The following is a 120,791-nucleotide window of genomic DNA, read 5'->3' on the forward strand; positions in this document are numbered from 1 at the left end:
CCCACACCCGGGCAGGGAGAGGCAGCGGCGGCGGGACCGGCAGGCGGCGCTCTGCTTCGGCCCGCCTGCTGCCCCCAGAGGAGGCTCCCCGCGCAGGGCCGGCCCCGCTCCCTCCTGGCCGCCAGCCACAGCTCTCTCGCTGCGGGCAGCGCGCCCCGGCCGGCGCGGGGCCGCCCCTCACAGCGCGGAGCGGGGGTGAAATCCCCCCGCCACCCCGGGCGGCTCCGCAGCCCCGAACCCGGGCCCAGGCTCCCCCTGCTGGACCCGACGGCGCGGGAACGCGCGGCGCCGCGCGGCAGCAGCCAATCAGTCATCCCCCCGCCAGCCCCGCCCCGCCGGGCCTCTCCGCCAATCCCGTTCCGCGAGGCGGGGGCGCGGGCGCGGTTCGCCGCGCGGCCAATCGTGTGCGCGTCTCCTCGTCGCCCCGGCGGAACGCCCCGGCGGCCGCCGTTCCCCTTACGGCCGTGCCGTAAAGCGGGGCCGGCGCGACAGCGCGCGTTTGGCGTTACGGCAGCGGGGAGCGGCGGGGCTGGAGCGGGCGGCGGCGGCGGCGGCGGCGGCGGGCGGGGGCGGATGCCCGGGGGCGGGGGGAGCCCGGCGCCCGGCACTCAGGTGGGAGCGGAGGCGGGCGAGGCGGGCGGCGCGGCGGGCGGCGGCGCGGCGGGCGGCAGGATGAGCTTGTCGCCGAAGGAGCTGTCGAGCCTGCTGAGCATCGTGTCGGAGGAGGCGGGCGGCAGCACCTTCGAGGGCCTCTCCAGCGCCTTCCACCACTACTTCGGCAAGGCCGAGCACTTCCGCCTGGGCTCCGTCCTCGTCCTGCTGCTGCAGCAGCCCGACCTGCTGCCCAGCCCCGCGCAGCGCCTCACCGCCCTCTACCTCCTCTGGGAGATGTACCGCACCGAGCCCCTCGCCGCCAACCCCTTCGCCGCCGTCTTCGCCCACCTCCTCAACCCCGCGCCCGAGCGCGGCGGCGACGAGGCCGAGCGCACCCCGCTCTCAGGTGCGTCCCGCCGCCGGGCCGGGCCGGAGGGGGGGACGGGGACGGACACACGGACAGAGGAGCCCTCCCGGTGGGGGAGGACCCGGCGGAGGCACCGCTCAGCGGCGCGACTTCCTTACCACTGCCCGATCGCGGCTTCCCGCCCGTCGGTTTCCCTTTCCGCGTCTGGAAAAAGCGGTGGGAGTTTTTCGTGGCAAGTGTCTTTAGGCTTGATGTCAGATAGGCCGCTTGGTTGGACCACAACACGGAATTCTGGGGAGAAAGCCGTTGCGAAAACCCGGAGGTAATAGGAGGCTTTTGACAGCTTTAAAGCTGTGAAACAAACCTCTTAAAAAAAACCGAACCGTGAGAGTGAAGTATTTTTTCACATCTCAGTAAATACAAGCGTGACAGCAATGGGTAAATCTGTTTCTAAAAAAAATTGCTTCTGTAACTTACAGTATGAATTGCAATGTCTGGTCATACTTAATAGCCCACTAGTTGTCTAAATGGGAAAGTGTGTAAAGAAACCACTGTGACTGACTTAGCATCGGATGTTGCATGTCAAGATGCATGATACCCATCAGTGTAATGCTCTGTTTTCACAGAGTCACAGAATGGTTTGGGTTGGAAGGGACCTTTAAAGATCGTCTGGTCCAACCCCCCCAAATTTTACATCACTTCAGGAGCTGAGTAGATAACAGTTCTGTATGTACGCATAAAGACTCTTCAGCTGCACTCATCTTGCCTTAAAACACTAGTTTGTATTAGAGTTTTGCTTGTTCTATGTGAAGCATATGGAAACTGTTAATGCTACTGCCTTAAAAATCAGGTTGTTTTTCATTATGTCTCCACAGGCTTCTTACCTCCCATTACTCCTCCAGAAAAATTCTTTCTTTCTCAACTGATGTTGGCCCCCCCTAGAGAACTGTTCAAGAAGACTCCTCGGCAGATTGCTTCCATGGACGTGGGGAACATGGCCCAGTCAGTGGATATAAGTGGGCTTCAGCTGGCATTAGCAGGTAAGGAAGGTTTGCGGCTGTGGTTCACTTATGAATGGAAATGCTAATTGTAATGTGGCTATGAGTTACCCGAGAAACACTCTTGTCTATCCTAAATATGAAAAAAGTTGAACTATGCTTTAGGGTCTTCAAGCCCATGTTCAAGCACATAGAGAAACTTGAAGCAGAGATTGCATTTTAACTGTTTTATTCTACTTAAGAAGCAGCTTTTTAAGCATATATGTCACTGTCTTAAACATGAGGACATTTTGCAAGCGTAGGAAGATTTTAATCTAAAGCTTTGTGGGGGTTTTTTTGGGGTGATTTTTTTATTGGTGTATTTTTATCCCTTTTCACTCTTTGCAGTATTCCTAGTATGAGAGAACAGGCATAACTGTCACACTGTCATATACCAGAATTTCCGCTGTACCTGGCAAATTGGCTATTACAATTACATCTTCAGTTTTATAAAATAAAGTCAGATCTTACAGTGTTAGCTCAAGAGTGGGAAGGTGGTCTACTTTTACTAGATTGAAAAGAAAAGCAATGTGATGCTTGTCCTTTGACAGGAGAAAAGGAGCAGGAACATGGTTGTTCTGATCACGTTGACTGATGAGTCATATCTGGAGCTAATCTGAAATAGAAAATATTGTTGGGAACAAGGACCCAGTTTGAACACCAAAAAATAGTGGTTTTTTCCTAGGTACATGCAAATGGACCCACTTGCTTGAAAACTGACCATCCCTCTTCTATATCTGTACAATGCAGTTTATTGCTCTGAAGCCAGGCACTAATTAGGCTTTCTCCATCCTGCAACTGTATCTTGGTATTGTCACTTTTTCTGCAGAATCTGACATGGACTTGTTATGCTGTGGTATACTGTCCCTCGTTCACAGAGTACAAATGTCCTCTGGTGTCCTCCTTAGCTACTATTTCCAGACTGTGGGATCTTTTGAAAATGCAAATTGAATACCCTAACATACAGTCACAGATGAGACAAACCCTTCTGGTTCTTGTTCTGTTCACCCTGTCTGTGCTTTCTAGAATACTTCAGCGAATTCAGATTTTGTGAAATTTAAGGTAACTTGTGATTTTTAGCACAAGGCATACATGATGACTCAAAGAAGCCTGGAGTTTTTTCATTTGTTTTTACTTGTTTTCCCCTTGGCACTGTGTTTACCTTCTGAACAGTTTGTTCTCATTAAAAATGAAACATGCAGAGAACCTCAAAACTGTAGTGTTGTGGATGGGTACTCTAGGCCACACGTTTTAATTTGTCTTTTTTTTTTTTTTTGAAAGAGAAGGCAGTGATGGCTTAAAGTACAGTACAGTCATTAATGGTGCTTTGCAAAATTAAGCCCTGTAAGATGTGCTTGTATCATTATTTATGTAATCCAGTAAACATGCATAATTAATTGCTTTTGAGCAGTTGTAGGAGTTATGTAACAAAACAAGCTGCATTTGAAAAAGCTTTATGCTGTCTTTCTCAGACTTCTTGCTGTAGCTCCCTAGAATAAACGTCTGCTTTCTATTCTCTTTCTTAGAAGATAAATCTTTTGCTTGTTTTAATATTGTGATGCCTCTTGTCTGTTGTGTTTTGGAAGGTCTGTGAGTTTTTCACAAGTCTTCAGTATATTTCTCCTAATGATACAATATGCAGGATGAAGGTGGTGCAGGGTGATGGTGATTAGATACGGTGTTTAGGGTGTTTGGTTTACAGCTCTTCCCCCCAGCATTTCACAGAATATAACAGCTGTGAGATTTGGTGGCCCTTTAAAATTGTGGTCCCTGAGACAAATTCAGGGCTATTTAGAGCAGGATGATTTTGACTTGCTTTTAATCAATTTAAATAATTTAGAAAACATTAAATTTTTTCAGTCAGCATATCTATCCCAATCCTTCTTTTTTGTAAAGGGAAGAAAAAAATACTTGGCTTGTCTTCTGAACTTGAGAGCTCATTGTGACAATTCACTTGCAGCTGTATAGTGGTTTTTCTAGTTTTGATTTTCTTTTTTGTTTTTATGGTCTGTTGTTGTCATCTGTGACTGTCCCCTGCCCCCCATCCCCCTTCCCCCCTGCTCCAAAAAAAAAAAAAAAACCAAACCAAAAATAAGTTAGAATAGAGCATCTTGGGAATGAGTATTAAAACTTGCCTTATTCTCTTCTCCCTCTGGTCTACAGAAAGTTCATTGGAGCCTCGGTCTCTCCCTGTAACTTGGTTTTGTTGATCCTGAGGTGTTTTTGATACAGTGTTGTTACCATATCAAAAATGTAATTTTTGACTAGTTGCAGGGATGGGTCTTATGGCAAAGTGCTCCTAACAGTTTTGTCTGCTAACCCTTATTTAAGAGTAATTGTCCTGTATTAAAGTTTGTAATACATTGTAGAGCTTTCCTTTAAGAATCAAAGACAACTTCTTTTTACCTGTAAGAAGAAAAAAACCCAGCTCCATAAAGGAACCTAAGTGATTGTTTTCAGATTACTTTTTTTAAATTTAGATGTCTTAGTTCAAGGTACTATATTCTTTCTTGTTAAATCACCATGTTCTAATTGTGGCTTCTGCTTACCTGAAACTGTTGATGCAGCCCTAATTCTTGAAGCAGTGAGGGAGAGTGAGCTTTTGAGCTTCAATGCATATATTTAAAGGCTCATGCAGGCTTCTAAAATCAGTGAATTGGAGGACTGCCTCTTAAACTTTTATATTTCTGATTAAGCATCATTAGTCATTTGAAATTGAGGATACAGTCAAATCAGTGACTTACTTTTACCAACTGATGGATTTAAGTTCTAGACTATAAATGAAAAGACTGAAAAAAGACACCCAATACCTTTTTTTTTTTTTTTTCCCCATGGAACTTCATTTGTTAAATCAACCCTTCTGTTCAGTGGCTAAATGAAGGTACTCACAAGATGGAGTTTGAAACAGTTTGTAAAGTAGAAGACATGTTTTATAAACCAGCTGATTTGGACTTTGACTTTAAAGTTGTTATTTTGAAAATAACTGAGAAGTATGCTAGTTGTTGTTTTTAACAGAAAAACATATCCTGCTATGCTACTTCAGTGAGCATATATGCAAATGTTTGCGCGATCTGAAATAATTGAATGAAGTAGGACAGAAAGCCAAAAAAGAAATTAGCAGTGGGTGGTACTTTGTTTGGATTATCCTTTTGTCACTCACAGTTTCAGCATCTCTTACGGATTTGGAGTTATATGAAGTAGTTCATATGCATGGGAGGCTGGAAAGGGTCAACATGGTTGCACAAAAAAGAGCGAGCACACTTTGTTTAGAACCGATAGGGACAATACACTAAATCTGACAGCACTACGCTTAATTAATCAGGAAAAGGAATGGTGCTTAGTTTCATGTCGAACTTTTTCAAGGGATTCCTTGTGTGGTACCAACAATTTTGGATTTCAGATTACTTAAGGCTTAATCTGCTTCTTAATGTTCTCGGTTAAAGTGGGTGGGGGGAAGGAGTGTCAGGTGGTGTTCTGTAGTGGTTTTCTTCTGTTTTTTGTCTGATGGGGATTTTTTGCCACAGCAATGGAAAACATGATATCTCAATAGTACAGAGAATATAGAAGATCAGCCATTAAGTCTTCAGGTAGAGAAGAGTGATAGATTGTGACAGAAGAACACCTGAAAATCTGACAGTGCAAGTGTCGAGCCACACAGTTTCTTCTTGGCCAGTTTCTTCAAGTCTTCAGCTGTATATACTAACCTTAATATTATTTTTGTAACTTGTTTATGTCCTGTAATTTGGCCTTGAAAGGGACACTTTCAGCTCCTCTCAGGTTTGCTTTAATGAGGATGTATGTAGAATCATATAACAATTAAACATCTTTTTCCACACAAGCTCTTACTGTAGCTTGATAGCGAATGCAAAAGTAGCTTACACAGCTCCACTGAAATGTTTTGGATGAATTTGAATAGCTGACTTCAGGTCTAGTATGACCATTATCGCTGCAGAGTCTGTAAATGTATCTGTGTAGATTTTTCACTTCCCTACTGTGAGAAGAAGTGATTGCAAAACTAGATATAGCATGTGAACTCTTTCAGGAGTACCATGGGAACCTACTAACATGCTTTTAGACACAGATTACATCAGTTACCTTTTCTAAAGCCAAGACTATGTTTCAGATTAATTTCTATTTCTTCTTTATCCTTGCTGCATACCTCTGTCCCTGGCCTGTCAACCATCACTCTTGAGTACTAGCTGCCTGACACAGTACTAAATTTCATGTTGATGTTATCTGGGTTTTTTTAAGCTAGTTCTTGTCTAAAGCTGCTTTTTTCTCACTACTTTTAGTATTCCAGGCATCTCTGTTTCAATTTTATGCTTTAATATTATGGACTGGCCTTCTTTCAGAACGTCAGTCCGAGTTGCCAACACAGAGCAAGGCCAGCTTCCCCAGCATTCTCAGCGATCCTGACCCAGATTCTTCCAACTCTGGTTTTGACAGTTCTGTTGCCTCCCAGATCACGGAAGCCCTAGTGAGTGGACCAAAACCTCCTATAGAAAGTATGTGCATTTTCACATCTTTGTTTCTGTAACTCATGACATGCTATGTTAATATACTTCTCCAGATGAAATGTAATGTAATTCAGAAGTATTTTGAAGGTATGAAATGGGAATGAAGATGAATGAAACAGTGCAGAACTGTCAGGCTGTCTCCAGATCAGACTCTGTAGTGTTCGTGTTTCCAAACTTCTAAAAAACTGGAGCCTGTCTTCAAGCTGTTACCCGTGTCATCTGTTGGTGAAAACACTGGCTCTGATGCCCCTCAGATCTTAGTCCCCTACGCTAAGATTTGCATTGACTGTGAACACCTTCCAAGGAAGCAGTTACTGTGGAAGGAAAACAGACCATAGAATCAGTAACAGTGATCTGAATCAAGGAAAAACAAGCTATGTAACAGCATCGCTAAAAATCAGAAATAAATGTTTTTCTGGGAGGCAAAGGATCGTAATGCTGGTTTTAGTATTATAATAACTTAAAGAAATGGGGGCTTCGGAGTCTTTCTTTTTGTACTGGTGTAAAAGTCAATACCCGAAGCTTAAAAAATACTTCACATTGTTGCCATTTTAGGTCACTTTCGACCAGAGTTTATTCGACCACCACCTCCACTCCATATATGTGAGGATGAATTGGCATGGTTAAATCCAATAGAGCCAGATCACACAATTCAGTGGGATAAATCAATGTGTGTTAAGAACAGCACTGGAGTTGAGATAAAAAGAATCATGGCAAAAGCTTTTAAAAGTCCCTTGACTTCCCCCCAGCAAACACAGGTAAGTATCATGCACTTTTCTGTCTAAAATGATTTTCTAACAAGCTATTAACTCATGTATTTTAGAAAACTTGTATCACTTTAATTGATCTGTGTTTGGATTCAGGAAACTGCAAGGACTTTAAACTGTAAACACCCAAGAGTTTTGACTTGGGTTTGTATGAATAAGGAAGAAATCTTTAAACTTCATAGCATTGACTGGACATAGTTAGAGTTGATCAATAAGTGGCACCAATAATCTTCTGCATGGAAAAATCTTATAACGAAGTTGTCCATGCTTATGTGGAAGTTTTCAATAAGTAATTATTTCAGAAATGCCAACACTGAACTATTTTTTTCCCCTCAATCTGATAGCATTACCCCTAATTTCAGTGGGATTTTTTTATAATTATTATACTAACACTATAAAATATCATTTATTTACAGAACTTTTTGTGACAGTGAACTCAAAATTGAGGTTTCTTTCTGCTGAACAGGAAGCTACAGAAGGCTGAAACTTTTCATGTTTTTTTCTCCCTCCCTTGCCACCCACTGATGAAAGACCACTAAATGCCTTATTAAAGGTTTTATGGGCACAGCTGCCTTTACATACAGATTTTAAAATATACCTCCAGTGTCTTTCAATAGAGATGCCTAAATCTAAAGGGTTATCATTCTCTTGTAGCTTAGATGTATTATAGCAGTTTCTTCAAGCTGTAATGTGAATAGATAGGGGGGAAAAAAAAAACCTGAGTTGTCTTTTTTTTCTTTACAGCTCCTTGGAGAACTGGAAAAGGACCCCAAGCTTGTTTACCATATTGGTCTCACTCCTGCCAAATTGCCAGACCTGGTTGAAAACAATCCTTTAGTAGCTATAGAAATGTTGCTAAAACTGATGCAATCTAGTCAAATAACAGAGTATTTTTCTGTCTTGGTCAACATGGACATGTCCTTACATTCAATGGAAGTTGTAAATCGGTGAGTGCTATCTCAAATCTAAGAAAGTTTCCTTAAATATGTAAAATAAATAACTGAACAGTTATTAAGTAATTGTGAGGCTGGCCACAGGGCTGTATTTGGATGCGTTCCAAAGACTACCAGAAGTAACAAGAATTGAAGAAATGACTAGTCAGATTACAGTGAAGGAAAAGAGTATCAAATTATCATTCCCTTTTCAATTTCTCTATGCTGTTTGTGTTTTGTTTTTCTAATACTCTTCTAATAATAAGACTTAGTGTGGTCTGATTAATCCTGCAGAGGAAGAGGGTGCTGTGGATTTGTTGCTTTCTATGACTACTGGACTGTCTTAAGTCTGTTTCTTTCATAACAGCTTTACTTGCTTTTTGTGTAGTTCCTTATTGGTGGTGCCTGTAGTTAAAGAAGAAAACCTCTTATTTTAGTCCAGACTAAGTTTGTAAAGTTAGCTGTGGATTGGTGATAAAGAATTGAACCTCTTGAACATCTTCAGTGCGAAGTTCAGAGAGTACTGCCAATTTTGAAGTTCCTTTTTACAGCAGTGCTATTTTAAAGTATTACTGTAATGTTAACAGCTTCCTATTAGCAGTAGCAAAACTGCAACTTAACAGGAAAAAACCCCAAAGTTTCCCAGCAGAAAGATGTGATGGTGGAGGCATATATATTAAATTTTATATTATTTATAGTTATATAATAATCCAAATTTTGCTTTAATGAAAATTATACTTTTATATTAATTATGTATAACATACCATATTTTACCATACTAGGTTTGGTAAAAAGCACATTTCTTGCACAGGTGCTATGCTAGTTAATCTTTCAGTCCCTGCTCCAAAAATGGAGAGGCTTATTCAAATAAAACGCTGTGTTAACATTAGCAAAGTGTTTCTACTTGGAAAAGAATGGGGAAATATATTGTGTTGTGGATAACTTCAACTGGAGTTGACAATTACTAGAAAGTCATTTTATCAAACTGTTATGTTCAGCTCAAAGCAGAATTTAAAATGGTTATCACTTAAGGGAGTCTGTCACTGCAATCTGTAATATGTCTAAACTTTTATTCAGACATCAGGTTCCCGATTAATGTATAAATTTCACTAGCAAGTACATGTCCTATGTCCCAGGAAGCTGCAAGTATGGTTTTGTCACTGTAGTGACTGTCACTCCCTCTAATGGGTCACAGTCCAGTTGTTCCTGATGGAGAAATTCCCTTTCTTTTCTCGTATCTAAAAATTAGCCTCATCTCTAGGTTCTGTCTTCTTTTTCAACTGAGGTGACAGTTGTGTTTTATTAGGACATCTGGAAATGTTAATTTTGATCCTTCTTGGGGTATGCTTGTGTGGAAGACAGAAGACTACAGTGGGACAAAGGGCAGTTATTGTGAGAATCCTCCACAAAAAGTTAATGCCACACTAATCTGCTTAAATGCAACTTGCATTCTTGATGCGGATTAAGTGAACAAAAGGTGGTATTGTTAAATAGCTGTACTGCTTTGCATTCATGCCCTCTCTTCATTGGGAATAGCTTCTGCGTATAGGTACAACCCATTTTCTTAACAGGAATGCTAGCCCCTTCAGTGGGAAAACTTCTCAGACAAGCTAATCACCACAAACTACAAAAATGCATCTCTCCCACTACTTTCTTCTGTTTCTTGGCAATTACTGAATGTGAACAACCAAATCAGCCCTGTTCAGCAGTCTCTGCAGCAGAGTTGAATTACACCTTAAATATCATTTGAGAAAAGAAACATTTCTGCAATAAATCCCTTCCTACTGGTGCAGACTGACAGTAGTTACTGCCCTGAAGTTGGTCACAGAGAACTAGTGGTAAGAAAAGAGCTTTTACTCCTGTTCAGGATTGCTGCACCACCAGTCAGGCATGCTGGTTCTTCCACAGCGTAACTACCATAGAAACAACTCTTCTCAAACTGCAAAATGACTGTCAGTGCAAACAGGGAGACACTGATTTTTAGGTGAAATGACACAAAAACTTGAATCTGAAATGTCTAAAACATGCACTGTTTTTCCTGTTGTCCCCCACCTTCACTACTAGAGATAGGACTGGTTAGAGTTACTTTGGTCAAATTCTGTTGTAACTTTAAGGCAGTTCTACATTTAGTGTATGTTGTTACTTTGAGAGCTGTATTGCTTTTTCAATTAAGTAACAGTGGCAGCTCCAATACTTTAGTAGTCAGTATTGTTAAACCACAAATAGGTGTGCTTTGCTGTTAACCCTTAAAAATACACTAATACCATTCATTCTTTGATGCAGTAGTTCTCCAGTTCTTCTGTAGTACGAAGCTTCTGAGATTATTGTGCATCATTAATCTCTATTTAACATTTTCATCTAATCAGGGTCTCTTTTATTTGATCTGCAGATATTCATATTGTTTCAGTTCCTAGGACTAAAGTTTGGATCAGAAGGAACTAGGGAAACTGATCTTTTGCCACAACAAAGGAGCTACTCTGCTTGTATACTTAAGGAAGGAGTTCGGTATCTAGGTTCAGTACCTGAAATTCAAATATGAATAAGCAAAGTTGTATTGCACTGCTTATTGCAGAAGAACCTTGGTACTTGGACAGCTTGGGGGCTTCACTGTAAATTGGAAACTAGTATCATTGACTCATTTGTGTAATACATAGTGTTTGTAGGTGTGTCAAATATACTGGAAACCAATCTAACTCAACTTCTGTACTGTGTCAGAGTTAAAAAAAAAAGTTAATGACGAAATTTAAATGATCAGAAATCAGCTTTGTATGACATGACTGGCAGTGACCTAATATCACAGGTCTAACTCATCTGTTTTGTAATGGGATCACTAGATTTATGGCTTCATAAACCACTGGATATTTTTAATTTGAACAGGCTTACTACTGCAGTTGATCTCCCACCTGAATTTATTCATCTTTATATCTCCAATTGTATCTCCACCTGTGAACAGATTAAAGACAAATATATGCAGGTGAGTACTTTAGTAAATTGGTTAGGAAAAAGAGTCCCATGTATTGCTCTGTATGTGTCGAGATAAGGCTGATAACATTAAGTTATTCTGTCTTAACTGCTTCTTTATTTCAAAGGCATGTGGGTTTTTTTTTCTAACACACTATGCAGTTCTTTATAGTGTTTAACAGAGGTTTCTTCACCTTTTTACAAGACTTCACAGGTAATTACTGTTCTCTGGTTTTCTGTAGACATAATAAACTTCTTCCTGGCAAAACTGCAGTTTTATGTGACTTGGGTCCTTACATGCACAAGGTTTATCTGTCACTCAGTGTGCCTTTTCTTCACCCCCAGTATTAGTTGTTTGCCTTCTGCTTAGTCTTAAGCTTCAAGTTTCTTTTCTGTACAAGTGTGCCTACCACTTCCAGACCTTTGAGGTGACGTTAACAAAACTCACGTCTAAGTCTTGCCCTCCAATCGTGACCTACAACAGTTTGCAGATCTCCTCAAAGACCTAAAAACCTTCTGTTTTGTCTTCCCAACACTGTACTCTGCTTCCCAAGCCTGTCATAATTCCTCAGTACCAGCATGCAAGTTGTAGTCTTCAAGGATCTTTACCCCCTGGGGAGGTTTCCACACCTTTGGCATGTATGGTTGTCTACATGCTGTGCAAGGTACTTCCTTCTATCATAAACCAATCTGTTGGTTTCACCAAGTGCCCAGTAGAACTTGTTTTCTTGGATACGTCATTGGGGAAGAAGTTCCATGTTCAGTTTACCCAAGGCTTTGTGAATCTTGACCAAGTTCTGCCTCGCTTTTTCCTCTCAACATGGAGGGACTGTAACCTCTTTAGTCTCTTGCAACAAGGCAGCTGTTCCTTTCCCTTAAGCTTTTTTGGTGTCCTCCTTTAGTGCCTTCTCTAGCTCTACTATATCCTTAAGCTGCAGAGACGACAATTGCATGTAGTACACAGAATATGGGTGCAGTGTGGTTTTAGATAACAGCAAAAACCCCTCTGTCTTGTTCTCAGTACCCTTCTGGATGATGACTAACCATTTGTTATCTTTTGGTGGCTGCTGATGCTTCTGCTTTCGTACTCTGCCAGATACACATGGGTGGCTTGATCTGTGACCTGCTGAGTAGCTGTGCCTGTATGTTTGGTAGAATAGGAAAATAGCAAGCAGACCTGGGCTGCAGCTGAGAGTGTGCCCACAGGGTGGGACACTGTGTTCAGAGGGGCTGCTGAGAGCATATAGCAGCTGTGCTTCAGGGACACGGGACAAAAAAGAACAGAGGGTCAAGGAACATGTACCAATCACCAAGTAGGGTGCAAAGTTTGAGAGATCTAACATTTGTTAATACTGTGTATGAGGCTTCACAGCAACTGAGACACAAGATGTTTTGTTTGAAAAGTATGGTACAAAAACACTCCTATTGAAAGAGGCATGATCCTCAGAAATTGGGAGTCAACCATTATCTTGCATTTGTACTTTTGTTCCAAGTTTCACGTTCCTCAAAAGTTACTCTTGCAACTTTGTGTAGCAGAGAAGGAAATAAGTTGTTTAGTTTCTGAATTTTCTTGGTATAGGTAGCAAATTTTGCAATAGTAAGCTCAGTTCCTGTAAAGATAGCTGATAGCTTATTTTCAGTGTCAAATAATCTAAAATACTTTGGACACTTAATCTCAAGTCTTCTCAGTTCTGTCTGATAAACATTGTTCATGTATATAGTTGCTTTTAGAGAAAGGTTTGGGTTCAACTCTCTCACACAATATGTGAAGTATGAGACCACTTTAATGATAAAGATCTGCTTTTGTCCTTGATGAAAAATGTACTCTGTATAAAGCAGATGGTTAGTGAGTGGATCTGTGTATGACAAATTGTAGGTGCCAGTTCCTAGTTTTCCATGTCCCAACTCCCAGCATGCTCTTCAAGGTGTTACCCAAGCAGCCCTTAGGAAGGAGGAGCAGTTCTGAGATTCCATCTTTGCACTGAATCAGGAAGGAAATTGAGCCATGAGCTCTGAGGCATGTTCTTGGATTAGGTGTCCCTGGTACTGTCTTTCCTTCTAAAATGGAGCAAGAGGGTCAGGTGCTAATTCAATAACAGAGCACTTCCCACCAGACAAATTTGGGATCAGTTCTGCTCCTGTCACTTCCCATCTGGAGTGCCTTCATCATGTGGTGACTGGGGAATTTTGAGAAGTGAAGCTTCTTCATTTTTCTTTATTATGTTATTGTAGAAAATAAAGACTAAGCAAGACCCTAGTGGTGATATCATCTTAAGCTACAATCCCTTCTCTCTGCCTATTCAGAAATTATGTAATAAAGAAATTAAGTATAGTAGGTAGATGTGGTGCTTCATTTGTGCATGGGACTAATCCTGAGAAAGCTCCTGTATCCAGAAGTACATTATTATAAAGCAGATTCCATTTTTTAAATATGGTAGTAGTATGGGACATGGAAGAGTAAGGGCAGCACATACAAATCTTGGGAACAAGATTACTGCCGAAGCGAAATTGCTCCTGAAATGCCTCAGTTGTACTGCTGGGGGCCAACAGTCCTTTAACTGACTTGGTTGCAAACATCTATTTGGATTATGAAACCATCTCTCTTCTGTTTCAGAACCGCCTGGTACGTCTTGTCTGTGTCTTTCTCCAGTCTTTAATCAGAAACAAAATTATTAATGTACAGGACTTGTTTATAGAAGTGCAAGCATTCTGTATTGAGTTCAGTCGGATACGAGAAGCAGCTGGCCTTTTCAGATTGCTGAAGACACTAGACACTGGGGAAAATCCATCAGAGACAAAAACATCAAAATAGAACCACTGTGTTACTGGCAAAAAACCCTGAAACCCTGCCAGCGTTCTGTACCAATTAACTGTATATTTTAAATTTAAATCACTGGATTAATGATGTAATACATTATAAATAGCATTTTGTGCATTTAAACAATAAATACTGCTTTTTCTGATACACTTGCTTGAGTTTGTGAAGTGTGTTAGGCCTTACACTTACGCTGTTTTTGACTATGGGTCGAACTCTGTATGTCATATGCATATCCTGAACTACAGGCCTTACTTCCAGAGAGAATGTAAATGACAGTGGCCATTTCACAGCAAATTTAAGTATTAATCTGGCACTCACTGTCTTTGTGTCCAAACCTGTTCGTGAATAACTAGTCAACTTGTATGAAGGTAAGGAACTTCGGTTCCTATTTGTGCTTTTTTTACTGTGTGAGACTTTCTAGAAGTTGGATACAACTTCTAATGATGCATGCTGTTTTTGGTAAGGGAAAGTCTGTCTTTTTCTAGACATAAAGCTAAAGGCTTATCTTTACATGGCAGAAATGAAGTGTATGTGCTGTAAACTCAGAGCAGTCCCCTCTCCTTTCAAGATCATTGAATCTTTCCAGAATACTGGCCTCATACTACCAACCATCAGTAGTTAAGTACCACACCTGTTTTATGCTTGTAAGAATGCTTCACTGAGGAAAGATGGTCCCATTTCTTCCATAATCAAGTTATAAGCCTCTTCTCGCTTCAAAAGTTACATAGGCAGTTGCTCTGTGGCTACCAAAATTAAAGTATTAGCCTCTTCCTTCTAAAGCCTATAGTTAGAGTACCATTCAGGTGTTGGGGAAACTGGGGAAGGAGTCTGCTGAAATATTATTTTAAGCTGATAGTAGAATAGCTGCTGTTATTTAAGCTCTGAGACTGAAAAGGAAAATAACTTGAAAAGCTAGCTAGTTTTAATGTAATGCTACTTGATAAATGAAAGCTGGCTTAAATCTGCATATGCTTCTCAAATTTTTATGAAGTACAAGATCAATAATGCAAGGTCAAGAGTGTCATTTGGCTTTCCAAGTAATTTAAGTTGGTAAATTGCTTGGATTGAAAATCCCATCACTCTGATGCAGCAGTCTTTTGGTAAGAAGTCCTGTGAGAAGTGTTCTCTAGTCATTAGGGGTTAGACTTGTAAGATGTACTAGGCCAACTAAAATAGCACTTGCATAAGGTCTGTTCCAATGCAAGACATTTGCTATAAGCCACTGTTAGCAGCAACAGTTAACCTAGCTTGTGCCCTAAACTTGTACCTTAATGCTTTACATCTACTAAAGTTGAAATACAAGTTGACTATTTCCCTCTTCAAAGGGAATTACCCCTCTTCAAAGACACAGTTAAAAACACTTTATATAGGTTGTAGGCTTTTGTTTGGGACTTTGTCGTAAGATGTAGTACTAAGTAGTAGTACTAACAGGCTCCATGAGAAAACCGATTACTACTGCTCCAAGGCATTGCAATCTACCTTATGATTTACAGAATTTAAAGGAATTTAAGTCTTGCCAAAAAAAGAAGTAGGTTGCTACTATGATACTACAGCAAAAGCCTAGCTGTTCTGCTTTTTCACAGTATTTAGTTGAATTATACTGACTTACATAAATCCCCAAGCCCTGGATTTGTCCTGTAACTATAAAAATTAGCAGCTATCAAGAAACAGTTTCATGATTTTATCATAGGTACTCTATATTAATTTTAGAGCCCTGTGCACTGATGAAAATACTCAAACTTGTTACTGAATATGCTGTATGCTTCTGCATTGTTTGCTTGTTAGGGGGGAAGATGAGCCATCCTTTCCCAAATTCATACATGGCAAGGGTGGGGCAGCAGGGGGGCTGCAGGGTGACATTTGTGAGGAAAGAACAGGGCTGCCCTGTGCCAGACCCAGCCCATACAAGGCAGCACAGCTGAGCCCCTCAGCCAGGCTGGTGGCACCTCTGGATAACCCTGGAGCAGTCTAACTCCAGGGAGAAGAACTGCAGCTCCTGGAGGGAGCTCATGATGGAGCAGGAAAAAAGGGTGAGGAAGGAACAGCAGAGACCAAAGGTTATGGACTGACCCCAACCTTCCTTCCCCATCCCCCTGCCACCACTCACAGGGAAGAGTCAGGACTAGAGGAAAAGTAGGAAAAAGGGTAGTTTTAGTTTTGTCTTTGTTTTTCACTAACCTACTCTATTTTTAAATGGCAGTAAATTAGTTTTAATTTTCATCAAGTCAAGTCTGTTTTGCCTGTGATGGCAACTGGTAACTGTTTCTTATGTTGACCCACGAGTTTTTCCATGTTACTTTCCCCCTCCTCAGCAGGACAAGGAAAGAATGAGAGCAGATGGGTGGACATCTAGCTGCCAGCCAAGTTTAACCCACCACACCCAGGTACTGGCTACACTGGGAAAACCACAACACACTGAAAGGATCTCATGAAGTTAAGCTTGCTTTGTGCTATGCTAGTGCTGAGTGTCTCACATCTCTTTACATAAGTGTAGCAAAGAAAACAAAACCCTCAAGCTTCTCAGACATTGCTTTTTAAAAGGTCTGTATAATTTATTATGGAATTTGAGCTTTTAACCATTAAGTTACAACAACAATGCATAACTTGACATTCTTACAGTTGTACATACACAATGGAAAAGACACAGCCCAGTGCTTAATCCAAAGAACACAACCAAGTTTAGTACAAGGTTACCATAAGAGACAGTTGATTGTTAACAGCTGTTGACAGACTAGCAAATTCAAATGGTTCTCTGCGGTTACACTTATCATAGAAGTAACTGGCTTCAAAGTTTTGGACTTAAGCTTCAGACTAACAAAATGATGGAAACTCAAATTATTTTGCTCTTCTGAATTAAGAAGGATAAGCTCATTTAAAAATGCAGTATCATTACCATGTTTCAGATGGTGAAAAGTAGCTTCAGGTCCAGTGGAAGTATAATGGACAGTTTCCAGGCAATGCATTCTTCACACAAACACATGCAATTATAGAGACATTCTACTTGTAAAACTTTCTCAAATCAAGTTTTGCAATACAGCAGGATATCTGAGGAGAGAGATCAGGACCCATACTGAACAAAAACAAAAGCCTTCAGCTTCATTTGTGCATGTTTAATCTACAGTTCCAATTCCCAAATCTTCATGTATCACCTATGAGAGAAAAGAACACATCTAGTAATGAGAAGTCTCAAGGACAGAAGACATGTTACAATTTTTACAGCCATTCTGGTTAAAAAAAGCTGCTGCCATCTTCCATTTTAGGAATTGTAACTCACCACAGTCCTGTTATAAAACTGCATCTCTAACTTACCCAAGGGGAGAGTCTTGCTCTTCCCTCCTCTACCCCAACCCCTCATTGTCTTAGCCAGCTCTAAAACTCAGTTAATTGCACAGTAACGATATCCAGTTTCCTAGCTTGACAAAACACAGCTTTGATAAATTTTCTGCCACTTAAGTTGAATTACTTCATTGCATAGTCTTAATCTGAATGTGAGACAGAGCAAAGTAAACAGAGCAGAAAAGGAAAACCAGAGAGGACCACTATCTCTTCTTCTAACAGCAAGCTATTAAATTGGTTCAAGCCACTGTGCAATGTCTCACCCAGCCGGGTGGCTGAAGGGAGACATACGGACCAGAACAGTCTCTTGTCAAGCTGCCAACACAATGTGATTCACCCAACAGCCAACACCAAGAACTTCATTCCCTCCAGGTTAACCTGATGAGGTATTTCCAGCTGACTCCCCTACTAAATTCCAGTTCCAGTTCCCTTTGCAGAGCTGCAGAGTCAGTACGTTTTTACTTATCTCAGTATTTTCATCCAGCACAGAAACACTGCATTCACTGCCAAGTGCTGAAAATCAAACCCGTGAAAACTACACATGCAACCTCTCTGCTCCAAAAAAAAACCCAAAGCAAAAAAAACACCTCAAAAGCAAACAAAAACCCCAAAGACCCTCCTAACCATTGCCACAGTATCATCACTACTGGCTTGATTCAGGGTGCTAAAGGCTCTGTTGAGCAAGAGTTCTGAGTTTTACACATCAACATCCCAGGTGTTGGTGGCAACAACTGAAAAAATATTCCACAAGTTCAGAATGCCACTCTTAACCTACTGGTGTATACTTCAAAGTACAGTTGGTATTGCTGGCAGTAGTTGCATGTCTAGATAGAAATCTGCTTTTATGGGGCAGCTAAATAATCAGCCCAACCTGTTACATCCTATCTGTTGCCATCATAATGTAAAACCAACAGCTTCTGATCAAAGCTGATCAAAACCTGCAAGTGTAGATACTGCCTCTGCCTCAATCGACACCCTCTGAACCCCACGACAGGGGGTAACTGTTGCTATACACTTGCTGCACTCCTCTCTGCAAACTACTGGCTAGTCTTCTACTACTCGATAGTCTTACTGAAAGCTTAGCAGGCCAGGCAGAAAACCTGGATGACCACTCCTGAATCAAGAAGCAATTAAAAAAGTCTTTGCATGTTTGTTGCAATGGTGTTTCTCCGTGCTGGTTACACCCTGGCACAGGACCGGAACTCCCAAAGTATAACAGCCCAGCTTTGGCAGGAATATACCAGTGCCCAATTTATTAAATCAGCACAGATTAAAAGCATTCTCACTGTAGTTAAATTATCCTACAACTCCTCTGGCACACCTCCAGAGTTCAGCACTAATTACTGGCAACAGGTTACTGGACTACATTCACATACTCAGGGGGAGGGGGGGTGAACAGCAGGGTGAAAGAGTTACTGCTACCTAATCAAACTTCTCTAGTACATGCAAAGAATCCCCTCCAAGCATTGCTTAGAGCCAAAGAAGAATCCATTCCAGGGGTCATTAGTAAAAGAAAATCCAAATTTTCTAGTTAAATTCGTACTGCAGGTAAACTCACTATTAACATGCATTTAGATCTGAAACATCTACAGTTCCTTTTTGCTTGCTATAAAGTCTGAAAGCCGAAGCTAGTTTAAACAGTTATTTACTATCAAATTTCTTTTCTAATTTGGCATTTGTAGACTATTATTAATAAACTAAAATTTCTAAACAGATGGGCCTCTAGCTGTTGCTGTAAACACCAGTCCATTTTGACATGTTCATAGCTCTTTTTTAAAAATCACTTGAACTTTAAAAAAATTTTCTCCCTAACAGTAACACCAGAACTAACAAAGCCATACTAATGAACACAATACTAACAAACTTGTTCTACAGCAGTAACATCTCCTAGTCCTGCTAGGAATTCTCCCCAATAGATTTATTCAACATCACCATTGCCGGGCTGTCCAATTCCTGTGGGCACTGTGCTTTAGCTTTGTATAATCATACCATATGAATGCCTCTAATGAGAAACCCTCTGCCTGATTACAGCAAAATCTGACAAAGGCAGAAGAAAAAAAAGATCAGGGTGGGGGGGTGGGGCAGAAGGAACCCACAACACATAGAGCTTCAGCTCCCACACTAGGCAGGGCATGGCCTAAGCAGAAGAGGCAGATTAAAGATTCTCCAAATGGTAGGGAAGGGAGTCACAAAGCACCTATCCTGCAATAACATTCATGGTGGAGGAAAAACACATTCATTAGTTCTGACCTTCATGTAAGTGTTTGGTAGGTAAAGTGCTAGAAACTAGAAATACCAGTTTGATCCAGCATAGTAGGTCCAGATCAGCAAAGTCTGGGAACCTGTACTTACCAATCACTGCCTACACCTGTTTACTCAGCTCATCTAATACATAATTTTCACAGTAGGTCATATGCTTCATGTTTCTAATCCTCTCTTGCTACTGTTTTAAGCTCCCTAGATTGTCTCTTTCCTGTCCTGTACTTTTTATCAACTTTTTACTAACATGCATCAGCTTTTTGACTGAGGTCAGACTAATGATTCGCTTCAGATAATTTTTGTCATTGTGCTTCCAAGGAGAGCAAACTGCTTGCTGGAGGCACTGCAATTCGGCCTTTTTTTGTCATCATTCCTCAGCAGCACAGCTGACCTTATGAGAGCCAACCATATCAGAGATGAACTATGCACAAACCAACTACTCTTGTGAAAGGCTGAAATTAAACAGGTATAGTGCCAGCATTAAAAACCTACCCCAGGAATCTTCATACTTGGATATTTTTCTAAGTCAGTACACTTCAGATTTTATAAGCACACTTTTCAATTTGCAGGTCCTTTAGCTTTTCTTCCAGCCTTCTGCCAGGTCTCAGCATTAATTCTTAAGAAAAGCTTTTGGTTTTATCGGTACTACATAAAAGCTGAAGTACTTACCACATTTCTCCTCTCCAGCATGAATATTGCGCTGCAGGTATCAGCAAGACACAATCCACAGACTGACAAGACTTCTCTTGACAACGCCTTTTCGTTCCTCCTTGAGCTAGAGTTTAAACCCTCTCAACAATTACTACATCAATGTTCAGTTTTGTGTTAAGGAAGAGGGAGAAGACTTAGTTTTTCATATTGAAGAGATAGTTAAAAAGGCAGTTCTGGAAATGTTGATAAGCTTCTTTTGGAGACATAAATGTCCCTATACATTGTTTGGTTCAGATGTGGGTTGGTTTTTTTATTTGTTCAGTTTTGGAGATGGTTGGTCAGTCATATTCCATTCTCATGTGCTTCTTGTAAGATAAAGGCATCACAAAAACTTGCACCTGCTGGTGACATCAGAACTACAACCTGACAATTTTCCAGTAAACCTAAAAGTTACACTCCTACAGGGAAGAGGCAGATTTTTTTTTTTTGTGAAGTAGGCATTAATAGGAATTTTTGGAAGGAAATTTAGGGTGAAACATCTGCTCTGCAATGTAGAAGTTTAGATTATATTTCCCCAGCTGAAACCTCTGTCATTTCTGGAACATTCATTCTAAAATTAAAAAAAGTTATTGCTTCTATTGAAGCTCAATATAAGTTAGAAAAAGAATTGCATATTTTCTTAAAAACATTCCAAATATACATTTTAAAAACAAAATGCACTCTAAAACAAATGTCTAGTAAAAGACACTGTTTTAAGCAACCTGTAGTAACAGCTTTACAAAAGAAAACTGAGGAATGTAGCATATTATTTGTAACATGACAATGCTAAAATCCTAAACAATTCACTTAACACTCTTAAGTAGTGTTTTAAATATACATATTTCTTTACAAAACAGTTTAGCAATTCCTTATACCACTTACAGTATATAAATATTTTAATAAGAGGTCATAATGGGAGATGCCAGGGTTTATATTTACTCTCAGATGCTTCAGGTTTCTTAAGTGTTTTACTATAAGGCACATTACTGCTAATCTAAAAGAAAGGAATAGAAGCTAATGGCAAACCCAGTCAAAACTCCTAATGTGGAATATCTAAGAGAAGAATTCCAGCATCTCTATGCAAAGGAAAAAAAAGAAAAACCAAAACCCAACCTTTGTAGATCCTAAGAAACAGTTTCAATTTGTACATAACGAAGTGGGACAGGATGGGAACAGGAGTAAGAAGGAATTAAGTAAATTCTTATAAATAGACTAATAAATATATATTTTAGCCGTAATTAGCCCTTTACCTCTGTTCTACTGAGTTTAAGATTGAAAGAGGTAACCAGTGTGCATATACCTAAATAAGTCTACATGCTCAGCACGTGAAGACCACCTAGCACAACCTATTACTGCCAAATTCAGTATAAAAAGCTAGCAAGATGGAGAAACTCTTTTCTCTCAGCATCCACTCTGAGTAGAACACATTACAAGATCAAATTAGTATTTGTTACATGTAAGGAAAGTTGCAACTAGTGATTTTTTCATTACAAAAAAAGGATATGCAACTTATCCATGAAGTTATTTGATTCCTTCAAGGTTAGATTATATCTTTTCTAAGAATATCCATCTCCAATTACAACAGATCAGAACTTTCAGAACATCTTAATAGCTGCAGTCTTGTAAGTGTTCTCCATGTGTACATACTGAATGTAAATAGTGCATCCAAAATATTTATCCGTTAGACATTCTACATTGTTTTCACTGCCTAGTCTTCATCTTTGTTACAGCCCTCTGGAACACAATGACATTGTAACAATGCTTACAGAAAAAGGGTTATTGCATCTTCTTTTAGGATGAGACATCCAGAGGAGATTTTATAAAATCCTCCTGTGTATAAAATTCTTAATTATTAGCCCTTTTGGAACACCAGCTAGAAAAGTGTGAAAGGTAAAATAATTTACATTGTTATTTTTTCCATTAACTAGACAAAAGTCCATACTAATTAAATAAAAAATAATAGTTCTTCAACAGTCTATTCAAGATATCTTCCATGAAGCAGTTCAGTGGGAATTTCCATTAGATAGATGTTCTCCATGCCGGTTATTACTGACATCCACATCTAGAAGTCAGGAATTAGAAGAAAAAAATTGTTTGTTCATTTACCATTTTAATATGTTTTGTTACATTAATCCAAACTCTGGCAACAAATTTCATATTCATATATAAGTTAAGAGAATGGTGTCTTCGAATGCAATGAATGGTGTTAAGGATTGTCAAATGATAAATTAAATCATTACTTACCAAGTAATGCTGTGGTTTCACCTGCATCCTCTTTTAAACTGGTACACTGCAATACAGATTCATTGGTGGAGGAAGCTGACAATTCGCTTACTTCATTTCTGTCGTCATCTTGTAGAGCAATACTCAGACTTCCGACTGAAACACTGCCACTTATTGATTCAGGGATTGGAACTTCAAGTACATCTTCAGGGTCCCCCTTCAAAATTAAATATATTTAACTGACACTTTTGTCTACCACTAGGCATCAACATTCCTCCATGTTACCACTTTGTAACCTTATTGGAAAAAAGACCATTTTTTTTTGCCTATTACCTGCACACTCATGAGTGGTGTTGAGCAGTGTCTACTTTCAATGTTACTGTCTGACTGCAAAGAAACAAAGCCAAGCAAAAGAAAAGCCACCCCAAAGCCAAGAGCAGCAACAGGAGTCGTCAACACAGCCAGCCTTTTGGATGGAGTATTTCAACGCTGTAGCAGCAGTATTGCAGCAGTCTGGGGTTAGGAGCAGGCTCAGCACATACAAACTCTTCACTGAGCAAACCTACTGATCCTTTATGATTTTGTGGAAGCCTCTGTTTTTCCATGATAGTAGTTGGACAAGCTTAGACTTCTTTTACTGGGGTGAGCAAAGATTTGACATCAGAACAAGTTTCCCTCCTACTCTACCTCCAGCCTAACTTTAAGTCTGTTCCAAAATTGCAAATGTGATGGCTTGTCACTTTGCAGGAACAAAACATCTGCAGCACAGGCAAAGAAATTTATTTCACCTATTGTATAACATGAGCTATTTCTGATCCATTCTGCAAGTTAATTCCAAGTCCTACATGCACAGTTCTGTTCCTAAAATTAAACAGACTACCTTCACTAAGCCACTGCCATTGATAAACTGACATTATTTATACGTAAGCAAGTATACTGCAGTACAAATAGCTATTCTGTGGGCTTCATAATGAGTATTTTTCCTCTCCTCAAACAATTAGCAAAGGCCCATCTTAAGATTTAGGAAATTCTAGGCTGATTCTTTCATTAGTACCAAAGCAGCATATTTTAAAATGTACTGAATTTTAATAAGCTATAGAACTGCTACAATTGAGCACATGTTAAGACACATGTGATACCAATCTCTGCATGTGTGGGCAGGGGGCATTCATGATTTTGGTTTCCAAAACTTAGGCGAGTTTAAGCACCAAAACTTCAAGATTTAACAATGCTCTACTAAATCAGTCAGACATGCAGAACTGCAAGTTATTTTTCTCTTAAGAAACAGCATAATGCAGAACTAGACCACTGAAGTCCACTCTTTACAAAAGAAAAGCCAGGTAATAGGACTCAGTGCCTTCTTTCTACTTTTAGCCTTTAAAAATTTTGAAGCATCTCAAGTATCTGTTCTCCATAAAACTGGTTGAGCCTTCAGCCTCTTTGCAGACAGTTTAGTAGATTTCTATAATAAGACTGCACATTCTTGTCTGCAGTTATGTCACTCAGCAAGCACACTGCTGAAAGAAGCTGCCTTGCTCTTCACACTTTTTTTCCTCACATCGCTAAATTCACACAATCACTCTACAAACTAGATTGGGCAACCTGGATCAGGCTGAAAACTAAGCTAGAAAAAAACCTGAATGATTTCCCACATTATTAGCTTCAGTGGGACTTGAACGATTGATGCATAAGCAGGACACATTTCCCCCATTATTCCATTAGAAAAAAGAACTGGGCTTCTGTATTTAATATAATCCCATTCAATCTGCTTTCCAACATTCATTTTGCCTAATAAGTAGAAGAGGTATTACTCCTCCTGGTTAGGCTTGGTATCAGTATCCTCTGCAACAGCATGAATTCAGGGAATAGGTGTTCTGAAGGTCTAGTATTTCAGTTTTCAGCCAGTATACAAAAGGATGCATGTAACACAAGTTACATCAACTCCAAGAATTGAAAGTGAGCAAAAAATAAGCTGCTAACATAATATTAAAGTAATAATAGCTATTTCACATAACAAAAAGATTGCAACTCTTGAGTAAAGTCTGACTTAATACACAGAAGTACTGCAATCTGCTATGTATGTATTACATGGCATGAGTATTGTCACCTTTGACAAAACAAAGTAATTCATAAAAGTCTTCCATAAATCTGCTAAGTCTCTGCAATGAAATAAGAGAAAAGCTAGTCAAAACACAGACCTAGTCTATGAAAGGAAGGTCCCTGAAACCAAGGAACACCTCTATTTTCTGAAGATCTCTGTAGATCAGTAGAAGAGGTACATTCATGCCTACGGTATTTTAGTGGAACTCAAGACTATTTATCAACAGTGACCAAGTAACCTACCGCATGTGTCTTCATCTCTCTTTTCTGGTGCTGTCAGAAAGAAATGAGAGCACATCATTTTCTCTACTTAACCAATTTCTGGTGAATTTCTTTAGGAAGGTTCTAAGTACTGGCTCATTTACAGGAGTAAAACACTGGGCATACATGGAAGTACATAAACACTTAAGATAGAAAAACTGTAATTTCTTTGAATTGCAGTTCTCAAGACCAAATATATGCTCTAGATCTACTGAAGTTGTATTTTTGCAGCTTGGACAAATTGCCTCACCTCTGCTTCAACTTCCTTACTATCATCAGCTGAAGACAGAAGAAAATTGGTTATCACAGAAGAGAACACAGAAGATTTGTAAGATGCTTGATACACTGTTTAAGCTCTTACCCATTAAATTCCCTTATTTTTCTGCTTCTCACTCAGTTACTCTTGCATCTTTGCCCAGTTCCTTCAGTCTTGTCAAGTAACAACTGCTCTCATTCTGCAATTACATGAAGCCTTGCCTCCTGCACTGTACTTCTACCTTGAAGATTAAAGTAAGTGTGAAACATACCCAGTATCCCAAAGCTTTGATGACGTCTAGTTTACACATTGGACAAGTTCGGTGGTCCAACAGCCAAGGGTCAATGCACGTTCTATGAAAGATGTGCCTAAAGAAAAGAAATGCCTTTTAGAACTTATCAGGAAAGCTACACACTATTCCTTCAAATGATGTGCAAGGTACTACATTAGAAAAATAAACTCATTCTTTTATAACCTTGACAATTAAGTACTGCTTAATTTACTAGGACAGACATAGTTCTGGAACCATCTTTTCTCATGCTACCTTCCTGAAATAAGAGATGTTACTAAGCACAAGGACACCACAGAGCTCCCAGTTCAACAGTGTACAGTTCTAAGTTAAGAAAGCTCTACTTCACTCCTACACTTCTCCCAATTGCTCCATTTTCCTGCATAGATATGAAGCTCTACAAGGTCTCCCACTGCCCTTCAACATGTAACACACCATACAAATGGCACAGCTTCAGCTCTGCCACCAGAGTTTCAGAAGAGTTTCCAGAAAGCTCATCACATACTTCTTAGGGAAAACATGCTAAAGAGACAGGAATAATTATGGCAACTTACTTGCATGGCAGAATTCGGACAGTGTCTTTCAGTTTATAGTTCTCAATGCACACAGCACAGTTTTCCACATCAACATCTAAACCCTAAATATGACAACACATTTAAATGCATTACATCTATATTTCATTACAGAACAAGCTTTAATAGCTAGCTTCACAGACTGTAAAATTTATAAAATGGTTTAGCAAATAAAAATATCTCCCTCATTTAATTCAAGATTCCATCAAGAGGCAATGTGATGAAGTGATACCAAATACTAAAAGCAGCCAAACCTGGATTTTCTAATTTAAATAGCTGTACCTTAAGTAATTTGTTAAATCTCAAACATTGGCTTTGCTCATGAGAGCACAGTAAAATTTCAGTTTAAAACTATAAAATGAAGACATTTTAGAAGAGGGCAGCACAGATGGAAGTGCACAATCTAATTCTTAACTGATGGTCCCAAAGACTTCCAAGTGCTTAAGTAGGAAGAGTTGAATACAGCAAACCCCTTCTTCCCCACTTTTTCTTTTTTCTACCACATTTAGCAGATATCCCTTGGTAGCTAACAGAGGAGAAATGAAGTATGGAATTTGGGATGGTTTTTAAAACTTCTCTCCCAGCTCACACCAGAGACTGTCAAAATGCAGTATTTCCCAACCTCAATTTGTTTCTTTCTAAGGGTTAAATATCTTTCCTAATGGTCCTACTGTCGTCTTGAAGCCACACTTATAGTTGCAGTGCAAATATGATTGATATCTCCAGATGCAAGAGAAATAATCCAGTGTTAATTAGGCTGTATAAAACATAAGTATTAGAGGAACAGACAGTGGGCCAACTTCTTCCCTTTCATCCCCCACAAAACAATTATTTTTTTGTTTACTGCTTACTGAAGCACTTCAAGTTCATTACCACAAACACTCAAATGAATTAGTACTGCAAGCAAACTTTCAAGTTTAACACAAGATCTCCCCACCTTTGCATGCTATCAATTTACATAATTAATACCTTAAATTTCCAAGTAAATCAAATTAAGACTGTTTTTTACATAAGCAAATTTAAAACAAGTACTTATTCTATAACAAATATTTTTTTATTCCGTACAAGAGGCAAAATCCAAGCACACCATATGTAGCACATACTCAAATGAGTGTCCATTTTACAATAATCCCATAAGCTTCTCAGGGAAGACCTACATGACAGCAAATACACTTTTAAAATATTGACATATTTTTAGTTAAATACCTCAACCCCAAGTGAAGTGATAATGAAAGCCTGTACTGTGTCACAATAACAGAAATACACTCTTTTAAATGGCTGAAAGGAAATACTTTAGAATACTTTAGAAATAGACAGGACTGTATTTCTAGATAAATTTGCATTAGTTCATGAAAGTACCTCTGCATCAGTAAATTACATAAGTTTGCTGATAGTAGGCTTATTCAAATCAAATTAGAAAACATGATTTACCAAGCAGAAAAACCTAATTTAATAGAGAAATGTTAACCTTATCTCATTCTACTTTGCTTAACTAACATGGCATTCTCACTTACAACCAGCATAATGTATAACATCTTAAATTCCGTTTTATTTATTTTAGTCAAGGATATATGAATGGGAAGAAACTATCTGGTCCACTGCAAAAATGTCACAATACAAATCCTTTTTAGAGGTTTACTGAACATCAACTTAAAAGCAGTTGACATCCTCCTTGCAGTTCTCACCATAGGTTTCATCATGACACTTTTAAATCTGTTTCTTCCTATGCTGATGTTATGCTTTGATACTGTTTTACACGAGTTTTGGTTCAACTCCATCTTTCTTGATCTCTGATCTCACCATTGTATGAACAGAAGCATCAATATCCCTCTGTTCACAGCATGAAATAGATTACTTTTTGATGGAATTTAGAATATAATCAAAAGTAACAAATCCTTATGTAAACATGCTGAATGCATAAGAGGAAAAAAGGCAAGTTCAAAGACAGTTTGGCTTTTTTAATTTCAAAACTGATTTAGCAAATGAAGGACATATTCTCTGTAGCATGTGACCTGTTCTGAACAGCTTCTGTTGAATCACAACTTCTAAAGTTCTTACACATAAATGTCCTTTCTCACCTCAATTTTATTCATGGATTTAAAAAAAGTAATCCTTGGTTTTCATCTTGGAGCAAATCAGTCCTTAAGTAAAAACTAATCAAATAAGACAAGGGTTGGGGAAAAAAATGCCTCTGTAGCAGCAGAAGCCTAGTCAGAAGCTAATTTAGCATCTAGGATCAGAGCTGCCTGAAACTCAATATTTTCTTTCAAAATTTTGTCTTCTTCTACTTCAGTTATTCTAATACAGCTATGAGTTTAGGCCGTATGCTGTCAAAGCTAACTTCTTGAAAGTCGTTTTAATTTTTAGAATAGCTTTAATACATAGAAATATATTCCAAAAAATTTATGCTTCAAATAAGTCTATGCAGCTCCTTAATGTATTGTATGCCAAAAGATGAAACAAGTGTTTCATTTTTCAAAGCTTTTTAGATTTCTAAGGCCTTCTGATCAATAAGATGGATGTTCTTTTAAGAAAACAAAACATTACATCAGCTGTAAGAACTGTGCAATCAATAGGACTTAGGAAGTATTTTGCAATCCACTTGATGCTTTCAAGTGCTGAAAAGACAATAGTGTTTCCTCATCTTTACAGTATCAGCCCTGTAGTCTCCTGCAACATTCTGTATAACCAAGTATTATTTGCAACAAAACAGCCTTACAATTCATAAGTAATTCAAATTTGACTCTTCAGTTTTAAATTCTGCCTTCTAAGCAAAGGCCCTAAAATGAGCCTAAAATTGTAAGTCACACTGCAATTATGTTGCAAGAATTTTAGTTTAAATTCTATAAAGACATTACAACAGTTTAAATCATACAGCAATAACCAGAGCCATTGAAATTACCTTTTCTCCACGTTTCACAGTATGCAGCTGAAGCTGGCTGATTGCTTTCTTGGTTTCTTTCCTATGTCCCTTGAATAAAAGTGTTAAGTATTAGTACACAAGTCAGTTTTAAGAGTTACATTTCAAAATTTTTAAATACTTCCCACATGAATTACTAAATCTTCTGAATGCATCTAAAAAATTAATCTTTGCCTAGCTAATTTGTTTACAAATTACTTCCAACCAGCACATATTGAAGAACTGCAAGTTTTGCCTTCTCAGGGCACAGCAGCAACATTATCTATGAGCATACTGCTCTTACAATGAATTCAACTGGTGCAGAACTATGCAGACCAAGTTGACATATGTAGTAGCCTTGTTGTCATGACTGCCTGCATTAAGGGCCTTCCACACAGGAAACCTGACACTAATGCAGGCTTTAGAGGCAATCAGAGCTGAAACAACAGCCACATAACCAGACCTTCTAGTTAGGCAAGCCCATGAGCAAGCACAGAGTACATTTTGCACCAGCTTGAGAGAAGGTGGAATCCTGCTGGGCAGCCTACAGCTGGCCACCAGGTCAAAAGGCTGCTTGTAGCTATTAATACTTCCCTTCAGTTAAACACTGTCTCACACACTATACAAAGCTTTGCACTGAAAGGACACATTATGCAAAGAGGATGACAAGAAAGGCTTAACAGACATGAGAAACCATACTGGACTTCTATACAGTAACAGTCCTAATTATGCTTAGAGGGGAAGCAAGAAAAGAAAGCAGTACTGTATTCCAATACAGAGTGCTAGCTACTGCTAGAAATTGAGAAATTAAACACTCCCAATTAACAGATGTTGATCTGTCCAGCAGCAACCCTTGCTGATGAAATACCATAAAAGAATAAAAAAATGTAATGGCAGCTTTTCCCTGTAATAATTACAAGAATTTATATAATTTTACAAACTTATAATATTGAAAATTGGGAAATTTTTTTTGGTGTTAAAAAGAATTAGTCTGAAAGTTCTGAGAAATGGACAGCCAGCAGCAGCAGTCTATTCCACCTTCTGTTTCAGCTCTGTTTTCTGCACAGTCCTGTTTCATCTCCAGTAGCAAGGAGGTTTTCCAAAATTCTACTGCTAAACTGATGTTAGAATAAATCTTAAGATACCCACCTTCACTTGGCAGTTGCACAGTAGCTTGCTTTAAAGCATGACATACTTAACTCCCTATTTTAATTATACTGGAGTCAATAAGCTAAGCAAAATAACATTTGGGTTAGAAAAGTGGCTTTTTGTTTCCAAAATTCTTTTCAGACTTCTAATGATATATCTTGACCAAGACATTCACAACATTTTCAAGCTTTGCAGAGTTTTATAAATTTGTTTTCAATGGCCATTTTAAAAGAATAATTAAGTGGCATAACCTTCTAATGCTACACAATTTCACTTAAGCAGCATTTAAGTAACAAGCCCAGTGGCAAAATACATTAAGTTTGTGGTTCATATTCCTGGTAAACAATACATCCAACCTAAAAAAGGCTCTTAAAACTACTTATAAAGCATCTGAACTTCCCTCAGCATGAACTATCCCAAAACCAACATAACAGGAAGAAGCAACTTTCTTCATCAAACAACTGTTACAACACAGAAACACCCCCCCTTTTTCTATAAATATTTCTCAAAAATTTTGTTTTCTTTAAAGTATTCTCAGAATCTAAGTTCTAAGACTTAAAGATTAGTTAAAAAAAACTCTAGGGAGCCAATGTTTCAAGGAGACCACAAGTTTACCCAATACAGAAGTCCCCCGTGTTATCCTCAGCTACTGAGAAATCAAGTATTTTCCTAGAAGAGTCCTGTAAGTCCTCATCAGAGCTCAGACTCCTGAAGGCAAACAAAAACCCCCTTCCCCCTCCCCCAAAACTAGAATCTGCATGTTCAAACAGAAGGCAGGGGAAATCCACATGATAAGCAGTCATTTGAAACAGGTTTTTTTTTGTTCTCAACTGAGGCTGAAAAAAAAAAAAAGAGACAACTGCTTGTAAAGAACAAGTGCAACTTTCTTTTTCACTGTTAGTAGAGAACTATGGTAGGTTTAGGTTCCTTACATGGTCATCATCAGCCCTATATGCAAGAGTTGAAAAGCACAGGGAAGTGCCATCCTAAGATATCTTCAAAACTCAGCTGGACTAAGTCCTGAACAACTTCAGTTGCTCTCTTGAGTGTGGGGGGTTTGAACCACACAGCCTCCAGAAGTCCCTTCCAACCTAAATTAGTCTATGATGAAGTACTTCCCTCCGGGGGGGGGGGGGGGGGGAAAGTAAAGCTGACTCTTTTTTAACCTATCAAAGTACAGGAACGTAGAAGAGGCAAATAAAGAGCAAAGTTATTCCTTCCTGATCTTCCCAGTATTCCCACCACTCTCAGCACTTCAGGCAGTCCAAGAGAGCTGAATCGCACCACACAAGCTCCTTCTAGTCTGCTGCAATTCAGCACTCTACAGTGGAGTGGTAGGATTACAAGTATCAAAAGTAGTTTTCATAAAGCTTTCAGAACCAAAAATTCTAGCCCTAACTACTTGTGGGTCTTAAGAAAAAATATACCATGGTCTCTTTCCATTAAAAGTCTGGTTAGGGAAGTTAGAACTTTCAGGATGAAAATTACCAAAGAATGAACACATTTTTTAATGTCAAAAGGAAGGAAGTTAAGTTAGGTGACAAATCACACAAGAAGCTGCCTTTACTCCGTTGTTGACAAGTGGCTAAATATATTTCCCACAACTTCATACAAGTATCTAATAATTATAACTAGTCAAACTTGCAATGCCAATTAGCACACTGATTATTAGCTTCACTAACCATTACTGAGTAGCATTCACAGATAGTGAAGTAGCAAGAAGGCACAGATCTTCAAGAATGCTTCAATAAACAAGCAAAGTTAGGCAACTGATTCCATATGAGAAGACAGTAAATACTCTAAAGCATCATCATCTCCAATTACCTGGTTTCCAAATTGTGATCCTGTATACAGGAAACGTTGTATATAGTAAAATATGAGCCAAGCGAGCGATATAATCATCATGGTGATGAAGGCGATGGCCACAAACACAACCGACTGACCACTAATATATTCCTGCACATGTCGTGTGCCCACAACAATAGTCATTTTTACTGGAATCCCTCTTCGTACTGGCTCCAGTATCTCTATTCCTTTTGGATAGCCAACCATTATCACCACTGTATTTCCTGTTCCTGTTGGAGGGGAAAAAAGAAAAAAGTCAGTCATCACACTAAAAATTTAGGTATTCTGGCTTGAGGGTAATTTAGGCCTCTTCAGTTAAGATCAGCGAGCAAGGTTGCAGGAAAACCCCTGAATGTTTTTTCAGGCATAGCAGACTTTTTATCAAGTTTACTAGTAAAGAACCCTTTATTTACTTCATAAAAACTCTTATGAAATATTGTAAGATTCATCAATACTAAACATTCAAAACATAATGAGAGCTCACGACAAGGACTTGTCAAAAAATACTTTGGGACTCTTGGGAGCATGGAAACAAAGGATTTTTCTATCATATTAGAACTCGAAAGTACTCAATCCATATGAGGAAGCACCTAATTCAAAAAAACCCTACCCTTAAGCACTGCACTGCCACCAGAAATGATACAATAGTTCCAAGACCAACTAGCAGAAGCCAAAGATCCTCTGTGACTAGAGTTTTACTCCATTTTGTCTGGAAGCATCTCCAGTATTGTCTCAGAAACATCTAACCTAAGTATTACAAAATAAATTATAAACAAATGTTCTTGTTAAAAATGTCACCTTTTCACTGGTCTATGCTATTTTTATTTGAATAGTTCTTACTTTGTGCGTACCAATGCTGCCATACACCCTTGGTAAGTCGTGGCTTTATAGCTTACTTTGCACTCCTACCTCTGAGAAAAAGTGAACCTAAGTTTGATTCAGAGAGAAAGTAAAGGAAGAAGAAAGAAGAGAGGGTTTTTCACAGCTGAAAAGCTAAAGCTGTAATGTCACAGCTACCTTTTTAGATTCACAAGATTACCTACCTGCAACAAGACCTCCCACTGAAGACTTAAAGACCTTTCCCTCCCGGCTGTGTTAGATTCACTACTGAGAAGCTATGTCAAAAAACATGGTTGCCTAATTTATAACATTACATCAAGCAGGGATTTTCAAGACTCCAAACAGCATTCCAGACTCACCCACCTCTCTGCCTACTAACACAAGGAGTTATTTGTCTGAAATATTTAAAACAAACTCCTTCAGTTGAGACAATTCTGGCTGTGACACCTCGTTGACCTGGCCACTACCACACCAAGGGGAATTTGCAGAAGTTTCACTTCTGTACATAGCAGCTCCTCCCTCCGTAAGGTGCAGATGGTCTGCTGTGGATGAAACACTGAAGGTTCCAGTGATTAGTTGAATAAGACTGCTGCCTCAATGCCAGCTACCCTTTTTCAGCTCCACCTCACACAACCATCCCAATTCTGGTCACCTACTGTAAGCACCATTATACCTATCTGTCAGATCCAGACCCAGCATAAGAGCAGATTTTCCAAATAGGGCTGTGCTTCTGGAAGTTTTGTGAATGGTGTGGAGAGACAAAGAAAAAAGACGCTGCTAGGTAGAGGCCCAACTTGTGCCTCCCCTTGGGCACCCCACTCATCTTACCAGCAGCACCCACTCAGCTCCCAGCACGTGTTGCCATGCCCAGTGGGTGCATTAGGAGACACAAAGCAACAAAGCTGAAGACAAACAGGACAAATCCACAAGCAACTACGCTCCACTAATTAGTTCTACTCACCAACAATCTGCTGATCCACATGATACCACAAGTCCAAGCATACTAAGAATTGGTTAATTAATATTATTCTCCTCTCTGAACCAGCATGAAAGCATTAGCAGAGACTCATGAATCTCAGGGAAGCGAGTATGTGAAACACTCCTTGCTTTCTGACCTTGCACAACCCCCCTGGGAGTTAACAAGAAAAGAATGTATGAAGGTAGAAATTTATCTCACATTGCTGAGAACTGTTATCCACATACCTAAATCAGGAGATTAGGTCCTATGTCCTTAATTAACTGTAAGAGTTACAAATAACAGGAGGGGTGCCTAATGATGGCTAGCGAACAGTAAAGGAGTGCTGGGAAGATTTACGTGGTTTCATTCAGGCTTGGGGAAGAAAAGAAAGTTTCAAGATTAGAGACAGCCTGGATTTTTCAGTCAATAAAGGCTTCTTCCTCAGTCCCAAAATCCTGAGCCAGTTTAATCCAGCTATCTAGTTCTCCACATGATTTCTAACAAAGTATTTTAAAATCCCGCAACAATCAGTAATGCCCTTCTCTGTTTTGTCACTAGCATGTCCAACTATCAACCAGTTATTTTCTTGAAATGGAAGGCAGGATACTTCTGTGCAATGGCTCCTAGACACTGTGACACCTTCCAGTTTTAGAACAGAAGTATGCCATACATTCTTAAATAAATGCCCATTAAAAGCATTTTAACAGTTTTAAAGACTTGGTGATGAACCTGCCATTAAAAATACATGCAACTAAACACGACAGCCTTGAAGGTCACAAGACAGGAGAGGAAGAACAAAAAAATAATTGCAATCCTCTATTACAAAATGAACAAGAGCAGTCTCAGAGAAGCAGTTGCCCTGAGCAGCCTGTAAGACTAAGGGCTTTAACTCATTCCTCACTAATTTTAGACTTCTCTGAAACACATTACTCAAGGACTGAAATGCTGTTGAGTCATTCCATCAGCTTCTTCAACTGCAACACAACTCAAGAAACCTCAAATCACATTTATAAAAGAACTCCAAGTGTCACATACACATATCTACTGAGAGCATGTTTTGTTGGCTTCACCTTTCTATAACATTCTAATTTTGCAATAACCAACCACACTTTTACTCTGCTAGAGTAAACTTGCTTTCTTTTCTAGGTTTGATTGATGCTTCAGTGGAATTGGGTAGATTTGAAATTTGGTACATGCTTTTGGTTTTTTTAACATTATCATCCAAATAAAGCAGCAGAGCTGGCAGATCCTCATGATACCTGGAAAGGAGGGCAAACTTGCAACTCTGAAGATAAAGGTATGTTTCCTGCCAGAGTGCCAAGGTCAGTTTTAGTGATAGTACTGCTAGTCTTCTCTTGCAAAAGGAAACCAGCACTCTCCTGATGAGGAAAAAGTAGTACAGAGATCTTGATTCCAGGCACCCCAAACTATCATATTTATTCCCATTCATGCCTACAGATAAAAAATATAATTTTCTGTCATCCGGAAACCAACTGCAGACATACTCTACTTCATCCTCATTAGAAATACCAGAAAGCTCCCAGAGTCTGAGCACCTTGGTAAGAATCTTTTAGGTCAGTCCTTAGATCTATTTAAGCATAGGCACCCTACTAATATTGCCACAATTAACACTGAATGTTCTTTTTTTTTTTTTTCTCCACTGAATCATTCAGGTTGGAAAAGACCCTTGGGATCATCGAGTCCAACCATCAGCCCTACTCTACAAAGTTCTCCCCTACACCATATCCCCCAACATCTCATCTAAACGACCCTTAAACACATCCAGGGATGGTGACTCCACCACCTCCCTGGGCAGCCTATTCCACTGTCTGACCACTCTTTCTGTGAAAAATTTTTTCCTGATGTCCAGTCTGAACCTCCACTGTTGTAGTTTAAATCCATTAACTCTTGTTCTATCACTAATTACCTGAGAGAAGAGACCAGCACCAACCTCTCTACAATGTCCTTTCAGGTAGTTGTAGAGAGTGATGAGGTCTCCCCTCAGCCTTCTCTTCCTCAAACTAAACAGTCCCAGCTCCTTCAATCGCTCCTCATAGGATTTATTCTCCAGGCCCTTCACCAGCTTTGCACTTGCTCCAGCACCTTGATATCTCTCTCATATTGAGGTACCCAAAACTGGACACAATACTCAAGGTATGGCCTCACCAGTGCAGAGTTCTCTTTAGATTCTGGTCCAAACAAATGTCTCATGATCTTTACCAAACACATAACAGTACACTAACAATCCGATGACAATCTTTGTCTCAACTATCTACCCCAACCTCATCTCACCAAATCCCTGGTGCGTGCTCTGTTTTCACCTGCCTCGAGAAAGAAGATGTGTAACCAGAAGAGTAGTCAAGGAATCAACACTGGTACACGTTCCCCTTTCTACATGGGTTTCAAACACCTACGCACTCTCACATATAAAATAGGTGTAAGCATTTTGAAGTCACTCCTGCTTCTTCATAACAACATAGCAGCTCAAATATCATACAGTAACCATCAGAGTTCAGCAAGCCATTGATTTCAGTTCTGTCCTAGTACAGTACCAGAAGCTTTTGGTAGAAAGCATTAGTAATACAGAAGTTACGCACCACTTGAGAATCCTGAGTAGTGCTGAAATCAATGTAGCAAAAGGGTTGAACTACATGCCAAAATAACCCTAACTCCGCTGCTCTGGAGCTGGCAAGAGCTTACAGAACCATGAGTACAAAGTCGTTTGCATCTGTTTTGTTCAATGTATCTGCATAAAAAAACATGACTATGAAGGAGAGAACTTGCTGGGTGTATCTTGGCAAAACTGCACCAAATCACAGACCATTTTCTTTACGTAGCCAAAGTCATATATTCAAGTTAAGTCCCAAGCTTCCCTTAAATCCACAAACCATGCAACAAAGCTCCACTCCGGACCTATCTTGAACTACTATAGCCAGTCCTCCTTCCTCCCTTCCCCCTGTGTGTCAAGCACAATCATATTTTATTCCGTAGTCTTCAAGGTATCAAACTTATGATCAGGATGACCACATCCTAGCTTGCGAGGGGATTCAGAGATGGCTGGATGCCCAGCGTGAAGTATAACAAGGAAAATACAGAATCAAAAGACCCTTTTTTTCTTTCCACTGGAATATACCTCTGCCTCCCCCTAATTTCTCAACCAGCACTGAGCCTCTAACTCTCTTTAGTCTGCACTCCACAATACTCTACACCTTGCCTCTCCAGACTCCTCTCCAATCCACTCCCAGCTAATATTTACATACAATACTTATTTTGGTTTTGGAAAGGAATTTGAAGCTTCTGTATTACATCAAGAGAACAGAGTTAAGACTGCTTGTAAAGTCTGTATTCCTGTAAAACTGAAGTTTGAGTTTATACTATTCAGATTCAATAATTGAAGAACAACATCTTAAGTCATTTAGGTAAAATAAGTATCTTCCACAGGAAAAAACCTCCTCAACCACACATGAAGTTGTTTCACTATTGTTCCCTCGAAGAACAATTTGGAACAACATCATTTGGGCAGAGAGCAGAGGCCTGAAAAACATGAGGCATCAGTAGAGCCATATTTGAAGAACCTTGTTTTGGAAGGAGGGACAGGATTGCAAGGCTACATATTCAAACTCTTGACTCTCCTGTTTCAAAACTTTAATTAAAATCCTACTCACTGCACTTATGAAGCTTACAAGGAACCCATGAAAAATAACTAAACTGCAGAGTATTTGGAATAGTTGTCCTTTATCAAATGCTTTGACACCAGCTAGAGTAAATCACTTTGCCTAATCAAGAATCTCTTTTTACTCAAGTTGGAATATGTCAAAACACCAAGAAAACTACCACCACCAACAGCACACATGCATCTCACACACCCCAGAAAGTTCAAAAGCCAGGTTTTTCAGAAGGAGAATGAAAAGATGAAACTTAGAGATCAGAAAAGTTATCCATTTATCATCTTCACATAATTCAGGCTGTGCCTCTATCAGCCATAACCATTGCTCCATCTCACATCATTTTCAGTGCCACTAATTGCAAACCCATTAAAAGTGGATGTTCCTTATGCATATAACTCCACTCCTTAGTTACAGCACCGCAGATTTCTCAGAGTACTTATTCTCAGGAATCCTCCCAGAAGCAGGGCTTGTTTCCTCATGTGTCAGTTCACAAATCCCTTCACAGGAATGGAAAACTTGGATCCTGTAAAATACAGCTTTACCTTCCGTATTCTTCCTTGCCTGTCTTCCACAGACTTTTTTCCCCTCCTTCAAAAAATCCAAGATTTAAAACAGTAACAGTAGTTCTTCCCTATATTCCCAAAGTGCACTGAAAAATTTAAACATTTACATGTTTCAAAGTTTCAGCCATGAAACACTTTTACTCCAGCAGAGCTAGTGATTATATTGTGATGTATTATTATATTCCTGCCTCATCCAAACCATCCTGAGGTCCAACCAAGTCAATATAAATAAGTACAAATGTATTATTGTATATATACTATACTAAATCACACTCTTTACATAGTTAGAGCTTTTACCAGCAACATTCTGCCAGTTTAAGAAAAAAAAAACCAGCAGTTAGGGAGCACTCCTCTTCATACCACTGATAGATGTAACTATACTAGCAAGTCCAAACCTGAGCATAAGCCCAAGAAGGTCTTCTGCAGCACAGAGATGATAGCAGAAAAGAGAAAATCATAAAAATTTGATAAAATAAGCAGAATTACAAAAGGAGGAAGAGATTCCACAAAAGAGTAAATAATATTTATGAGAGGCTACAAGGACAAATAGAGAGGACACATGAGAAAATTCCCACAGGAAGGAAAAAATCTTGTACTGGTTGGCCAATACTGAGTAGACAGCAAAAAACTGATAGCTGGTAAAAAGGAAAGCATTATTACCCAGCGAAGTACCTTAACTGCCACATGGCATCAAAATCTAAGGCACATCTTACCTAGCACCCCACCTCCACTTTCACAGTGGGTTAAGAACACAAGAGATGGGCCAGGCTGATCTACCCAAGCAAGCAGCAGGCTAAGGGGAATGGTAATCCTGCTTCCAGACCCCGAGTTGGTTCCACTTGGTATTCCAAGAGACTTGTCTTCCACCCGATATATCGTATGTGCTACGAAGCAACAATTCCCTGAGAATTTCAGCCCACTATATTAAAGAAAGCAAGTTTGTTTTCTTTAGAAATGCCTTATGGTTCTACTTCAGCCACGTCCCTGGTCTTTCCCTTCCTCACGACCAAGAATGACAGTCCAGGTATTAACAAACTCATTGTACCAGGACCATGCAAAACACACATTTACAGCATTTCTTACTTGGTTTGCTTTGTCTTTGTATCCTCCTCTGAAGATCTTCCAGTTCCTCTGAAGTCTACATACGCAAACAGATTTTATAGCAGAGTTTTGAGGTTTTTTTCCCCTCTTTGATTTAAGCATTTGGTGTTGTCATGCTCATAAAAATCTAGCAAGACTTTAATGTCATAGCCCAAGCAGAGGCTGCAGTGACTGAACATCTGGGTTCTTATCTCAGCAGAAAATCACAGATCCCTTCTGTGGGCTAGCAATCATCAGCACGCTCAGACACGCCAAGTCAACGTCCTTCTCTAGGCTTCGGTTTTCCTAACCCACTTGCAAGTGTTTAAGAATTACCTGATGCATACCCCTCTCTCCCATTCTTTACAGACCTGCGCAGGAGACGACGATGAAGCTATTACAATAAAGCCAGACCAAAAGCTATCTTCAAATAGCTACGGCTGTGCCTTCAAAGGCACCAGAAGGCATCTTCAGGATACCTGGCATGTTTCCAGACGGCCTGCGGAAAGCGGCCTACCTGTCACCGCTGTGGCCATTCTGCCAGAGAGGGTACAAAGCAAAAAGGTAGCTCTGAACGAAACCGTGTGTCCCCCCCCCGCCTCCGACCGCAGTCTGCTGCACGGCTGCCCGTTTCGATGGCTCCACCGCATCCTCTCCCCGACGCCCGGGCGGTAACTTGGAAGACAGAGGATGGTCCCGGCATTTCCCCAAGCGGTTTAAAGAAAAAGGAAACAAAACCCCAGCTCTTTGTACCATTTTTACGGGGATTTCTGCCTCCCCCCATCCCATCCCTCACCGCGCTGAGCCGCGCTCCGGCGCCACCGAGACGGACCGGCGTTAGACAAAGCCACCCCCCTCCCAAACCCCCCCGCCAGCGCGGGGAGCGCCCAGACCCGTCCCCGCTCACCCAGGTGGGACATGGAGACAGTGCTGTTGCCGAAGCGGGCCTCGTTGTAGATGACCACGGCGGCCGCCCGCTTCCGCGCCGCGTTGGTGACCTTGTCCTTGAAGGTGCAGCCGCCGCGGGCCACCAAGGCGATCCAGGGCGGCGGGTCGCCCTCGGGGGGCCCGCGGCCGCCGGGCGGCAGCGGCACGTCGTAGTCGGTGTCGGCGGCGCAGCCCTCCATGTGCCGAGGCGAGGCGCCGCGGGGGATGCCCACCAGGCCCTGGGCGCTCTCCTTGGGCGAGCTGTCCCCGTAGCGGCCGCTCTCTGTGTTGCCCCGCACCGTGCGGTTGCTGAGGGGCTCCACGTAGGCCGTGCTCACCCACGCCGTGTACCACTCGAGGGCCCGGGCGCCCTGACCCACCGGCGCCCCCAGCGCCACCAGCGCCGCCGCCACCAGCGCCAGCCGGGCGCGCCGCACCATGGCCCGGCCGCCCGCCGCCGCGACGCGGCCCGCCGCGACCAGGAGGAGCGGGAGGAGGCCGCTCCCGCCGCCTCCGCGCCTCGCAGCTCTGCCCCGCGACCGCCCCGCGCCGCGCAGGTAACCCCCCGCCGCTCACTGCCCGCCCCGGGCGGAGCCCGCCCGCCGCCGCGGCTAATGGCGAGGCGGAGGCCGGGCCGCCCCGCCCCGCCCGCCCGGCTGCGCAGGCGCGGCCCCGCCCCGGGGGATGCCGGGAGGGGAAGGCGGGGCGGAGGCGGGGCCAGCGGCCCGTGCCGCGCCGTGAGGGGCGCCCCGCCCCCTCCGCCGCCGGCCCCGCCCCCCGCGGCGGCCGGCGCAAGCCCGCTCTGCCGGTGAGGGGCCGGCCTGGGGCGCCGGGCCTGGTCGGGGGGCGCAGGGTCAGGGGAGGGGGGGAGGAGAGCAGGCCGGCCCCCTGCGCACCACCGGAGCCGGCGGGAGATTAACCGAAAGCGCCTCCTGCGCGGAGAGTGTCCGCTGCAGCCTTCCGCGGACTGGCCTCCCCGTATGAACGAACCCCGGAACGGGGCTTGGCCCTGAACCCTACCGGTGGGTGGCGGTTTTTTAAGTCGAGCCCATCAACTTGGCCAGTGACGCGGGCGTGAATTGAAATTGGTCACCGCTCCACCCTCCGGGGCACACCTCGCCCTCGTTCCCGGGCCAGGCGTGCCCGCCCGAGCGGCGGGAGGCGGGCGAGGAGGAGGAGGGTGGGCGGGAGGTGTCCGGGCCCGGCCGGGCACAGCGGGGTGTGCAGCAACGCGGGGGAGGGAGGACAAAGCCCCTCAAAGTTCAGGTACAAAAAAGCGCCCGTGCTGTTGTACCGAGGGGAGCTCTGCTCGGAAGGATGAGAAATGGTAAGAAGGTCAGTACCACGTAAAAAAAAAAAACTGGAAAATAATGTGTTGAAGTAAGAAATGAAGGTACTGAATAAACATGATCGCTTGATGGACTGGTTTTCCATTAAATGGGAATATTTGATATATACCTCTTCTTAAATAAACACGTTTAAAGTCTTACCAGTGTTTTCATACAAGACATCTGTACCTTTTTCCAGCTTCTGAAATGGATCGCTTGTTTTCACCTGCTACCAGTCTTTTCTGAATGGTCTCATAACACCTGTTTTTCCTTTAGAAGTCACCATTTATGTAATCGTAAGTTGTTACCGATGTCGCCAAACAATGTTGTCAAGCTTAGGTAATGTCCTTCCTAATCATGATTATATGTTGTGGCTGCTGACGCAGACAGGGTCTAGTAGAGCCCCGAATAGTTTGCGCAGATGTCACTGGACAAAAGCCATGAGCTTGCCCTACTCTGTGTCGGCACCAAGGCCAATATGTTCCCATTTCTGTTCAGGAGTGGGTTTTTTGAGAAATAAATAAATATATGTATCTTTAAACCCAAACTATTCTTTAAAGTAACTCTTCAGCATTCTCCCAGAATGCTTAGCAGTGTTAGGACTCTCTCCAAAGGCACTAAGCACTGTGAGAACAAAATTAAAGTGGTGAAATCAAGAAGACAGGCCAAGACTGAGCAAAGTAATGTGGAAGCAGCTGTGGAGAAGGAATTGGAAGTTGAGGGAAGAACACAGAAAAACGAGGGTTAATGAAGAAAAAATTGGGAAAAAGAGAGTAAGGCAACAGAGGAGCAGAAGGTTAGATGGCAAGGTGGTGGCAGAGTAGGGGCAGGTAAAGGATGAGCCGTGTTGAAGGACGGCAAGTGACAGACAATTTAGAAGGAGCACAAATTCAGTGTTTGTCTAAAAGCAGATCAAAAAAAGTGACAGTACTTTACTGAGTCTGAAAGACATTTAGTGTGATCAGAACAGACCACTCTAGAGACAGGATAAAAGTAAAAAGAGTCAGTACAAATTAAAAGAACAGCTGCAGGAAATGTTCTTTTAAGAATATGGAGTCACTGGAAATAGGAAACTGATGTTGACTGTGATTTGTACAGGTTAGGAAACTGTTGTCGCGGTCCTCACAGCAAATGCAGTCCAACCAGTGGCAACACAAAGACTGTAAGGCGTAAATAGGAAACACAGGCTGTTTCCTATAACCTTTATCAGATAAGAAGCGGGACTTTTAGTGGGAGAGCTTGAATTTTGTTGAAAGGAGATGGTGCGGGAAAGCAAGATGAAAAGGTAAATTCTCAGCCTTGGCTTAAGAAAACATGCCAGAGGAAGGTGGACAGCGGAGAACAAGCTGTAACAAGAACTTGTAAGAGCAAGGCTAACAAGGAAAGAAACAGCACTGAGAAAACTTCCAAAACACCATTAATGCACACCGGAGAGGTGAGTGCTCAGTCCCCACGTGCAGAAAAGAAGAGGAAACGTTGTTAAGGGTGACATTTGACTGCCACAGTGAAAGCAAAGCTGACAGTAACGAGAAGACGAAGAAAAGATAAAAGGTGCTTGGCTAGACTTTTCTTCCCAGAGAAAATTGAGGCTGTACCAAGGCAGATCTGAGTCTCAATTCCCAGAAATATTTTGAGAGAAATTAGCTTGGTTCAGGAAAACTGAAAAAAAAAGCAGATGTTCAGATTAGATAGAAGTTATAATGGCTGTCAGCAAAAGGTCAGTTTTTCTGGCTAAGGCTGTACAGCAGACTCAAGAATATTCTAACTGCAGTTTCCACTTTGAAATTTATTTGCATTTCTTCTCGATAGGCATTTTGTTAACAACATTCGATATCTTTAGAAATCAAAATACATTGCAAATTGCAATACACATCCAGAAGCAAGACAGGGTGCATTTCATCCACTGAAGTGATCAAAATTTTATCAGAAACAGAGCCTTCTTTGGTTAAATAAGAACAGCAGTTCAAACTAGCTGTGCTTAAATCCTGTACATGCATTACATTTGCACAAATTAGCAAAAAGTGAGAACCCAGGTTTAGAACTTTGTCTTCCCTTTTTCAGCAAGTATACAGACGTGACTAAATGCATCTCTTAAATATTGCAAAATCACAGTTAAAGTTTTAAATAATACACATTGCACAACAAGCTTTTTGGGAGAAGCTACAGAAATAACTCAAATACAGAACACGTGGAAATAAATTACACATCAGCTAGTGGAAATGCTTAACAAATTCATAAGTGCTTATCAAGACCCTTTATAAAAATCTTTATTCTAATAATTAGAGCACAACAAATAAATAGGATTTTTGCTATTTACTTGAACTGATGCAAGATCAGACCCTTTACAGTCTCAAGAACTATGATTTTATTATGATATCTCAATAAAACTCTTTGGGTTAAAAGCTTTAACAGATACCACCACATGATGACCAATATCACTGGAGACACTTCTCAGTTTAAAGAAAAATTAGAACTAGTATATAGTTAATAACGTAAAGACCAATTAAGCAAACTACCATCTCCTCCCCTTTTTTTGGTCCAGAAAATTCCATCCAAAACCTGCAGGTGATATTTTTGATGTATTTCTACAGACTTTCAAGGACTTTTATGGTAGCTATTCCTTGGAGAATGCAGTGTGAAATGAGAACAGGTGATTTAAGACAGCATTTCTTCATGAAGCCCCTTTTATCACTTTACATGCCATCACCATTTCATGTTTTGAGGTCCTGTCAAGAGCCTCATGGCAGGTCCATATAGAAAAGCTTCTTGATGAATGTGTCAATTTACAATACAGAAGCTACTCCAATTAATCTAGGTGTGCAGGGAGACAGCCTACAGCAAGTAGGGTACTGTAAATTCAAAACCTTTCTTAGTGCACCCTTACTTCTTAAACAGTTAAAGCTCTACAGTACATCGCTGATACAATCCCTTACTGCATTAAGGCAAGAGTGTTAATAAATTAACGTATAGGACATAGGACCATGTCACAGATTTGCTTAATCTGAGTGTGTGTGTTTAGGGGTGGGGGAGAGAATAGGCATTTCAGGTTTCTCTGGGAATAGTAGTGAACTGGGATAATGAAACATGTAATTAAAGTTGCACAGAAATGCTAGACCTGTGGAGATTCCCTTGTAAGGGACTAGTACTCTGCCTCTTTGACTCAGTTTTAAAAGTCCCATTAATCCTAATGGATAAAGTATCAAATCCATAGTGGACAAAGATCTCCATGGCAAAATTATATGAATCGAGGAGGATTTTACTTGACGGTATTCTATAAATCTGTACAGGATGGGTTGTTTTGCTTCAGTACTACACAGTGTGAGATTCAGGGGCAAGCTCAAATGGGAAAATGCTGCTCATCTGCCAAGAAAAAAAAAAAGGAATAGATTCAGGCGGGACACTTCCTCCTTTTGCATAATTACCTCTGCAAAAGATCTGCACTGCTAACAGTCTCTGGCAATGAGACAAGAACAAAAAATGCTTAACAAGCATCTAAATAAAGCTTTTCCCCCACATTTGTCTTCGATTCTTACAGAATATCAGGAATCATAGTGATGCCTGGAGCCCTGAACCTGCCCAAGGGATAACTGGCCCCTGGTAGTTAAATCAGCACGGTGCCCAGCTCCACTTTGGGAATGACTCCCTCTCTCCGTGCCTGAACCAAAATAAGCTCAGCTGCACTTAATTGGCTTCCAGCTGGTCATAGCTCACGCAGCTGCCTCTGAGCTCTGCCCGGGTATTAACCTGTACAAGCTCAGGTCACTTGCCCGGGGACCCAGTCTCCTCCTCAGCCCAGCCGTGATGCGGGCTGGTGTCCAGAGCTCGGGTGCCCTCCCAGGGATGCTGGAAGACCTTCCCCATAGGCACAGAAACCCCATCTCAGTGTGTAACAGGGAGAACAGCCGTATAATTTGCAAACTGTGTAATGACTTGGCTGGTTAGCCATGGGAATTTTCTTGCTGTGATACCCTTAGGAACTGCAGAATAAGTTTACCAGGAAATGTAGAGAAAGGGCTGAAGGTGAACAGAATACCTTTGAACTCTTTTGGTATTATCGCATGAGATGATGCCTATTCATAGTGTGTTTGCAACAAAGTTTGCACCTTCCACACTAGGAAAATGAGTTTTTCATGGCCTGAAATATCTACCTATTTTTAGGCTTCTTTAAAAAATAAATATATGATCAAGCCCTTTAAAACTTGGTGAGGAAAGAGAGTTAAGAGACTGGCTCCACCCCTAAATGAATTAGTGACGGTTTACAAAAATCAGTTGCACAAATGAGTTAAAAATAAAGCGTTGGCTGGAGAAAGGATGCAAAAAAATTGGGACTACAGGCTATTAAAAATACTTTTCCTGTCTCATAACAGGAACAGGCTAGTTGAGAACATTTACTTAAATTCTTCTTATGAGAATGTTTATACTTGTATTAGGATAATCCTTGTGGGGCTGATTTGGTTTTGGCCCTTAATGTGTTTAACCAGCTTTGTGTCAGTGAGAGACAAGTTATATTGGAGCCGTGTTGTTTGAGCTGCTTGCATTTTTTTCTACTAAAAGAGAGAATTTCTACTCAATTTCCAAGCAAAATATCAAATTATCTAATTAGGGAAAAGCACATGTAGAAAACATAAGTTAGCAAATGAGGACAGCCTTAGCAAAATATTTTTTTAAAACTTAAATATCTAAATTTGCAGCTATTAAGTTTCTCTTAGAGTACTTACAAATCAAGGGAGACCAAGCAGCAGTAATACCTCCACAAGGCATAGAGGGTTCTGAGTAGGCAATTTGCTTTTTCTGTAAATCAGAACATTATATTTAGCACATACTGTAGTTTCCCTGTGGGTGCACAGCAACGGAAGTCAAAACAAACAGATACAAAACATTTTTAAGCAGCATTTAAGATGATGTGTTGCCTGTTTGAAGTGACAAGTTTGTACATTGCAGGGTAGGGCTAGTATCCACCTCTCCTTTATAATTTGAGAGTCTGTGTTGGTTTATTTTCACTCTGCTCGATGTGAGACAGGGCTATTTTGAAGACTTTTGGGGAAAAAAAAAAAAATCACTGTAAAGTAACCACCCAGCATGAAATTTTAAGTGTTTGGAAAGGAAACTCGGAAGATCTCTATCTTGAAGCCCATTCAATCACCCTTTACTTGGAACTGCTTTTACATATTCTTCTACTGCAATGGCAGAAACTTCTCCATACCAACTTTGAAGCCAGATGTGCTCAATATTCATTTTCATGAAGAACCACTCATAGCTACGAGGCCACTTTCTTACCACCGGGTGCCTGGAAGGACAAAGTGAAATAAAAAAAAAAAAAGAATTGAAAAGATGTGCCAAAGCATATGCACAGTCTGCTTTTTTCTTCAGCCTAGCGTGCTCAGCCAGAGTGAAACCTGAGACCTGAGAACCACCACCATTCATCTTTTTTGCCTCCCTTGCAGTAAGGTTTGTGATCTTCCACACCCCAGTCTGGCAAGAACAGCAACGAAGGCAGCCAGTGAACACCATCTTCCCCCACTGCAGAACCCCATCTCTAAAGGCATATGTTGTTTGGTCTCTAAGTAAGTGAAAAACAGTTAGAGGAGATTCTCTGGATGTGTGTCAGGGTTGTGCTTGTATCTGTTCATAGGAAACAGAATTCTGAAAATATTACATCTTTGGTAGCAGTTGTGGTATGGCAGGAGAGCTAATAAAACTGGCTAGCAGGCAGCGCACTGCCTCTTTGAGTTGTTGCCTTCTAGAGCCTTCTCGACCTGTATTTCTGTCTCATTTCTTGGGCCTGCAGCTAGCTCGAAGAGACCCTCCCTGCCAGCAATCCTGGGTGCACACGTCTGGTCCCCAAGCCCCGGTGAGTGAATCTGCAGAGGATGCTGTGGGATGCTCGGCAGCAGTGCACGGAGTGGATACAACAGCTCGAGCTGCTGTGTTCATGCGAGCACAGGGGGAAGAGGTGCAAGTGGGGGCAGGGTTGGCCCAGTGCCCCTCTGCCCCTGCTGAGGACCCTGCAGAGGAAACGGTTGGTTTGGCAACCTTTGGGTAGAGCTGGGGCTTCCCACTATTTCCTGAGTTGGCCCTTTGAGCACCCACAACTCTGTCACTGGGAAGTGGCTCCAGCTGCTGCTGGCGTTGGATGAGGTGACCCCTGGCAGCCCTCACCATGTCATCTGGCTTTTGCATCCTGAAGGCAGAGCAGCCACTGCAGAGGTGATGGTGGATTCTGGCTTGCATAGGAATCTGTTTCTGCAAAGTTTGTAAAAAAGGCTTGAGTGCCAATATAGTGCCCGTCTGTCCATGGTCCCATTTTTGCTTTTGATGTGACACCCGCTGACAGGGTCCCACCCTAACCCCTCCCAGCAGGCCAGAGAGAATATTGCCCCTGGACTGTTTTGGATCACAGCTCATCCCAGTTTCCCACCAGGGAGGGTACGCCTGAAGGACCATCGCTAGCAGCCTGTGTGGGAGGTGCATGCCCCAGCTAAGGTTCGGGCTTTTCATGCCTGTTATTCTGAAGACCCACTGGAGGGTGTGGGGGCACACCCTGGGAGTGTCTGTATGTGCCTAGGTTGTGCTTGCATCTGTTCAAAGGAGACTCTTGAGTAAGTATTATGGATTTGGTAGCAGTTGTCCTGGTATGTCAGGAGAGGTAATAAAACCTGTAAACTCCACCCTGCAAATAGGTGTAAACCCAAAGGCAGCAGAGCTTTGCTCTGAGTAGGGGGCTGTGGCTGAAGAGCACTACCTGTCCTAAGGTGGGGAAGAATCATTAAAGGTAACAAATACACCCTGGATTTATGGAATCTCATCTCCGAGCCAGGTGAAATATTTTCATAATCCCCAGATTATAAACCACGTGCCTTACTGGAGTCCAATACTGACTAATTGCATTTCCATACTTCGTTACCTCAAGAGTCAAAAGGAGGTCACACAGCTCTGCCTGTCGTTCCAAGCCACACAGAAACCAACATGCTTCATGGCCCCAAAGTGAAGATCAGGCTTGTTTCTTCTCAGATTTTCCGTAGCAAATGGCCACATCCATATATTTGTCTCAAACCTGCAGGTTGCAGTCTACTGAGTGCCTGTTACATACAGACCTGGAAAACATTGCTTGCTTGGCAAATTCCACTTCCTCCGGAGGCACCGTGACCATCTGTCCCGTGAGAGTCAGCCTGGCGCACCTTGGATCCTCTGGATCGATTACATTTTTTCTGTGCACAGAGAAAAATGCTCATATGTAATAGCTTGGTTTCTTTATTAAGGGCTTTTGGAGAAATATGAACTCCTACTCACATATAAAAAGCTGAAATATTTTGTCAAGCCTTGCAGGTCTTTTCTACACCCAGCTATATTTGGGGGGGCTTCTGAAGGAATACTCACCTGAAACAGATCTCTGCTGTAGATATTTGCTTAATCTTAACTTATGCTCTTAAAAACTGGATTAATATATGCTAGATTGTAAAAAATGTGAAAATGGCAGTTTTCCCAGACATATGTACAGACCTGAATTCAGGATTCTGAAAAGAACTACTGAGACGGTTAGCCTGTGCCTATGCCTACAAAATAAGTGTGCATATGCGTATTTGTGCATAAAACGTAAGGTCTTTTCCTTGTGCCTATCCTAGAAACAAAATCCTTGTTCATTTTTTACCCATTTTTCAACTCTTTTTCACCAAAGAGACAAGTAAGATCTATTAAAAAAAAATTTTCCAACTGTCTTCATCCTTCAGACTGAGACAGGGAAGGTACTTGTTGCTTTTTGGCTCTTTCTATACAGTAATAATAAATAACTCCCATTAGCAGCTGTGGGGCAATTGCTGACTCTTGACATATACAATACAAGGATATAAATCATAAGTAAATTGACCAGTCACAAAAAAAAGCCATATGAAATGACTGCAAAGGCCTGATCCTGGCAAGTCCCATTGCCAGCAGTTTGAGACTGCTCAACATCTCATGGGACTGTCTCCCCACCTAAGAACATAAACCCGAAAAACTACATTAGGAAATGAAGACTGCATTTCTTCTTCTCTGTGTTTTAATCTGAAGCAGCAAATCACAGTAAATTACATCTCATCTGTATGTGATTTTATTTAAAGATCTTGGCTTGAGCCCTTTAGCCTTAACTGTGTGCAATCTGCAATAGCTTTTTTTTTTTTTTGGTTATAATTCTCAATATGAGTCTATTGCATGCAGGAAACATATGGGCATCCTCCTGCAGCTAATTTAACACCTGCAGATTCCCCACAGATGGTTATGAAAGACTGTGTAGCTCACTGGATAAAGTATCTGCTTTTATAGATGGGGCCATGAACAGAGATATGCAAGGAAGTATAGCGGGCTGATTGACACTCAGCTATGCCCAGTAAGCACTTGGCACCGTCTGTAGCCTGAGCTCCAAAAAGCCATTTGCAGTCACATCATCTCTGGGATGTTTTTTCAGCATCCTGTTTGGTCTGGAACAGCAGTTGTCTGAGGGGGTGTTCAGCTTAACGACCTCTGGACAAACTCCACTCGTACTCTTTTTCCTCCACCACACTTTCTGCTTGGGAGGAAGGGCAGCTGCCAAAGATCAAGCTCAAACTTTCTGTTCACGTCAATAAATAATGGTCTAACTTTCTCTAGCACTTTTTTTTTTTTTTTCTGAAGTAATAAATGAATGGTGTTCTGAGTACCTGAAAATCTGCATTCCCTGCACTGGCACTGGGTTTATTTCTATCAGTGTATATTCAGAGTAAAAACTTGTCTACCTGGTCACCCTGGCATGCTGTAGATCCTCAGCACTAACCCCTACTGCATGCTGAAGGTGCCATTCCCCATCTGGCTGGCAGTGGCCTGAGAGCATCCCGTCCCCAAGCAGCAGAGCTCCATGCCCCGGGGACACCCGGTCTCCGGGCATTTCTTTTGTGTAGGCTTTGGGTGTTGTGTGGCTGCTCAGCATCCATGGTCCAACGAGAAGCTCACCCACCAAAACACGAAGAAATATAGGCGAATACAGCGTATATAGCTGTAGAGAGAGAAGCTGAATCCCACAGACAAAGGGTGTCAGGCAAGGGCCTGCGTGTCCACCAGCCAGGGCAGTGCAAATTCACGCTCTTGGAACCATTGGCCCTGGATGGCAGAGTCCTAAAGTCCATTTGAAGTGATCTCCTGATCTATTGTTATCTTTTGTACTTAATCTTAATACTGAATCGACACCCTCTACATACGTTTATATATTTAACTTGATGATTCTAAAAAATACAGAAGGGAAGGGACTTCTCACTAGCAAAATTTCAGTTCAGAAGATTGCTTTAAACTAATAAGTGTATCTGTGTGTATGAAATCATTTCCTCCACAGCCTAACAGCATCATAAAACAACTGAAGAGCTGGAAAAAGCAGGCATATTTGCAAGTGCCTTTCCTGGATATAGCTCCTAGGTAAGACATGGGTAATTACTTTCAGAGAATTAGAAAGGGATTAAAGGATGTCTGCATTTCACAGAGTGGATCAAGGCAATAGATTTGGGCATGATCAGGAGCAGTGAGAGATTTTGGTCCAACACCTTCCCAGGTTACAATTATTTGATCTTTTTGTGCAAGTACACGTTTATTCTAAAAGCATACTCATTGATTTTGACCTGACATTGCTGTGGTTAAGCAGTGAATCCTGCCTGCCTTTGCTGAGATGGTTTTGCCTGATAGAACTAGTGTCAGATGTGACTCTTCTCCAATTTACAGGAAAAACTGCTCTCCACAAAACCCACACATTATACATCCATATCTGGAATGGGTTTATTTCTGGTTTTCCCCTGCTCCTTCTTCCGTTTGCAGTTTTCTCTATGTTCCTGTGAGTCAGGGTGTTACACTGATCAACACAGAGAGTACTATTCTTCCCAGCAAAAGGTATTCAAACTGAATTTTGCACATTGGAATAATGTTCTGGAGGGTCAGTTTGTTTTTCTGGGGAATGAGGCATACAATTTGTTGAGATTATGTTAGATGAAGTTTTGGAAGAGCTGAACAGGACAATGATACATTGGAGTTCAGTACGCTGTGTTATTAATTTGTTGGCTTTGCTTTTAGTGCTGCCTCTTATCACAGGTTTTCTGTTTCAGAATAGAACCTTGTATTCTAATCTTATATTAGCATTAGCATTTTCTTTGTCAAAGGAGCCCTTCATATTCTGAAGGAAATCTGTTTCTGCATCATTTTTGGGACAATATTTCCCTAATAATGTGTGATTACTTTTATACTTTTTAAAGCATCAAAAATCACTAAACTTATAGCTACAACTTCTAAGTCCATTGTGAACAGATCTTGAATTTTCAGTGGTGTTACCTTTGCAACTAATGTAAATGCAGGCTTTGCTTCCTAGGTGTAAAGGGATATAGCCAGGGATATATCTCATATTTTTATTAAAGATAATAAAGAGATACCAGGGATAAATAGGTATATTTACTAAAATATTCCTCCCTCACATCTGTAGAGGTCTAGTCATGCATTCACTAGTCACTTCTTGCCTTTTGTATAAACACATATTCAGCTCTCAGTCCTTGAGTTCCTTTTATCTTTGTTGGCACAAGAACATGTAGGTGAGGAGGAGCGGCTTTATCGAACATTTGTGTGCTACTGGCTGGGGGCGAGGGGGAGGCAGAGCCAGGGAGAGAGACAGTATGCTGGTGACACTTTTTCTCTATCGAGGAAACCTGAGGTGGCTTCTCAGGTACTGTCTTTACCAGAATCAGGTCCTCTGTCTCCCTGGAGAAGATTTCATGAAGGCTATGATAAATATGAACTGAGGGGAAGAGAAAGCAGGGAACTGTGAAAGGAGACCAAGCCATAGGGAACACATTTATTTTTTTATGCTTATTTAAAATACATACACCTTGTTGCAGAAATTGAGGGAAGCCAGATTAAAATGGAAGAAGATTTCATTTATGCATTTTATAAGAACACAGTGCATTAAGAGAAACCATCTTAATTATTCATCTGATTTGTGAAGAGAGAAGAATTGATTGTCTCTGTTCCTCTGCTTACGGTGACCAAACTAGGTATGCAGAGTTTGGCCCAGTCCAGGCAGTTGTCTCTTCCAAGCATGTGAAATGAAAGCATAAACTGCATTCACTTACAAAGGTGCCAGTTTTACTGAGCCTAAGAAGTCTGTGTCCAAGTGAAGTATGTTTCCCAACAGAGATGCAATGCCATGAAGCGTACTGCTGATGAACATGTCCCACTTATTTTACTGTGTACACTTCTGCACTTTCTGGGTCATGGTTCAAGAGTGGTTCAGAGGAAAGAGTGCCACCTACTCATTAAATTGTTTACTACACTACCCATCTCTTGGATTTTAATTACAACAACTAGCCAAGTCCAGATCTCATGAACCCACAGTTCAGGCTGGTGCAGTTATACTGGCATACAAGGTGATGATGTTGGGACTTCGTTAGGATTCCCTTTCTCAGTTAAGATCTCTGCTTTGACTGACAATGCTCAGTCTCCTGGTTTCTGACCAAAAATATCCCTGAGGACTATGTTCATTCTCAGCCTCTGCAGTCCATTACTGAGGTGAAACGGAACTTGCACAGATCAGCAATAAAGGCAAAATAGGATTTTAGGAGGCACTTGGGAAGGAAAGCCAGGTGTCCCCAGAACGAATCAGTAGGAGGAAGGCAGGAGGGTTCAGTAATGCTCCAGGGACTGGGGGGAGGAAGCAGGGGTCTATGGAGGGGAATCTCTCTCTTTTTCTTCTTCCCCAGCCTCCTCTTCCCACAGAGGAGCTGCCATCCTTCTCCTCCATCCCCCTGAGGAAACAGGACCTTTCATCCTCCCTGTCAGGATCCATAAATCCTCCCCACCTCCCCTGAACACAGTTCTCCCTGCCTGTGAGAAAGCACTGCTTCTACCCCTCTACTTCTTGAGCAGAATGGAAGAGAAGTCAGTAAAGGGCCTTCCCCTATTGCAGAAAAGGAGAGCCAGAGAGCCAAGAAGAAAGCCCCAGAGAACAGTTTTCCTACATTTTTTTTCTACTTTAGAGCACGCAGTTCATGTAGCATAAAGGCAGTGTGGCAATGACTGTCTCCACAGATCCTAACCTTCCTAGAGCAACAGCAGCAGCCATGCAAAGCCATGCAATTAGGAGGAGCTCATCCCTGTCGCCTCCCACGGACGCAAGGTAGGCACCCTGTCACCCCGCACAGGGCTCCTCTTCGCCTAGCCCCAAACTGGGCACGAGGTGAAGACTCAGAGTTATCTTCTAGTGTATATAATACACCACAGGATTTTTTGTCCCCTAAAATCAACAGAAAGGAAGGCAGGAAATGTTATGTCCTCAGAGAATTATTGTAAAGTGCTTATAATTTTGATTCATAAATGTGATTAATTTTGAAGAGCAAGTTATCCTCCTCATACATTTCATTTGCTCACCACTAACTACCAGAGTCTCTGAAGCCGAAAGAATGTATTGGTGCTGCTAATCTGCATGGCATGAACGTCAAACAAAATCTCTGCTGAAAGCAATTTCATAATCTGAAAAGCTGTGGCTGGCCTTCGGCTGGATATAGCTGGGCAGTTTTGCCCTGCCCTGCTCTTGATTTTGACAAGAATGTCTTTATCAGCTGTGTTTGAGAGCCAGCAAAGATAGTTAAAAGACATCTTTGCTTTTGCTTTTGGAAGAGCAGTCTTCTGAATCTGAAATCAGGCTTGGGAGCTGAAGAGTATTGGTACAATGGCTATTCTGCATCTAAGTGAGCCTGTATTCCTAGTATACCTGGTTTCGTGTTTTAAATAATTTCACTCTTCCTAGAAGATAATCCTTCCTAGAATGTTTTAATTAGAATTTGTGAAGTGAAGCCAGTCTGCTTGTCTGTCTTCATTGACAATAACAACTCATTTCTTTAGCTGAACTCTATGTTTCAGTCAGGGAACTTTTATATAATTTAACCACAGACAATTCACAGGGAAAAAAAAAAAAAGAATCACAGCATCAACTATTTCTGTAAACAGAGTCAGAAAAACACATACTACTTCACTAGAAAGGGATTTTGGGAAGTTGGTTATTTAAGAATACAGGAAAAAAAATAGTAATTTAGAGCTATATTGTGTGCATTGGGTCACAATGATACTAGGTTTCATATTTGACTTTCTAATTTGGTGTCTTCCTGATTTTTTTAAATACAGATTTTTCAGGAACAGCTACTGACATAATTATTTGCATATGACTAAAAAGAGCCAATATAAATACCAGAACAAGAAATGTGTCTGTGCCACAGAACCAGGAGGTGGATCTCAAAAATTGAGGGATGTCTGGATTCAGCCTTTGTCTTCTGCATGCATCATTTCTCTTTGTGTGAAGGGGCAGTGCCAAATTTCTTTGTTATATTCATCCTCCTGTTAACAGACTCTACAAACCCAGTAGTAGTGGTATGTTGGATGGCCAACTGACATCTCAAATGTTGTGTCTGTCACCCATGGCAGGCTTACCTTCTCTCAGGATTGCCCCGCGATGAAGTCGGCAGTTTATGCACGCTGCCAATCAACTACACAGCAGGGACTCTAACCCACCGAATTACTCTCCTGTTCCCATGGCCTGCTGGTCAGGAGTGCTGGAGATGCTCAGTGCTTCCCGTCAGCCTTTTCAATGCAGAGTTTAGGAAACCTATGGAGCTAGCTTATACCCACTGAGGTGTCTGCCCGGTTGTGCCGATCCGCTACCTCGAACAGTAGATGAGCATGGTGGGTAAAATGGCTCTGATGGAGCCACGCCTGATGTAGGTCATAAATCAGGAAAGGAACCTGCATTCCTCAAAATCATTCACAGTCTACAGTGTGGATTTGAAACACCATCCTCCAAACTAATAGCAAAGGAAAACAAACACATGGACCGACCCCAAAGCTCATTGCTTTTCTTTCTTTTTCCTTTGTGTGAAAACCAGTTCATGGCAGCCTTGTAACTGCTCCTTCTCTAAGAAAGCTGCAGTTGGTCCGTATGAATGTGCTGAACCTGATGTCAAGGAGGTGACACACTTTTAAAATTAATTGCCTGTTTTCCAGACTGCAGCTGTAATGAGGCAGGTCTAGGAGCTTACTTGGAAAGGGAGATCCTCTGAGCAGCCTGTGTGTTGGGAAAATGCATTTAGAACAATAGCTGCTCTATTCTTTAATGTCGGGCTGGGTCTTGCTCCCTCTGAAAGCTGTAAGAATGGGACTCAATCTTTTCAGCTTGTCTGTGGCCTAGACATGCCAGCTTAGTCTATTTATAGCCCCGAACCATTTAATTTTTCTTGCCTCTATTATCCATTTATCAGCCTTCCGATAGGATGCAGTGTAGTTGCTAATGAATGGTTTCTGTAGCCTGGCCATCAGAGAGCCTTCTCAGAGAAGTGCAGCCTGTCTCCCTCTGGGAAATGGCAATCTCTGGGTCAGAGATGAGGAATCCAGACTGTAGCTGCTACATTATAATGTACATTAGTGCCTATTCAGATGTGTTGCATCTCTCTTCCTTTCATTATTAAATGTTATTTCTCTTATTAGTTTAGGCTTTTCAAATTTTCTCACTAGCTGATTAAATATTAAGGTTGGAGCACCAAAAAGGCCACTCTGTATTCCTCACTTCCCTGAAAGTGAAAATATTTATTTTCACGGTTTGGAACTTGAGTCTGTTCTGAAACAAAACAAATGAAATTTGCTACTAAATAAATTTAGTATCAAACTGATGTACATGCACACAAGTCACTTGAAACTCATTAGATACAAGAAGACTATTGAAATGTCAGCTGTTTTCTTTCTAAAGGCCAGAGATTTCTTTTACCTGCAATAGGTCAGAAGCATTTTTCAGGAGAGTGCCAAATATTCCCAGGAGTGTTGGCTACAGGCATCAACCAGCTTTCACATTTATTTTAATTCTTGCAACTCAGAGTAGGTTAATAATGAAAATCTAATAAAATTCCACATGAAAACAAGCTACAAATACATTGCTGGCATACAAGCAGATGAACTTTGTCACGCAGAGCATTATTCATTTAGCTATTTCGTATAAGTATTTTGAAGCCAAAACAATTAATGATGCTCTTGACCAAGAGAACTTCTGGTATTAAAAACACCTATTAATGACACTTTCCTTTGCAAAGAAAACTTCACAGGTACGGTTTTAATACTAGCAGGACCTGAGGTCTCTCAGAGTAAAAGGTCTTGCCTCTCATACAGTGTGAGTAAAGAAGAGGACGAAACCTGCTATACGAAACCTGAGCCACCACCTAAAGTTCAGCACTAAGTATGCTACGTGCTGTTTGCATGGCACAGCCTGGCTATCTCAGCCTGAAAGGGATCCTTGGGCTGCCTGCAGCAGAAGTGGCCAGCTGGCTGTGTTACCAGCGGTGGATCCAGTGCTGGGGACAGGTCACCCCAGGCGCTGGCAGCAGGGCCCGGACATGCTTGTTTTCTTCACTGCCCACAGAAGCCCTTTCTGGGGCGTAATGGTAGGATGGTGTGCAGGGCTGCTAGTTTAAAATGTAAAAATCATTCACAGGTTGCTGGTTTAAATCGTAAATTCATTTCTGACCCTGGTTAGAGGGGGAAGGGAAAGAAGAAAGTTAAAGCCCCAGTGCCCACGTGCTTCCTGGCTGTGAGACAGCCCCAAAGCTTGCTCACATTTTCCTAGCTATCATCAAAAACACAAACTGCGGCTCAACAAATGTCCCAGTTTTTCACTCTCTGTATTGCTTGTTCTTTGCACTAATGCCAGCCAACATCTGTTCCAGATGAGAACTCCAGAAATAATGAAAAACAAACTGAATGTAAGAACAAAATAAATAATGCAAGGAGCGCTGATCAGACTCTGAATCTGTGTACTCAATTCAGTAGTACACTCAATATTTAGAGTACAGTTACATGCTAAAATGAGGATGTCCTATTTTCCTCCACCTTCTCCTTTCCCCTCTCCTTTGCACTCCTCTGGCTTTTGGGGAGCTGATTCAAGTTACTAACCCAGTAGAAATCTCATCCAGGGGAAAAAAAAAAAAAAAGGAAGAGGTTTCTACTGGGTTACTGAGCTAAAATAGGCCCACCATATGGTCAGCTGAAGGAAGGGGGTGAGATAGCATGGCCAGGAGCAGCAGCAGCCATGGCAAGAAGGGAAGAAGGACTGGCAGAAAACCTTATTCTCGTTGTCGGGTTAATTTTCTCCAGATTTATGTTTCAACTCAGAGTCAGGCAAAGCCCAGAGCTGATGTGAGTGGTGGTGGGGAACCACGCGACTGGTGGTAGGGAGGGAGGGTAGGTATGCGGCAACTGGTGATTAGCTTGGCCTAAGCTGTCTTAGAAATCCAGGTTTAGCTCCTTGGCCCAGAGAGCTCTTGTCACCAGAGAGTGTGGTCTCAGGCTGCAGAGGGGACTACAGAGCTGGGTGGCAGAATTCAGGTTGCCCTGGCTGCAAGACAAACAGCAGCACATTCTAGCACATGGAACAAATGGGTAGTGGTTTGGAAATTATTAGTTACTTAATAAAAAGACAGTGAATAAATATTCTTGGAGGGTTTTGATGTATATGAATTTCGTATTTCTATAAATCATGCAGCATTTCTCTTTTGTTGGTGAATTGGCACTTCCCAAACAGGTAAATCAGGTGGTGACATTGCTAAAGCATAAAAGGCAAAGGCTTTCAAGAGTGGCTGTTTAAAGTCAGGGATGAAAGGCCACACTTAAGTGCCTAAATGGGTGTGTAGTTTTCAGAAGCGTGCAACACCAGCAGCTATCATCAATGGAAGGTGCTCTGAGTGTTGAGCCTCTGAAAATAGGGCATTGCATAGGTGCTAGGACATAGGACTTAACATACAATTTTAAGAACTTGGTCTAGATATTCCGCTCCCTATTTGATTGAATGAAAAAGCTTAGAAAGCAGGAATAAGCTCTATTAGCCTGTTATGAAAGAACTGATACATTTATTTATTAAATTATTAATTTAAAATATTTAATGAAATAATTTTAAGGAACAAATAGAACTGTTCTGGTTCATTCTGGTCAACTCTGTTGACCTTCTCAAGCATTGAAAGATGAATTACCTTAACAAATGTGCAATGGAAGGTTCCTATTGGGTGTCTGACGTTGCAAGAGGAAGCCATGATTACCATTCCTTGGGAACAGGATGTCAGCCTAAAATCACTCGTACTGTTAGGACTAAGAAAGATTTCTTTTGCCACCATCTAACTCTTAAGAAAACAGTATATTCCGGAGACAAATACAGACAGGTGTAACAGTAATGTGCTTTATATTTGCCATTCACTGCTTTTTCCAGTGTTGTTCTCAGCTAGAGGGCTTGAGAGGTGGGATGATACCCAAGGCAATTCCCAGCTGGGGAAATCTGGGATCCAGTTCTGAAGATAAACCTCTCCTCCTCCAAAGAGGACCTTAAGTTGGAGTAAAAACTTTCAATGGCATTTCTTTCTGAAGCAGCCTGTAATTTCCAGTTCTCTCTCTCTCCTTGGAATATCCGCTAAGATCTGCTTTGGTAACAGAATCCTGTCTGACACAATTTCAGTGTCATGTACCTCATCATGTAAAGAGGCCTTTGGAAATAACACTTCACACAAGGGTGACCCAGCCAAGTTTGCCACATGTTTGACTGTAAACAAACATATGGCAGAGATATGTCTTTTTCAAGGAGACAAGCATGGAGGGGAAAACTGAATCATCTTGAAGTTTACATACATACATTTTACACACATAAAGCTTCAGTGCTCTGGAGTTATTCATTGTACATATGATTAGGAAGAAGTAAACTCACTGCTATCTCTGGAGAGATGAACCTGGGGCTGGCTGTAGATCAGTAAATCTCAGACCTGGCTTCCTTTGTGTGGGGGATGGTTTACTGACCGTTTATGATATACAAGGTGTCAAAAATTTGCGATGACATCATATTCAATCGTACCCTCTGAAGGGGTGGAAATTAGACTGAGCGGTATGGTCTTGAGTGTGTAACTTGTGAACTGAGCCTGAGATCCCTTTACAGACCCTGGAGAGCTAGAGCCCTGTCAAGGCAATCAGCAGGGCCTCTAGAGCTCTTCAGCAGAGCTTGGAGTGACAGCTTGCTATGACTTGGATAGCCCTCAAAACTCTGTGGACTTTATTGACTAGATCATGGCCTATAATAGGATCTTGAACACCTAGATTTTAGGTAGATACCTCCAAGAAAAGATTAAAATTTAGGTATGTTGATGTGCGAGCTGAAAGCCACTCCAGCTGTTGATGCTACAACGTACTTCAGTGACACTTATGCTTTTCTTCATCATGCTTTACTGGGGCAACTTACTGCAACACTAACCTAAGGAGGAGCATGTAGCTGCTGGTAAGAGACAAAGATAAAAGCAGGACATTGAAGGTGGGGACCCAGCATTTTGTTCTGAGGACTGTGTTCTCACTGAAGGTGGTAGTAGGCAGATAAAACTCTTTTACCTGCAGAAATTTCCATCCGCCTCTGGCAGGGTCAGAGAAGCCACAGGATTCTTCAGGAGATCTGCCACAGTGTTGTCCTTCGGCGTCACATAAAAGAAAGGGATTCCCGTGCTGTTATTGACGGGACCGTCGCTGAGAAGTAAACAGTTCCCATAGGGCATACCTTGGATCTGCAAAACCCAATAAGCAGCTGGTTACATCTTTGCACACAGATGGTTTACAATGTCGGGGATTCCCTCAAGGACTCTAGCAGAGAGGACAGCAACCCTCAATTGCTCCCACTTTCTGTTGTCATCGTGAGACAGACCTTCTTCTAAATTAGATCTATCATGCTTCTATGAAAACAGATCTCTCCTCTACTTCTTCTTTCCAGTCCTGTCCATGACACTATAGAGAACATCTTCTCTTCTACTGAGCTTAAAGGAACTACCAAGTTAAACATTTTTAAGTGCGTTAAAATCAATGCCATCAGCATCAAGAAATGTTTACTCTAAAAGAGTGCTGATGCCTTTTCTCAAACCCAAAAGGATATAGAGCCTAATTTAGCCTTGATTCAGCCTGCTTTTTACACTAATTTTGCCTCCCCTTTTGACCTTGATTTGCAATGTGATTGCATCAGTTTGCCGAGAGAGAGAGAGGAAGGCGTTTTTGCCAGTTGTGTTTGAAGTCAAGCTGGACATCAGCTCAGCTGTGTGGGCAGAAGCCTCAGCTATAGGTGGGGTCTCAACCACCAAACTAGCCAGAGCAAACCTTCCTCCCGTGTCAGAGGAGGGACACCAAGGAGCCAAGTTTTCAAAAAGTTTTCTCCCATACACTGACCTGCGTACACACAATGCATGCAAAATTGTTCTTGCCCAGTAGTGACACAGATTAATATTCTTCATAATGATTTATACTCCTACTACGTTTTTCATCCCATTATAAATCTCAATGACAGATGCTTAATGAATCACTATTTCTTCATGTCTTCGTATATTTCTTTCCTCATGGTCAATTAGATGTTAAATAGTAAAATTATCAGTCAATACATTAATTCAATGTAACTGGTAAATCCTTTACAGCAAAATGAAATTAAGTATGAATAGTATGTTCAGTTTGTCAGGCATGGTTAATGTTACAGTGGATTCTCAGAAAGAATTGGGATCACAAGCAGCATAATTCAGCGTTCAGAGCAGCAACACCCCCCTCATCAATTCCAGATTTTATTATGAATCAGATTTTTCTATATTACTTCTGTGTTGTAACTAGAGACAGCTAACTGCAGACTATATTATGGCTGTAATTCCACTGAGGGTTTCTGGCAAGACCGTAAACCAGAAGAGTTAAGATCATATGATTTAATAGGATTTCTGACAAACTGATGTAGAATTACAGGTCTCCTGTGTGTACGTATATATTTATTTAATGGTATCTTTCTTTAACCTGTTGCTTTGTATTTCACAATAACATAAACTGCCACTAACTCAGCCACGCTTCCTGAAGATTAATGTGCTTCTAACTTTGTCTATTTTTTACATTGTATGTTAATCAATATGAATACTTCGAAGAAAAAGTTAAAGACTTAAAAGTGTTTGGTTGTTTGTTTTTTTTTTTAATCTGAGTGGTATCTGATGCTGTGTCTCATTCCAACCATTCATTTTAAAAGGGAAATGTTTTAAAGCTGGAAAAAATAATCACCCCGATTCTCCAGTGCAGCCCAGCTCTTTTGCTTAATACTTCTGACAGAGAAACCGCCCTTTAAGCTGGTATAGCTGGCCCGCTGCGGGACGGACAGATTTCGTGGTAGTCCCCCAGGCTTTGCACCTCCTCCGCCTCCCCCTCCTCCTCCTGCTCCCCCCTCTCCCCCTGGCCGGGTGACAGCCAGAGCCGCGGGGAGGCGGCGGGGGCGCGGCCCCGCTCCCCCACGGGCGGTGGGGCAGGCGGCGTGGCCAGGAGCGGGCTCAGGGCGCTGCAGGGAACGGCAAAGCCGCCCTGCGAACCCGCCGCCGTAGCTCTGGTTCTGCCTTAAAGATCTGGCTCCTTCCAGTGCCTCCCCGGTGTGGTTTTTTAGCGCGCCTCCCCCGCCGCACTCCAAACGTGACTCCTCTTGCCTGGAGAGAGTTTTTGACTCTTTCCTCCGCGCCCCGCGTGGGCGCCGCCACGGGCGCTGCTGGCGGCGGCACAGCCCCCACCGCCGCTCCTCAGCAGGTAACGCGCGGGCACGGGGGGTGTGGGGACACCGTACCTTGCCTTGCGCGGCCCGCGTCGCCACGAAGCCCCAGGTGTTGTAGCGGGCGAGGAAGCGGGCGGTGCCGGCGCGGCCCGGCGCCCCGCCGCCCTCCCGCCGGTAGGAGAACATCCGGGAGGGGACGGGCCCCTGCCCCGGCCGCCGCGCCGCCGCCCCGGCCCCCGCCAGCGCCGCGTCCTCCCGGTAAGCCGAGGCCGGGTAGCTCTGCTTCCAGAGGCCGCCCGCCTCCTCCAGCAGCGCGGGGAGCGCCTCCTCGGTGGAGGAGCTGTGCAGCTCGTCCGCCGCCGCCCCCCCCTCGGGCAGCGGCCAGGACACCGAGCTGACCACCACGTACCCCCCCGCGCCCCCCCACAGCAGCGCGGGCAGCCACCACCCCCAGCGCCACCACCCGCTCCTCGCCGCCGGCAGCCGCCACCCCGCCGCCGACATCTTCTGCGGCAGGACGGCGCCGCGCCGCTCCCGCAGCACCCTCCTGCGGCCGCCGCCCGCCCCGCAACGCCCCCCGCCCCCCACCCCCCCTCCCCTCACACACCCCCCAGCCCCCCCCGCTACTCCCAAATATTTGCAGCAGTCGGCGGGGCATTCATTTCCTCCCCCCGGTGACACCCGTGGGACAGCCACCCGCGGGCCGTGCACCCCGCTCCGCCCCGGCCACGCAGGACAGAGCCGCGGGGCTCGCTGCGGGGTTACCCCGCGTTTGCGTGTCATTTGCTGGGGACTTGTGAGGCTGCTGGACCCTCTCCGTCAGGTGTGAGGCCGGGCAGGTATTTCATGAAATAATTCTGTGTACCTCATGTGCAGACCCACGCACGTGAAACCGTCCAGGCAGAGGCGGTGCCATCTCCCCAGTTATTAAAAAAAAGAGAATCCACGGGGGAACGCGCCCACGTGAACGCTCCCGTTTGGACACCGGGGTCAGGCAGCAGCGAGACCCCGAGTCCCAGAGGGCGGACATCATTAGTTCAGTGCTCGAGGGGTTCGATTTCACATGTTAGTAGGTGGGGCTGCTATTAAATGATATGTTTCCCAGGCAAGGCTTTAATGAGGCAAAGATTTGAATGTATGAGTTTTTATCAACGGCCCTATTTAGTAAAGGAGCTTTTACATCCTGCTCCTTTTCTGTTCTTGGCAGTGGAGGCCTTCAGTATGGCCGTGCAAACTTATAATTGTTTAAAATACATGCTTGTAAACTTTCATTGCATTCATGCAAACTGTTTAAGGAGTACAGGTTCAATAGGAGACGGGGAGGAATGCATCTCACGGGAGCCTTTGCCTTTCACAAGGTTCTCAGATACATCTAATAGACCTTACCTTTCCACAGCTGTGAAGAACGGATCACAAGGTTGGTCTGCTGTTAAAATTATGCTTAATTGCTCCATGAGAATATGCTGCCTAACTAATCTAGAATATAAACTTTTCTAAATAAAAGAGGACTGGAAAATGTTGAGTATTTTTAGCTTATATTTTTCCTAGATACCCTGTTTTGTTTTTTGTCTTCACCATAAAAACCTGAAGGATAGTGAAAACAGGTATAATGGGCCTTAAGCCCCAAATGCATTTTTCCGACTGTGAAGATACTTCCCCAGAGTGTGTAATTTCACTACCAAGCTCTTAATCATATCAGCAAAATTGAATACATGACTGCCTTTTCCTTTAGCACATGGCCCTGTTTACATCTGCTGTAATACCACCCTTTTGAATATTGATTCCCACTTAAGTGCTTGAGTTGAGACAGAGGAATGGAGATGCAGTGGAAATTAAATGTAGATTTCCAAAAGAAAATGAGTAAAAGCTTGCTAAGCTCCTGACAAGTGCTTTTCTCTAGTTCAGGAAATGGCCGTTCTTAAAATAACGAACCAGTTGTCCTTCTTGAAATAACAACCAGGCCCAGTCAACTCCCTGCGGACGTGCTCTTCAAAAATATTTAAAAATGTAATTTCCCTGGTGTTTCAGGGAAATTCCTCATGCAATCTGATGCATGCAAGATACAAATTTCATACTCTGTATTTACTATTTCATACAAATTTATTCCAGGCTTTCTCTTTGTAAGAGGCTTTGCTTGTACTTTGCTTATAGAACAAGTTCAAACAACCTTGTTTCTAACATAAACAAATCGATAACATTATATACAACCTATTTTATTTCAGTTAATAGAATTATATGTGAGATATTGACTCTTGTATCCTGCATAAATGGGAAACAAAGCAGGAATTTCTCAAGACATCAGTGCCAAGTTCTATATGCAATATAAATTTTAAATTACGCACGGTAGACACAAAGCAGCACTGACACAGAGTCATTCATCTATTCTGTAGCTTCCAGATAAATTTACCACGATGACTTCAGGCAGGCCTTCAGCTTTACTGACAGCAAAAAATACAAGAAATAGATAAAAGCAAACCACAAGTATTTCACCTTTTTCTTCTGAAGATTTATTCAAATAAAGTCAAACAGCCAAATCATGTGACAACTTAAAATAACTGCATTGCTAGCACAGTTTTGCATTTAGTATTTCCAGAAAAAGATCTTAAATTTAAGAGAATGAAAACAGTAATTCTTAAAGTTGTATCTAAAAGTAAGAATATCTAGCATAAAGAATTTTCAGGTCAGGCTGTTTTTCTCTAAGAGTTGCTGTTTGTTCATCAGAGGCAAAAAAGTGTCCATCTTTTTGAGTAGAGAGAGCTTCCCTTCCAACTCGAAGATCCAACTGAGTAAAAGTTTTAGTAATTCTCTCTTCCAAAATGATCTGGATGAGCTGAAAATTAAAAAAGAAACATAGAAATGTTTTGACTGTAGGAACTGTAAATCATTTGTTTCTCCCTTCATTGAATAAAAAAGTCTTTGTTCTTTTCTGCTGAACCCGAGGTATTTCACAGATACGCAACCTTATTTTACATCAATTAACCCAGCAAGAGGAGATACACATTGGGTTTCCTCATAGCGTGGCAAAGGTCTGATAAGAAGCCACATCCACTTTTTAATACGTCATTCACATTTTATATGTCTGCTATAAGCCCTGCTATTCTTTTTCAAAACAAATAGTCTCAGCCTGTCTCTCCCCCTCATGGGGACTGCTTTTTCATGGTGAAATCCTGGCTTTCTTGAAATCAGCAGAAGTTTTGCAACTGAATTTAAGCAAGGTCAATATTTTGCTCTCATTTTTTGATCATTTTAGTTAATGATTTCACTTGGTCTCTGTATCCTGGATTATACAGACCACTCAAATGAACACTTATTGTTCCTTTAAGTGAAGCAGTTAACTATGTCCTTATTTTTTCTCCCTTTTTAATAAATCAAAGCATTTGATTTGCTTTCTGCCAACAGAGCTACAAACAGCGTAACCTCCGTTTCTTCGTGCCCTGATTTGCAGTATATTGTATGTTATGAAGGTGTGGAATTGGATTAAAAGCTACAGCATGGTGTTCTGCAGATAAATCCACTGCAGGTGTGCAGTTTAATAGGATTTTAATTTGGTAACAAGCGAACAAAGAGAGGAAGCCTAGAATGGGATTTTCTAGATGAAAAAATGCTATTCGTGCTGAGAGAAAGCAACTGCAAGCTCCGTGATAAAGAATAAAGATCAGGCCAATGCTCTCTGAGCTGCAGTTTTATAGCTTACGGCTCACTCAGAGCATCTTTGTTACTGCCACCGGTTTCAACAATTCTTAGTTCATACTATGTGCGTCTGGCTATGTAGCATTTCACCTGCCACACTCCCCATTAAGCCAGCATGTTCAAATCCTGTATTGTCTCACTCCCCGCCCTCTACATTTTTTCATATAAAAATAATGTTTTCCTCGGGAGATATCACCAACTTGGAATGTATTCTGTTTTCAAGGTTATTAACGATTATTTTCATGCTTCAAATTCTATAAAAAAATGGATTCAGAAATGTGCTGCACTGTTCAAAATAAATGGAAAAACATGGTCTCTCTGCTGAGGAGTGTAATTTATATTCAGCATCAACTAGGAATGGAGGACCAAAAACAGATGGGGAAGGAAGAGGAAGAATGAAGGTGATGACTAAAAGATCATGAAGGGATCTGCTAAGCCACAGACACATATTGATGCTGTTGATATCAGGGCAAGGTTGGGAGATTCTTTTCTGATTTCTGTTACCAGTCCTCCCTCTCGTTTTTCCAGGGTTTCATAGCAAATCTGAGTTTTTAGCACTAATTTCAATGAGATGAGGGTGGAGGTGCGATGAACAGATTTTTTTCCCAAGCATAACAGGCTGTAGAGAAGGCATAGAAATGCCTTGTGGGACAAGATGAAAAAGATACGGAGGTTGGTGTTGTTGGCAGAGGACGGAGTGGAGGATGGGAACTGACGAAAGACACTGGGTCGCAGAGAGCTGTAGAGGCTGCATGAGGTAAGGGAGTTAAAAGGAAAAATTATGAAATATACCCGTGATGCACAGAGCAATATGTCAGCGAGCAGAGATACGGTCCAGAAAACAGCAGTGTGGCTGGTGCATGCCACTAAGGCTGCTGAGGGTTTAGATACCCCGCAGAACGGGCTGTGGCCGAAGGGGGATTAGTCAGGAGCAGGGACAGATGGTTGCTTGGGAGCATGATGAAGATTTTTGGTGATCAGAAGTCACAGAACACAAATCCTCATGCAATGGGAATCTGTTCAGAGGATCTACAGAGATGGTGATATAAAGTGGTGGGTGATGTAGATGCTTTTGACAGCTGTGTTTTTCAGCAACCTGTGGAATTAGTATTGACACTCAAGAAGGAGCCTGCAGTGGTTGAGGTGGGAGCTACCACCCATTTGAAGGACACAAGTAGGCAGAAGTGCTCACTTACTCTGTTACAGCTCCTGAAACCCTTTTGAGCTGCAGGTTCATTTTTCAGCTCCCTCACAAACTGCAAACACTTGAACCACAGCATCAGCAGGCTCTTACTAGAATCTCTTTTTCATCCCACCATTATCAGCATTTTGCACATGGACTGGCAGAATCCGTCATCTGTTGGGATCTTTAATCTCTAAACTCGTTCTACACTCTCCCAATCCTGCACTATGTCCTTCCCTCCCCCATACCTTCTCTCAAGTCATCATACTCTGAATTTCATGTTTTATACCCTTCCTTCCTGACACCCCTCATCCCTCACTCTAATCAGCCTTGCTCTGTTCTTGAGACCACGTACAAAATATGCAAAACTGATAGACATATTTATAGGCACATCACTTACAAAACCTGGGTCGAACCCTTGTCTGCTGACACCCACATAAGAACATTGCAATGGGCATAGTGGGACATACAAAAGCCCATATGGGCAGCATAGCGAAAACATAGGAAACAAGGCAGATAGTGAGTAAGATTTCTACTGGTTTATCTCCTAATTTCTGACCATCAGTGGTTTAGAGGTTCCTTTCTTGTAGCCTGCACCCAGCTCTGTTTGTTTTTTGACATTAAGGTGGTGTGTCAGGATGGGTCATTATATTACATTTGAAAAATAACAAAAACTGTCAAACATGCCCATCACATGTATAAATCATTCTTACTTTGTCACCTTTGCGTCTTCTTTCTCCTCTCCAATTTTCATTGCTGAGCTAGCTTTAGCATATTCTATATTTAAAAAACAAGGGTCCACTGAGGGTCTTTATAACTAATACAGATGTTTTTAAAACAGTCCATTTCCAGCCTGGTTCTAGTTTATGGAAGCTGAATACATCTGGGGAGTAAAATAACTATAGCAGGATCACACCAAAAATGTAATTTTCTTCATGACTCTTGGTGCCATTAACATTTGTCCACTGTTTTCTGGAAAACACAGTGTTCTCTGAGATTTAAGACAAGTACTGTTACTGCATGGAAGAGAAATCTGAAAACAGGTGAGTGTCTAATTCATCACTTGTATTGAGCACAGAGGCTTGATCCATGTTCCCATATGTCCTTATATTTAGCCTGGTATCCTAGGAAGACTTAGAGTCTCTCTTGTTTTCTACCTGTATATCATCCCTTATGCTGGGACTGACTGCAAAAAAAGTCTGGTGGAGCAGAAAGGTCTCAAGGATTTCATACTTCTGCATGTTTTGATAAAACTGACAGGTAGGTGGAAGAAAGAGAGCCTCTTGGCACTTCCAACAGCGAGAAAAGACCACACCATGGTCTCTTCCGATCAATAAATACATGCAGCCTGTTTGTCAGCTAGCCCACAAGCTGCTCCCAACCCACCAGAACAGTGCTGCTCTTGCTTAGACAACACTTGGGGAATATGAAGGACTGCCAAAGGTCTGCTGGAAACCTAAGGAAAGAACCAGGGAACTGCGGTGATGGGAAGGTGGGTGGTGTGGAGATTACAGTCCCTTGATAGGATCATGGGGTGGGGGCGGGATGTGGAGGATGCTTTGTGGCTTGAGGTTTCGGTGACATTGGACATGGCTCCATGTGAACCTAGATTTCATTACTTGTACTTTACACACATAAAAAACCCCAAACAACCACACCCCTCCTGATTCCTCTGGATTTACCTAATTAATAACTTTTTAAAAAAAGTTTTATTTAATGTGTATTTTACCTTGCTGCCTGTGGCTGTGTCCACCATTCAGAATGCTGGAAAAGCATTTCTTAATCTGAATTTCTTAATAAGAATTACTTACTCTGGCTCTGCATCAAAGCTGTAGGAGCACTGTGGAGCACTGGCTTGAGGTTGCTCCTCTGCAAAATAGACCCAGAGATGGCTGGGCTTGTAAACCCCAGAACAGGGGAATCATTTTGCTTTGCGACCCAGAAACTTTCATCTCCCTCCTCCTCTATATAGGACAGGAAAACATGAGCCACAAAATCCATGAGTAGCAAATTTAACAAATGCCAGGATCCTAGGTTTAAAGAAAAACAAAAATAATTTCAACAACCTCTTGATTTGCTTATCTTTATGGTGTGTTCTTTTTTGAAGGGCTTCATTATAGTAATGGGCTAGACAAAGTAGCATACTAGCACTCATCAAATAGTACTTACAAATTATGTACTTTCAAGTATCACAGCAAAATAGGCACCAACTGCAGATTTTAAACATAAGCAAAAACCTTTTCTCCTTTTTTTAGCTAGAGGGGAAAGTGTACTTGTGTTTATTCGCTTTCCTGTTCAAGTTCTTCCCCCACATTCACTGCTACTACAAGACTTATCAACAACTACAGATCATCCCTTCTCCCCTTGGACAGATAAATCATTCCACCTCTTCCCAAGCAAACCTTCCTACAGACATCTGTATGTCCTGTATCTGTGACATTAAATGGCGTACCTTGCACTTGGGGCATAACTGCTAAAAGCCAAGAGAGACTTGCTGAGGACATTGACTTTTGACACATACCTTGGTTGAAAGCCCTTACAGTAAAGAGAAGGTCTTCTTCCATGCCATAAATCTGGATAGGAATTCATCAAGCAATTCATCACCTCTGCATCCCCCAAAAATGTTTACATGGACATCAACAAGGAGACGCCACAATTTACATGGACAACCAAGGTTTACAGAGATTTAAAAATGAAAAATACTGCCTTTTTTGATGTTATATGTGTCTGAGAAGCTGCTGCTTCTGCTGTTTGTCCTTTTGCACATCTTTAAATGATAGCAAAGTAAGTGGAATGAGTTGTTTATCTATTGGAAAAGGAAAGGGACTTTTATACTTGGAGTTCAAACTATACAGACCTGACACTAGTAGTCCGTGAGTGTTTCTAACAGTCTTACGGGTGTTTTCAATATATTCAATAACAGTAGGCTTGAAACAAAAGCTACTGCTCCAGTTGTCCCTTGGGATAATACAGAAGGACACAGTTTTGAAGAGGGAGTAAGTTGAATCAGCTTACTTGCAAAAGAGGAATGCACAGGTCACTGTGCAGCCAGCATGGCTCAGTACATCCCTGAATGGCTCATAAGGGAGACTGGTGAGGAAATGGGGGTGTACTGGCTGACATGAGGCTGTGATGGAGATACATAGCAGTACATTTGCTGGAGAGGTGGAGCTGAAAGAGCTGCAGAGGTCCCATTAGCTCTGACTTCTGTAGCACACATGCCCCTTGCTGCCTTACAGCGGGGGTAACTGCATGGTTCCTCTGGTCACACTTGGGCATCACCCATGTGGAGGCTGGTCTGGAAGAGGGTAAAAGTCAATCCTAAATTTAGAGGTGTGAGTATGCCAGTATATTATGTGTGCCAGATGAGCCAAGCTCCAAGGAAAGAGCCCCAGACTGAAGTAGGTTTGGTTTCGCTTACTGTTATGTAGTTTATTTTGGGGGGAGGCACACTGCATTAACATGACACTCACACATTTCCCTAAGTAAGTGTGTTTCCTCAATGTGGATGTTACATATTTCAACTTGCAGGATGCCCTCCATACCTGCAAGAAATGCTGAGATTTAAGAAATTTCTGAAAAGTGATGACCCCGACTACAGAACTTTTATACCAGATGCTTGTTAACATAACGGTTTCAGTCCTGTCCACTAAAACCTGAAATCCTACCAGAATAGAAACATGGGAAAGAAGGGACATTAACAGGTCATGTAGCCCAAAATGTTAAAGAACCAAGAGTATTAAGAAAGAAGATAATAATGATCAAATTAATTGGAGCATCATAGAGAAAGGTTTAAGATATTTTTTAACTCTCTCATATGTGAGAATTCAATCTTCGTGTTACTGAAGTATAGTAGGAAGACTGTCATAAGTGGGATGAAAATATAATTTATAACTAATTCAAGGAAGCCTTGGTAGAGGAAGGGATGGTCTCCATCAGTTGTGTACCCAGCCACTGACAACTGCAGAACAGGGAGGCAATTCATTAAACTCTTCTTGTGGTGGAAAGAGGGAAGAGGATTTCATCATTGTGGGGAATTTCAACAAACATTATGCTTCCAGTGCTGTCCTTGGAATTCATTCCTAATTTCCTCATTGCTCAAAATATTGCATGTAATGTTGGAGAGTTTTGTGCAGAACTCCTCTGGAGAGAGAGAATGGAATGATTATTTTATTATTGCTGTAGTGCAGCAGCTGATGGACAAGGGACCCTACTGTACTATGTTCCCCGCGGATGCAGAACAAAACTCTGATCCTGCTGCAGAGAGTTTGCAATCTAAATATAAGGCAAAAGGTAGCAGCTAGATCCAGAAAAGGGGTACGCACATACATACACAAACACTGACATTAGGAGGGGAAGAATACTGAAGGATACAAAAGGCAACAACCTTAACATATCCCTTTGTTATGTCTTTGTAGGAAACACATGAAAGTACAGTTTTGAAGGGGAATTTCAAAGAAGACAATGAGGTTTTCTCTGGGTATTTGTGTGAAGCTCCATCCAACAGAAGAAAAAATATGAAGGTGCTCCTTTGAAAATCTAAAAAGCGGTTCATGCAGGTTGGGATCAGATGCTGCTCACAGGAGATGGTGCATTTCTGCAGATTGAATAATAGAGAGCAAGTCTCTGAAAGGTCTTACAAATGAAGAGAAAGGCAGGTAGCGTTGATGCAATACAGAAATGGAAGAGACTGAACTGATTCAAGATGTGGTTGTACCACTTCAAGCCACTTTGAGTGAATGTGACTGCACAGTCCCTTTGCTTCTCTTGCCTTGCACTGGTGTGGGATGGATTTGATGCTTGACAGCTCAGAGCCCTAAAACAGACAGAAAACTAACCCAGCTAAAGGAGTGACTCTTTTTCAGTCAGTTTAACACCTTAAACAGGCTTGCTGCTGGCTAGGCAAGCACTTGTGTCAGTGTAATGTATAAGGAAAAGGATCATATAGCTCTTGTCAGAGGAAGTAATTGCCTTTTTGGCAAGAATTATCACAGTGGCTCTGCTCTGACTTTGTTATACAGAAAGAACATGAAGGACGGAGCTATCACTTGAGAGATCTGGAGTTTTTATAGTTTGGGATATTAGCAGCCCCAGCTCTCCATCACACCCTTTTGCTGGGGTGTGCAGCTCCTGAAGGGAGGGAGAGCAGAGGCTCACACCTCAGGCTGCTGTTCCCCGTATTTCCACAGGCAAATGATGGCTTCTGCCGAAAGAGGGAGTCCTGCCCTTCCCGCCATCTCCAGCTGCATGCTCCTACTTTCCTCTGTTATGCTCACCCTAGAGTTTGGATCAGAAAACAAATCTTGCTGAAAGCTAATCGTTTTGTTTCCCTGACCCGGCTAGCCACATCACCAGGTGAATGGTGCTGCCTGATGCAAGGAAGGGAGTAGGAAGAAGTGATGCCCCCATTGACTGTAGTGTGAATTTATGTCAGTTAAAATGATCTGGTGCCTCTGCCATCTCAGGGCGGAAAGGGGAGTGTCAGATAAGAGTCACAAAGATCCTACTCACCAAAACTGACTGGACTGTTGAGGGTCATAGCCTTGCTTACTGCACTCACTAGGAAGTTCCACCTCAACTGGAAATTCGATGCCAGTTTTCTAAACTCCTCTTTACTCCTGCTTGGCTGCAGATAGAGAAAAAAAATGCTTTATGTTAAAGTTGGTTAAAATAATTCCCTATTGTGTGGCAGAGTATTTCCCCATACAAACTGCATACAAAGGTGGAACAAGAAGGTTTTTTGTTAGAATCCTAAAATAAGTTGAAAGGGATCTTTGGACATCATCTAATCCAACCTCTTGCTCAAAGCATGGCCAGCTTAGTTCAGGCCTTGTCCAGTCAAGTTCTGAATACCTCCAGGATGGAGATTCCACACCCTTTCTGGGTAACCTCTTCCCATACTTAACTACCTTCATGGTAATTTTTTTTTTCTTTGTTAGAAATTTTCTTTGCTGCAACTTGTGTCTATTGACTTATACCCTATAACTGTGAACCCCAAGGAAAAAAGTCCCGTTCCATCTTCTCTATACCATCCCATGAGGTAGATGAGGGTTCTATGAGATGAAGGCATCACTGAACCGCAAAGTGCTATTCTTATTTTAAAAAAAAAAAAAAAATCAAACTAAAGAAGTACAGTTTACTCTGCTTCAGAAAGGGAAAAAAAAAAAACACTTTACCACCACCCAGACCCAAGTTAATTGGTCTGACAACCAACTGAATGCAGTGGTACCATCAGGCTATTGCTAATTCTGAATCAGTGATGAAACAGGGGTGGTAGAGTTGGTAACCTATGGAAAGGTACATGTGCAAGGATGATCATATTTGAATCTTTCACAAGAGCTAGAGACATTGTACTAGAAATTATCACTCTCCTACCACCTGCTAAAAGTCAACAGTTTCTTGAATCAACAGTTTCAAGAATCATGAAGTGTTCTCTTCATTTTTACTAATATTTTTCTTCTGAATTTTGGGTTATTAGGGACTGTTATAATATGTGTCTATGAAATGAGAGCAGATACTGAAACTGCCCGAGTGGATATATGCGCAGAAATATGCTTGTAGTTTGTTTGCACAGATGGAATTTTGTATTCCAATTAATTCCCCCTTTTTCTGCAGCATGCATAAATTGTATTTATGCAAATCTGCAGTCTGGTCAGGTTGCTAGTGTACAATGTAGTTCCTGCAGACTAGTGACAGTCAGCATGTAGCAGGATAAATGATGGGATCACTCCTTCTTTTCTGAAATTATTAAATTAATTTTATACCTGAATGACAAAAGCCTGAAGATTTGAAGACACACAGTTCAGGAGAACTCGAATATCTGTGTAAGGTATCAGCAAAGACATTAAGTCGTTCAAACCTATGAAATACAGAAGAAGGATCATTACTTGAAGTGATTGGCTTGCTTTTTGGTTTGTTTATGCAGTTTTAGCTTTTTTTTTTCTTTTATCTTTAGCTTAAAATATTAAGACATCTGTCTATAGCATTTTGATTAATATACCATTCCTTTACTGATGAATAGTACCCCACTTTGAAATCAGTCAGAATTCACATTTATGTCTATTTCCACCGTATCTACACTGATCTAGTCATCATGGCAAAGGTGTCAAGAATAAACGCTTCCAATGTGAAAGCTAGCATTTGGTTAGCAATACCAACTTACTTATCTGAGATTTTATGTGTTGAGAAGAAAAAATCTTGGTTTATCTGTTGAGGGGGAGAGAACAGTTTTAAAACAATAACAGAAAATGCAGAATATTCTGTAGACCAACAGAATTATAGATAATATTGCCACATATCAGTGCAGCTGTTCCCCCAAAACATTGGAATCCACCAGTGCCAAAAGGTACATCACTATGGCACCTCTCTGAATTTACACCCTTCTGATATATATTCCTTCAAGAAGACATACAGATTGGGTCTGTGAAACCTTGCTTATTATAAATAACAGTTTGGAAAAACAATGAAAACAGAGAATGCAATAAATCCACCTTGGAAAAAGTAAGATCATCATTAATATAATGAGCAAATGTAATAAAAGTGTTCTGTGCAGTGGTTTTGATTTTATAATGTATATAAATATTTAAATGGTTCTCCTGATCGTTCTGTGAAGAAGGCAAATTATTATTCCTACTGAAAGGAGTCATGGAAAGGCTGTGGCACATCCCTTGTCAGTGAGTGAGTCGGGGGTGGGCCAGGAACAAAGAGCTGAGGTTTACCCCCATCAGTTCCATGCACAGCCTAGTCCAACTTGCCTGTCTCTTGCTAATAATTTAAATGGCAGCCCATTAATCTAAGAATTAATTTGCCATCACATTCCCATCCCTTTTTATTAAGCTTGCAAATGCATTATGTCATGGCTGCATACAAACTGTATTTACAGCAGCACATCGATCCCACAGGCTGTAATACAGCAAAAGGACATGAAAGCCGAAAGGCCAATAGTCCTCATCCAGTTCAGCATAAAATATTTTAAAATCTGACCACAAGAAATTATTTTGTGTACTTTGATTAATAACAGAGGAAAATTGAGAAATGCAACTCTTGGAAACTTCTTTTTTGTCAAAGAAAAAGGTAAAAAATTAATATCCCTGTTTGTCAACCTTCTGGAAGATACATCATTTAGTAACACAAACCCCCCTCCTGCTGCCATAGAAAGCTTTAAGAGAGAGTCAGAACGGAAAGCCTTTCATTCCTAACCTTTAAAGTTAAAAGAATAGTATTACATGCTCCATTCTCAATTTTATTGGCTCTTTTCCAGTACTTCGGGTTACAGCAAGTCTGTATTTCCCATTAGGGCAGATGCCATGAATAAACAAGAGGAAATGCTGGAGCTTTAACAATGGCAAGCAAGGGCTTAAGTGGATAGACAGAAAATATAGCAAAAAAATATTACATTTGAGTTCTATGTCATTCTGCAGCTCCTCTGGATTCCTAAGCTTCGATTGAAAGAAGTTTCCAGGCACATCCAGAAATCCCTGATCAATGGCAGAATGCAATTCTGATCGCAGAACAGTGACTTTGCTGTGGCTGTTCAAGATTGTTCTCACTGTCTATAGATAATAAGAAAACAGTTAATGCCTTTCATTTTCTCAAGCCCTTAACTTGGTCAAAAAGCTTTCCTTATTCAGTACTAGACTTTATGTAACCAGTCTCCAAATTGGGGAAAAAAAATAAGGGAGATGAATCTTAAGATGTCTTCAAGCGTTTTTTGTTCTGGGAGATATTATTTTCAATGACGCTCTGTGTTGCTGTCTGTGATGTAGCAGACAAGGCTAACATGCTTGAAGTATCTGGGCAACTGCCTGGGCAATCGGTTTTGCCTGGAGTTATTATAGTTACTTCAAATAACGGTATTTTTGTCTAAAACATGGTGTATCAGGGCTGACTTTTCCTCGATGTTACCTGTCCTTAGTACTTGTTTCAATTAAATTCAAAGGCAAATTTTGTCAAGTAAAAATAACATTAGAAATACGGTATTAGTTAATCTTAGTTGGGATTTTATCCCATTTGTCTGCTTATGAGTCGTTCATGAACAAATCTGGCTTCATATTTGTCCCAAAAAGTATTACTCACATAGATATTGCAAACAATTTTCAGCTTAACATTTGATCCTCATCTCTTCACTTTTTTTTTTCATTAATTGCTATTATCACACAATATTCCTTCAGATTCTTGATGAAATGATGAAAACAGTGAAGGAATTTAAACCTCAATCCATTGAAATTTGTTAGTCCATACATTTAGTCTCTCACTTCCATACAGAAGTCAGTAAGATCCTAAAGCCTTTGTTGAATTTTGCGGTTTTATATGAATAATCCATGTCCAGTTGGGCCTTCCAGAGGAAAAATATTTTTTGTAAAATTCAGAAAAACTTCCAGATTCATAAACATTTTAACAAATCCCATTCACCAGGTGCTTATCATGACCCCACAAGCAGCAGTGAATGTGACTGCCTATTTGTTTGCAAACATAATTCCCAGTACAGCCATTTTTCTTTTTCATCATTCTGCTAGCTTTACCAAAATACCAAAAGTACTCTGATTCTTACTCGGTAATCCCCTTCAGTGAAGTTAAAGACAAAGGCTTTTTACTTGTTTTACTTGGAGTTTCCAGTGTCAGAAGAAGAGCTGCTGCTTCCAACATGAACACCTGACACTACCAGGGGCAGCACCTTCAGTACACTGCTAGCACCCGACTCCATGCCCCAGTGGTTTAGACTGGTCCCTTTAGCCATTGCACTTCACCATACTAAATACAATTCTCTAAATGACTGAGAGCCAGCTCTGACAACACTTAAATACAGCTTACCAGAGGCAGGAATCAGCCCCAGAAAATGACAAGCATAATTTCTCGTAGGGAATTTGCACCTTTTTATGCTCTAATTACTTCTGCATATCCAGGTAGTAGCAGCTGTCAGCCCGCTTTACCTACACATGATGGGAAAGTTACTTTTTTTTCTTTTGAATGCTGACCCTGACAAAATTATTCCTATTTTCTCACCAGGTGGCTGAATTATTGCAAAGTACTGTACAAGGGAAGGTGTGGTTACACCATTCAGAGGCTGCAACTGCAAAGCTCCTCTGTAGTACTTCTCATTAGGAGCACTCTCACCTGCTTTGACCATCATTCTCTAGTTGAAATTCCAGGTGCATTTTAGACAGAGAAAACTGAGGAAGGATGATTAGAAATATCAAATGACTCCTATGTGAGAAGATGAGATAAACTTTAGCTTTGAAGAGAAATAACTGAGGAAGGATCTGATGGAGGTTTGCAGGGAGAATTCCATGAAGAAGGGTAGAAATTTTAAAATAATAGAAGAAAGTATTTTTTCACACAACAAGTCATCAAACCTTGGAACTCACTACCCCAAGATGTTCTGGATACCAAAATCAAGCTATTAAATACCAAGATGTGGATATAACCTTCATCTCAGGTTGCTGGAAGTCAGGAGAGTACAATGGAGGAAGAGTGAGGCATCAATTACTCTACTTATACCCACTTCACATGAGCATCTAATGAGGCCCACCAGAGCAAATGGGATACAAGTCTACACAAGCCTAGGATCATGTCTGACTGACTAAAACACTTAGCTGTCCTTTCTGAGGGACATCCACCTCCCCTCGAAGCATCTGCATGTTTCTCACATGCTGAAAATTTTAAACACCTGTGGTTAAACATCTTCTGGTGTTCACTGAACAGGAGGATGCATTTGCAGGAGAATGTTTATCTGGTATTTGTTTCCTACCCTGTTTTTCTGGAGCCCAGTATCCATGGCTTTGGCAAAATCTCTCGTAGAAGTTGTAATAGAGCCTATGTGACTGCTGAAAGACTATGGGGATGCTCATTTACGGGACTTACGTAATTTCACTTATCGAAACTATTGTTTTTAAATTGCCAATGGGACTAATCATCACATACACTGGAACTCCTTTGCCCTTCCCTTGTATTTTAAGGAGACTCTAGAGAAGGTGCAAACATCATTTACTTGTGAGAACAGGGCCAAGAGCTCATTAACATGAACAAGAACCAGGCTCAGAATGTGCTCAGCTGTAAGCACAGATCTGACCCTGACTCTCAGGTCTGCTAGGTTCACTTTGTGCTGGTTAAACAGTGTAAAGGGGATGTAAAGCAGCCAGAGGCCACTGCTAGAGAATTCCCCCCCAACTAGGCTGCAATTCTCTTGCCCTAAATCTTGAGGGTGTAAATTCAGCGTTGACTCTCTGCAGCTTTTCTGCACATTAGGAATAGGCAGGGAAGAATCAAAAAGCTACAACCAGCAAGCACCTTGACATCATGACTTGAGCAGAGGAGGGTGATGTAAAGTCTGAGTATGTAAGTCAAATGCAAATGACTGGGAGTAGTTGGTATTTGCAGTCTTGCTGGATCACATTCTTCAGTGCATAAGAAGCACTGTTTAGAAGCACATGAAGCTGAGCTTTTAAAGTATTTAGTATCTCCGCGGGCTGCTGCAGTAAATGGGAACTGCAAGTGCTCAACACTTCACAGAAGTCAACCTATGCATCCTTGTGCATTATTATTTTTATTTTTTAAAACTTTTTTAAAGTAAGTGATGTATGTGTTTTGTATTCTGCTGGTGATGAAGTTTTCCCATAAATAAAAGATACCTGGAGTACTGTGTCCAGCTCTGGGGCTCCCAGCATAAGAAGGATGTAGACCTGCTTGACCGAGTCTAGAGAAGGGCCACAAAGATGATCAGGGGACTGGAGCACCTCCCTTATGAGGAGAGGCTGAGAGAGTTGGGGTTGTTCAGCCTAGAGAAGAGAAGGCTCTGGGGAGATCTTATAGCGGCCTTCCAGTACTGAAAGGGGGCCTACAGGAAAGGTGGGTAGGGACTCTATCCGCAAGTGCAGTGATAGGACAAGGGGTAACAGTTTTAAACTGAAAGAGGGTACATTTAGATTAGCTATAAGGAAGAAATTCTTTGCTGTGAGGGTGATGAGACACTGGAACAGGTTGCCTAGAGAAGTTGTGGCTGCCCCCTCCCTGGAAGTGTTCCAGGCCAGGTTGGACGGGGCTTTGAGCAACCTGGTCTAGTGGAAGGTGTCCCTGCCCATGGCAGGGGGGTTGGAACTAGGTGATCTTTAAGGTCTCTTCCAACCCAAACAATTCTATGATTCTGTGATTTATTAAGGAAGAATGTGACACTGCTGTGCAGTCCAAGAAGCCACAGTTCGCTTCCTTCCTCCCCTTTATTGTGGGGACACAATGTAGTGATTTAAGCCAGGCGGCATGTTGGGAAAATCTTGTACTTGCTGTTTCAAGGAGAGGAGAGAATATACCACCATAGACCACCTGTTCTCTTCTGCTTTCTTCCTTATTTGTGACCTATCTCTTCTGTCATGGCCTGGACCACCTCACAACCCAAGCTTTTGGAAGTATCCAAAGGACACCAATGGAAGGAACGCTGCAGAGAGGGTGCAACCCCTCATAATAATGCAGCACTGAATGAAACAATTTACTTTGCAGTGTTCAAAAGGTTAAAAATGCATCTCCTGGATACATCTCTGTAGCTGAGAAGAATGATACTGTAGAACAAAAAGCAGGCAGAGATATTAATTGTTAGAGAGATTTTTGTCTCTTTCTTCCCAAGGGAAAAAAGCCAATCTGAGTGATGGCCCTGAGGAGCAAAGTTCAGAGGATGCTACCCTGCAGTGCTCTTTCCAACACTGTCTGGCCAGAGGATGGAGAAGATTTTGCCAACTGATCCCTGGGATCCATGAAAAAGGTGAGGGTCTTGTGCCCTTAAAGACTTCATGGCTTGCTCCCCGACCCTGCAGCTTCACTGCAGCCAGCATATTAGCGATTTCCCTTGTGCAGGCTGCTGCAGCACTCGTCATAGAGAGTGATCAGGCTGCTGCATAAAACCAATTTTAGAATAGCTCCAGCATGTCCTATCTGACTGGCTTTGGCATGGCTGAGCGAGGATACTGGAAACTGTCATCTGACCCTTCCAGCTACTGTGTTCTCCTCTCCATATGGGACCACTGACCATATCTCAGAGGCTGTCACAGAACCCAGAGGGAGGAAACGGCCCCCTCAGCATACTTACGGTGTGGGAAGAGATGGGTAGGAGGGTGAGCGTGATTTGGACCATGGTCAGTATACAGCTAAGAACACTTGTGCTGCTGCTGTTGTCCTACAGTGGAGCATCTCATAAATAGTCCAAACTGCCTGAGTGAATGAGATGCCCAGTTTTTTTTGTTTTACAGATTCTGGAACATACCTTGGCAATGTTAGAAAGGTCTGTCTTTCTCCTGAGTCTTTTTATAAACACTGTAACTTCTGTTAAAGAAGAAGAGGCAGATGTTTCATATCATTAATATTTTACAGTCTAAAAGATGTTAATGAAGACAGATCTTTTAAGTTAGAAAGTAGATCCCTAGGGGAGCTACGGAGGCTAGCGAAGAGCACAGAGGGGGCACTGAGCCAGCGTTATGGGCTGGGGACCCTTGCAGTTTAAAGCTCGCAAGCAGAAGCTGCCCAGGTCACCACTCTTCCTTCACTGCAAATCTGTTAACCCATGACACACAGGAAAAATCGTTCCAATATTTTTTTACATTAAATACTTCTTAATCAAGACTAATACTCTTTTATGTGTGTGGTTTAAGGTGAATGAAGGAAACGTTAATTTTAAACCTCCTATATTTTGTTCAGAGGGCTTAGAGTTACACCTTTATGCATCTATAATTCTGTAGCACTGTTAGTAGTAGCTGGTTTCTTTGGTTCTATTTTCTCCTGTTTATAATGTGTTGTAATTATATCAAGCATGGTCCAGGAATATCCTTTTTAAGAATAAAATATAAAATAACTGATTCTTAGTTACAGGAAAATCGAATATAAAGCAACTTACGAACTTCTGTAGACAGACAATGGTTTTCAAGTGAAAATTTCTGTTTCCCTGAGGTTTGTACAAACCAGAAAGACCAGGATGTATATACAAAGGTTTGCAGCTGATTAATTACATATACCTCCATGCACACACATGTTAAAAACACATTACTAAGTTTGCTCTGTCAAGCATTCAAATGTAAGAAATGCCAGAATTAAGACTGTCTGCAAGTCTTCCTTGAGCATATGAATGCTAATACAATCTTTTTTCTACACAGGAGCCCTGCTTTGCCAACTGAGGAGTTCGTCTTCCCTCAATGAGCAACTGAGCAACATCATGTTTTAGCCAGAATCTTCAGCATCGTATATAAATATTTGTATGTATGTATGTACATATTTACAAATACACACACCTTTGTATAGTACAGATTATTTCAAATCCTCCTCTAATGACAGAGTCATAGTTTCCCTATGGGACTATGGCTTTTTTTCCCTTTATACTGAACTGCACTATAGCCATTAATTAATTTATCTGCATAAAACCACTTGCAAGGTGAAGAGACAGAACAATACCTAAATTTCAGAGGGCAGACTGCGTATTATTCAGTCATCTACACAGCCAAAGCGATCATGGCGAGAGACAGATCTTTAAAAAGATTCAAGTACACTTTAATTTACCATGAATTGGGAATAATTTTGTCTTAAATTTGTTCTCACATATTATCTGAGACTATTTATTTTCAACTGTATCCCAACAACTCTAGTCCTCACTACTATTGGTTACATCAGCTAAAAATGTTTTTAAAATCGTTTCTGTAAGAGTCTTGTAATACAATCTTCTCTGCAGTTTAAGCAAAGATTGTTTTATGAAAATCTCTCTATTACTCACACGTACCTTTAGATTTGGATGTTTGGAGCAGTAAGGGAAACTCTTCCAAAGCATTAAGGAGCCAAAGTTCAAGATTTTTACTGAACAATCTGATTGAGTTCATGTGTTGCACAGGCACCTCCTCCAAGAAATCATGAAGTAGGATGTTCTCCATTTCCTAGAATACAAATTCATGGAGCTGCACATGATTGGTGTACTACAGATATTTACAGCTGAATGAAACAAAATTGTATTGATAGTTTAATTGTAAAAAAGCCTGTTTTTTTCTTCCAATTAAACAATAGCTAAGCTACCTTTATTAGTAGAAGGAAAAAGATCCTAACAATAAATGTAGTTTTCTGAATTAATTACTAGACACTACTTAATGACCTGCTGTAAATAAGAATCAAATTATTTTGATCATAAAACTGCATATTTCTACATGGAATGTCGCCGAGAAATGCAGTAGTGTTCTCAAAGGAAAAATAACTCTTGTAATTTGGAAAACAGTTATCAGTCAAAATTTCAATCACATAACCTCATGCCAGAACCACAGACCACATTTATAACAGCATACTCCATTGATATTAGGGAGTTTCAAAGGAATATATAGTAGAAAAATGGAAGTTATCTCAAATTCCACTGTCTCCTTTCAAAATCCATACTGTGCTGTCTCAGAAAAAGTCAAAGAACAAACTTGAGGTATAAACAAAAATCCCATTGTACAGCATGCAAGAAACAGCTGGCTCTTCTCCTCAGGTAGAGCTACCAAAAAGGCATAAACACGTAATAACGTAATTACAACAAACAAGTGTGCTTACAGTACCTTGAATAGCTGCCTATCATAGCTTTTGAACAGCTGGCATACATCTGTCAAGGACATAAGTGCTATTCTTTCAGGCTGAAGAGACCTCCAGAATGACATGATACAGTCTTCCACCTGTCGCACAAAGTCCTGTATGAATTTTCACTGATTTTACACTTGTGAAAGGTGAAGTGTAATTCAGTACGAGAACACAGATAAGCACAGAAGCAAAAGAATGACAGTGGAGCTGGGCTCTTTGCCTGGCCCCATCCTGGCCAGGCTCCAGCATAAGTGGAAGCATCCTGGGGTAACAAGCTGAACCTCACAAGGCAGCATAAGAAAGAAGAGAGAAACAAAGAATTGTGCCATGGATATGTGGATATAATGAAAGGTATGTGTCCATGGCCTTGTGTTTTGTGCTGGGCTCAGACCTGTTGATGTGCCTGGAGTGCTCAGGATATGCCTACAAACTCAGATTCTCAGAGCATGTTGTGTTAATTAAGACTTCCCAAATAATTTGACTGAATGCTCCTTTTATCTATAAATGATCACCTACCTTAGATCAAACTATCAATAAGCTACACAGAAACAATTTTATCCTTAGAATTGTTTGCTGTCATCAGAATGAGTGTTATTAAATCAAAGGCATACCTTATCAAGCTCGCTCTTTCTCACCATATGTAAAATATCTTGACAATGGCTGCAGTATTCATTGGCAAGCAGTACCTGGAGAAGGTAACCAAAAAAAGGGTAAAAAAGATCACACAGGCAAAGAGCTAACTCACTTGCTGATCAAATACTTGAACGTACCATTTCGTAGGGGTATTTCTTCCCTAGCTCTTGCTCCCAGAGATAGAATATGCTGAATTCAGGCCAAGGGTACCGAAATCCCTCTTGTTCAGTCTTCAGATAAATGACAGATGGAGAACAGTGCAAATTCTTGCTCTCAATGAATCAGGATTTATTTTGAACAATAAAAAAAAAATCATAATTATCTTGTCAGTTATGTTAAAAGTATTAAGTACTTTCTTGAAATTGTATGACATGATTTTTTAATAAGATGTATTTCTTCAGAGAAATGCTTGTCCTTTTTTTTAGAAAGTAGGGGTGGATGAAAGAAACAAGCATGGCTGACTAAATATTTAAATCCTAAACAGTACATGAATTTCTTTTCAAAACCAGTGAATATTTAATGCTATACATATCTTCCACATATCTTCTTTCTATAGCACTCATGTCACAGTTGTAACCTTCTAAATAAGGCTGCAGATAGTTGGCTCTGCTGTCGGGGTGACGGCACATTCCTCATCAGCTGTCATTACATCCACTTCAGAGCACTCATTACTGTACCCGAGTGCTCCGTAAAAATAAGACAGATATCCAGTCTCTCCTTTTTTCCTCACTTTGGTCCACATAATTTTGTTGCTCATGCTCTGCTGGCTGACTTCCAACAACCCCAGTGTCAAGCCATCCCATGACAGCACACTTATGGGGAAACGGCCACAGGTTAGTCTTGCATCTGCCCTTTTCAGTGAGCAGGGGTTGTGCTCTTTTTTGTTAATCATTTCCTAGTATTTAAATACTTGTTGTGCCAATAGACTCTGAGCACGCTGAAAAGACACCGGCTCAGCAGCATGAGGGTCTGTTACTGCGGGCCTCAGGCATGGAAGGTTGTACCCCACTAACTCCTATAATATTCAAAACCTGGGCTGTCAGCCACAATCTCAGCACAGATAAAATTATTTGAGCTGACGTTAAGACGACAAAAATATTTAGCTACCAGGTGAAGTAGGAGTGGGGGAAGTAAGCATTTAGTGAGATTATGCAGACAAAGATTATGTTGAAGAAGATGATGGGTTAACTGCATTTCATCAGGACCTATTATATAGCAGTTCTAATTAAACACACAGATAGACATTTTGTTATAAGTCTAATGTATCCGAAACTCACTGTTCTTTTTTTTTGGCTATTTCTCTTGTAACCAGCTGCATCTCCAGAACTGCAGGCGTTTCCACTGTGGTAAAATATACAACAGAAAAAAAAAAAAAAAACTTTAAAACCCCACCAATTTATTCTGTATTTAGTAAGAAAATGAGCTCAAACTGGATAAAGTGCACTAGATTGGAGCATCACATTTGGGAAACAAACCCCACTCTCCTTCCTGTCATTCAGCAGCCCCATGATTTTCTAACGAGTCTGAAGACCAATTTCTTAATTTTAAGATAAAACTGAACCATTCATTATAAGGATGGCAAGGTATTAGCCATTTAACAGTGCAATGTCTTCCAACATCTTGCACCAAAATAGTGGGTTTGTATTTGGAGTTGCAATTCATTTGGAATGATAATAATAATGATAAACATGCAAATAATGAAAGCATAATCATCCTTGTGCTTTGATTTCACAGTTATTAAATTTTCGGCACCCTGTATCAGTTTAGATGGCATTTCATTTCTGACTTTCCCCATTTACTTTGCAAACATGCCATGATGTTCCACACGGTCAGAATTCACCTGGACCTGCAAAGGCTTGGCCACTGGCTTTTGGCTGAAAAGCCAGGGATGCAGGCACAATAGACTGCTTTCTTGCTTCACCATCTCCTACCTCTCTCCCTGCCTGTTTTGCTGAGGCTAATCCTACAGGAGGGAGAGGCAATGTTGCTAGTAAAAGGGACGTGCTGTGAGAGTTGGATTCCTCCAGTCAAGCCCCCATCTGCTGTTGACACCTGCTCGCTGTCTGTGAAGGCATTTCAAACTCCAGGGTCCTTTTGGACTTGGCTGTTTTGAAGGGTGACAGGCAGGGGCTTTGTAGAAAATGTGCTTCCACTGGTGACTGCCAACACTCAGGCTGTCTAATCAGATCCTGGGTGCTGGTTTCACTGCTGTCATGTATTATAAACCAGGGTACCACCATACGTCCTGAAGGGACAGAGGACAAAATGTAACAGCTTATCTGCTTGAAAACTCAAGCCACTTAAAATGCCTCCTCTCACTTCTCTACTGTCCATAGGACTGACACTTGCCACCTGAAAAAATTACCTTTCCCTCCGCCACTGCTCTCTGCCATGAAGGTAGTGCTCCAGAGAAACAACCAAACTGACTGCCCAATGCAGGGTACAACATTCACGTTGGGTATGTTTGGGAACCCTATTGACTCTTTCTCCCAGATATTTTAGGGTTGGTGGGTGGACAAAGGGAAGAATGTGTAAGTAGAAATGTTTCATAACCCTTCTTTGAAATGGGTCCTTCCTGCAGATTTCTAAAGCCTGTGAAACAAAATTAATGAATATTTTCCAGCTCCTGCTCTCCCTGAGAAGGCGGCCAGCTGTATCTTCTTCTGCTGCTACTATGGCAACACATATCAGCATTGCTTTCCTCCAGTGGGCTGGCTCCCGCGTCAGGCTGGCTCCCCACTCCCCCCGACACGGGGATGGCGAGGTGTGAGAAGGGGTGCTGCGTGGGTCCTCCTGCGCCCCAGCAGCCAGACGGGAGCTCAGTGATGATTACGTGCAAATACCTATGGAAAGCTAACATCTATGTGCTCCCACTGTTAGCAAATGAGGTTTGGACTCACCCGGTGCCCACGGAGGTGCTCAGCTGCCAGGCAGAGCTGCTCACTTTCCCTGGAGAGCGGTGCCTCGGTAAAGACAGGCTTAATAAAGACAGAGCACACAAAAGAGGATGTTGGTGGGAGAAGGGGAAAATGGGTGGTGGCAAAATCACAAGGAGTCTCACCATATCTCTTGCAGAGTTTGGATGATGCTATGGGGTGGGAACTAGAGCTAAAATGAGGAATACAATAGTGGGGATGACAAAAAGACTAACAGAGGAGGCGAATGGGAAGGACAAAAGAAAAATGAAAGGAGGGAGGGTTGTGAATGTGTATGCTGTTGACTGTCAGATTAGACTGAGATTAGAAAAGCTAATTTGCTAGAATCAGATCAGATTTTTTTTTATTAAAAAATCATGGGTTTGCTTCACTAGAAAGTCAGAAGCCCAAACCTTCCCTATTACTAGAATCGTAAAGTAACTCTTACAAAACCAAATTTTGCTAGCATTTTTTTAATGCTGCTGTACTCTGAGCCAGAACAAGTACTGTTTTAGGGAAAGCTTGTCCTCAAACCTCCCATTCCTAGAGGGCACCCTATTGTAATGCAAATCAGTAGATACTATATTCCCTTAAATCTCCGTAATACATTTGGACACCTCATTGATTACAGTTGTTTATTTACACTACATTCATAACATCATCATCAGAGCTGTGGCACACATATCTTCAAAAAATCCAAGATTTCTAAATGAACCGACTCACAGGTGCTGTATCCTCATGACTCCTTGTGTGAACACATTCCAACCCAGCCAACTCATACATCTGAGGCCCTGCTACTATCAAAAGGCAAATGCCTTCTTTGTAGTCAAAGGCAAACCATTATAATCTTACTGCCATTTCTATGACACCAACAAGCACAGCTCCCAGCCTGCCAGATCCTTCACGGGTCTAGTTCCTCACTACCAGCACCATGTCAATTGCCAGCTATCTCGATATGGTCAAGAAATATTCTTTTCAGTAATTAGAGAGAGTGGATCATAGTTTTGAAACCATCCTTTTCTTCGCCAACCTGCAGGCTGGGTGGATGCCTTGGCTTCTCAACCGGGCTCCCAGCTCCACCTTTCCTTCAGGTGGGTGCAACAGAAAAAGCATCTGCATGTTGAACTCTATTCAAGCATGGGAGGGAGCAATAGTTATTTAGGACATGTTCACTACTGAAACAGGCATCCCCTGTCTCTGACAGAGGGAAATGGCAACAAGGCAGAGAAGTATATCCCATTAGCAGGGTCTGGTCCACAGGCCAGCATTTGGACTGCACTGAAATGGTATATCAAAAATCTTCTTCACTGTATTTTGGAAATTTCCACACCAACACACTCTCAAAAATTGAGAAGTTTTTAAGGATAATTGCTGCAATTATACGATTACTTCCGTGAGAACAGAAGTTGTTCCTGCAGGTAGAAAAGTCTTCAAGTTTTCATTACTCTTTTTCTAAATTTCAATTTTCTAATTAAAAAACCCCCTAAGATTTGGCATTGATGGTTTTATCAACTTTATTGGATCATAAAAAATTAATTCTCATTTCAAAAAGTACTGAACCCTGCTGAGATGAGGTATTTTCTTGATGTGTTCCTATTTATTTGCAAAGAACGTCCAAAACTCACTGCAGATGGAAACAAACTCACTTATTTGGTTGAAGCTGCTGCTTATTTTGTATGTGACCTAATTATTTCTTTCAAAGTTGTGTTACTCATGCTTCTCTGGCTGTGTTTTGTGCTTTTTATTGCTTTCTCTCCATTTTTTCTTGCTGTCCTTTATCAGACACTAAGAAGTAACTGTAGCACCCAGCTGCCCAGGTGTTGTGGGCCTGCATGTTGGCTTGGGACAGGGACGTGTGGCTGCATTCAGTTCTAATTTCAGCTGTCTGGCTTCACACAACAGCTTAGTAACTTCATATAACTGTCTTAAATGAAGGAAGCATCAGACAAGATAATTTTGTACTTAAGAGACTTTTCTATTGCAACTAGAAAGATGATCTTTGTCTGAATACAATCTTTATCTTTTGATTATTTTTTTTTTTAAATCTGGGAAGTTATCTCAAGAAACTATATCAGCATCTCTAGATGGCTGGTTGATGTCAGCCCTTTCCCTGGAATACACCTCTTTTTCCTTGGTTTGACCAAATTAAATATATTTTTTTAGGAGTAGGTGTCTGGGCAAGCACCTCTGGCAGCTGGTGGAGAAAAGGGAGGCCTGCAGACAGTGCAGCAGCTCCTCCATGGTTAAGCATGGGCTACAGCGTGTTCCCCAGCCCATCAGAGAGCATGGCTGGTTTCCATGAGGAGGGCCAAGGACACAAGCTGTGCTGGCATATGTGGTGCTTCTGGCTCCCAACAATGACTAAAGTCCTTGTTTCTGCACCTAGCCCACATCGCTTCCTTGGTTCCTCCTACCTTTTGTAATTTTTCCTCATGTTTCTATGCTGGGAGGAAAAAGAGCAACAATTCGAATTGTTCTATTTTCTCTCTCATCTATCTATGACCAGAACTAGCAGCTCTCCTACTATGCCCAGCAAGATTGATGTTTTCAAGTGACGTTGCAGGGAAACACCTTTCTTTCCTTGAAGAAGAAAGACCATCAGAGACTCAGCCAGAGACCTGCAATGTTCTTTGAACAGTGGCCAACACCTTTCCTCATTATGGATGTCAAATCTTAGGCCTGTTCTGGTTATACTGAGTGCACAGGTAGTGAGGAATAACACTTCAGTAAGAGTCTCATAGGAAATGATCCTTGAGTTGCCTATGAATAATTTGTTTGGTCTCACAACAACCGACTGCCACTTGATTATCTGCAGAACCGGATCCTCTACCCTGTCCCATTCTTTACCATTGTCACTCTATGGACTTCTGCAACACTACTCTGTTATAAAACTCACGGAGAAAGGCAACAAACCTATGGGTATAATTTTTACATGCTCTTGCAGAACATGCACTCAATTAAGTAACTGTAGTATAAAATATCACAGACACTGAAACAGTTTCATCATCACTAGAATACCTGGGTGCTTAATGGGCTGACCTGTATACCTCTAACATTCATGCTTTAGAAAAATACTATATCTCCATATTAAAGAATGGAAAACAAAGTACAGAATTTATCCATCCATACATCAAAGTAATGTACTAGTCTGTAAAAGTGAGGATACAAGCCTGGTCTCCAAAGTCCAAGGCATTGGCTGCACCTATTTTTCTTCTCCTGTGCACTTAAAAGGAGTGTAAAACTGTTATGGAGTGGCAGCATTTCCCTTTCTGCTTTCTGGTGAGAAACGCAAGCCTGTGATTTATCTCAACCAGGAGCTTAACCATGAGAGCTCTTCCTTGCCTGCCCACAACCAGACCATGCTCATGTCTACAGCTTAGGCTGCCAAAGTATCTTACATTCATCAATTATTTTTAGACTTTTATTTTTTTCAATCAGTTTATACTCATACATTTTTTCATTGTTGTTCCCTTACAAGAGGTGATTTTAAAATCGAATTTTTAAAACAAAGTGAAGGAAGTATTTTTGAAGTAATATGCCTCATTGTGTCACGTAGTAAAAAAACCCAGATAGCATGATTGCATTTCAAAACAGTGCAGTCATTTATACTTTTAATACATGTCTCTTCAGCCCACTATTTAATAAGGAAGGTGCTACAATGTCATGAAGCGATTTCAATATGTTTATCTGAGCTCCCACTTTGAGTCTGAATATATTAATGCTATATATTAATATATATATGAAATGTATTAATATAGTATATAATTATGTTATATTATATTATATCATATTATATTAATATATAATATATATTAGAGTCTCAATATATATTTTAGGTTTGGCACGAGTTCCTGCTCTTAAGATCTACAGGGCTAAAATATCCAATTCAAGGAAGTCTGATTAGGTAGGGCACATTTAGGGTGCAGCACTTAATGGCACAGCACTTTTATTGTGTAAGAAAAGTAACTTAAAGAAAAGTAGTAAGAAAAATATAATACTATTGTCAGTGTTCAAAAAATGATTTACAGACTTCTATGGACAGACAATATATAGACCGTCATATGACTTTTTATGATTAAAACATTTTAAAAACCAAACCTGTGATACTCTTTTTCACACAGAAGAGACCAATAGCGTGCATAAAAGGAAGAGTTCTTCTTGATAGCTATTCCATCATAATAATACCTGGAAAATAAAAAAAACCCCTGACAATTGTGGGAGAGACATCGGCCTGTCAGCTCTGCGCAACCCCTGAGAAGGGCTTTGATGAGAAACAGGCCTTGGAAGAAAGATAAGAAACCGCTGAGTTGTGCCAAGGTGGCAGGGAAAAACAACGGACAGCTGCAACACTGAACTGTGAAAAGTTACTGCTGCGTGAACAGCGCGTGAACAAGAAGTTGATTGGTCTGCACAGCGCGTGTTAAAGTGGTCTTATGTTGATAGGAGAAAAGGTTGATAGCTGTCTAATTGCTGATTTGCTAATTATGAAGTAAGAGCTTTGGCGAGAGCATAAGTATGTACTATTGTAAGAATAAACGGCCCCTGCCCTGCAGAAAAAAAAAGAGAGCACTCTGACTCGTTATTTCGGCTGCTACAGACAATCATGATTTTCAACAAGTCAGCAGATAATTCATATTCCTCCTTTGAAAGCAGGTTACCATTCTATTTAAACAAGAAAAGGCCAAGTAAAAAAAGCTACATTTTTTTTTAATTATCTTGTAAATTTATTTTCCCTAACAGAAGATAATTGCACAAACTCTTCACAAACTCTTTTTTAACAGTTTTTCTCCTGGAATGATACTTTCTCCTAAATGGAAAAAGCTTAAGCCAGTGAATGGGGCGCAACAGATTTGTAGACGACAGCTAGAGAAGTCAGGGACCAGAGTCTCAGCTGGTAGAGGACCCCGTATCTCCATGGACGTTGAAGGATTTAGTGTAGTTGTTTCACAGCCATTCACAGTAGCTTAGGGACTGGCTGGCCCATCAGTGGTCATGGCAAGCTAAAAGCCAAGAAACCTGCCAGATCTTCTCTACGGTTTATCCCGATCTTGGTGAGCAGCGGAGTCGCCATCCGGGCTACCCAGAGGCTACCAGCTGGCTCTTCCTAGGCTGGGTCCCTGGGAAGCCAGGGGAGCCGCCCGTGCAGGGGTTTTGGGCCACCGGCAGCCAGCAGATGGTAACCTTCTGCTGATGGGAAGAGAAAGCATGGAGGCTGGGGACTGTCATGCACTGTCCCAAATCCTGCAAGCTATGAGGAGAAGCCTGGGAGTGTCTGTGGTGAGGCACTCCCAAAATAAAGGATCTTGCTGGATCAAGCAAGTCCAGACTAGTGGAGAAAAGTCTCAGATCAAGTAAGGGCATGTCAGTCTCAAAGCCAATACCTGACAGCTACTCAAAGTTCTTGTAAAATTACTGAGTCTCAATGCCCTTAAAACATCCTTTTTTCCAGTCTGGATGTTCAGAGTGTGATTATAAGTTTGGACATTGATTCAATGAAAGAGTATTGAACTCTCTGTGCTCTAGAAGAGAGGGAAAAGAAAAGAAAGCACATGTAGGAGGAGGATCTGAGGTGGTCTGATTTAAATGGTTTTCAACTGTTTACAACATTTCCATTGACCACCAGTACCTGCTGGGTCACTCCACAGATATGTGAAAGGATGAAAAGCACAACACAGACATTATTAAGCGGCTGCCACCCCCGTGCATCCTGGAGCCAGCCTTTTCTGCCCTGGTGTCTCAAGAGCTCTGAGTAAGGTTGTGATGTCTGGCAGATGCCTCATGCAAGCCATGCGGTACAGTACAATAGCCAGTACAAATTGGAACTCTATTTTTTTTAAAACCAGTCTGATCTGGAGCTTATGCCCTACCAAAGCAGCTCTGACATTGTAATTCTCATGGAATTAACTCTATTTTAATGTAGTTGGTGACATCATGAATCACTTTGGATCTTGCCATGTATTACAGACTTGCAACCAAAAATTCAGCTGCTGTGTTACAGTGCTGGAGCTGAACATTCAGCCATTTTAAAATGTTATTAGAACAGTTATAAATAGCTTATTTAAACAGAAGGAAGCAAAACCAATACCTGCTATTCCCTCTTGAGCCCAGTCTTCTTGTCCCCAGACCTGGGAAAACTAACCGAATAAACTGAAAAAACAAACAGAAAATTAGAGATGCTTGGCAAATTCATTCTAAAACATGAAAACATATCGGCTACATTTTTTTCTCCTTAATCACTTCCTTTGCTTTCCATCATTTGCAGGCTAATACCTGTTCTTACCTCTCAAATGGTAACTGTTGAACTGAACTCAATCAGGCTTTTGTGGATCAAAACCTAAGTAATTTAAGGGATTACCTCCCTCAGGAATTTTTTTAGACTACTCTGTTTTACCTTGCACTGAAACATGGTCAGTGCACAAATGAGGAGACCACCCACAGTCAGGTGGGGTATATCAGCTAGGGGAATTGAAGGTGCCATGGTTCTCCAGTACTCTGCCAGTCCTCCAAGCCTTACTCATTCGAGTAGGACTTACACAAGGGACTTCGCCTACCCACTCACTCTTGCCAGAAGTACTTGCAGGATAAGGCCTGATTTATCTGTTTTAAAAGGACCTAAATCATCAAGCTGCAAAGCAACCTTTGACCACCATGGTGGTCAATGTGAACTGAGGTCACATAGCATCTGTTAAGGTTAGGCCCCACAGAGTAATAAGATACTGCCAGGGTAATAATGCACTTCACTATGATTATTCTGCATGAGCTGTTCTGTTAAGACAGAGACTAATCCAGGACAGCTGGAGCTAACATTTCCTATATAGCAGGAACAGAGGGCTGAGTACTCAACATTAGCGAGGAGCAAGAGGAGCCTTCACTCAGCAGTGCAAAGATTGGACTCCATGCAAAGTGCACTTTGCTGGTCCAAAGGCCTGCTAAAGGACAAATTTTCCCAACTCACACTAATGTGCACCTCCAGTTTTAATGGTGTTGGAGTTGTCCTGTTCTTTGCACATTTCTGTGTGCACCCACCCCAGCTGCTCCCTTTCTCAAGCTGGTGTTCTAGCATAATCCCATTCTCCTAGAAGGACAGCCTATGAAACTGGGGCTTCTGTGGCATGAGACACATACTTCTTTCCACTGCTTCTTCTACAGAGATGGTGGTGTATTTGGGCAGAGGGATAGGGCAGATGAGACTAGTGGTGTCTTAAATCATCACAGTTTGATTCACGTGGGGCTTGACTGCGAAAGTCCTTACAGTCTACATGCATGTAATGCAGTCAGGTTACTACAGCTTGATGAATTATTAATAGCTCACCCCATTAGCTAGGCTGTGGTAACCAATTCCATGTGCACCTTTAGTTTAAACCAGGGTTGCTGCAGTTCCTGCCCTCCTCAGCCTTTTCGTGCATGGTCCCACCTTCTGCTGCAGAAGGATAGATCATTTCAAGCCATTGGTGAGCTTCACCGCAGCTTGCTCACTTGGGATGTGTTGACTTGCACCGCAATGCACTGGGTGGGTTAAGGCTGTGAGCAAACAGTTGCAAGCACCAACCTACAGCAGCTATGTCTCATCAGCTAAGCTCTTCTGCGTGACCAGACTCATGCTTCATCCATGCCTGTCCCAACTTAAAAGTAAAATACATTAATTTAAACCACAAGAAGGCTTAGCTTACAGGTGGTAACTCAATCATGCTTGGGCACCTGAAAGTGTACAGACAGGATGGGATTAATCTTACCTACGTGGTTACAAGGTGGAGGTGTCTAAGCTAGTTGCTGCAGAGTCTGTAGTCAGTGGAGAAAAACAGGCAGTTCTGAGGCACAGTTCATCCGGGCTGCCTGAGATGACCCACTTAGGGTGAGAGGAACAATATGTAACTTCTTATTTCTCTCCATTGACTACCAAGAGATTTTAAGGTGACTAGCTTCACAGCAGACATCTACCATCAGCCAGGCACATTCAACCCATGGGCTTGGCTGATGGGTGATGATCCATTAAGCTATCATAATAAATCATACTGGATCACTCACTCAAATCTTAATTTTAAGTAAGTGTGATTTAACTTACCCAGTAAAAAAAAATAGATTCAAGTGAATTGAGATAAATTATTCATAAAATGAGGTTATCTGCACAAATTAAATTGATTTCAGGTACAACTTTTACTTAAATTATTTTGGTTTTGTGTTAAAAAAACGTTTAGTAGGTCCTACTATGGGCACTAATAGAATAATATTAGCAGTAAAATAGGAAATTCTGAACAAAAAGTCTTGAGCAACAAATAATCACAAGGCATTCTATCTTCCTTAATTTGTTAAACAAAGTTGAATAGCTATGAGTGTTTGTTGCAATTGGCATTTCTAAGTGGTAATTGCTCTGTGGGTTGTATCAACCTCCAGGTATTAGAAAAGTGGAACTGTTTGAAGAAGATTGGGTTTTACATCTGCATTTGTTTTGCTTGGATGATTCTATAACAACTTTTTTATTGTGTGTTTGGAGAAAATTCTCCGTAAGTGTATTTAAAAAGGAAAGTACAAAATTATGTAACAATCAGAGGGGTCTTTTAAGGACAGAAGAATCAGCTTCTCAGGACAAGTCTATTAACTTTGCGCTGTTTACCCTGGTAAAGCTTTCTAAAATATACTGGCAAAAGAAATCCTTGTTAGTATAACATATACCAGTTCCCTGAAGAAAATAAACTGCACCACAAAGAATTTTCTCTAGTAAAAAGTGTCTACAAGAGGGCTTACCAGAAATACATTAGAAAAGACACAACCATAATACATTACATGTTCACTCTTCTCTGTTACTTAATCTCTTTTGATATGCAGTTTATATATTTGATAACCAGATTTTCTGTTTAGGTATCTCTGCTTCTTATCTTACATATCCTATCTACTCTGTACCTTTCCAAAGGTGGCTGAATTTACTTGATACTTGACATTTGGACTGCAGCTTTCCATACATAATTCATATAGTAGCCATCTGGGTACAACGCATCCTTCACACAAATGGAAATTATCAGCTATCCTTTAAAATAAAAAAAAAAATCAATGGGTTTATGTCAGAATTAGAAGAAAGAATTTTTAGCCTGTGATTGTAATAGGTCACCAGGTTTATGGTATACTCTGTAACAGTTACTATGATTCTATAGAAGCATAGAATGAAAAAAAAAAAGAGCTACTATTTTTATGTTAATCTGTATTCTGGGGAAAAAAATATACTTCTTACATGTGTGTATATATATATATATTCTATATTTGGTTTTAGCTTTTTAAGTTCTACTTTCCTGGTTTCCAGAGTGTAAGAGAGGTCGTGGGAGACTCTGATAATAAATTAACTAGATAGTTTTTAATAAAAAAAAACAACTTAGTAATACAATTATAAAATCAACACCAATACATCAAATATTAACATCTCTCTAATAGGATGTACCTTTGATCTTCTAATTATAGAGTTCTCCACTATACCAAAGATAATATGATGAGAATTTTTCCATCTAAAATGTCCAATATGATGTTTAGGGATGGAGAGTGCACGAACTATGAAGGACAAAATCCTGTTCTCATACAACCTCACTGATTTTAGCACAAGTTCAATAAGAGAACATAATTTTAATTTACAGTTACTATGTAACAGAATTGCCAGTACTAAAGCTGGTTTAGGTGTTTAAATACTCATCCTTTGGCTAAATCCCTTACTCATCCTACTTATCAGAATGGCCGTAGTCAAGTAAATGCAACTACTCGTGTGAATAAGGTGAGGAAGATGTAAACTTAGTTACTTATGAGCCTAAGGTATTACCTTCATCAGAAAAAAAAAAAAAGACCTTTAATTATGAGATAATGCCAATGGTTTCGATGTCAGAAGGTAACAGCCTCCTGCAGTACAAATACGGGAGCAAAGCTGGAGCAAAGAGGCAGAGGAGATTAATTTTCAAAGCATGACACACTGATCATATGACAGTGTTTTCTGACTCTGCTTCCGTTATACCAAATGGTTTATGCATATTTAATTAATTTATCAGCTGAATGCTAGTGCAGCACAGTGCCAGTTACTCACTGTGCCTTTGCTGATAATCAAGTTGGTTGGGAAAGCAGACTTTTCATAATCACCAGGAGAAGATAAGCCAGCTGGATTTTAAATCAGCATCCTCTCTTTTATTAGTAGCCTGATTTCAGGCAACCCAGTATTTATCTTTCTGTATTAGCTGTATTGGCAGTAGATAGTGGATAAGGTCTTCAGCAAACTGGCTTGCTAGAACAGACTGAGCAAGAAAGATGATGGCTGTGCAGCCTGACAATGTCTACCACACCTTTTATTCATGCCTTCTGCCCTTTCTCCAGGGAAGAAGGCTGACTGCCTTCCCCAGGTTTCCCTCTCCCTAGCAAAAGGCCCCAAAATGCCTCGCTTTTACCTTCTTGGACCCCATCTTCTCCCCCACCAACCCAGGAGGCTGGTGCTGCCAAGCACCGGGGCTGAGCTGTGCCCCGCTCCTGGCCAGCTCCTCACCACCTCCAGCCCCACCACAGGCTTCACGGCAAGATGGGAGCATGAACCTGCCCCAAAGATATGGGATCTGCTGCACTAAGGGGGTATTTCCCATCATGGGGCTGAAAGGTAAATGAAATTTATTCTAGATAAGAGTCCTGACTGGGCTCTGCCTCCCAGCAGGCAGAAATGCTTGTTTCTTCTAGAGCAACCATCTCAAAGACCTTCGTAATTGAGCAGTCCCAGAGGAGATTAAACCTAAGTCCAAATTCATCCTTAATATAACACCACAAGAGTCATTGGAAGTGCAGCAGAAATTAATTCATGCTTCAGTAGCTGGTTTCTACCAATAGTTTTGCCTCAGCATTTAACTATTTAGTGACAAAATATCTCAGAATTTCAATTAGTGAATTTATCGTCTATTAAACTGCCAGCCTTTTTCAAATAAGTCAAACACATTCTTAGTGCTGACACATAATACAAAAATACTGTCTATCAGGAAAAAAAATCCACACAGAAAAGAGCACAGCGCTCATCTTCTTGCCTATTAGCCGCAAGGTTCTCAAAACCTGAGTGTTTCTGGCATGCATCGAAACAAAACTGTTAATAAAGACAATAAAATCAAAAGGAAAGAGTGGTCAGGGAGGAAGATGGAGGTTAAAGGAAAAACATTTTTCTCTGTTTATCTCCTACTTTCTATCCACTAAAGCTAAATATTTAAAAATTTTCAAAACATGAAAGATTCAGAATGTTGGTGTGATGAAAAAATCATCAGTTCATCCTTTCAAGGATTGTTTGTGATTCAGTTTTATGCAGTGTCTGAAACTTGTTGGATGACGTTGGATGAATCTCTTCCTCAGTCCTTCCTTCGGCAGTGGTATCTGTATCACAGCAAAAGCACGGACTAACTCCCGCTGCTCAGGTATTACCAAGGGGGGAATTAAAAGATTTGAGATTACTTGCTGTCAAGTTAAAAGTTCCCTTGTATGTGTTGTTACTATTTCACACAAAGCTTCAGCACCAATTACTAGCTGGACTCATCTGTGCTTGGGGAAAGAAGGGAAAGTAACCCTGGTTTCTCGTTGACTGTCACACGACAGATGATGATTTTTTCAAAGAAAAGGATGGTGACAATCTTACTCCACCACAAAAAGTATCTCAATGGGGAGTTCAACCATTACCTTCACCTCAAGGAAACATAACCTGGGAGAACGTCAGCATCACCCTGAGTGCCAGCACGCCACCAGCTGCGCAGCCTCGCAGCTACCCGTGGACACCCGTCACGAGGACGGTCCTCACCAGCTGCCCCACAGCATCTCCTCGAGTGGGTGGAGACGGACTTCCAGGGAAATTTCCCTGCCTTCACGGCATCGATTATGCACCACCGAGATGATGGGGCCTTTACAGCAAACCAGACTTTCGTCCTACCAAACTGCGATAAGCGTTACGAGTGGGACTCCCACCCCCGCTGTAGCAAGCCCACCCGGCCGGTCCTGCGAGCCCTGTGGCTAGTGGGGGACACCAGCAGCGCACCCTCCCCCCGCCCCCCTCCTCCGCCTCGGCGGGGTCCGAAAGGGGCAGCACGCACCAGCGGACGATGGTGCAGCGCAGGAGGGAGATGGGGCTGCTCTCGGCCATCTCGGCCGGCCCGGGCCGTTGGGGACCGGCGGGCGGGGCGGCGGTTGCCCGGTGGCGGGGCGGGTCCCGGTCGCGGGGCGGCGGCGCATGCAGCCGGCCCTGCCGCGGCCGCTCCTCGCCGAGACCCTGCGGGGTGTGTGTGTGCGGTGTGTGTGTGGGGGGTGTTTGGGGGGGTGTGGGGAAGGGGGGGGGGGTGTCTGAGCGGCGTGGGTCCTGCGCGCCCGGTCACGCGTGGGCTGCAGGCTGGGCGCGGGGCTGGGTCCCCGCCACGCAGCCGATCCCGGCGCCGAGCCCTCCGTGGCTAAGCGCGAATGTCCCAGGAACGGCAGGTGAGGCAATGAACGGTGTGTAAACCGGGAGAAACAACGACGCCGGGCAGGGGCGTAAATGAACAACCGCGCGGCAGCACATTTCAATGGCCTAAGTGCTGTCTTAATAGGTTTTGCACGCCTTTAAAACATTATTTTCAGAGTTTTCTACGAGAATGCTGTAAACTCCCATAATTGTTTAATTTCTCTTTGATATAGATAGATGAAAGGGCTGTCTGCTCCACTGAAACCCTGTAAGCACTTTTCCACTGCAAGTACCCATTATGCAAAATGAGCTTTACTGCCATGTGACTGGTGAAAATAAATTATGTATGGCTGGAGCGTCTAAAAGCTTCAAGTGGATGGCATTGGGTTACATCAGAGCTCAGCTTCTCAGAAACTCCCGTGGCTGCCTCATGTTAATTAGCGGCTGAAAGCCCACGTATGACACAGACTGGCGTGCTCGCTTTGTTATGGCAAGATGACCAAAGCCAACGTGTCGGTAGACAGCACTATTAAAGCTGGGGGGGACAGGGGACCGGGAGAGGGGAATTTATGGCGAAAGGTTGCTGGTTTTCTAATCCCTCAATGTAGCTTGCTTTTGAGGAGCAGTGCACACAGATGTCATGTATAATACATGCTGCTTTTAACCTGTAAAGCCTCGTGCTGTGTTGAGAACCCCATGGGAAGATGCTGTTCACTCACAGGCCCCCAAATGAAAGCCTTGAGTATGATGTCTGCCCAAACCGCAGGCTAGTATACACACTGTAACCAGTACAATCTGTCATCAAGAATTGTGCTTAATAACCTATTGTGGAAGTTTCCCTCAGTTGTTACAGTTCTTGGTCTTGATTTTGTATTTCCACAGTCTACTGACCTTCTCTGTGGGACATTCAGCTTACACAGCAAATACTCCTGCGAATACTGTAGAGTGAAAGCTTTCTCAAGTTACTTTGAACTAGCTGTTGTAAGAACCAGCAGCAGTGATACTGCAGCAACCATAAGACTTGTGTGGTTTTGCCATGTAAGTACTCATAGAGGCCTCCGAGGTGGGTTTTGCAGTAGATGCTGCTGATTCAAGTGGGCCTGTCCACTCTGCAGTCATAGCAGTGCCTTCTACTTAATGTACTTGAGAAAGAGGAAGCCTCATCTCCAGTTTCCAACAACTCGTTTCCTTACATGTTTGCATGTGCTTCTGTGTCCTGGTCGTAGTTCTCAAGGTTCATGACAAACAACTGAGTTTTGGGGACTGTCTTAAACTCTATAAACTTTGTGAAGCTCCCTAGGCCCAAAGATGCCTTAGCAGGAAAAAAAACATTTACAACTTATCTAAAACTGAAAAATGATTAAATGGACTCTCTCTGTGGTGACAGACTGAGCAAGGGGAGTCACACAGATAAGAAAGTCCCTGGACAACACCTAATACTCAGAAAAGTTTTGGTGAGAGGAAGCAAATGCTGCACAAAGAAACTGTCTGGTTGCTCCCCATGGTTTGAAAGCTATGAAGTAGGTCACAGAATTTCTCTTGACCAATTTCCAGATCACAGTAATGAGATAGACAGGTCTGTGTGCTGTTCAAATCTTGACACTACTATTATTTGATTAGGGTTTTTCCAGTTTTTGAGGAAATGTCTCGTTAACCTTTCAAATGAATCTAATACTTTTGGGAGGGAGAGAGGGAGGGAGGGAGGGAGGGAAGGGAGATTCTGATTTTAAATAACAGGCTGCTAGTAGAATTTGAAAACCTGAAATCTGCTTCTTCAGTTTAATCCAGTCAGATAGGACTAGGTGGATGTACACTAGGTCAAGCTGTGGTAAGTCTTTATTCTTGCATAAGCTGAAAGTTGCAAAGCTCTTTATTGCTGTCATGGACATCCTCCTTGTGTAAAACGGAAGAGTATTTAATGAACATGCACTTTGACTGAACAAAATTTTGACTACAGTTAGGGGTATGGTTGAACTGATTAAAAGGTGTGATAAAGAAACTCCTTTTCTCTGACTTTCACCTGTAACTAGGGCAAATTTAAATCAAACTTTGAGGTAACAGACATCTCCAAAATGTAGCAATGAATGTCTCTAGCACAAAATTGCCTCTTCAGATTACTGTCTCCCCGCCCCCCACCCCGTATTCAAGAGAAGATTTGGATACCTTGTGAGGTAAACAGACCGTGTAAGAGCTCTTGCTAGTGACAGCTGTCTTGTAAAGGAACAGTAAAGTGCTAACATCTCTCAAATACTTTAAATATTTTAAATAAGTGCATTATAAGATTTTTAAGCACTTAAACTAAAGTATGTATAAAACAGTCATGAAAGCAAGTGAATCCACTACTGCTTCCACCACTACCAGCAGCAATGAAAATATGTGACTGTAATAAATTGCGTGTTCCCCTAGAGTTGACAAGGCCTCTATGGTATTTATTTAATTCATTCTCCTGTAGAAAGAAATGGGTAAAAGAGGTTGAAAAATAAAACCAGAAAATGAAATACATCCCTGCCACCCATGAAACCAAGGCCCTGGAGAAACATACTATCAAATTTTCAATATGAGAAGTTAAAAGAATTTGGTCAATGTTGGAGTAAGAGTCCTGGTGGACAAAGGTAAATATCTTGCTTTGAGAAATCGATCAGTACATTTTGTTAGTTTGGTGGTTTTTTTAATCTCTACTAGTTGACCTACTAGGGATGAAATGCCATCTGTGCAAAGGTTTACAGATTTTTCCTTCCTTTGAGATCTGAATAATGCCAATGATCAGGCATTAGCTCGATCTGATAAGTTTACTGTGAACAGAGATCTTCAGAGTCACAGCTATCTTTCAAACTTTAGTTTAAAATAAATTATTTGACTAAATTCAGAAAATACAAAGGATTTTATCTGTTTGTGTCATAACATTTGGAGCAGCAGCAAAAATAAAACAGGACTGCAACCACCTTCCCCTTGAATATAGTGCTTTGACATTATAGAAAACCGTGTCCTTCACAAGTCACACACTTCAACATGAATACACATGAGGAAGAGGAAGGCCCCTCTCCTAAGTGCCTATGGCAAGTGAACTCCTTTGTGCATGAAAACCCAGTTCAACAAAGCATGTCAGGATGTGTGTAGAGCTGCTTCATTTCAGCAAAGCATTTAAGAATGCGCTTAACTTTGAATATGTACTTAGCTGAAGCGCTTTGCTGAGTGGAGATTGATGGCTGAACTAAGGCATTAAACATTAATGACAGATCTGGGAACACAAAATAGTATGTAAATTGGGATGTGTTGGGACTAGAATGAACTGATTCAAACAATGCAATCATTCTCTTGAAAGATGTGAGTCATTAGAAAGGTTTAGGGTCTGGTGACTTGAGGTGTGGGACAATTACTGTCAATTGATCCAGTTCTTACACCATCCCAAATCACCCGGTTTTGGAGTGTCTGGTGGGGAGACTGGGTGGAAATCTCTTCCACACAGTAACTAAAACACTTAGGTCTCTGTTGGTACAGCATTAATCCTAGATGCTGCCCAGGGCAGTGTTGGCTACTGATCTCCTTTTCACTAGGATGAAGAATGAGGGAACCATGACAGCATTTCCACGTGTCTCCATGTTCTTTGATGGCTTTTGGTCCTGCCATGAGTGGTAGCAGGGTCTATCTGAGCAGCTCTGTCCCTCTTGTCCTGAGAGACCCTGTGTGAATGCCAGTTGCCCCTTGTGCTCCCTGTATACGGAGTGACTCTAGGAGGATGACTATGGAGTTGAGGAGTGTGGTTTCCACCACGTGCTGATGACACCTGTTCTTTATATTTCTCCCTCTTTAGACCCGCTCAGGGCAGACAAACAATTTATACGGTGACTCATGAAGATGGAGATACAGATAAAAGCCTATCTGTCCAGAAGTGGCTGAGGTAATGCTTGCAGGAGAAAGCAACTGCTTAATTTCTGCTTGGCAGAAGATGCTGTGTTTGCCTCTCCAGTCCTAAGTGGCATTTTATTGTGTTTCCCCCATTCATTCTTTTTGTGCTTTTTGTTTTGTTTTCTACATCCTGGATGTATACTGGAGTTAACTTTCTGTTTAATAGGACAATCTATTATTAATGGCTGTGCTATAGACTGAAATAGTGATACTGGTTTTGCATGCTATAGTAATTTGAACAGAAACAAAATATTTTTTCTTTACAATAAAAGCGGTGGTGAGTCATTCAGAAAAGCTTAATGTATCTCAGAGGCTGGTGGATCAAACAGCAGCTCTGACATTAGCTCCTGTGCTGGATTTGCAGACCACATGCAAACGACCCTTGGCTGTATTTGTGCATCAGGAATGTTTACACTGTGAATCAATTATTTTTGAAGGAAGGAATGGCACTAAGGGCAGCTTTGAAATATGCTCAAGGTAAAGTCCAGCTACAGAAGTTTTGAAAAGAGAGAAAACATCACCCTCCTCCACCAGAACAAATACAGACTTTACTGTGAAAAGAGATGCTTGCTTTTCTTTTTTTTTTTTTTAAATTAAAAATGACAGGTTAAAGTGTTTCACTTAAATAGATAGATTAAAAAATAATTTTCTTGTGTTTGTTGAAAGCTTCAGCATAAATTTGACATAATTAAATAATGATGCAGTTCACAGTTAATCTCTGCTGAGAATGACCTTTATTATAACAAATAAAAATCCTGCCTCAATAGTTCTTTGAAGGTAAATCATGTATTACATGTGTTATGTAGTTTTATCTTCCCACTTTTTGAATGTCTTAGACCAAAGTGGCACATCAAAGAAACATTGTGTGCATGTAGTGTCAGAGGTGATATGACTAAAACTGTATACAGTTGTATAACTCTTCTCCAAACTTCATATTTGCAAGCCCTATTTTCGTATTATTCTTTTGCAAATCTTGCTTTATCCTTCAGACTAGAAAATGTGGCAGGAGATAGTATGGTTTATGCCTTGCTTATAGTTACATAAAAGATATTTTCATTTAATACTTCTATCTGAGACTACCAATAAATTAGAGAGAGAAAGAAAACACCCTAACAGACTTAGTAAACATTACCACATAACCACTGTAGGAACAACAAAACCTGAAAGCCCCAGGACCCATCTGAGTTGTTCAGATCCACCAGGACCCCACTTTGAGCAGGGAGGTGGACTAGACAACCTCCCTGGCAACCTAATTTATTCCACGATTGCTGCACAGTCTTTTCCTTAATTGCATCTGAAGCATTTGTGACTTGTCTATGTTTGGCTTTTGTTCAAATAAGTAGAACGTTCATTTATGTTGCTAGCAGTAGCATTGCTGTAGCTGCAGCAGTGTAAAGATACAGCCAAGACAAAATCTATAAAGAGAAATAGTATCTTTTTCTTAGGCCAGTTGATGCAACTAGAATAGATATAGGTATTGTGGGCCCACATACATTGTGTTGGATCTGAAGCAAGCTGCAAACACAAAGCTGAATAAAGGTTGGGAACAATTGGTCTGGTAGAATGAGAGTGTGTTTCTTTTTCCCAATCTAGCAAATTAGATTAGACTGATATGGTTTAGGATGAGAGATGTTTTCTATATTAATTTATGCTCTCTGTTTCCATTGGAATAAATTACAAAATCAACCTTTGTGAGATATTTGATACAAAATCCCCCTCTGAGCAGCTTGCATGTTTATACTCTGACCCCATAGCTCTGCATCAACATGAAGGAGCTCTGGGGGGGTTGGAGTATGAGCAGCCATGGTGGGTCTCTGGACCGGTCAACATCCTTGATTTATGGTCCTGATTTGTGATCCTGGTCTTGAACTACACTCATCATTCCTGTCACTTACAAATACTTTCCTTACTGCTAAGCATTCCTCAGATGGCTTACATAAAACATTTCCACCCCTGCAAACTTTTTATTTCAACTGTGTGCTAATTGTAATGTGGGACTGGCCCTCTGGTTGATACTGTTGGAGTTTTGCATGAGCAAGGGCTAGAGTTGAGTGAATACATACCCTTAATATTAATTTGCATTCAAAAGGGAACTTCTATTTAACTGTGGTTGTAATCCTTCCATATTTATTTTCTATGAATATGTGATCATACGAGCTTTACTAGCATAATACTTGTCTGTGAGAATTCCCATGTGACTTACTCATGGGAAGCAACATTTAATTCAAATGTTGGGTCACCAAAAGGCAGTTCAGAATTTTCTATTGACTTTGTTTTGATTACTTATTCAAATTAAATGTTACGATCATTGCAGATAAAGCAAAGCAAAACCTGGCAATATTACAGTCAGTGGGGCAATTAACATTCACACTCTACTTGTTAATTTAAAAAACTCTATCAATATAGATCAAAAGATGTATGCGACATAAATTAATGTTACTTGGTTTATCACAGAAGATACATTCCCAGTTGAAAATTTCAATCTGGATTACAAAATTCATAAATGAGATGATCAGCAGACCTACAATTATTCACTGGAGTAGTTCATTCACAGTTCTATAACAAGCACATTTCAGACATGAACTGCAGATCTACAATGATTCAAGGTAAAATTTGCCAAAGAAAATCCTCTGCTAAGATCAGCGTGTGCAAGTTAGAGATACAGGATGTGGTTGCTTAGTTACTAAGCTGGAGTCCACCTGGAGAGCACAGTGCCTCTGCACTTCAGAGCGTGGAGATGGGTTTTGCCCTTTACTTTTGAATGACGTTACTGCTGAATGTTAAAATCTAAAACGTGGAACCAGGAAACTTCAACCAACAGCCACTCTGCTCTGGCAGCCTCATTGCAACTGCAGCCAGTAGTAGTGTGACCATCCTTCCATCACAGAAGATAGACCCACAGGAAAAATAATAGACAAAACTTCATTTTAAGAGGCATTTTAGAGAATGTACCTCATATATTTTTCTATCAAAGGCACTCCTACTGCATTCAGATAGACAATTCACAGTGCTTTGCTATCTGTTTTAATATTTTCAATGTATCCATGGATTTTTTTTTATAAAGTTTTTATAACTTTTTTACAATTACAAAAATTATAATATCATTAACCTGTAGTAGTTGAAATTAATTTTCCTTTGAAGCTCAGTCTTGACAGAAACAGTATTTAACAGGTTTCTGCAATCTGCTAAAATTAGCTTATAAAAGAAAATATACTTTCTACTGCTGCTTTTGAGTTCAGACCAGGCTTAGTAACTTCCGGATGTGAAGATGGGAAGAAGCTAGGATGTGAGGAAGGGATGTCAGACTAATCTTAATAAAATCTTTCTGGGAATGTGAGACAGCTCTTCAGAATTTCTCAGTCTACAGTATTCTTCATGCAAGCAACAGAGGTTCAGCCTTGCAGCATGTTTCAAACCTGCAGTAATGCTTACAGTTTCCCCAAAAGACAGCCTTTTTCTTTTGAGAAAATAACTGAATCATGTTTGCTGACATAAAAATGTGGAGATAAATATTTAAGAGCAAATACATACCACTGATTTTTTTTTTCTGTTTTGCCAAAATGAGTTTTTACACAATTACACTTATGATGAAATAATTTCTTTTGTTACTTACCATAATCTACTTTTTTGTGAATAAAGAAATGTTGTAAACTTCAATCCATACAAAATAATTTGGTTTTGATTTTAAAACTTTTTAAGTTTTGACACTTTTAGAACCGATTAGGTGTTATGGTTGGATTAGGTTGGATTAGGTTAATGGTTGGACTAGATGATCTTCAAGGTCTTTTCCAACCTAGATGATTCTGTGATTATAACAACTTTTAGGATACAGTGCAAGACAAGTCATGCCTCTTCATCATCCTCATATTTGTCAACTTTAACAAGTTTAAAATTGCAAAAGGGGAATCCTAACCTGCTGTACAAAAGAAACTCATTTTTCCAGACACGTTGTATAAAAAAGAAAACCTAGTCAACATTTAAAGGTCTTTCACTTTTAAGGTATAGAGGCCAGTATCTTGTGGATACATGCCTCATAATCTCAGTGTATTCAAATATAATAAAATAAAATCTCTCTTGTAATTCTGAAATGTTTTTGACATATGAGGAAAATCAATTGAAAAACCTCAGCTATAAAACTTTCAAGATGAAATGATAATTTATCTGTGAAGTTCTTTTTTATGCTATACAGTACGTTGGGTAATTACTCATCCATTAGAGTTTCCTATTATTGGATAGCAGAGCCTCCAAATTAAAATTCATAAACTGTTATATTTTAAAAATTCAAATGTTCGATTTCAGTATATCCTTTACATTTTCAAATATTTGTAATGTATTTTCACTGCTGTCTTGAAAATAGTCAGGAAGACAGTGGATTATTCCCCTTTCAACTGTGCAACAATAAGTTAGAAGCAGAAACATTTTCCACCATTTGAAGCCTTAGGGGCCACAGAGAAAAATATTTTAAAATCAAATCTTTAATTGTTTTCTTAATTGAAAGACATGCTAACATATTGTTGGGAGTGCACAAAGCTTTTGTTTTGGAAGGTATACAGTTTTAACTATGAGTGACTCTTGGAAAACAGCATAATTTAATTTGCCATCACAGTCAAGTAATCTATATGAATGACTTCAGAAAATCTTATGGCATACTTTTTTATGCTTCTGGAGCTGTCATCTTGGTTTTTTTCTAATTTTCATATTTCTTAGCTACAAAACAGATTTCAAACAGTTTGTTTATAGAAGTTACCCTGGAATTGTTTTATCACTCACACTATTTACATGCATTGGTGTATTTAAGGATTCAAGTGGTTAAGAAACTTCTGCATAAACTGCACTAAGTATTGTATTGATCTATGCACAGTAATTTCTTAACAAATTCTAGAAAGTACAGAACATCTTTTTAGAGATTGCATCTTAATGACAGGTTACCACTACAGTTATGACCCCAGTCTTTGTAAAAATGTAGCTTGACCAAGTGAAAATACATAAATAATACGCAGGGACAACCTTACTGTGGTATTACTTGCCTATGCAACACCCATTTCATACCTAAAACTCAGATGGTCTTTTCTGTACAGCTAATATTTGCCCATATGAAATGCATGGGAAGGACCTCCAGCCATAATCTTGACTCCCTACTGGCATGAGACCTGGCAGGATGCATCAGCATCCCCTCTCCTCTTCACTGTGTGGGGAGGAAAAGCAGGCAGAGATTGTCCACGAGCCATGCACTCCAGCAGCTGAATGATTAAGGGACCTCAAAGTCCCCTGCAGGTGAGCCTTAGCTGCTCCAGAGGGGTGAATATTCACTAGTCTTTCTTCTCTGACCTTTGGCTCACTCTCTTGCGTTCTTTAATTTTCATTTAAATTGAAGGCCACAATGAAGGTGGATATTCACCCCACTTTTTCTGAAGGAATCTCCCATCTCTGAAATCCCCATTTCGCCATTTGAATGGCAAGTGACTTTTTTCCCCCCTCTTTGCCATTCCATCTTGGGGCTTCCTTCAGCTGCCTTCCTTCATTAACAGTTCCCAGCACACAAGCAGTATAATCCAACAAAACCATACTGAGATGAAGCCTGCTTTCCTGTGGGTTACTGAAACCTGGCTGGGAATTACCGGGAACCTCCAGTAAAGGTTCTCCTCAGCAGCTACTATAAATGGTGGGCTACCCTGTTCAGTCAAGACACCAAAACATCACAGTAAAGCACACCAGAAGTCACTGGCAAAGTTTTGTAATGTTAATATCATCTCCTTAGCTGGGTTAAAAACATACAAGCGATGGCTGGAGTAATGTCATATTTTAACAGGCAAAAAATAAAGCCACATCTACAGCTCTTATTTCACGTGAGCAACTGAGCACAGTCTTAGAACTACATAAAAAGACAAGTTGTTTTTTTTAATGGTGTGATTAATTATTATTGAAATGCTAACTTTCTTTGGGCTGAATTCTACTTTGAAAATGAGATTTAATCAAGAGTTACTGTGCTTAGTGTTGCTCTGCACAGATTTGATTGATTGATTCAGTTTTCTTCTTGCTCATGCAAAAAAGATGCAATAAGACATGACTCTTAAATTAAAGAGTGGATTATCACCTTCAGGGAAAAATCAAAGGAATTAAGAAGAACCTCAAATAAGGGTTGGATGAACACATTAATGACAGAGGGGTTAGTATTCACTGTCTGCTACTTTGAAAGAAAGGAAGATCGTTTGAGAGTGTGTATGACAAAGCTTTTTCAGTCTCCTGAAGCCCAATTTGTTAACTGTTAGCGCATGCTTAACCCTTTGATAAAAGGTTGGGAAATAAGATGTGCATTGTTAAATCTAAAGTAATTTTTCATTATTATTAACATTATTAAATGCGGTATTTTGCCCTGTCTGTTTTTGTTGGATAGGTAGGCACTCATGTTCTGCCAGTTAATCCTGTTCTTTTGTGTATTTTAATTATAAAACACCTAATAATGTGGATGACTGCTTATAATAAATTAAAAATATCTGGATAAATAGAGAGGTGGTGTTGTCTATTAGGCGCAATATCCAGGTTTGGTTAAAAACAGGAAAGTCTGCTTGAGCTCTTAACGTAGAAAGACTTTTCTGCAGCTTAACACAGATGTAGAAGACTTGTTCTCAACTCTAGCAGAGATACCTGAAGCATTAGTACCTGGGAAGTTTTGTTCAAGGGCAGAAATAGTCGGCACACACAACATCAGATTTTGTCTGTTCAGCCTTCCTCATAAATACTGTTGCTAATTCTACATGTGACAGTGAAAAGCATTTTGCAGGCTTGTGAGATTTGTACATTTTCAGCTCAGTGTGGTTTAACCACAAGCTTTGTAGCTTGGAGAAAAACAACCTATTTGTGCATTTCCTCAAAAGCAATGGTTCATATGCCTCTGAAGCAGAGCGGATAAAATGCCTATGCTGTGGCCAGTTTCAGTGCTTGCCTCATTGCTGGTGCTGCTAGTCATCCTGCAAAGCCAATGTAGCTTTTAGTCACCACCACTTACACTAACTTCTGATGGTCTGAAACAACTGGGACTTGACATGGTTTTTTAATCAGGCCCTTACAGTTGTCCTTGTGTCAGTCCACAGAACTCAGCAACTCTTAGAGACTGGGTTTAGTCAGCATTTCTGTGTGGGGTCTCAGCAAAATTTGGATTGTTTCATGTATGTGCCCACATGGAAACTGAGCTCTTTGGAAAGCCTCATCATCATTATCTAAGTGTGACTTTATCATTCTACATCAGCGTAACCTTTCTGGGGACCTCATCATGGGTGAAAGTACTGAGCTGAGGAGAAAAAAGGATCAGGAGAAAATGTACTCCAGTAACCTCTTACTAATGAATGAATGCATACTCGTGCATACTTCAGCTATCTGCTTTGATACCCAAACACAATAGAGCTATAGACTAGGCTCAGAATTTGACCTTCAGTATCTTACCACCAGGGCATTTATTCATCAACCGCTTTCTTCGGGCTTAGGTTGTTTTCCTAAATCTGTGCTAAGTGCTGAAGAAGCCTGGTAACCCCTGCTGTGCTGGAGGAGATTGTTCTGATCCAGCGATGATGGTATAAGACGGGCAAACTTGAGCCCAACAAGTAACGACGTTTCCTGCCAATTCTTCATCAACAGAATCCAAGCTTTACTAAACAGCATTAGTGATGGGATAATGTTTACTTCTGTCTGTCAAGGCCTCCTTTTCAATGGAGGTACAGGAGAATAAAATCTAGCCCCTCTTAGTCATGAAATATTATATTATGTTGTGAAGCACAGGTTGTACAGCTGAGAGAATAACAATTTGTAGACAGAACTACCCCTGGAAAAGCCACTTCTGCCGCTTTTCTGCATGTCCCTATCTGCCTTTTATATGACTGTTTATCTTTTATATTATGAAATATATCTTTCTTCATGGTGGTCATAGTTCAAAGATTTTTTGAAAAGAATAACACTTGACTGCCATTTTGCTTGCTCAAGCCTTTGGAGCTCTTGAAATGCAAAGATTTATGGGTTTTGGCTCTGTTTGTCCCTCACACATATATATATACACATATATAAATGGCTGATTAAATTAACTAGTACGGAGGAATCCCCATCTTAAGAACAGTATCTTCAGCTACACTTGTGGCTTCAGTCAATATTTGTCTTTTGAGACTGTGGAGGAAAAATACACAATACAAACACAAAATCAAGGAGCAGAAAGTATTTTTTTCCTTGATCAGAAATGGTGATGACTTTTATTCCTTTGCTACATATTGAAAGTCCATCCACCTATAGAACATGATACTACAGCTTTCAGTAGGGGAAATTAATTCAGCAGACATGAGGCCCTGATGACTGTCTGATCAATTCTCAGAACTGCCCCTTCCTCTTTAATAGAAGGGATAATATGAGGATGTATTTTGGGAGTCTCCATAGGATCAGGCCAGATATCCAGGGTTTTAGAAAGAGGAAAGAGCACTTCCCTTTTAGGTAACAATCTAAAATTGTTTTAACATCCCTGAACGGGTTCTCCTACCTGTGGCGAACAATCTTCAGATTTTAAGTGGCTACCTTTGCTTGTGCCTTTTGGTCACAGCTGCATTGACATATGCAGTAGCACATGTGAAAAAAGCTTTGTCACCATGTTTTAACATTACATGTATTTGAATATGGATCAGAATATCCGGGGTCTAAATCAGAAATATTGCTACCACTTGTGAACAAAGGCAGTTAACACCACCCTCTTACTTGCTTTTAATCCATGGAGAGGCTGCTGGATACCGGAGGTCTGCTGACTTCTGACTGCCTGAGCTTGGAACAACACCGACTGCTGCTAAGGTTAGCTTTCCACATGGATAGGGCTGCTGTGCATTTACCTACAGCAGATGAGGGATGACAGGACCTACTTGGCTTACCAAAATAATTGTTCAACCTTCAAGCATTCTCATATCAAGCTCACAAGAGACAATGTGATAACCATAAATGCTTATAAACAACAAAATCTAGGCTTTTATAAACAACAAAGCATAGGCTGCACGGGGACTTGCTGTGTCCTCTAGAGTGTTTTACTGAGAGCAGTCTGGTAGTTATGGGCTTTCCAGCCATGCGCTGAATGTCATGACAACTGTACCATGAGTGACATGCTTTCTCTCCTGTCCCTTCCCCAGGGAGAAAGTTCTACCTGCAGTGCACCGCTACTTTGTTTTGGCAGAAGTTTTGTTTTAAATGCATGTGCTACTATTTGGGTGCAGTAGAAAAAGTGAGGCTTAAAGCAGAGGCCTTGCACTTGGCACAAAAGATGCAGGCTTGTACTGTTCATAGTTTTTGGGGTGTTCATTCCCCATAAGATGATGTTTATCATTATGGGAAGTTCCCTTTCAAGTGAGGAGCAAAGCTGGTTGTCACAGCGTTCACATGGGAACTTTAGGTGAATTTGGCACCCAAGCCACTGAGTGCTTCGGAGGCAAGAGACTTGGGCTGGACTCAGCATTGTATGAAAACAGTAAAAGAGGATACTTGTTTTAGTCTGTGCTGGTGAGGAGAAGTGTTGCAGCCTTCTGTACTTGCTGGAATTTGCTAAGGGCTCGTGACTTCTTGCTCATATACATGGCATTGCTTTAGTCCAGACAAGAGTTGACAAAAACTTGTATTATGGGGAACCGGTCATCATCTGTCAGAATAGGGAGGAAGGGTCCTGGAACTAGAAGTGGTGGGGTGTTGTAGGAAGTGAGTGCTTGGCATCTGTCAGGAGCCTCTGGAGCTCTTGCAAACAGCTGACCCAGTGTGCCAGTTGTGGTTTGGTAACTTCAACTAAAGTCTACAGGAAAGTCCCTGGAGTTCTTCCCTTCATACAATAGCATAACATCTTTCTGTTGTAGGACTCACTTGTAACGGTCTCTATCTGCTCTTCTCAAGACTCGGGAATAAGCTGATGGCAGTGATACTGTTGTAGAGAGTTAGAACTATTTTATGTAATTCATTGCTGACTTACAAGTCCAATTTCGTAGTATCCACATATGGAGCTGGATAAATCTGTAACCCCCACTGACTTTTGGGGCAACACAAAAAATGGAGGGCTGAATGACACAAGTGTGGTTTCACACCAATACGTAGTTGATGCATCTTGTAGGCAACAGCTTACACTATTTTGGTGCAACCAGGACTCCAGCTACTTCCCTAAATTAGAGTAACAGCATCTCATTGCTGACTGTATCAGCACAGACTCCCAGAGGAGGGGGATGGATGTCTGCTCAAAAGGCACTGATAGAAACCAATTTGTCTAAACTGGAGTGGCCAGACTGTGACTCTTGTGAACAGTCTGACACTTGTCCCCATGCTGAGCTATATCCTATGACTGGCTTCAAGGCTGTGCCAACATAGGGCTGCTGAGTAATTGACTCCTCAGCTGCAGGAGGAACGCTGCTAGCTGGGGCTTCTTAGGTTACGCTAACTTAAAACCTAAACTGTTTCTATCCTTATGTCTTGTCCTGAATCCAGTTGGGACACAGTTAGGATCCAACTTCTATTAGATGAGTCTGTAGATGGCTTCTGACTAACTTCTTTGATTTGTTCAGGTGTGAAAATCTTGATGCTCTGCATTAGCTGGATAGAAAGGATGTACCCAGAGCTGATTATGCTACTATGTGCTTGAAGGGCAAAGGCAAGATTTCTTCCCCAATACTACATTGCCAGTCCTTGTCAGTAATGCCAGTTCGCCTTCACCCGTGGGAAGAAGAGACAGGGAGAAGAACCAAAGCTTTGCAAAACTACCAGGCTTCACTATGGCTTGCAGTGGGGCTGGTGGTGGGCAAAGCTGGCCAGAATTGGTTCCTGTAGCTCCAGTACCCCAAGGAGCAGAGGAAGAGAAAAGCTGGCCCTAAAAAGCAGTCACACAAAGAGCGCAAATTAGTAGGAGCCACATAGTGCCTACTACTACAGAGTGAAAGCAAACTTCATCAGGCTTGTTGTGCCTGGGAACCATCCTTGAGGGAAAAAGTGCATTCACACACCATACTGGACACTTTGAAGCTGGATTTGTCACTGCACCCATGAAGTGAAGTGGCACTACTTGTCCAACATATTCCTCCCTTTCCCCAAACATAAGAAATATAATAGATAAGCAATCAAAACTCATACAGCGTACAGAAAAATGCATTAGTTAAGCTGTGCTTTCTGAAGGAATCAAATGATCATGTGGTTACAACACGATAGTTTATCAAAGTGATACAATGGTGGTACTGCTACACAGCCATCTTCAAAGAGAGCTTTTTCGGCTGGGATTTCAACATCAGTCTCAAGTTCTTATTTATTCCCAAAGGAGATGACAACTAGGAGCAGCACTGCAGGATGCTGATTGATCTCTTGTGACCATTAGATGACATTATTTTTTCTGATAGTTATCATAAATAACATTTACTATTAAAACACATGACAAAAACTCTATTACATTTTTTGTTCTGTTTTGAAAGAAATGCATTTCTATAATTCATGATCAAATCTGGCTAAAAGATACTGGAATGGAGCTTTTGTGATCAGACTGTTTCGCTGTAAATTGGAAAAGAAAAAAAAAAAAGAATCTTCTTTGTCAAGGGAATTTAAAGTTGCCACAATCAAAAGTCAAAATTTTCACATAATCTGAAATGACCAAGAATATTTTTACAATGCAATGTCTGGTGACAAAAACACTTCAGAAAATTCATGTCACCAGACAAAATTAATTCAAAAGTGATCACATTGTAATTTTTCTTTCATTTTAGATGTCAGCATATCTCATGTAACTTGCTGGATGAATAGATCAAGTCCTGCAAGTTCTAAAAATAGTCAGTAATTCAATAAAGTAAAGATTTAAAAAAAACCCCAACAATATTTGGCTGACACTGTGAAATTTGCCCCTCTGCTTCAGCCCTCACCTGCACCACCACACTTCAGGTGCCTGCGCTCTCAGGTGTGCCATCACACATGCTTATTGTGATCAGTGCTGGTCAGTGAAATGATCCAATTTACCCCCCAAGTGGGGCTAAAGGAATTGAGCTGGCGCAGAGCAGATGCTAACCTGTAAGAATGGGATGAGAACAAGCCCTGTGCATGTATGTAATGTTGTATAATGTCCTAGCCCAGTGCACAGTTGAGGCTGGTGTTTTGTGGAATTTCCCCCTCCTCCTGTATTAATTAGGTGGTGACAAGCACACTCCCAGTTGCTGGCCCCTGGTCTTCAACACTGCTCATTTGTTAAACGGTTCCTGGCCTGAGGGTGACTAATGTTTTTCCAAGGGATTTAGGAGCTAGCACAGTCAAGGTCCACTTTCCAGTAGATACCCTGCTTTAGAAGTTAAGAGAGTTGAATATAATGGGGGTGGGCTGCTCCATCCCAGATAGCCTTATTGAAAGAGAATGGTCCTGGGTGGTGCTCATTTGCGAGGATGTCTGCTTAAATACTTGTTCATCCATCTATTGCCCATACCATATGATTTATAAAAACAAAATTATCCACTGTCCCTCTGCAAACTGTTACTGGAGTTCGATCACCTCTGGAGTGGACATGGAGGCCCTTGGCAGTCCTAATAGGCTTAAATTTGGTCACTCTTCGTCATCAGGTTCAATTTGACCCTCAGCCATTGAATACAATTGAAATGGAAGCTGCAAAATAATCAGTTCTGGGGCTGGAAAAAGATTTTCTGGGCAAAATTTCTGAATCATTTTGGTGTAGTACTGCCATCTTTGTTGGTTAATACTGCTTTTAGCAATGAAACTGCTTTGCTTTGGGTAGAACTCAGAACTTCTTTGCTTTCTTAGAAAAACAAAATTGTGCTGATTTGTATTTTTTCCTTATGCAGGCTGCATTTGTTTGCACACAAGATGTGAGTAATGAAGGAGTCTACAAAATTCAGTTGGCAAAATTCTATCAGAGTTTGCAAGAAACAAAACAAACACAAAAACAGCCCATCAAGTAAAAATGGCTGAGTAATGCAAAAGGCAACACAGATGGAGGTAATGGGGTTTCAAAAGAGGAATTAGAGAAGTTCTGAACGGATCCTCATAAATCTGCAGCAGTTGAGCTTTGCCAAGAATTGCAGTGGCAAATCTTCATTATGGGAGATATTTCTGCACTGTACTCACCCGTGAGAGCTTTGCTAGGGCAACCACGGGGAAAGCATGATCTAGTGGTGACTGCAAGACCAGCAATCAGCATTCCTGAGCCCTGCCAGGCTGCGCTGCTGACTCACGCAGCAGCCTTGAGTTAGTCACTCATTGCCAGATGCTTCGACCTGACCTTGTCAAGGTGCCGCAAACAAGGAAACAAAACAGACTTACCTTTGGTAACTCTGGCAAACAAGTTTTATCATGTCCTACTTCAGCTTCCCCCATGCCACCAGATGAGCAGCGTGGCCAAGGAAGAAGCTGGGCCACATCAGGCCATTTTAGGGCTGGGGACTGTTGCCCTGGCATGGCGGAGTCACAGAGGAGTTGTTTGTAGCAGAGGAGGATGAGGGAGGCTCGACTGTCGCAAAGGAAACATGAGGACTGGTGGAAAGCTCTTTGTACGTAGGCAGAGGAGAAGCCAGTGGCTCAGCAGATCCTGTGGGAAAGATTGGTGAGAGAGGAGGATGTAGAGCTCCAGGGAGGGACTGACATGAACATACGAAATAGCCTTGTGCCACGCCAGCTCAGCTAAAGGACTTGTCTCCCCATAGACAGAGGCTGGCCTTAAGTCTTCCACCAAGTGGGAAAAAGATCACTTGTCCTAACAGTAGGCTGATGAATCTGGGAGCCCTGCAAAATTTGGGGATTTTTCTGTTTTATTCCACCAGTTTCTCACCAGAGGGCATGTCACATTGCTAGTCTGGGAAGGGCTGTCCCTGGTATGACAGACACTCTCTCTCGAGGCAATTGCTCTTTCTCTGCTATGGGATGAGATGTGAGGAGCCTGATCTATGTTAGAAAAAGATCACCAGGAGTTTCTGAAACTCTCCACTTGGGGTTGGGTTTTTCCTGAGGGTTTCTCTCTGTAGTGCCTCTTGATACCTCTCTCGTACCACCATCTCCAACCACTAACTCTGGGCTAGACTAACAGAGATTTGACTTAAACCTGACCGACAAAGCCTAAAAAAAGAGCTGAGACCTGAGTGGTGCTTGGTCAGACCTGCAAACTCAGGGGAGAAGGAGCCGTAATCACCCTTCTCCCTGCCCGAGCTTCAGCTCCCCTCACCTCTCAGTGCTGGCTCTGGACCAAAGTTTCATGTTTCATCACAGGAGATAACTTTGTCATTAATCACATTGTTGCATCCAGTATTTATACATAGAAAATTCAACCTGTATTCCAGATTATTGAAAATCCCTCCTAAGTGCCAGCAGATGGTTAGTTTTTGGCTGCAGCTGCCCAGATCCCGTTACCGGCAAGGATCCTTATCAGCTGTGAGGGAAGATTTTCAAGGAGGAGCAAATGAGAGTGTATGCTGCAGAGCTGTAATCTGGGGTTTGGAGTCAGTCCACATCTCATACAGAGCCATATATAAGTGCCATTAAAGTCAGTCCAGGAGCTCCTGCTGCAGTAGGCAGCTTAGACACAAACACAGGTGACAAGCTGTGTCCTGAGCCCCCACCCCTGGCTCCCAGTGGGCTCTGTGAGGGCTGCGAAATGCTGGAGGGTTTGGGGTAGATCTCAGCTCTGCTCTTCTGGGCAGAGGAGGGTAAGCTGTTGTGAGTAAGCCATATGGTCCCTATTTTCTGTTACTGTGACCCTTCAGTGACATCTGAAAAGCTTCAGGGAGTGATTCATAAAACTGCATTTATAACACTACACTAATGAGGCTGTAGGAAGAGGTGGCTACAAATCTCTGTAGGTGCGGGCTAAGCCTGACTACGTACCACAGGCAACACATAAAGCTGTCCTGAACTGTTTGTACTAACCCACAGGTCAGGTTTTATTTTAGGACGTAGGTCTCTACCAGACTGTGCAGCCTCCTTGGTGCTCTGGCAGTCCCCCAGGGAGGTGGTGGACATCCCTCTACATGAGGTCTGACCTTGACACCACAAAGCACTCTGTAAGGAGCAAGCCTTCATTCAGAGAGGGAGATACCTCAGTGCAGTCAGTGCCTCTCTTGTTTCTGCTCTGTGACTCTTGGAAAACCAGGCTAGTGAAACACGTTTGCCAATTTTAATCCCTGGATAGCACAGCAAAGCCTTACATCCTTTGTGCTGCTTCCAGCTACGGCATTGCTTTGCTAAACATATTAAGTGTTAGAATTTTTGTACTCTCTTGGTAAAAACAGATAAAAATAATACTTATGCTGGAGCTGGCCGATTTGAGCTAGTGAAATGCTGAAAACTCCCCAGTTGTCTTTGAATAGATACATTTCAAAGTATTGCCCAAATACTTTGGAATAATATTAAAACTAAGGGTTTTTTGTGAAATATTTTATTTGATGTTTGCAAAACATTCGATATCTGCAAGCTATTGGACTTGACTCTCAGCCCATGCTGAGTGCTAAGCAACATGCTTCACGACTGCAGGACTAAAGCTTCCCTCCTGACAACCAGTGACTTGCACACCACTGTGCTTCTTTTTTGACTTTTCTGGAGGTAATTCATGCTAAATTCATGAAGCATTTGCAGAATGGCTTCTAATCACAAATAGATAAACCATTATGTTAGCTCAGAAGTTGCAGTAAAATAAATTATGCAGTTTTATTTGCTGTGCACCCAAATGTTTTATTTACTCTTTGAAAAGAGCTATAAGCTAAATTCCTCTTTCCGAAACTATTAATGGACATATTTTCTGTCACAGCCGGAGTTGCATATGTATTATGTGACAAGCTGTCTTGTTAAATTCCTTTGAGCAAATCCTCATTTAGTACCACACGTGCAAATTCTTCTGGAGCCAGTGAGAGCAGCAAGTGCATATCTGAGAGCTGCATTTCGTCTGTTGAATCAAATTGCCCAGACCATCAGATGACCAAAAGGGATGAGGGGAAAGATGTGGTACCATTAATATGCTGGTATGCTGGAAGGATATAGAGGGACATGCCTTTCTAGATGCATAACCATTTTCCAGTGATGAGGAAAGCTGGAGAAAGTGAGGATATTTGAGAAGCTGGGAAAGAGATGTAGCAACTGAAGCTAGTGGGAGAGCATGACTGTACCCACTGTCAGAGTTTCAGTGCACCAAAGCCAGGGTGCCTCACCCCATAATGACACAGCTAAATGGAAAGATTTTGTTTCTTTTGTGTCTCCACCCAGTTAGATAAAGGTATAGTTAACGAAAGCCGGGTCACACCTGTCTACTGGCACCTTTTCCTCTCTCATTATGTGTGTTACCTTCACAGATAGATTTATCTCAGAATAGAGATAAAGGGAGTTCTTTTTGTTTGTTTTCTGTTTTCTTTTTAATTTTAGAGGAAGTGTTTCATACCTGAAAGGTACAGATTGCAGTTTCTTTTACCTTCTCTAAGCTTAACTCTGGTGGCAGGATGGAAGCTGCTGAATCTGTTATGCTTGATCCACTAGTGAATAAATATGTAAATAAAAAGTTGGGGCTGCACAGATTATAGCCCTCTGACAATAGTCCATTAATAGCCATGAAGTAAAAACAGGGATATTTTAAGTAATTTCATGGAATGAAAAAGATTTATGCTTTTGATTTTAATATTTTCACATTCTTTATATCTTTTTGCATATGATGATTTGAAGGAATTTTGATTCACCTCAAAATACTTGTTAATGCATTGGGAATACTTCATTGTCTACTGTAGTTGGTTCTAGACCTGCATCTTTCATCAATACTTTCTCCCTTATTTCTAACAGACAACCCAAATCAGCATAACAGAATTTGACCTGCAATGAATTTGGGATGCAGACATGTCTGAGAAAGTACAGGTTTCAGTTAATCGTGGAATTATCTGTCCTGAAGCAAAAATCCTTCTTGAAGGTACTGTGCATTCAGATGACAGAATATTTTTTCAGCTTCAAGCCTCTGGCAGAATAATAAGTCCTCATGTTGAAACTTTTACAGGTGCTTCATGCAACGTTGAGTAAATTACTCCAGAGTGAGTTTGGCTGGGGAGAAGTGGCAGTAGTTTTATTCATTGCACAAGCACCTCAGTCAGTCTGTCTGCTCAGGTTTCTGGAAACCTCTGTGGTCTGATTCACTATTTCCTTACTGTTTGTTCTGGGACTGGGGAGTAACTATGCAAACATGATGTTGATGCAATATTGTAGGGAGTATCTAGGCTAATCCCTGCATCCAACTTCTGAAGTTTGTTGAGAGCAAGGGGTTGGATTCCTTGCTGTCTTCTGTGCTGTCTGTAAGCCTATTGAGCTATAGCCACACACAAAGTGTTTTACACTTATTTTCTAACTGTAAATCACCATGCACAAGCCAGTGAAAGAGATAATTTCTAGTACACAGTAGACATGTTCTGACAGTTGGCAGAAGGATGTAGCTAGCAAAAGAAATATCATTACACTCAAAACCTTTTTACAAATTGTCAGTTTCTGAGAAATCATCTTTGTCTTCAAAATCATCTAAGGCAGTCAGCCTAACACCTTGGTTTTGGTATTGATGGCTATGTGATTTCAGGGAAGAATCAGAATTTGCTTCCCTCCAGATTTGCTCTAATATGTCCAAATATTTAGTTCTTCTAGGAGGACTCTTCTGGTGACTCAGAGTTTAGTTGGAGGGCCAGTATAGGAGCCAGGAACGTGTTTTTAAAGGTCTTGCCACTTTTTAATATGCATTTCAGGCAGCATCCATCTCAGCTAACACTGAGCACCTTCAGTGTAAGCATCTACATCTGAGCTGGTCATGTACGGCCCATTTCAGTAACTGTGGGAAATATTTGACCTGTTTTAGATATCTACCTTATGAGGAAAGGTAGGAAAGCTTGCTTCCCTCCATCAACTGTGAAGGGATCCATGCAACACAGACAGATGGGGAAGTCTGCAGCACTCTTGGCCACGGGACATCCCACCCTTTGCAGCTGAGCAAGAAGGAGGATTTGATACAAGAAGGAGCTTATTTACAGTAGCAGAATGTGTGAAGGTAGAAAAAACAGCAGACCTTCCAGACCTGCTTTGCAGTTCCTGATTCTCCAGGGAGTGTTGTGTTGTTTTTGGAGACATTTATGAGGGAGGAGGATTTAACTTTTCCTTTAAGGACTGTGAAGTTTCTAAGAGTGGTTGCAAGCCTTTTTAGGAAAGAAAAGATCGACTTCTGTCTCTCTGCAGTCACTGCCACTTTTAGTTGCAAAGCAGCAGTATGGAGATCAGAAAGGTTTTCTGTTTAATCTCCCAGCCAGAACTACAAAGATATGAACAATTCTCTAGAAAAACACAGCTAGAAGATTGCACTTCCTGGCAGTGGCTGTGTAACACTGAACTGTAGGTGGATGTGGTGTTTTGATATTGTAAAGTGTATATGGCCTGCAGACAGGCAGGACAGAAGTCCATGGGACTCGGGATGCATCCGAGGGTTCTGAGCGAGATAGCTATGGCCTTCTGCCATCTTTGAAAGTCTATGGTCATCAAGGAAGGTCTCCAATGACTGGAAAAGGGCAAATGTCACACCTGAAGGGTGAGAAAGGATCCAAGGAACTGCAGGCTGGTTGGTCTAACCTAGAAATATGATGAGCATATCTTCTGGAAGGTTTAGACTAGATATTAGGAAGCATTTCTTTACAGAACGGGTTGTTAGGCGTTGG

General features: G+C 41.4%; 4 protein-coding genes and 1 non-coding gene across 7 annotated transcripts; 1 reads left to right on the forward strand and 4 right to left on the reverse strand.

The window, feature by feature from the left end:
• The first annotated feature begins 573 nt into the window (after positions 1-573).
• Positions 574-14,142, forward strand: CNOT11 (CCR4-NOT transcription complex subunit 11). 2 transcript variants are annotated; one of them, XM_074815091.1, is made up of 7 exons: positions 574-1,000; positions 1,837-2,001; positions 6,351-6,503; positions 7,071-7,273; positions 8,027-8,229; positions 11,092-11,188; positions 13,790-14,142. In XM_074815091.1, exons 1-7 carry the CDS (start codon positions 574-576, stop codon positions 13,985-13,987), a joined length of 1,446 nt encoding a protein of 481 aa, XP_074671192.1. In that variant the 3' UTR covers positions 13,988-14,142. The 2 variants fall into 2 exon arrangements, with proteins under 2 accessions (XP_074671192.1, XP_074671193.1); XM_074815092.1 differs by lacking the exon at positions 6,351-6,503.
• A 2,378-nt stretch (positions 14,143-16,520) lies between these two features.
• Positions 16,521-40,463, reverse strand: RNF149 (ring finger protein 149). 2 transcript variants are annotated; one of them, XM_074815094.1, is made up of 9 exons: positions 39,889-40,463; positions 31,852-32,102; positions 28,882-28,950; positions 25,962-26,044; positions 25,390-25,486; positions 24,845-24,874; positions 22,523-22,718; positions 20,258-22,340; positions 16,521-17,142 (listed from the first exon to the last, which is right to left on the reverse strand). In XM_074815094.1, exons 1-8 carry the CDS (start codon positions 40,346-40,348, stop codon positions 22,282-22,284), a joined length of 1,245 nt encoding a protein of 414 aa, XP_074671195.1. In that variant the 5' UTR covers positions 40,349-40,463; the 3' UTR covers positions 16,521-17,142; positions 20,258-22,281. The 2 variants fall into 2 exon arrangements, with proteins under 2 accessions (XP_074671195.1, XP_074671196.1); XM_074815095.1 differs by lacking the exon at positions 24,845-24,874 and having other exon boundaries at positions 39,889-40,366.
• Positions 19,852-19,967, reverse strand: LOC141920372 (small nucleolar RNA SNORD89). Its single transcript, XR_012622315.1, has one exon. It is a non-coding gene; the product is annotated as a small nucleolar RNA SNORD89 (small nucleolar RNA).
• A 2,539-nt stretch (positions 40,464-43,002) lies between the features above and the next one.
• CREG2 (cellular repressor of E1A stimulated genes 2) lies at positions 43,003-62,315 on the reverse strand. The gene is made up of 4 exons (XM_074816720.1): positions 61,884-62,315; positions 59,660-59,829; positions 48,331-48,444; positions 43,003-46,523 (listed from the first exon to the last, which is right to left on the reverse strand). Exons 1-4 carry the CDS (start codon positions 62,313-62,315, stop codon positions 46,376-46,378), a joined length of 864 nt encoding a protein of 287 aa, XP_074672821.1. The 3' UTR covers positions 43,003-46,375.
• A 2,091-nt stretch (positions 62,316-64,406) lies between these two features.
• Positions 64,407-97,917, reverse strand: RFX8 (regulatory factor X8). Its single transcript, XM_074815101.1, is given in 17 exon segments — positions 64,407-64,641; positions 68,496-68,592; positions 68,595-68,714; positions 72,196-72,310; positions 73,449-73,543; positions 75,080-75,236; positions 79,931-79,989; positions 81,431-81,581; positions 82,230-82,343; positions 82,860-82,934; positions 83,019-83,153; positions 84,159-84,222; positions 85,782-85,844; positions 89,895-89,981; positions 91,882-91,943; positions 94,695-94,818; positions 97,868-97,917. Coding segments are annotated over 17 exon segments (1,722 nt in total). The 3' UTR covers positions 64,407-64,487.
• Between the last annotated feature and the right edge of the window lie 22,874 nt (positions 97,918-120,791).

Source organism: Strix aluco, chromosome 2, assembly GCF_031877795.1.
Source record: "Strix aluco isolate bStrAlu1 chromosome 2, bStrAlu1.hap1, whole genome shotgun sequence".
NCBI lineage: Eukaryota > Metazoa > Chordata > Aves > Strigiformes > Strigidae > Strix > Strix aluco.

Coding starts and splice junctions, on each gene's coding strand:
- CNOT11 (XM_074815091.1), top strand. CDS start 574: ATGCCCGGGGGCGGGGGGAGCCCGGCGCCCGGCACTCAGGTGGGAGCG. Junction 6,504..7,070: donor ACCAAAACCTCCTATAGAAA/GTATGTGCATTT, acceptor TTGCCATTTTAG/GTCACTTTCGACCAGAGTTT. Junction 8,230..11,091: donor TCAATGGAAGTTGTAAATCG/GTGAGTGCTATC, acceptor TAATTTGAACAG/GCTTACTACTGCAGTTGATC.
- RNF149 (XM_074815094.1), bottom strand. CDS start 40,348: ATGGTGCGGCGCGCCCGGCTGGCGCTGGTGGCGGCGGCGCTGGTGGCG. Junction 32,103..39,888: donor TGTCTCCATGTCCCACCTGG/GTGAGCGGGGAC, acceptor CCCCTCCAACAG/GAACAGGAAATACAGTGGTG. Junction 28,951..31,851: donor GATCACAATTTGGAAACCAG/GTAATTGGAGAT, acceptor CTTTTATTCAAG/GGACATAGGAAAGAAACCAA.
- CREG2 (XM_074816720.1), bottom strand. CDS start 62,315: ATGTCGGCGGCGGGGTGGCGGCTGCCGGCGGCGAGGAGCGGGTGGTGG. Junction 48,445..59,659: donor GCGGATGGAAATTTCTGCAG/GTAAAAGAGTTT, acceptor CTCTGTGCACAG/AAAAAATGTAATCGATCCAG. Junction 46,524..48,330: donor AAGCAAGCAATGTTTTCCAG/GTCTGTATGTAA, acceptor TTGTCCTTCCAG/GCACCCGGTGGTAAGAAAGT.